Source organism: Muntiacus reevesi, chromosome 1 (assembly GCF_963930625.1).
Source record: "Muntiacus reevesi chromosome 1, mMunRee1.1, whole genome shotgun sequence".
Taxonomy (NCBI): domain Eukaryota; kingdom Metazoa; phylum Chordata; class Mammalia; order Artiodactyla; family Cervidae; genus Muntiacus; species Muntiacus reevesi.
In genome coordinates this window covers 146598931-146743109 of record NC_089249.1, presented here as the reverse complement: position 1 = coordinate 146743109, position 144179 = coordinate 146598931, and the positions used below count along the sequence as shown (strand labels likewise).

Below are 144179 nucleotides of genomic sequence, written 5' to 3'. Positions count from 1 at the left end.
ACCCATATACCCTCAGAGAGAGACGTAGAATGCTCAGGCAGCTAGAGTCTCAATAAGGGTGCAGTTCAGCCCTCCTCCATCTTATTTTACGGAGAAACAGCGTTTCAGACGGACAGTATGTCTCTGGTGATACAGCATGTTGGTGTCAGAGCCTCAGCTGTACTCTGCTCCAAGGCCACCCCCATGTGGGTGACCCCAGAGACCTGGCCTGGCATACCTAGTCATGCAGTTCAGGCTCTGACCCTTGACCTTCCCAGCTCTGATATTCTAGGCAATTTAATCTCTCTGAATCTCCATCTTCCAAATGGAGAATGGGTATGATAATGCCACAAATGATGACAATATTAGTCATAATAATTCTTCCTTCACAGCAGGGAGGCTTTAATGAGACATGTTGTGATGAAGGTGTAGTAACTATAAAGGGCTATGCTGTCCAGTACAATAGTCACTATGAGTGTTTATGGTCTTCCTGGGTAGCTCAGCTGGTAAAGAATCTGCCTGCAATGCAGGAGACCCTGGTTTGATTCCTGGATCAGGAAGTTCCCCTGGAGTAGGGACAGGCTGCCCACTCCAGTATTCTTGGGCTTCCCTGGTGCCTCAGATGGTAAAGAACCTGCCTGCAATGCAGGAGACCTGGGTTCGATCCCTGGCTTGAGAAGATCCCCTGGAGGAGGGCAAGGCAACCCACTCCAGCATTCTTGCCTGGAGAATCCCAACGGATAGAGGAGCCTCGTGGGCTATAGTACACAGGGTCACAAAGAGTTGGACACAACTGAGCAAGTAAGCACAACACACACAGCACATGAGTGGCTTATAAGCCCTTAAAATATGGCTGGTATGACTGAGGAACTGAATCTTTAACTTCAGCTAAGTTAAATTTAAAAATAAAAACTAATCTTCAATTTAATTACTGGAAAATATGCAAGTATTCACAGTTTGGGGATGTGAATCTTTCAATTGTCTATTTTACAAACTCTATACAGATCAAGTGTTTCTGATGAAAATTTAGCATCCAAATTGAAATGTAAAAATATAAAATACGTACAGGATTTCAAATTCTTAGTATAAAAAAAAGTATCCCAATAATTTTTAGACTAGTTACATGTTGAAAATATAATCTTTTGGATATACTGAGTTATAATAAAATTTAGATGAATTTCATCTTTTCACACTTTTTTGATGCAGCTACTGGGAAATTTTTAATTTCCTATTGTCTCACTTGATAGGTCTGTCGGACCTATGTAGAGGGTCACACACATGGGAGTGGTTATCTGCCCTCCTCTTCTTGCCTCCTGACTATTGTTAAGAGTCCTAGATGGGAAACTGGACCATTTAGGATCATTTGGTCACAGCCAGTAAAAACCAGCTCTGGTTATATTAATCAAACAGAGAAGGATGAGAATACTTGTGGGCCCTAAGGAAAAGTTGAAGCAGCAGATTTGGGGAAAGATGCAGGACAGGATCCCGGGAGCAAGATGCAAAGGTGGTTCCTGCCTCCTGGATGCAGGTATCTGTTTTCAATCTTCATGTCAAATTCCAAGGAAAAAGAATCTAATTGCCTAGATGTGACTCATTTGCCAGCCCCTTGGCTGGGGTATGGGAAGATGGGGGATGGGAAGGTACTTTGATTGACAGACCCACTATGATAGTATTTAGTAGAGAAGAATCAGTTTCCCAGGCTTCCCCAGTGGCCCAACAGTAAAGACTCTACCTGCAACACAGAAGACATCGGTTCAATCTCTGGGTCGGGAAGATCCCCTGGAGGAGGGCATGGCAACCCACTCTAGTATTCTTGGCTGGAGAATCCCATAGACAGAGGAGCCTGGTGGGCTACAGTCCATGGGGTCACAAAGAGTCGGACACAACTGAAGCAACTGAATACACATGCACTGAGTCAGCTCCCCAAAGGAGGATCAGGGTGCTAGGGGAAGAAAAACAGATCTTAGGCAAGCAAGAGCCACAGATGTTACTTAGCACAGCGTCCTGGGTACAAGTCAATGCTTGGAGCTGAGTGGATGAGTAAGGAGTGAGGGGTGGGTGAGTCTGTGCCCTGATGCTGTCACTCTGTCTCTTTAAGCCTCCATTTCCTCAACCAGAAAATGGGGGGCGGGGGGGGGGGGGGGCGGTGTACATGCTGGATTCCCTCCCACTGTGAAACTGTCACAATTGCCTCAACTCTTGCTCCTCTCAGGGCCGGACCCCACCTGGAGAAACTGGGTGGGCTCTGTCCCATTTTGGAAGGAGAAGGCTCAGTTTTGACTATAGCCCATTCCATCCCCACTCCACCCTGGCACTGCAATTCTGCCATTCTCTGATGTGTACTTGAGACCCTCTGCCACATTCTTGTTCTCTTACCCTCTTTCATAGCTTTGCTGCAAATTTAAAAAAAAAAAAAAAAAATCAAGAGCTGGCATGTTTAGAGAAAACCCTTTAGTCTAATTGATTAGAAATTGCTAATTCAGCAAAACCAAAGTCTGGGGAAGAGAACTCAATTCCTGGCATGATCTCTCCTGTTAAAAGGGAAAGAAAAGATGATTTAGAGCTTTATTAAAAAAAAAAAAAAATTCTATCAGCCCCAATTACATTCCTTGGTGAACAGCTTCCTCATTTGTTTGCAAAACTGTTGCTCTGAAAGAGATACCTGGATGAATTTTATAGTGTGTAAATTATACTTCAGTAAAGTTTAAAACAATAAAAAGATTTTTAAAAAGAGAGATCAGTGGCAAGAAAGATCCAGTAGAACTGGCTTTGAGTCTCAGTTACACATGCATCCATTCATTTATTTATTGAGCACAATCTAGGGAGATGATTAAAACCTAGTCTTTGTAATCAAGGAGCTCATAGTCTCCTAGAGTCTACTGCAGATTGATAAGTAAGCAAATAACCACACAACAGTACATTACAGGAGCAAGAGGAGGAACCAACTCACTCAACCTTGGAAAGTTCTATGAGGGAGATCATTCTAGGCCAGAGGAAGAGAATAGCTAATGCAAAGCTGGGAAATGTTATTTGTTTAGAGAGTGGTAATAAATTTAGCTGAGGCACAAGTTGCATTGAGGAATGGTCAGTCACTTCATCTTCCTATGATTCTGTTCTATTTGTCCCCAACTTTCCAACCTCTAGGGGTAGTTGAAAAAATAAAATTCACTTATTCATGAACATCTTTTGCAAACTGCAGTGTATTGTGGAGACAGAGGTGAGGGTGAGTCCTTAAGAGCACCCTAGTGGCCCTACACAAATGACAAGAGTTCATCAGCCATGCACTTCCTTTGGCAGAATGGCAGTGTGCATTTGTCTTTGCTAACTCTGCTTCAGCCCCATGCTTATGCAAATTCACACACTCTGGGACTTTGGCATTTCCTCCTCCCTTTCCATGAGCTCTTTGGTTTTGGAGTAAAATACATCTTGGGTCAAAATCTGATCTGAAACTCTACCAGGTGTGAAATCGTAAGACTCTTCTAGGCCCCCTTAGTTTCTAATTTCCTCATCTATAAAATGGGACTAATATTGTCTATCACAAGGTTCATGAGGATTCAATGAAATATTTTATGAGAAAGTTCTTGGTAAATTTTTTCATGAAATATTATGAGAAATATCCAAATGCCTCTAAGATCATTTTTGCCACCATTATTTACCAGAATGCTAGTCCCAGTTCTGCCCTTTCAGATACCTCCCCTAGCCCATGCTCTGCTTCTTACTGTATGTCAGAAATTATATTTTCCAGGATCCTTTAATCACTGGCTTCCCAGCAGCTGTAGCCAGTGAGATGTTCTCAGTAAAACTGAAGACTGAAGACTGGAGGGTGGGAGAAGCAGAAAAGCCAGAGCATTTCTTTCATCTCTTGCTCTGCCTCAGGTACTGTGTATCACCGTAGTTTGAGATCTTACTGCATTCTCAGAGTTCTAACTTTCCTAGAGTCCTAAGGCTATAGCTCCTACCAGATGGGCCTGGCTCTGGACCTCAGATAACTCCGCCTCCTCCTGTTGGCCCTATAGCCTTCAGAAGGGCCCTGTCTCTTCTTTTGAGAGTCCCTAAGTTGCCTCTCCAGGCACATATCTAATATATCCATTCAGGCCAGTCATTCAGATTCCGAAGACTGTGACATTTCTCTCCACAATTTGCAAGCAAAGCAATAATGCTCTAATTATGGGTCTATTATCGTCATCATAATGCACCCACATGGATGGTGGCAGCAAGGCTGGGTTAATATATTCATTAGGAACAGGCACAAGCAACATGACATTAATACTGCTAATAATACCTAATTGAGCTTAATTACAATGTGATGCATAATATATTGTGATGAATTTATTCTCAAAGTATTTACATATTTGTAGTTAAGTAATTAGCATTCTGCCCATAAATAACTCCTCAGAAGTCCACTCCAGTTCTGGGGCAGACAGGAGACTGAACGCAAATGCCTGCTTGGAATAGCCTAGCAAAAAAGGAAAAAAAAAAAAAGAAGCTTTTAATTTGTACAGAAATATATATGTCACGTCTTCCTCAAAGGCAGAGTGAACGGGTCCCACCGGGAAGGTTTCCTGGGGAAGATGGCGGTGGGAGAGATATCTGCTCCTCTCAACTTCAAGAGTGACTGAAATTAAGAGCCTTCATGCTGGGGGCTTCGCTGTGCTTGTCAGACCACACAGAGAGCGCTGTGATCGGTCCTGGGTGACAGACGTGGAGAGGGACGCTCACAAACGGGGAGGAGGGGATCCAGGTGGAGAGGCAGCCCGTGGAAGTACAACTGAAAGTACTCAGTACGTTTAATTGGCAGAGGAGAGTCACTGAGATATGAGAGCTGTCTTCTCGGACTTGAAGGGCTGTCATGGGACAGCAGCAACTGACTCTGAAGTGGACAGCAAGCACAGATTTTCAAGTCAAGGAAACATATTTGAATCCCAGCTTGGCCACTCAATACCCACATGACCTTGGGCAAAATACACAGTGTCTCTAGGCCTCCGATTCCTCTTTGGGGTGTATTAATCATATTTTCAAAACAGAAGATGATGCCTGAGATCTGGAATCCCTGAAACCTCAGCCTACCTGCCTCATGGGACAAAGGTTCAATAGCCCAGGCACCAGAAGTAGACCACACGACATACCAACTCTCACCATGTAAAATCTGGTGATATGGGGCAAGTTATGGGGTCTCTGCAGAACTCAGATTTCTCACCTATAAAATGAAGATTACTATCACATCTAACACAGGATTGCTGTGAAAATTGAAATAATTCATATAAGGTGCTTTGCTAAGAACACTCAGCATAAAATAAGTACTCTTAATGGTAGTAATACTACTACTATGGCCACCACCTTTGTTCAAAGCTCAGCTTCAGAGGAAACTGTTCACCCTAGCTAGTTGAGGCAGAAATGGGATTTATTATAGGAATTAAATGTCCGAGAGGGTTACTGAGTGCTGAAGACTTTTCAGGAATAAACTCCCAAGGCCATGCCACAGGTCCCCAGAGAGCTGCTTCTTCTTGTGTTACCAAAAGCCTCCCAGCAACAAATCCATCTTCATGACCACAGAGAGAAAGCCCCTTTGACCAGGAAACTGCTATGATAGGAGGTTCTGACTGTGGCTGCCAGCTGCAGAGTCACGCTGTACCTGTTGCAATTCCCACCAGCTACACTGCAACAAACACCCTGTATCTCAACCCCCATGAAGCTGGTTCAGGGACAGTGCAACCTCTGCTACTGCAGCTGCAGAAAAAAGTCATGATTCTGCCATCACAGTTTCCAGCAGGAGTAGAAGAAGCAAGGCCTCACTCACATCTAAATCTCACACAAGCCAGTTTGACCAAACTCCAATGACAACTAGTACCCCAACAGCGGGGGAGTCTGGGAAGGAGTCTTGAAAATGGTCTTTCGGCACTTCCCATTGGCTAAGATTCCGTGTTCCCAATAGAGGAAGCCCAGGTTCAGTCCCTGACCAGGGAACTGGATCCCACAAATCCTAACTAAGAGTTCGCATATCACAACTAAATATCCTGCAGGTTGCAGAGAAGATCGAAGATCCTGCGTGCTACTAAAGACCTGGCACAGCCAAATAAATACATATTTTTTTTAAATGACCTTTCAAAATGCCGCAGTACACAAAATCACACTAGCAGGAAGTTAGAGTGGATGCTGAGTGCTAATCCACCTTGTCCATTATGCCTCTGATGTGCTGTTCCAAGGTGAAGAGACAACCTTCTAGGAAAACATCCTGTCTACTACTATCCAGGACTTCAGCTCCAGAGCCCAACAGTGGTCCACTGTTGTTGTTGTTCAGTCACCAAGTCATGTCTGACTATGACCCCATGGACTGCAGCACACCAGTCTTCCCTGTCCTTCACCATCTCCCTGAGTTTGCTCAAACTCATGTCCACTGAGTCAGTGATGCCATCCAACCATCTCATCCTCTGTCACCCACTTCTCCTCTTGCCCTCAATCTGGTTGTCCATACCAAGCCTGAAAAATCTCTTTTGCTCCTTCAACTTAAGAACCATACAAGAATTTAGGCAACAACTACTCCTTGGGCTTTTTCCTTGATGATATTCCAATCTTAGACCCTTAGATCTTATCATTTCCACAGCAGGAAGAATCTTGCCAAACCCCAGAGAGAGAGAGCACTTCTCCCCAAAGCCCAGAGCTGATCCCCTAAGCAACATGTCAGTTTCTCCTTTCATGATCCTGTTTGTGCTTCAAGAAAGGGGAAGAGCAAAGGGAATCTCTCCACTGGAGGCCGATTTAGGCTTGTCTTACAAGCCCAGCCTTGGGTTGGTTATCCTCCATTAGCCAATCGCCCCCTCCCAGATCCATCTCTGCCCTTCTGTCAGGAGGTGGACACAAAGGCTAACATCCCAAGGGCTCTACCTTTAGGCTTCCAGTTGAGTTTTCTCAGTGGGAGGAACTGGCAGAAAACCCAAGGCAAGAGAGAAGGTATTTCTTTTCAGCTTCCTCCAGCTCTCAGCACTGAAGTTCTGGCAGCGTGTGCATCCCTCTGCAGTTATGGCTCTTTGCAGGTGATCCTACTTCCTGAGCTTCAGTAACACCTTCTTCCCTTTTGCCTTAAGGTTTAGGGGAAATAATGACTTTCCACCTGTTGCTAGCGCTTGACTACATCAACATCACCTGTTGGTTCATTTAGCCCTGACCAATTCTATGCAATTCTGATAGTGAATTCTCTTTGGTTAAACACTATTTCCTGCAGGGCTCCTGACTAATATAGGCTGCAAACAAAATCTATCTAAAACAAATTATTTCTCCTTTTCTCAAAACTTAGCTCATTTATATTCCTTTTAGTTCTCCCACTAAACTCCCCATTCCTTTCTAAAGGAGCTATAGTATGTGCTTGGGCTATATCAGAGGTCTTCTCCTAGCAGAGAAGTGAAAGGTGGAGAGGATGCCTTAGATACCCTTAGAGGTCAAAGTGTGCAGGCAACGTGTGGTCAGAAGAATAAAGTGATACAATACACATGGCATCCTGGGTAGAGTGCTGGCACCCAATCAGTGCCCAGATGTACAGTCAGGCCATTCAAGATGGTCGTTCTCCTGAAATTGAGTATAAGTGATGTGGATGAACCCAGAATCTGTCATAGAAAATAAGTCAGAAAAACAAGTATCATATTAATGTATACATAGAGAGAGAATCTAGAAAGATGGTGCTGATGAGCCTATTAATATTTGCAGGGCAGTGATAAAGATGCAGATACAGAGAATGGACTTGTAGACACACTGGGGGAAGGAGAGGGTAGGACGAATGAGAGGGTAGCATTGACGTATACACACTGCCGTGTATAAAACAGCTAGTGGGATGCTGCCTATAGCACAGGGAGCTCAGCTCGGTGCTCCGTGATGGCCTAGGGTTGTGGGAAGGGGGATGGGTGGGAGGAAGGTTCACATGTACATACAGCTGTGTACATATATGTGTACAAGATATATGTGTACATATAGCTGATTCACATTGTTGTACGGCAGAAACGAACATGACATTGTAAAGCAATTATCCTCCAACTAAAAAAAAAACTTACTCTTGTAATCTTATAATTTAGAGATAAAACATAATTATATATTTTTTTAAAAGATGGTTGTTCTCTCACTCAATGCATTCCCCTGCTTGGCCAGGCCCCACTTCACTCACATGAGTATCTAATCCACTTAATTATAGGTGCTAATTAGTCCCTAGTAACTGTGAGCCCACCTGACATCAATTCCGCCTATAAATGGTATCCTTCTTCTACCCCGAGTAGCAAAGGCTGCAGCCGTGCCCTGCCTGCCGTCTGCTATAAACAGTGGGGTGTCGGGGAGCTTTTGCCTAACATGTCCTGTCCAATAAACCATTGATGTCTCTATTGCTGCCTCTGGGCGTTTTCTTCAGTCTCGAGGCTGGGCAACTACAAGGCTTGCAAGGCCTGAGGAGTGCAGCCCAACACCCATGCGTGAGGGTTCCCTGCCCTCTTTCATTCTCTCCCTCATCTCCCAATCCAGAAATCAAACAATAACAGGCAGAATGATGTAACGATCAAACACTGATGTGTACAGATCAAACATCTATACACAAATGATCCAGATCCAAGCTCTGGGGTCTATGATGTTGAGCAAGCAATTCAATCATTCTGTGTCTCAGTTTCCCCCTTCTGAAAACAATGCCGGCAATATTAATAGTAATAGCTATCTCTTAAGGCTATTATGGGCTTCCCTGGTGATTCAGCTGGTAAAAGCATCTGCCTGCAATGCGGGAGACCTGGATTCGATCCCTGGGTCAGGAAGATCCCCTGGAGAAGGAAATGGCAACCTGCACCAGTACGCTTGCCTGGAAAAGTCCATGGATGGAAGAGCCTGGTGGGCTACAGTCCATAGGGTCGAAAAGAGTCAGACATGACTGAGTAACTTCACTTTCACTTTCAAGGTTATAAGGATTAAATGATATACTAAAAAAAAAAATGGATATACTATACAAAGAATTTAGAACAGTACTTTGCACATAGTAAGTCAGTCCAATAACTTCTTGCTTGCTTAGTCCAAAAACTTTGTATGCTAAGACAGAAGACATCATAAGCCACATTCTGGGGAAGGGAAGAGTGATGATCAGTTTTTGATGCTCTGGGCACAATTTTGTTTTTAATAGAAAAGTCATATCTACTTAGTCCAGGAAATGATTGTAGGGCAATTCCTTTTTTCCCAGATATACAATAACCTATGAAAATTTATTGAAAATAGTGCCAGTCCACTCATTGCCACTTTATCAACTTTTTCAGATAGCATGTGTGTGTGTGCTAAGTTGCTTCAACCATGTCCAATTCTTTGCAACCCCATGAACTGCAGCCCTCTAGGCTCCTCTGTCCATGGGATTCTCCAGGCAAGAATACTGAGTGGGTTACCATGACCTGCTCCAGGGCATCTTCCTGACCCAGGGATCAAACCAGCAGCTCTTATGTCTCCTGAATTGGCAGGCAGGTTCTTTATCACTAGCACCACCTGAGAAGCCTAGCAAGTACTTAGGTGATTTTGTTTCTAGATCCAATTTTCTTCCATTTGCCTTTTTTTTAATCTATTTTAATTTAAATTTAATTTTTGAATATGCAAAGCATTTACATGGCTCACAAAACAAAACTGCATTAAAAAACTACTCAGAGGAGTTTAATTTGTATTTCTCCCAATTTCCTTTTTCTCTATTCTTTAAATTCAAATTTATCAGATGTAGAACAATTCCTCTTCCCTGGTTGCTCAGCTGGTAAAGAATCTGCCTGTAATGCAGGAGGTCCCATTGGATTCCTGGGTTGGGAAGATCCCCTGGAGGAGAGCTTGGCAACCCACTCCAGTATTCTTGCCTGGAGACTCCTCATGGACAGAAGAGCCAGGCAGGCTACAGTCCACGGGGTCACAAAGAGTCAGACATGACTGAGTGACTAAGCACAGCACAGAACAATTCTTAATAGGGCTTTTTTTTAACCCAGAACTTTCAAAAATGGCAAAAGAATGTGGGGGAAAAAACCAGCCTGAAGACAGAATTATATACCTGTCTATTAAAGGAGAGACAGTGAGTACCAGCATTAATCTTCACATCCTCCTCAAGAAGGAAATGGTTAAGATGATCTGGACTTAAACCTCACTCTGCCACTTGGGAGCCATAGACCCTAGGCAAGTGACAGGTCTACTTTGAACCCTCAGTTTTCTCATCTTTACAAAAAGGGAATCCTATGATACTTTCTTCACAGGCTGTTGTGAAGACCAAACAAGAGACCCATTGTAAAGTCTATGAAGACTGCCTAAGACTGCCACACCCTTTCTTCTGACTAGGCTTTGCTTATGGACTCACTACAAGCACAGTCCTAAGACACATAGGATCTACTACCTGTTGAGCATTCTGGGGCTTGGACGCTGCCAACACACTGCAGAAGGTAGCTATTCTGTCTCCATGACTTTGGGTTCTGGGTCTCCTTTTCCTGCTTTTGCTGTATTCCCTCTACATCATCAATGTTGTCAGTGTCAGTGGAAGGGGACTATCAGTCTCCCTTTTGAGGTAAATAGAGTCTTACTTGACACCATGCAGGATCCATGCACAGCAGCCCAAATCCACGCTCCTTGTGCCTTATATTGAACAAACCTTTGGAAGCCTTAATGAGCACTGATGCTAAATCATCATAGAACGGCATCATGGGGATTTCACCAGGCCCATGGAAGGAAGTTAAAAGATGGCTGCACAATCCAAAATGGACTAACCACCTGTTATTGGGGTTCCTCTTGCTCTGTTGTGCTTGCATCCTGCCTAGCCTCCTCCCCACAGAGTGAGATCTTCTAGAAAATTTGGAAAATGAATGCTCTCAGGCTTCCCTGGTGCCTCAGCAGTGAAGAATCCACCTGCAATACAGGAGACATGGGTTCAATCCCTGAGTCAGAATGATCCCCTGGAGGAGGAAATATAGCAACCCACTCCAGTATTCTTTGTGAAAAAATTCCCAGGACAGAGGAGCCCGGAAGGCTATAATCCAAAGGGTCACAAAGAGTTGGACACAGCTTAGCACACAAGGCAAACACACAATTTTTACCCCTGGATTTAGTCTCTGAATCACCTTGCTCTGTTTAAATAACCTATAAAAAAAACCTAGAGTAGTTTCTATTTTCTTGCTTGACCCTGATTATTATAGGGAGCAAGAACTGGAGACTGGGAGGCCAGTTAGGAGCTGTCGGAGTTGTCTTGAGGTGAAAAGATGGGGATTTAAATAAGATTAGCAGGATGAAGGAGAAAGAAAGCAGGTCAAGAAACATTTTATTTTTTTTTTCCATTTATTTTTATTAGTTGGAGGCTAATTACTTTACAATATTGTAATGGTTTTTGCCATACATTGACATGAATCAGCCATGGATTTACAAGTGTTCCCCATCCCGATTTTCCCCCTCCCGCCTCCCTCTTCATCTCATCCGTCTGGGTCTTCCCAGTGCACCAGCCCTGAGCACTTGTCTCATGCATCCAACCTGGGCTGATGATCTGTTCCACCCTTGATAGTATACTTGTTTCAATACTGTTCTCTCTGAACATCCCACCCTCGCCTTCTCCCACAGAGTCTAAACGTCTGTTCTGTACATCTATGTCTCTTTTTCTATTTTGCATATAGGGTTATCATTACCATCTTTTAAAATTCCATATATATGCATTAGTATACTGTATTGGTCTTTATCTTTCTGGCTTACTTCACTCTGTATAATGGGCTCCAGTTTCATCCATCTCATTAGAACTGATTCAAATGATTTCTTTTTAATGGCTGAGTAATATTCCATGGTGTATATGTACCACAGCTTCCTTATCCATTCATCTGCTGATGGGCATCTAGGTTGCTTCCATGTCCTGGTTATTATAAACAGTGCTGCGATGAACATTGGGGTGTATGTGTCTCTTTCAGATCTGGTTTCCTCGGTGTGCATGCCTAGGAGTGGGATTGCTGGGTCATATGGCAGTTCTATTTCCAGTTTTTTAAGGAATCTACACACTGTTCTCTATAGCGGCTGTACTAGTTTGCATTCCCACCAACAGTGTAAGAGGGTTCCCTTTTCTCCACACCCTCTCCAGCATTTATTGCTTGTAGACTTTTGGATAGCAGCCATTCTGACTGGTGTATAATGGTACCTCATCGAGGTTTTGATTTGCATTTCTCTGATAATGAGTGATGTTGAGCATCTTTTCATGTGTTTGTTAGCCATCTGTATGTCTTCTTTGGAGAAATGTCTGTTTAGATCTTCGGCCCATTTTTTGATTGGGTCATTTATTTTTCTGGAATTGAGCTGCAGGAGTTGCTTGTATATTTTTGAGATTAATCCTTTGTCTGTTTCTTCATTTGCTATTATCTTCTCCCATTCTGAAGGCTGTCTTTTCACCTTGCTTATAGTTTCCTTTGTTGTGCAAAAGCTTTTAAGTTTCAAGAAACACTTTAAAGGGAACCCTCCTACACTGTTGGTGGGAGTGTAAATTGGTGTAGCCACTAAGAACAGTATGGAGAATCCTTTAAAAATCTAAAAATAGAGCTGCTATTTGACCCGGCAATTCCACTCTTACACCTGGAAAAAACCATATTTCAAAAACACACAATGTTCATTGTGTAGCCCACAATGTTCATTGCAGCACTATTTACAACAGCCAGGACATGGAAACAACCTACAGGTCCATCAACAAAAGAACGGACAAAGGAGATGCGGTACATATATACAAAAGGATATTACCCAGCCGTAAAAAAAAGAACAAATAATGCCATGTGAAGCAACATGGGTGGATCTAGAGATGATCAAACTGAGTGAAGTTAGTCAGACAGAGAAAGACAAACATCATCTCTCTTATATATGGGCTGTTAAAAAAAAGTTATTTATGAAACAGAAGAAGAGTCACAGATATAGAAGATAAACTTACGGTTACCAGGGGGTAAGGGTGGGGAGGGATAAATTGGGAGATTGATGCTGACATATTCACACTACCATATATAAAAGACAAGAAAGAACTACTGTACAGCTCAGGAAGTGCTATTCATACTCTGCAATGCTCTACATGGGAAAAGAATCTTTAAAAAGAGTGGACATATGTATGTGTATAACTGATTCACTTTGCTGTATACCTAAAACACAACCTTGTAAATCAACTATACTCCAATAAATTTTTTTAAGTAACATTTTAGAAACAGAATAGTAGAACGTGATGACCAGTCTGACCTTAAACATGAGGGAGAAAGAAGCATCAGCATGTCCTAAACCTCTTGGTTTGAGAAGCACATGAAGATGATGATGTCACTCAGGAGGCACAGCATGAGTGGTGAATACCGGAGATGTTTTTAGCCAGATATCTAGGAGATAATGAAGCACATGGCTCTGTAGTGACCATTTATCATTTTGTACCCCATAGCCTCTTCCTGATGGGAAGAGCAAGCCCTCATTTTCAGAAACTATTCTAAACAATCGATCTAAATAGAGGCTGATAACTTTGTCTGGGAGTCTGCTGACCTGGCTCAATTAATTCATGAAAGGTTGGTCCTTGAATCAGGGAAAACCAATGTGACTTCTTCACTAGGACTTTTTAACCAGGGCAAAGGAACCTCTTTCCTTCCTTTTAGTAGAGACTGTGAACTAGAGATATGGGCAGTCAGAAAGTCATGGAGAAGACAGTCTAAGAGAATGGAGCCAATAGGAAAGGCAAAGCCTAACCAAGTATGGTAATGACCATCTTGCAGGTGGTCATGAGGACAAAACGAGGTAAGCCACATGGAAAGTCTAGCACTCAGCATGGCCCCTGCTAGTTACTCAATGAGCTGTCCTAACTGAGGGTACCAACTGTGAGTTTTGAATGGGCAAAGAGAGGATCAGATGATTTCAATCAAAGAGGAGATGGCAATTGGATTGGGTTTGAAGGAAGGGTTGAATTTCAACTGGGAGGGCTGGATTTTAGGAACTCTCTGTGGCTCCAGGAGTACCCTGGGGCCACAGAGAGTCCAGAGTAAAAGCCCCCTGGAGAGAGCCTGGCCTGCCCTGGTCAGTCAGTCTGCAAGCCCTCTTCTCCAAAGGAGTTTGCGGAAGAAGCCTGTCTGCCACACTCAGGCTGTAGCCGTGACCTTGCCAGACCCTGGGAGTGACGAGCTCGGAGCCCATGACTATTAACCTTGCCACTTGCTTCTGTAGTTTATTGTGACAAGACAATGCAATGGGGGTAGGGGGGAGGTAATCAAAAAGCAATTTTGTAGCAGTAAGCTTAAGTGACAAACCTTGCTTTTCCTAAATAAATCACCATTATTCCCATATGGTTTCCTTAGTAACTGAGTACTTAGCTAAACCTTGGCCCAGTGCTAGTGACAATGAGCAGCATCTGGAGAGGAGAACTGGTTGCCAAGTCTTTCCCAGAGGCCCTCTCTTCCTTGCAGGTGAGCGAGGTGGCCATTAGCATTCTGGCTTCCACATCCTCAGCGTGCACTGTTCTCTGGGGATCCCTGAGGTCTATGACACGTAGTAATTTGTCATTTTGCAGCATCATTAATTTGGTTTTTGAGAGCCATTTGCTTCATCGGTGAGTGGGTTTGAGAACTCCAGCAAACATACCTCAGCATGGCTGTTGAGGTTTACAAGGTAATGCTCGTGAACTGAATTCTAAAAATGTGCAAAATCTGGTTTCTCTGTGACTCATACTTCTAAAAAGGAAAGCCAGGAGCTAATGCTGGTGATGGGAGGGAAGAAAAAGTAATGAAGACTAGGGAAGCAATGGCTCTTAGAGAGGAAAAGCTTTGTAACCAAAATAATGAGTTCTTGACTGACATTTGCAAATAATATCTGGATTCACAAGGGTTTCTGAAAGTATCCTTTGTGAGGGTTAAATATTGATGTTGTTTTTTAAAAGCTAGTTTCTCTACACGCTATGATATATAAAGCAGATAAATAACAAGTACCTACTGTATAGCATGGGCTTCCCCTATGGCTCAGCTGGTAGAGAATCTGCCTGCAATGCGGCAGACCTGGGTTCAATACCTGGGTTGGAAAGATCCTCTGGAGAAGGGAAAGGATACCCACTCCAGTATTCTGGCCTGGAGAATTCCATGGACAGTCCATGGGGTCCCAACGAGTCGGACAAGACTGAGCGACTTTCACTTTCACTTTCCCAGGTGACTCAGTGGTAAAGAATCCACCTGCAATGCAGGAGATGTGGGGTCGATCCTGGGTCAGGAAGATCCCCTGGAGAAGGAAATGGCAACCCACTCCAGTATTCTGACCTGGAAAATCCCATGGGCAGAAGAGCCTAGAGGGCTATAGTTCATGGGGTGGCAAAAGAGTCGGACACAACTTAAACAACAACAACTCTTTAGCACAGGGAACTATACTCAGTATCTTATAATAAACAATACGAGAAAAGAATCTGGAAAAATGTATGTAAAACTGAATCACTTTGCTATACACCTGAAACTAATACAACATTATAAATCAACTATATTTCAATAATAAATAAAGTTTAAAAATAGAGAAAAAATAAAAACTAGCCTCTGTCTTCTTCCTGTTTTCCTCACTTCTGTGCACACATTTAAGGAGCACCTACCCACTCCAACCCATGGGCTTTACACACAGGCTGCACAGCCCCAGTTCTCAAGACCTGACAGCCTGGCTGGGGAGACAGGCAGGTGGACAGATGGGTTATACCTCCAGGCTGGGAACTCAGAGGTCAGTGTGAGCAGTGGCCTGTGGCTCTAGGGAAGGGCTATGGAGGGGGAGATGTTTCAGCCCGGCCCTGAGAGAAATGGGGGATATGGCATGTTGGACTATGGGCCAATGGCTTGAGGAGTGGTCTGAAGTCCAGTGGGGCTGGAGCATCAAGTCCTTGGAGAATGCGTGTAGGTGGGTTTGGGACAGATGTGGAAGGGCCTGCACTCCACACTCAGAACCCTACCATGCCAAGATGCCTCCTTCTGCCTGCCCCCACTTACCCTCCAATCCCTGATGCTTCCTGCTTAGGGCCTTTGCTGGAATGGGCTTCCCATCCCATTTCCTCCTTCATCAGCACCCACAGCTCTTGCTTTAAACTTCCCTTTCTTGGAAATGTTAGAGAGCCCTCCATAAACACTCCACCTAAAGTTCCTGTTACTTTTCTTCACAGTCTTTAACAACAACAACATAGAATTCTACATTTATTTTTTAGTTTACTTGTTATGTCTACCTTCTCTCCTAGACTCTAAGTTCCTGGGAATCAGTGGAAGCTTTTCTTTTTTTGCTTCAAGGCTGCACCCTCCATACCCAACAGACTCTTTGCACATGGCTGATCCTCAGCAAGCGCTGGCTGAATGAACTGAAGGAGTGAATGAATGAATGAATGAGTTAAAAGTCAGTTTAGAGGTCTCCTCCTCCACCAGCCTCCCCTCCAAGACTATCCTATGTGTGTTTCCTAATGCCTGTGCTTACCTGATCACACTTACTGATAACACAGAACTGAAAGCATTTACCTGCTTTTACTGCCCCAAACAAGTACTCCCTAAAGGCAGAGGCCATCTCAGTCTCCCCCACCCAGTGCCTAGCAGAAACTTCTGTTAACCTGGCACCTTGCCCCCATATTGTTGTTCATTCACTCAGCTGTGTCTGACTCTTCTTTGCGACCCCATAACTGGAGTGTTTTCCTGGGTGGCAGGAGCAAGCTGGATGCTTTCTGCGAGCTCTAAATCACTACCACCGTCCCCAACCTATGGGAGGAGAGGCTGAATGAAGTGGGCTTCCTTTGTGGCTCCTCAGTGCGGGCTCCTGCTCTGTGATCCCAGATCCCTTCCTGTAGATGCCATCAGGAAAGCAGGGCTGGCCCCTCCTGCTGGCTGCCAGCTCTGTCTCAGCATCCTGTCTGCCTCACAGACGCTCCTCTTTGCAAGCTGACTGGTACCCGGAGGCGATTGCCTGTGCTTCTGCGTGCAGATAATGAGGTTGCGGGCTGTGTGAGAAAGCAGAGTTTGAGCAGTCAAGAGTGCCCTCCCACACTGCCCTCCCCATCCCATCTCATGCTTTTTCATTTGCACCAAGGGTGCCAGCCACACTGGAGGGCTTCTCTCAGGAAGGTGCAGGATTGCACCTTTGGTGGGTACTTCACATGGGAGGTATCAAATGCACCTCTTAACAGACAGCCATGGGAGTAAAAAGGGCAGAGCAGTGTGGGAAGCAGTGCGAGAAGGGGATGTGTTGCATAGGTTGAGATTTTAAACAGGGTAGTGGGCTACTTCCCAAGAAAGTGACATTTAAGAAGGACTATCAAGGTAGCGAGGGTGTTAACCACATGAATCCCTGGCAGGAGAACATTCCAGGCAGAAGGGACAGTATTGCAAAAGCCCCAAGGTGGGAGCTTACTTGCATGTCTGAACAACAAGGAGATCATGGAGGTTGGGTGGACTGTGTGTGGGCAAGAGTCATAGAAGGTGATATCAGAGGAAAGATTGGGCTCACAGGCCACATAAGCCATTGAGTGATTTTGGCTCTGATTGAGTGAAATGGGATCCATGGTGGGGGTGTGAGCAGAGGAGAGACACAATCTGACTTGAATTTCTAAAGGATTGCTCTTTCTTTGGAGTCAGGTACAGACTTCAGTGGGGCAAGGAAAGAGAGAACTAGTGTAGAAAAAGCTTGACTGATCTAAGAGAGGGCAGCATGGATGATGGTTTGGATGAGGGTGATGGAAGTAGAGAAGGGGACAAGTAGCAGATCCTGGATAAGGGAGGTAAAGCCAGCAGGATGTCCTGTGATCTTGTTGGAAGTGGGATATCAAAGAAAGATTTTTAAAAAACATGGAGGTCTCCAAGGTTTTAAAAAATAATGAGAGAAAAAAAAATGAAGACGCTATACATTGAGATGGAGGAAGCTGTAAATGAAACAGATTAAGGAGGAGGAAATATTAAGTTTTATTTTGACTTATTGAATTTGGGATGTTTATGAATCTGGGATTAGGAGAGAGAATTGAGTGGAAGATATAAATTCAAGATGCATCCCCAATAGAGATGGCATTTAATGCTGTAAGAGGGACTCTCCTGGTGGCTCAGATGGTAAAGAATCTGCCTGCAATGTGGGAGACCCAAGTTTGATCCCTGGGTCGGGAAGATCCCCTGGAGAAGGAAATGGCGACCCACTCCAGTATTATTGCCTGGAAAATCCCATGAACAGAGGAGACTGGTGGGCTACAGTCTACGGGGTCGCAAAGAGCTGGACAGGACTGAGCAGCTGACACACACATGCACAGTGCCATAAGCATGGGTAAGTCACCAATAAGCGAATGTAGGTGGAGAAAATAAGAAAAGTCTAGCCTGGCATTTATTAGAAGGTTGCTTTGACACCCAAGAGAAATTAGACCCACTGGGAAAATTAAACAAAGTCTAAAGGTAAATTGATATAACCACTATGGAGAACAGTATGGAGATTCCTTAAAAAACAAACAAACAAACAAACTAGGTATAAACCTACTGTGTGTGTGTGTGTGTGTGTGTGTGTGTGTACTCAGTCATGTCCAACTCTTTTGCAACCCCATAGACTGTGGCCAGGATCCTCTGTCCATGGGATTTCCCAGGCAAGAATACTGAAGTGGGTTGCCATCTCCTTCTCCATAGGATCTTCCTGACCCAGGATTGAACCTGAGTCTCCTGAATTGGCAAGTGGATTCTTTACCACTGCATTATATAACCCAGCAACCCCACTACTGGGCATGTACCCTAAGGAAACCAAAATTGAAAAAGATACATGTACCCTAGTGTTCATTGCAGCACTATTTACAATAGCTAGGACATGGAATCAACCTAGATGTCCATCAACAGATGAATGGATAAAGAAGCTATGGTATATATATATATATATATATATATACAATGGAATTTTACTCAGCCATACAAAGGAATTCACTTGAATCAGTTCCAATGAGGTGGATGAGCCTAGAGTCTATTATAACATAGTGAAGTAAGTCAGAAAGAAAAACAAACATCATATATTAGCACATATATATGGAATCTAACGGCTTCCCTGGTGGCTCAGATGGTAAAAAATCCTCCTGCAGTGCAGGAGATCAGGATTCGATTCCTGGGTTGGGAAGATCCCTTGGAGAAGGGAATGGCAACCCACTTTAGTAGTACTGATGAATCTATTTGCAAGGCAGCAGTGGAGATGCAGACACAGAGAACAGACCTGTGGACAGAGCAGGGGAAGGAGAGAGTGGACACATTGAGAGAGTGGCATGGAAACATATACACCACCATGTGTGAAACAGAGAGCCAGGGGGAATGTGTTGTGTAACTCAGGAAGCTCAAACCAGTGCTCTGTGATGCCCAGAGGGGTAACACGGGGTCAGGGTGGGAGGGAGGTTCAAGACGGAGAGGACGGATGTATACCTACAGCTGATTTATGTTGATGTACAGCAGAAACCAACATGGTATTATAAAACAACTATCCTTCAATTAAAAATAAATTTTTAAACATCTGTTCTCTGCATGCCTTAGCCCACTCATCCTGTTCATGGGGTTCTCATAAAAAGAAATAGAGGAAAACAATAGAATAGGAAAGACTAGAGATCTCTTTAAGAAAATTAGAGATACGAAGGGAGCATTTCATGTAAAGATGGGCTCAATAAAGGATAGAAATGGTATGGACCTAACAGAAGCAGAAAATATTAACAAGAGGCGGCAAGAATATACACAGAAGGACTGTACAGAAAGATCTTAAAGACCCAGATAATCACAATGGTATGATCACTCACCTAGAGTCAGACATCCTGGAATAAGTCAAATGGGCCTTAGGAAGCATCACTAAGAACAAAGCTAGTGGAGGTAATGGAATTCCAGTTGAGCTATTTCAAATCCTAAAAGATGATGCTGTGAAAGTGCTACACTCAATATGACAGCAAGTTTGGAAAACTTAGGAGTAGCCACAGGGCTGGAAAAGGTCAGTTTTCATTCCAATCCCAAAGAAAGGCAAGGCCAAAGAATGTTCAAATTACTGCACAATTGCACTCATCTCACATAGTAAAGTAATGCTCAACATTCTCCAAGCCAGGCTTCAACAGTACATGAACCAAGAACTTCCAGATGTTCAAGATGGATTTATAAAAGGCAGAGGAACCAGCAATCAAATTGCTAACATCCATTGCATCAAAGAAAAAGCAAGAGAGTTCCAGAAAAACATCTACTTCTTTATTGACTATTTCAAAGCCTTTGACTGTGTGGACCATAACAAACTGTGGAAAATTCTTAAACAGATGGTAAAACCAGACCACTTTACCTGCCTCTTGAGAAATCTGTATTCAGGTCAAGAAGCAACAGCTAGAACCGGACATGGAACAACTGACTGGTTCCAAACTGGGAAAGGAGTACCTCAAGGCTGTATATTGTCACCTTGCTTATGTAACTTATATGCAGAGTACATCATGTGAAATGCTGGGCTGGATGAAGCACAAGCTGGAATCAAGATTGCCGGGGAAAATATCAATAACCTCAGATATGCAAATGACACCACCCTTATGGCAGAAAGCAAAGAAGAACTAAAGAGTCTTTTGATGAACGTGAAAGAAGAGAGTGAAAAAGCTGGCTTAAAATTCAACATTCAAAAAAACTAAGATCATGGCATCCGGTCCCATTACTTCATGGCAAATAGATGGGGAAACAATGGAAACAGTGACAGACTTCCTTCTCTTGGGTTTCAGAATCACTGCAGATGGTGACTGCAGCCATGAAATCAAACACTTGCTCCTTGGAAGAAAAGCTATGACAAACTAGACAGTATTAAAAGGCAGAGACATTATTTTGCTGACAAAGGTCTGTCTAGTCAAAGCTACGGTTTTTCCAGCAGTCATGTATGGATCTGAGAGTTGAACCATAAAGAAACCTGAATGCTGAAAAATTGATGCTTTTGAACTGTGGTTTTGGAGAAGACTCTTGAGAGTCCCTTGGACTGCAAGGAAATTAAACTAGTCAGTCCTAAACGAAATCAGTCCCGAATATTCATTGGAAGGATTGATGCTGAAACTGAAGCTCCAATACTTTGGCCACCTGATGTGAAGACCTGACTCATTTGAAAAGACCCTGATGCTGGGAAATATTGAAGGCAGGAGGAGAAGGGGATGAAAGAGGATGAGATGGTTGGATGGCATCCCGACTCAATGGACATGAGTTTGAGCAAGCTCCAGGAGTTGGTGATGGACAGGGAAGCCTGGTGTGTGCTGCAGTCCATGGGATACAAAGAGTTGGACTCAACTGAGCGGCTGAACTGAACTGAACTGAGCCCACTCACCCCTTTCTCAAACTTCTTTAAAAATTTCACAGTGCCTACTTTCTCCCCATCTAGCTAGATTGCTAAATCTAGCTTGGGCTCCAAATATGCCACTGAAACTTCATGGTCTCAGATCATCAAAGACTTCCAGTGAAGAATCCTCAGCTTCAGTCAACACTATTTTATGAGCATTCCTACCTTTCAGAAACTCTCACGTCCAGAATACAGGCAATAACACATGACCACAAGCCCCCACATCTTTGTAAGTCCGACCCTGTGGACTGCACCACTTGTGACCCTTGGCTTCAGATTGGGTTCTCAATAGAAGACTGCTCAGCAGAAGGAAAGAGAAGTCAGTGTTGGTTTGTTTTTTCTCTTTCTCCCTGTTTTCTTTCCATGTATCTGGAAATGTCATCTTCCTCCTTCAGGGCTCACCTTCACTGAGTTCTGGTAGAACTTTTTCTTACACTGATACTAACTTTTCTGTCTCAGTCTCTGACTGGATCAACCTTCCCTGTCCACTAAATGCTGGTGTCCCATCCCCACTAATTTCCTATTCTTTTCTCACACTCCAAGCTGTCCGTGACCTCTTTAATCCCCTGACTTTAACTACCATTCATATGTTATTAAATACCACACCAGTACAGCTCATTCCCAAGCCTTCCCAGGGGAGCAGTGACCCATGTGCCATGTGGGAACTCACTGGACACCTCCACTGGATGCCCCACAGACACCTCCCCATCACCGTATCCAATGGCGAGCTAAGCTTCTGCCTCCACAAGCCATGAGAATGAGTGAGGTCGTTCCTGAGAGCCTATTTTCCTTTGCTCTATCATCCTTTCTACCCGGATATCCCCCCTGCTGAGCCCCTTAATCTCTTTAATCCTGGCACTCCTCCCCATCAGCCTTCTCCTCAAAGAGATAATGTTTTCCTTTTCTGCCACCATTCCCGTGTCTTCACTGACCTCAACATTGTATCCTGTCATTGGGTGGAGAATCTTCATTATTGATGCCTCAGGCCTAACTCTGTTAATCTGTTCCATCATTTATAAGACAGCTAACCTTAGCACATTTGAGCTATTGGACAATTATCAGTGGGAATTAGATTTGGTCCCTGACAAGCATGGATCTGTAGTCCGTGGCCTGGGCGAGGCCGCCATGGGGGAGAGAATCAGACAGCTGCCTCTGCTTCTCAAACTAGTATGGTCTTTCTCCCTGACATAGCAGCCACTCCCAACTCCAGCCTGTTTAACTGAGGTCCTGACACTTGGCTTTCCAGTGGGCGAAAATGCACAAAATTTAGATTTGATGCATAAAATTTAAATTTGGTCAGGATTTGAAGTCAGATGTTCATCTTGGTTGTGAGATCTCAGGCAAGTCACTTCACTGCTCTAAACATGTAAAATGGGCCTAGTAATACCTGCCCAGGTATTCCATTGAGAAAATTACACTAAATACCAAGACTTTTACCAGCATTATCTTATGTAATCCTCATGCCAAACCATTAGCTAGTTATACCGAGGCACACACAGTGGAGTTTGGGGGAATGAATAAAGGGAGATAATGGAATATTATTCTTTATCCTATGGGATTCTGTACAGGTGTGAGAGAATGGAACCATCCCCCCAACAGAGCAGCCTAAGATTCCCAGTTGGAACAACAAAACTCAGACCACCATATTCTTATCTGCTGAGTCTCTCAGCTCTGTATCATTCACCAGCTCTCAGTTATATGTCATAAGGATTAAGCTGGATTCTTCTTAATGGTCTCCTCTCAGCACAGAATTATACCAGAGACAGGAATTAGAAAGTCAAGAAGTATACCAACTTCTCTCAAGAAAAGGTCCAGAAATTCAAAAAAGAAGAAACACTAGGTAGAGAAGGAGGGAAAGAAACAGTTAAGAATGTTTTGTTATCTGCTGAATAATCAAATGATACCATTATAACATGTGACTCTAAAATTACCCTTGGAGATATAGCATTTAAAGAAAGAAATGTAATGTCCATGATGTTCACAGTTCATTGTTAGAGTAAATGGTCCTACCCTACCCCAACCATCCACTGACACCTCAACCCACTTCCCACCCACCGACACCTCTCCCTGCATCTCCCCTCCCCCAGCCACCAGCATCTAAGTCAGAGCACAGGGAGCCTTTGAACTATTCCCTTTCCTTCATCCCCACACCCCACCAGGCACCAATTCCTATCCATCTGGCACGTTGTAAACTTTCTCTTCATGCCCAGCTCCATGTTCTCTCTTTGTTTCTGGGAACTCCACAACTGTCCAGCCCCTGGGTCTCCAGCCCATTGTCCATGGAGTCTCCAGAGCTTTCTAAAACACAAAGAAGATCAACTTCTTTCCCTGTTCAGAGTTCTTTTTGTCTCTCTAATGCTCTGGATAATAGTTTTCAAACTTGAATGTGTCTAAGAATCACCAGAGAGCTTGCTAAAGATACAGGTTTGGGTCTTACCCCAGAGATTCTGAATCTCTGAGTTTAAAGAGAGCCTAGGAACCTGGATTTTTAACAAATACCCTGCCCCCACTTGGCATTCTGATACATACAGTTTAAATACCACATTTTAAGAAAAAGTGGGAAAGCAGGCAGACAGGCAGGCAGACAGGCAGGCAGACAAGCAGACCTGGTGTGAGAACTTGATTCATACTCCTCGGAACAATGCAGACTCCTCACCATCTGGCCCCTGCCAGAGTCATCTTTCAAGCTGCTGTCTTCCCACCCTGTAGAATGTAGGTCCCTCAGTCATGCCTTGTCCTCTGTACCCTGCTTTGTTTTTCTCCAGAACACACTTCACCACCTGACACATTGACGATTATTAATGTGCTTACTTTCTGTCTTCCCCCATCACAACAGAAGCTTCTAGTGTAAGCCGAAAATATTTGCTTACTTTCCTATCTCTCGTTACCCGGATCAGTGACTGACACCGAGTAGGTGGTATCTGTAAGCATTTGTGGGAAACAGAGCATAAAAGAAGAGACTGTTGCGCCCCCTGCCCCTCCCCCACACTCCCTTTGAGGCGTGGCAGCACGCCTTCAAGTCACGTGACTCTAAGGAACCTATCAGGGGCAGCGCCCCGCATTCCACTGGGCTGAGTGACACATGACCAGGGCCGGGCCAGTCACAGCGGCCCATCTCCATGCCCTCTGTGGTGATACTTCTAGGGGTGGGCACTTGATTCAAGCTGGTCAACTGGTGTTCTTCCCAACAGCTATGAGGATACGGACATGCAGATATTGGGGACATATTCCCTACCATCCGCAGTAGCAGAAGAGGAAGCCAAGAAGAAACAGTTTAGAGATGAGCAGAAAGAAGAGCCTGGCTGTGTGGAGTCCTCAAGTCCAAGTCTCGAGGACCTGGTGGCTGCAGTGAGTCTGTCCTGCCATTCTAGAGTCACACCCCACACCCCTCCTGGCTACAGAAGTCATTTCTCAATTTTTGCTTCAACTAGCTTGAACTGTTTTCCCTTTGTCTGCAAATGACAGAGTTGCCTAATACATAGTTAATGACAATTTCTTATGAAATGCTAGGAAGGGAAATGTAAGGTATGTTGAGAATGAACAATTGGTGGGTCCAACCCAATCTGTTAAAAATTTTTGTTGTTGTACAGCAGAAACTAACACAACATTGTAAAGTAATTACCCCCAATTAAAAAAAGCAAAAAACAAACAAAAACCCATACAAATATATTAACAAGGAAAAGTCAAATACCTAAATAGAAAAGTGAGGAAAGTATAGCTATTTCAGTGAAAAATAAATAAAAATTAATTTTAAAATCTGAAAAAAAAAAAAAAGGTAACAAACGAAGACCTACTGCATAGCACAGGGAACTTAGCTTAATTCTTTGCAATAACCTAGATGGGGAAAGAGTTTGAAAGAGAACAGATACATGTATATGCATAACTGAATCACTTTGCTATACACCTGAAACTGGTTTAGTGGTGGTTTAGTCTCTAAGTCGTGTCTGACTCTTGCGATCCATGGACTATAGAATGTCAGGCTCCTCTGTCCATGCGATTCTCCAGCAAGAATATTGGAATGGGTTGCCATTTCCCTCCCCAGGGGATCTTCCCAACCCAGGGATCGAACCCAGGTCACCTGAAACTAACACAATATTATTAGTCAACTATACATCAATAAAAAAATAAAAAATAGGAACAAAAGAATTTTAACACAATTTTAAAGGTTACTTTCCATTTAAAATATTGGCAATATTCCCTGTGTTGTACAATACATTCTTGAGCCTATCTTATACCCAATAGTTTGAACCTCCCACTCCCTTAGTCTCATATGGCCCCTCTCCCCCACCACCGGTAGCCACTAGTTTAAAAGTGTTACTTGCTCAGTCATGTCCAACTCTTTGCTACTCTATGGACTGTAGCCCACCTGGGCTCCTCCATCCATGAGATTTCCCAGGCAAGAATACTAGGGTGGGTTGCCATGTCCTTCGCCAGAGGAATCTTCCCAACCCTGGGATCAAACCCAGGTCTCCTGTATTGCAGGCAGATTCTTTACCGTTTGAGCTACCCAGGAAGCCACTAAACATTCTCTGCCAGTCTGTTACTTTCACTTGTTTGTTGTATTTCTTAGATTCCACCAAGCTGGTTTTGAGGGTCAGACTGCTTCTCCAAGGAATGTCATCTAGCTGTAGTCTAAAGGACAAAAAGATTTAGCAAGATGAAGTAGGGAAGAGAGGGATCCCAGCAGTGAAGCAGCAGGTATGAAGGACCTTGGATAGAAGGAGGGAGCTGAAGCATTCAGGTTGGTCCTCCCCCTGCTGCATGCTCTGGGATCCCTTCTGTTTCTATGTGATTTGCTACTAGTAGCTCACCTTATACCTGTGGCTGGAGACACCTCACCTGTGTGGAGAGCCAGTGTGCCTGAAAGTCTACATTCTCTTTTAGGTGCCCAATACGAACATCTGACCGGGGTGGAAGAACCAAAACTAGACAAACTCTAGTGATCATGCTGCTGCTAAGTCGCTTCAGTCGTGTCCGACTCTGTGCGACCCCATAGACGGCAGCCCACCAAGCTTCCCCATCCCTGGGATTCTCCAGGCAAGAACACTGGAGTGGGTTGCCATTTCCTTCTCCAATGCATGAAAGGGAAAAGGGAAAGTGGAGCCGCTCAGTCGTGTCCAACTCTTAGTGACCCCATGGACTGCAGCCCACCAGGCTCCTCCGTCCGTGGGGTTTTCCAGGCAAGAGCATTGGAGTGGGGATCATAACTATCACCAAAAAAAAAAAAAAAAAAAAAAAAACAGACATAGTGGTTTCCACTGGGGAGAGGGAAGAGGGCAACAATAAAGAGGTAGGGGAGTAAGAGGTACAAACTAGTATGTACAAAATAAGCTATGAGGCTATTTTGTACAACATGGGGAATATAATCAGTATTTTATAATAAATGGATCATAACCTTTAAAAATTGTGAATCACTATATTGTATACCTGTTACTTACATAATATTGTACAGCAACTGTAGTTGTTCAGTCACTTAGTCATGTCTGACTCTTTGCAACCCCATAAATTGCATCACGCCAACCTTCCATTCTTCACCATCTCCCAGAGTTTGCTCAAACTCATGTCCATTGAGTCAGTGAAACTATCCAACCATCTCATCCTCTGTTGTCCCCTTCTCCTCCTGCCTTCAGTCTTTCACAGCCTCAGGGTCTTTTCCAATGAGTCAGCTCTTCGCATCAGGTGGCCAAAGGATTGGAGCTTCAGCTTCACATCAATCCTTCCAGTGAATATTCAGGATTGATTTCCTTTAGGATTGACTGGTTTGATCTCCTTGCAGTCCAAGGGACTCTCAAGAATTTTCTCTAACACCACAGTTCAAAAGCATCAATTCTTCAGCTCAGCCTTTTTTATTGTCCAGCTCTCACATCCGTACATGACTACTGGAGAAACCATAGCTTTGACTAGACGGACCTTTGTCGGCAAAGTAATGTCTCTGCTTTTTAATATGCTGTCTAGGTTTGTCACAGTTTTTCTTCCAAGCAGCAAGCGTCTTTTAATTTCATGTTTGCAGTCACCATCCACAGTGATTTTGGAATCCAAGAAAAAAAGTCTGTCACTGTTTCCATTGTTTCCCCATCTACTTGCCACGAAGTGATGGGACAAGATGCCATGATCTTTGTTTTTTTAATGTTGAGTTATAAGCCAGGTTTCTCACTCTCCTCTTTCACCTTCACCAAGAGGTTCTTTAATTCCTCCTCTCTCTCTGCCATAAGGGCAATATCATCTGTTTATCTGAGGTTTATTGTACCTCACTTAAAAAGCAAACTAGACAAACTCTGAAGTATAAATTATACTCTACGCTAGCACTTCTTGTGGGATCAGGAGCAGTCTGTGTAACTGAAATTACTTGGCTTCTTCTTGTTTCCTATCTTTTCCGCCTGCTTCCTGCAGGGTTCCTCCTGGAACACTCAGAGAAGAAACCATCTGCATGTGACTCTTTGGCTCAGAAACCACTGTGGGGAGAACCAGACTGAGACAGCCATTGTGGCTGAAGCAGAGAAAGGCTGGGAAGGTGGCAGGAGGTGGAATTAGGAGGGGAGGGCCAGGGCATGAACGTTCATGAATCTGTATAGAATCCTGGTCTAAATGCCAAGAACAGTGCGCCACCACTAGAGGCTTTTTAGGTGGCAGAATGTGCCTGTGCATGCTAAGTTGCCCAGTTGTGTCTGACTCTGAAACCCTATGGACTGTAGCCCACCAGGCTCTTCTGCTTATGGAATTCTCCAGGCAAGAATACTGGAGTGTGTTGCTATGCCCTCCTCCAAGGATCTTCCCAACCCAGGGATCCAACCCAGGTCTTCTATGTCTCCTGCATTTGCAGGTGGGTTCTTTACCACTAGCGCCACCTGGAAAGCCCTAAGCAGCAGAGTAGCTCTTCCCTACTCCCCCCACTCAGTACCATAGACCCCAAAGTTTTCAACATTTCTCAGACAGCCCTTTCACAGCCCATTTGTCAGCTTTGGCTTAGGTCTTCCCTCTGCCTCTTCTACTTTCCTACTCAGTTAACTCTGATGGATCTTTCAAGACTCACTTCAAGAATTGCCTCCTCCAGGAAGTCTTCCCTGACCTTCATCAGTCACACTTAATGCCCCCAACCAGGGTTGGACTAGATGCCACTTTTCTGTGCTCCTCCAGCATCCTCTTCTTACTTTTATCATTCAGCTCTCTTTAACGAATGAATTTATTGGGGGAACCTGCTCAAACATTTTATTACTGATGGGGCAAGTAATTAAAAAAGTTTAGTGACCTCACCCCTAGATTCTGAGCTTCCTGAGAACTAAAATTGTCCACTTTTTTCTCCTTAAAGTTGTATTTAGTGCCTAGTCAAAATGAAAAATTGCCTACTTGCTCACTATGTGTCAGGCCACCGTCCCAAGCATTTCACATGCCTTGTAATTTATGACAATCCCGTGAGGAAGGTACATGTTAACCCTGTTTTATAAATAAGACAAGTGTGGCACAGAAAGACTAAAAAATTCGTCAAAGAAGATCACACAGCTCGAAAGCAGGATTCACACTCAGGGGATATTGACTCCAGAACTTCGACTTAATATATATACAAGGGTATATATATATATATATATATATATATATATAAATATATATATAAATATATATATATATATATATTTATATATATATATATATATATAAAATTTATTTATGTTGGTTATGCTGTGTTCTCATTGCTGCGAGGGCTTTTCTCTAGTTGTGGCTAGTAGGGGCTACTCTCTAGTTGCAGTGCTCAAGTTTCTCACTATGATAGCCTCTCTTGCAGTGGAGCTCAGGCTCTATCTAGGTGCCCAGGCTTCAGCCATGTTTTCTGGGCTCTGCAGCACCGGCTCCGTAGTTGTAGCGCCTGGCCTTAGCTGTTCCACAGCATGTGGGATCTTCCCGCTCCAGGGATGGAATCTGTGTCTCCTGTATTGGCAGGCGAATTCTTTACCGCTGAGCCACCAGGTAGCCCCAGGACCTGACTCTTAAGTCACATGTTAAGGTCAACACACAGCACAGGCATTAAAAAGAGGTGAGCATGATGCTCACATCACTCTCATCCCACGATCTCTGCATTCCTGGCCTCTTTTTGGTCTCCTCCTTCCCCAATGGACCTCATCCTGGTCATGATGACACACGTTTCATCTCCTACCTGCTTTTTCTAATATGCCTTACCAATCCGCGAAAGCTCCTGTGGCTCCAGCATGCCCTCACAATGGGATGATTCTTGGGATTAGATTCTCACTGAGCTATGGGTGGTACCACATGAGATCATGAGCTCGTTGTCTTCCTGACAAGATTTTAGAGAGGACTAGACCCCTTGATGAAATTTTGGAAACCCCCAAGTGGACTGTCAACCATGTTTTTTACATAGCCATGCTGCAGCAGGAGCGGAAGGAGAAGAGGATTTCCTAGGAGAATATCCCAGATGCTCCCAGCTGAAATCTGAAAACTATGAGACCCACACACAAACCTACACCCTGGGGTCAACTTCGGATGTTGAGGGGGTGGCTGCAGGCGGGGATGGGGGAGGCCGGCTCCTTGCTTTGTTCGCTGCTGCCTTATTCAGCTCTCATTAGCATCCTACTATGTGCAGCGCACCAGGCTAGATGCTGAGTTTACAGAGATGCCTGAGAGAAGGTCACAGGCCCCAAGGAACTCCAGGCTGAGGCACATATTCAGACCAGCTAGCAGACCATTTTAATACACTGGGGCAGGCACTGTGAGAGGAAGTAGAAACTTAAGAGGAAGAAACTTCCTCTTTGTGAGAGAAACTTAAGAGGAAGGACCTGACCCAGGTTGGTAGTATCAGGGAAAACATCCTAAAAGAGGCAAAAAAAAAAGAAAAATGGAAGGAATTTCAAATATGGATTTGTGTTAGGATCAGGACATTACTCCTTATTAAGTTGCATGGCTTTGGGAAAATTGCTTAACCTCTATAAGCTTGAATGGTCCTATTTGTATAATGGGAGTAATTGTGTGTACAGCATGGAATTAATGAGATAATTAATGAGATAAGTATGTATCAGTCACACAGCTATCTGTTGAATTTTCACCAAGGGTCAGGCACCATTCTTTGCATTTTTAGCCCATGTAACCCTAACAACAACTCTTTGATATAGAAACTATCATTAACACCATTTTATAGATGAGAGATCTGAGGCATTGTCTTAGTTTGAATGAACAAACTAGATGCAGATTGATACAAAGATTCGAGCACAAATAGTTTATGGAGAGAGATTTCCTTGTCGGCTCAAGGATAAAGAACCCGCCTGACAATGCAAGAGACTCGGGTTTGATCCCTGGGTTGGGAAGATCCCCTGGAAGAGGGCATGGCAACCCATTCCAGTATTCTTGCCAGGGAAATCCTGTGGACAGAGGAGTCTGGCAGGCTATAGTCCATGAGGTCGCAAAGAGTTGACCACAACTTGGTAACAACAACAATACTACAAGTTTATGGAGAGATGCAAAGAACATGATAACAGCAGAGGAAAGGAACATACCAACAACAGGTATACTATCAAGCCAGCTGCTATGGTGGGTGAACAGATCTTAATCCTGCAGAGAATTCTAAGGAATTGTGCAAAACACCTGTGTGGAGATTATCCCAGACAATAAGCAAGGGAGTAGGGTATTTATATCCCCATATCTGTCAGTCACTGATAATAGCTGCCCCCAGAAGACTCGGCCTGCAATGTACATTGATAACCTGAGTTCTGGAGGGCCAAGGATAGCTCTCCAACAAAGACGCAGATGCTGGCCATGGAAAGGTGGGTTGGAATGAGTGGGAATACGAAGCAGATGTGAGGAGATAGGCACCAAAAACTGACAATGTCTGCGATAGGTCCCAGAGGCTAAGTAACCTCCCAAAGTCACATAGCTAATAAGTAACAGAACTGAATCTGAACCCAGGAAACTTGGTTCCAGAGTTCATTCTATTAACTCCACACTACACTGCTGCTCCTAGATTGTTGGTCACAAAAAGTGTAGCATTTGTGGTTGTCACTGCCGCCATGATTATTGTTCTTTGGTCTTGCCTTTAGAGATTAAACCCAAGGCAAGAAGTTGTTATTCATTTTATCACGCATTTTCTTGAAAAAGTTGAGTTTGAGAATGTGGTTCTTTAGTTCAAGCCCTAACTTTGTGCTGCCTACTAGACAGATCATTTTCCCTCTCTAGCCTCAATTTCCTCGTTTTTAATAGGTGTCAGATTGGATGATCTCTGCACAAGTCTCCTGTCTGACAGTCTTTGCTCCTCTCATATGGCTTTTTCACAAAAGTGTAGGGAGCCCTAACGGTGAGGACAGGTCAGTGGGTGTCTCCAGCCTGACCATCTCCGCCCCTTCAGACAGCAAGTTCCTGATTAACCAGCACTGATGGTAATTTATGTTCCTACAAAATCCTCCTCATTGGGAACAAGAGAAAATTAAATTGCTCACTGGAGTCGGTAACAGATGGTTGACTCCATCTTCTTCTGACTGGGACCCCCCCAGAGAGAGTAATTGAGGGCATCCTGTCATACAAAAGGGATCAGGGGGGCTGAGGGAGGCTGAAGGATGGTCGGGAGTCCTCTCCTTGGCACATATGTCATTCTGATGTCTCCCCTTTTCTCAACGAAGGAGAAAATCAAATACAACCCAGAAGGAGCTAAAGCAGTTTGTAAATAGGGCACACTGGGGTGCCTCTAGCTTTTTTTATTCTACTTTATTTATTTTGTTTTGATGTGTATGTGTGTGCGCACATGTGTGTATACCCCCAAAGCCAAGCTGGAGGTTTCCCAAGCATCTGGCCCAGGAAACTCAACTTGGCCAGTCCCTGGGGATCCCCTGGATGGATCTAGAGGCTGACTGAGTCCTGCTTGTTCATGCCAGTGCTGGCCCCACTCCCAAAACTCCAAAATGCTAGTTTTAACTGAGAGCCAACACAAGAGTCCTTGTTATTACTCAACTGAGGAAGAGAGGAAGGAGAGGGGGAAATCTTTAACAGGCAGTGGTTTCCACCCAGCAACCCATTGACAACATTCATACACACAATCCCACTGGACCTTCTGAAGCTTCCATCTCCTTCCCTTGGTATCCTTTCAGGCCCCTTATGCAAATGCCCATCAGACTAGAGGGATCCTCTTTTGAGACCAAAGCCCAGAGAGGGTGTTTTGAGAGGGTGTCAAACAAATATAATCTGGAGCATAAAAGACCTCTAGTGTCCTATAGACCCAGCTCTAATCCTTACTCTGCCACTAACAAGCTGTGTGGCCATGGGCAAGTCACTTAACCTCTCTGACCTCACTCTTTTGATCTGTAAGAACATCTTATTTTGAGGATTACAGGAAACAGTACAGGTAAAGCAGCCAACAAAGATATCTGGCATACTGTAGATACTTCATGTACTTTTATTCAAAGAATTACAGAAGCTCAAGCTAAGAACCCCAAAAACCTTTGCAGTTATTCTCCTAGATTTACTAGTCACTAGTTAGGGACCCACAAGGTAGACTTTAAATACACCCAGCCCCTCTCTCTTCCTGCGCCCTCCTCATGACAATCGTGGTGGCTCAGTTCCCCATCACCTCCCACTCCTGCAACACACACATACATGCTTCTCCCGTATTACCCCATGAGGCCAGTAAATAATTTAAGGACTGCTCCAATCAGTAACCTAATTTGTGCTCCACAATGCCAAATGTCCTGAAACCAGAAGCTTCCTGTAACAGCATTTCACATGTAGTTCATGTAACATGACTGCTAAAGTTTTGAACACAGGAAGAAATCACCTATAATTCTACTGCCCTAATATCAAACCCTTATTTCATTAGCAAACAAGCTTTCCCATCTTTTCTAATGTTTTTCTTCACTTAAAATTCAGTAAGCCCTAGATTGGCTCCTAGAATAAACAAGTAACATTAGTGGAAAAACTGATGAAATCTGAAAAAAAAAAAACCTCTGGAGTTTAGTTAATGGTAATGTACCAATAGTTTTGACAAATGTACCACAGTAAAGTAAGATGCTAAAATTAGGGAGATCTAGGTGAGGGATGGACTTACCAGGTGACTCAGTGGTAAAGAACCCACCTGTCAATGCAGGAGACATGGGTTTGATCCCTGGGTTGGGAAGATCCCCTGGAGGAGGACATGGCAACCCACTCCAATATTCTTGCCTGGGAAATTCCATGGACAGAGAAGCCTGGTGGGATATAGTCTACGGAGTCACAAAAGAGTTGGACATGACTTAGAGACTAAATAACACAAGGTGAAGTGTATGTGGGAACTTGCTGTACTATCTTTGCAAGCTTTCTTTAAAGTCATTCTGAAGTGAAGAGTTCATTTTTTAAAAGACAAGGTTTAGAATAGGAGATGTTGTGTGTAACACTGTGTAAATAAATGAGCAAACGTGTTTTCTCTTCTAAAAAAAACTTAATAACCAACACTTTTCATTGTTTAAACATAGTAATTATAGTTATCACTTGTTGCTGCTAAATAACAATTCATCTCAAAATATCTCATTTCTATTTTCTTCTGATTACTGCTACCACTTTCCAGTCTCTGCCTGGAAACTGCCTATTTCACCTCTCCTGCCTCTATTTCAACACCTATAAAATCAGAGTTATAAAAATTTCCAGACATTATTGTGAAGATTGAATGTGATAATGCAGGGTTTGGCAAATGGTAAGTGTTGGTTAGTGTTATTATCATTCTCCTGTATTGGATTTTAATCCAACCCTAATATTAAAGACCCACATGATATTGAACAAACTATTAAATTAAATATCTCAGGATTTGGTTTCCTCACCTGTTGCTCAAAACTATCTTCTTTAGGAGGCAGCCTAAATGTCTGTCGACAGATGAATGGATAAAGAAGATGTGGTACAAATATATACTGGAATATTACTCAGTCATGAAAAATGAAGTAATGCCATTCATTTGCAGCAACATGGATGAAACTAGATATTATCATACTAAGTGAAGTAAGTCAAACAGAGGAAGACAAATATCATATGATATCCCTTATATGTGGAATATTTTTTAAAAAGGCACAAATGAACTTATTTCCAAAATAGAAACTCACAGACATAGGAAACAAACTTACAGTTATCAAAGGGGAAAGGCGGATGGAGATGAGGATAAATTAAGAGATGGGATTAATACATATGCACTACTATATATAAAATAGATAACAAACAAGAATCTACTGTATAGCACAGGGAACTATACTCAATAATTTATAATAACCTGTAAGAGAAAAGAATCTGAAAAAGAATTCATGCATGCTGTACAACTGAAACTAACACAATATTGTAAATCAACTATATCTGTGCTTAGTCGCCCAGTCCTGTCTGAATCTTTGCAACCCCGGGACTGCAGCCTGCCAGGCTCCTCTGTCCATGGGGATTCTCCAGGCAAGAATACTGGAGTGGGTTGCCATGCCCTCCTCCAGGGGATCTTCCCAATCTAGGGATTGAACCCAGGTCTTCCACATTGCAGGCAGATTCTTTACCCACTGAGCCACCAGAGAAGCATAAATCAACTGTATTTCAGTTTAAAAAAGAAAAGGAAAATGAAATCTAAGAGATGATCACTTAAAATACCGTCAGTTGAATACACCAGAGCTATCATATTTTTTAAAAACTCATCTTCTGTGACAGCATTAGCACCATTGGGGTGGGCTGTCATACTACCCTAGAGGCAGAGTAAAGCAGCAGAAATAAAAATAGCCAACCAGAGCACTTACCATCTGCCAAACTACTGTAAGAGCCTTGCATGTATTACTCATTTAATCATCGCATCTGTACTATGAGATAGGGAGTCTTCCTTTAGAGATTAAGGATGCCTAGGCTCAGAGAAGTAAGTATGCAGGATCCTTCCTGGCTGTCTTGGGCTTGAACCGGGTGGTCTGGCTCCAGACTTGCTCCCCTTAGGCCTGCTGAGCAAGGACAGCTCTGAGCTCTTGTCCAGCTCTCACAGCAGCGGGGAGGTGAGGGCACCAGCCGGCAAAAGGGATCTGGGAGAGGCACCACCAGCACCCACTACAGGGAAGACGGAGAACTGTACGCTGATTTGTACAGGTTTCTGTCCTGAACTGAAGCCAATCACTTCCAATCACATGCCACTGGTCAAAACAAGCCCTTGGTCATGCCAAACATCAAAGGTTCTGGGCCCAGAAGGAAGAAAACTACAAATACTGCAGAGTAACACAAATGTCTGCTGATCATTATTAAAATAAAAGGATCTTCTTAAAAGACTAGAAGCACTTGCTTAATATTGAAATAGAAGTTGATTTAGTACTTATTACCCCTATATTATTATTATTTAATTAAACAGAATTTTATCAGAAGTTTTTGTTGTTATAATTTTTGTTCACAGTTTAACAAATACTTCTCATCCTCGAATATTTACAACCTCCACCACTTACTAATTATGTGACCTTCTACCATGGCCAACCATTCCAAGCTGCCTGGGACCAAGGGTTTCCAGTAACACTGGACTTGTAGCGCTAAAATCAGAACAGTCCCAGGCAAACCTGGATAGTTGGTCAACCTACTTTTGACAAGCCTCTTAACCTCCCTAAACCCATTTTTTTTTTATATTTGTAACATGAAAGGTAATAATATTAAAATCTACTTTTGTGAGGTTTAATGTATATGTAAACACAACAATTTTTTTGTGCATGGTAAATTCATTACATTCTGATGCTATCATGAACATCATTATTTCTGCTTTATAGATGAAGACCTTGAAACCCCAGCAGGTGATGCGAATCTCCCAAAAACAACGTGCAAGGCTGTTCTTCAGGCTGCAGAGACCAGACACTGCCCTCCCCTGGCCCTGCCCAGTGCCTCTGGGCTCTGGCCCCTCTCCGGTCTGCAGAGAGTGTTTCCTACAACATTCGGATGGTTTCCAGCTCCGTGATGTACGTTCCCTGTAGCAAGCTTGCGCATGCGCTCCTGGTCTTGCGGCTGTGGAACGTGTTCCTTGTTGTTGGATTTAGAAACCCGACTGTATGGCTAGTGATGCTCTCAGAAAAATCTCTCCTGGAGGAATGGGGACTTTCCTTGAGGGAGCGATGAATTACAGCCCCCCTGAAGGAGTAGTAATTCTTTGCACTTAGGACGCCTGTTACCCCTGGCAAAGTTGTCCAACAACCCCTCCACTTGCCATTCCAATGACCTGTAAGAGGACAGAGGAGCCACCAGCTTCTTCAGTCCTCAGGCAGGGAAAGGCAGGCCCAGGGTGGTGAAGAAGCTCCGGAAGACAGCTCTTCACCCCCACCAGAGTTCTGTCTGCCACAGTAAGATCGTCAGATAGAAACTCAAAAGTCACGTTCTGCTAAGGTGACCAAACATCCTGGTTTTTGCCTGACATTGTCCCAGTTTTCACTGTTAAAGTAACCCATCACAGAACACTCCTACTCCTGGGCAAACCGGATGGTTGGTTGGTCCATGGCTTCTTGGATTGCCTCTCAAACCACCTCCCTTATTCTGTTGTATGAATTTATATGCATTCCATGCTTCTCTTTTGTAGCACCCATCACAGTTGTAATTACGCAGTCAGTTGTGAAATGTGTTATTTTTGTCTTGTCCACTAGACTATATAGCTTTAGGTAGGCAATGATCAAATCTGCATCCTTTGCTCCTAGCCCATTATGCAGAGTATTCTCTCAGTAGACCTTCCTCAAATAAATGAATGATTACATTAATGAATGAATGAATGAGTCACTCAGTAAATGTTTGTATGAAAATATCTAGTAACCACCTTTGCTCAGATTGACATTTCACAAAATGTCTTCCTTCTGGGACTCATTAATATTAGTAACCAAAAAATAAGTGTTTCCTTGGTAAAATAAGCACCAGAACTCTGGGTTAAAGAAAGTGGATCAGATTTTCTTTTTTTTTTTGGCAGGGATCTTTGTATTTACTGAGTGAAGTGTATACTATGTTTTCCAATTTAACCATGAGTTCTTTGAGCAAAGAGCATTTGGAGAACTTATGATCTGAAAAACATCTTTTGAGAAATGCTGGACTAGATAGAATGTGTACTTGCTGCCAACTCCATTTCCAGTCTCCTCTGAAAGACTACTGTTATTACTGCTGTTATTGAGGCCTTTGTTCCTTGTGTATGAATAACAGAAACCTGAAGATAAACTCTGCTTCTCACAAGGCCTGACTCTCCAAACTCCCATACCTTCACTTTCCAAGGCAAACTAATGTTTTATAAAAATAAATCACCATGATATGCTGGCTTGTTTCCCCAAAATACTCCTGAAGAATGACAAGATTGTTCCAGCTCTCTTTCCCCAAATCCTCATATCTCCCTACAATCACAGACCCCATGGCCATTTTCAGATAGTGAAAGGCAACTCTTTGGACAGCCCAGCAGATTGGAGTTGGTGACAAAACTCCCTTCATTTCACAGTCTAAGAGCTGAGTGCTCAGAGATGAGGAAGCTAGACTCCTGCCTGGCTTGGCAACCTCCCTGGTCATTATTCACAGGTAATGACTGATCAGTCTCTTACAGCCTGCAGAAGAAGAAAAATCAAAGAAGGGGTTTGCTTAGCTGTCATGAATGCTAAAAGAACAGTAGCGAGAGGGGGTAGGGAGGAATAAGTAGCACCTGCTCCTGAGGGGATGAAATAATGGTGCATTTCAAAGTAAATTTAAAACTGTTTTGAAATCTATCAGCCAATGGTAGGGTACAAAGTCATTTGTCAAGATGAAAAATAAAAAGAGAGCTGATCAACTTTTCAGTCTCAGAAAGGGCGTGAAGGTAGACTTTGCTGCCAGTGCCAGCTCTTTTCTACATATGTTCATGTATTAATTCCTTCTTTCACTCAACACAGATTTATTGAGGGTTGATTAGCTGTCAGACACTATGCTAGTAGCCATAGGAGATAAAAAGGTCAGCAGAAGAAACACTGCCTCTGCCTTTACAGAGCCCAGAGGTCAGTGAAGGTGGTGTAAACAATCAGGTAGGTGAACTGTGACAAATGCAATGAAAGAAAAGGAAAGTTATATGGTGCTAGTGACTGATGCTCAGCAAGATGATATGACCTAACATGAGCAATCAGGGGAGGCTTCCTTGAGGAGGTGACATTTGAGCTGAGTTCTAAAGGATAAGCAGAAAGTGTTTCACTTGGACTTTGTGAAATAGGCATTTTAAGGCCCATATCAGCATATTTGGGACTGTGAGTAGGAGCAAACTCAACTAAAAATGATGTAAGTGAAAGAAAATTTATCTTGCCTAACAAGAAGACCAGAGGAAGCACAGTTTCTGGGTTGCTCAATTAAGTGGCTTAACAGTGGCATCCATAACTAGGTTTTCCCATCTTTCCACCTTGTTGTCTTCCTCCTGGGCTTGTGCTTGCAGGCTGCACTATGTAGCCTCAAGCAGTGGCTGTCATAACCCCAGGCAGCATACAAGGGGCAGCACTGGGAGACAGAGGGTGAGTGTGCTCCTCCCCTGAGGCTTTTTCCATTGAGGGAATCCTTTCCCAAAGCTCCCAGCAGGCACCGACTCATGCCTTTTAGACCAGAATTTCATCCCATGTCCTTTCCTAAAGCAATCAAGGAATTACAACCACAATCAGTGTAGATCAAGATTTCAACTCCCACCCCCCAAAAGTCTGTGACTGCTTAATAGCTAAACAAAGACAGCGTTTATGAGCAAGGTAGAAGATAAGAATTTTTCTCACAATCAGTTTTACAATTAGATTTTTCTTTTCTTTTGGCTGCGCTGGGTCTTCATTGCAGTGTGTCGGCTCTTGATTGTGAAACCTGGGCTTCTCTAGTTGCAGCCCTTGGGCTCTCTAGTTGTGGAGCTCAGGATCCAGGCACGCAAGCTCAGTAGCTGCAGCGTGCAGGTTTCTCTCTAATTGTGGCACATGTGCTTAGTTGCCCTGCAACATGTAGGATCTTAGTTCCCTGACATAGGGATTGAACCCATGTACCCTGCATTGGAAGGTGGATTCTTAACCACTGGACCACCAGGGAAGCCCCTACAATTAGGAAGTTGACATCTGAGAGTTAAACAACTTCTCTCCTGCAACTTTAGATTGGAGCATGGATGGATCTGATCCTGATTTCATGCTTTCCTCTCCATCCAGTCATGCAGTGAAAAATGGATCAGATTCAGGGAGGCTTCATTCTGTGACGTAAGCTCAGGGGCTGGTCCTGCTGTTGAGTCTGCAGGTGAAGGAGACCCTGATGTTGGAGAAGACAAGGGGCTGAGAGCAGAGAGGGCCCAACACATTTTTTTTTTTTTTTTGCAATGCTCATGAACTTTTATTTAACGAGTCAGTCAAAATCCAAACTGTTGAACAATCTTCAGAGAAAACTGGAATGTGCAAGGCTGAGTTCGCCACTTTAGATATCATCAATGTCTTCATCATCATCTCCGATGTCATCAAACTGGATCTCATCATCATCTCCAGGACCGAATGTATCAGTTTCATTGATTTTAGCATGTTCTGGAAGCTCGCCATACGCCTTCAGACTTCTAGCCTCATCTGCATTGTATTTTAGAATCACATCAGCTTTATTATCCTGGTAGTCCCGTAGACCAACCAATATAATGTCTGAGGTATTAATCCAGACCTTCTTTCTCAGTTTCCCTCTGATGTGACACAATCTCTTAACACCATCGAAGCACATCGCTTCCAGTCGTCCGTTTCCCAACATTTTGATTACTTGGGCATACTCTTGTCCATCTTCTTTGAACACCAGCTCTCTCTTTTCAGATTCATTCTCATTCTTGCCTCTGCGTCTGTTTTTACCTCCTTTACCTTTATTCTTAGGCATGGCGCTGACGACACACTTGAGGCGTCTCCGACTTCTCTCCGAGTGGCGGCGGTGACTCCTTCGAAGGGAGACGCGTGAGATAGGGTGACACGAACCGGCTGCGAGAGACCGGGTCGCGTCTGCGGGAGTCTAGCGACAGACGCTTTCCGAGAACCGCCTTCACCGACGCTCAGCCGCAACAAATGGCGTCGCGACTGCTTGCGTCCGTTACCCCCGCCTCCCAACGTCAGCAGGCCACGCCCCCTCCGGCTTATGGCGCATGCGTGGCCGGCTGGCTCCTATTGTTAGATAGCCAGACTCGCTCTCGGGATGTTAACCGCCACTGGCGGAGCCCCGCGGGGGACAGGGCCTTGGCAGTGAGCCCGGGAGCGGGGCCCGGGCCCAACACATTTTCAAGCCAGAGACTCGGAGACAGGGAACATGAGCAGGAGAAACTACTGCAACTAGAGATCCCATGAGGGTCTCAGAAATGAGACAGAAGTCACAGCTATTAGAACTGAAGCACCAGCAGCTGAGTAAAACTAGTGACTGAGTAAAACCCTTGCGAGCTCCCCGCCCCCATCTGGCACTGGGCTGCACAGCTGCCTCAGCTGTGAGGACAGGAGGGCCAGAGCAGGATGGGGCAGGCCGCAGAACAGGCCTAAGGTGAGGCACCCACACTTGTAAAGTGGACCATAAAGGGAATCCACCAGAAGAGACCGGAAAGAATGGTCAGAGAGGTAGGAGAGGAACGGGAATAGTAAAGACGGCAGAACAAGATATCCACAGGGAAGGGATAGTCACACAGGGTCTGACGTAGAGTGTGAATGGAATGCACTTGGATGCATCCATCAATGTATGAATGAGTGCACGGATGAGTGAATAAATGAGCAAATACAGGGGAAACGCCAGATAAGATGCAGGTACTGTATCAGAGAATAAACAGAGGATTTCTGAGTTCCAAGAAGAGGGAGATGGGAGGTCATAGAAGATGACTGTAAAATCTCGGGACTTGGCACCTCTTGGATCGGATCTGAACATCAGTAGGAGTCAGGTTATATGCCTCCCCACTGCCCACCCCCACCATATACACATGCACATGTGTATATGCAGATGCAGATGCAGATGCAAAGGCGGGCTGTGCTGCTTCCCTGCTCTTTACTGATGACAGGTGGGCCCTCTCACAGACTAGACAGGTTCCTTGGAGCAAAGACTAGATTTTTGCAAGTGCCAGAATACCAAGCAGATAGAACCCACCGGAATGGGTAAGAATAGGAAAGACCACCAAATGCCAATTTTCTAAACTCCAGGAGTATCTCAGAGGAGTCCTTATATTCTGCTCTATGATTATTTTCAGCCACACCCCTGTCCTGAAAACCTAGGAGTGCCAGGGTCAAAGATGAGAGACATCCTTCCTTCAAAATGCCCCTTTTGACTTATCAATCCCATGCTTTATACCCATGCTGTCCTTTCGAGGGGAAGTGCCTTCTTACCCCAAATTCACTCAGCTTCAAGAGACAACCTCCCAAAGCCAGGTTGCCTTTCTATGATTCCCTTCATTTAAGAGATTGCTTTAAAAAAGCAATGTACTCCATAGAATACAGTATTCCACAGTTGACTGCTCCCACAGTATCACAGCATCATTCCCCTATATTTATGTTTGAAAGTGAAAGTGAAAGTCACTCAGTCGTGTCTGACTCTTTGCGGACCCCATGGACTATACAGTCCATAGAATTCTCCAGGCCAGAATACGGGAGTGGGTAGCCTTTCCCTTCTCCAGAGGATCTTCCCAACCCAGAGATCAAACCCAGGTCTCCTGCATTGCAGGCAGATTCTTTACCAGCTGAGCCACAAGGGAAGCTCATATTTATATTTATCTGATAATCTCCTTTTTCTCTAGCCTAAGATTATTTGGAGACAAACTAAATTTCATGTCTGTGTGAATCTGCAGTCATGTCTGTATACAGAGCAACTAACATAGCACCTAATTAGTAGTAAGTGCTCAAAGCAGGTATACTGATTAAAATACATAATTGCTAAGCAAGTGAGTAATAATGAATAAAAGAATTAACAAATGAAGAATAAGCAATGAATGAATGGGAGTGAGTGAAAGAATTAATATTGAATGAGTGTTTTCTAACTCTAGTTAAGATGGAGTCAAGACATCCTCCACACTGTCTTATTCCCATTGAAAGCAACTAAAAACTCTGTGAAGAGAAAGCAGCAGGAAGTCCTCTGAGGACTCTGAAAAGCAAATGGTAGCAAAAGAAACAGAACTTCAAGTGATACCAAACTAGTGATGAGTTCCCTATAAATTTTTTCTCCAATATTTCCTAGCCTGGACTCGAATGCAGCCTGAAATCTAGACCACCCATTGAATGAATGTGAGTCAGTTCAGTTCAGCTCAGTCACCCAGCCGTGTCCGACTCTTTGCGACCCCATGAATCGCAGCACACCAGGCCTCCCTCTCCATCACCAACTCCCGGAGTTTACTCAAACTCATGTCCATCGAGTTGGTGATGCCATCCAGCCATCTCATCCTCTGTGACCCTCTTCTCCTCCTGCCTTCAATCTTTCCCACCATCAGGGTCTTTTCCAATGAGTCAGCTGTTCGCATCAGGTAGCAAAAATATTGGAGTTTCAGCTTTAGCATCAGTCCTTCCAGTGAGTATTCAGGGTTGATTTCCTTTTAAGATTTACTGGTTTGATCTCCTTGTTGTCCAAAGGACTCTCAAGAGTCTTCTCTAGCACCATAGTTTGAAACATCAATCCTGTGGCACTCTGCCTTCTTCTTTATGATCCAGCTCTCACATCGGTACATGACTACTTGAAAAACCATAGCCTTGACTATATGGACCTTTGTCAGCAAAGTGATGTCTTTGCTTTTTAACACACTGTCTAGGTTTGTCATCTTTCCTGCCAAGAAACAATCATCTTCTAATTTCAAGTCTGCAGTCATCAACTGCAGTGATTTTAAAGCCCAAGAAGAGGAAATCACTGTTTCCATCTTTTCCCCATCTATTTGCCATGAAATTATGGGACCAGATACCATGATCTTAGTTTTTTTTTAATATTGAGTTTTAAGCCAGCTTTTTCACTCTCCTCCTTCTCCCTCATCAAGAGGCTCTTTAGTTCCTCTTTGCAGTCTGACATTAGAATGGTATCATATGCATATCTGAGGTTGTTGACATTTCTCCCAGAAATCTTGATTCCAGGTTTTTACTCATCCAGCCCAACATTTTGCATGATGTGCTCTGCATAGTAGTTAATCAGGGTGACAATAAACAGCCTTATCATACACCTTTCTCAATCCTGAACCAGTCAGTTGTTCCATATAGGATTCTAACTGTGACTTCTTGACCTGCATATAGATTTCTTAGGAGACAGGCAAGATGGTCTGGTATTCCCATCTCTTTAGGAATTTTCCACAGTGTGTTGTGTGCTATGACTTTGACACATAGTCAAAGGCTTTAACATAGTCAATGAAACAGAGGTAGATGTTTTCCTGGAATTCCCTTGCTTTCTCTATGATCCAGTTAGTGTTGGAAATTTGATCTCTGGTTCCTCTGCCTTTTGTAAACCCAGCTTGAACATCTGGAAATTCTCAATTCATGTAATGCTGAAACCTAGCTTGAAGGACTTTGAATATAACCTTACTAGCTTGGGAGATGACTGCAATAGTCCAGTGGTTTGAACATTCTCTAGTATTACCCTTCTCAGGGATTGGGATGGCCTAATCACCTCTGAAAGTCTCTACCTACTAATACCACCACATTCATTAGGATTCCCTGGTAGCTTCCCTGGTGCCTCAGACAGTAAAGAATCTGCCTGCCATGTGAGAGACTTGGGTTCAATCCCTGGGTCAGGAAGATCCCCTGGAGAAGGAAATGGCAACCCACTCCAGTATTCTTGCTGGGAAAATTCCATGGACAGTGGTGACTGGTGGGCTACAGTCCATGAGGTCACAAAGAGTCAGACATGGCTGAGCAAACTATCACTTTCATTAGGATTCATGTACATCACCATCATTAGGATTTCAACAAATGAATTTATTCAGAGAGTAGGGGAGAAAGAAACATTCAGACCACAGTAAATAGATAAAATCTGTTTTTTAAACAAACAGTAAAACCAAGTGTTGATGAGGATATGGGTGAACTAAAACTTTCATTCATTGTTGGCAGAAATGCAAAGCATAACAGCCACCTCACAAAACAGTCTGCAGTTTCTTATAAAGTTAAACCTACACTTATCAATGATCCAGCAGCCCCATTCCTAAGTATTTACTGTGGAAAAATAAAAACATTTTCACACAAAGTCCTAAGTACACAAAGTACTTCACACAAAGTACATAAATTTTATAGCAGCTCTGTTCATATTTACCAAAAATAGGAAACCATATGGATTGGATAAACAAAATGTGATCCATCCATACAGTGGGATACTAGTCAGCAATCAATAACAACAAATAACAACAGCGATGAATGTCAAAGGCATATGCTACGTAAAAGAAGATGGTCTCAAAAGGTTACATACTATATGATTCAATTTATATGACATTCTGAAAAAAGCAAAAGTGTAATGACAGAGAAGTGGTTTCCAGAGGTTAGGGGTGGGAGGAAGGTTTGACCACATAAGGGCACAAGGGTGTTTTTGAGGTGATGAGCTATTCTGTGTTCTGGTTATGATGGTGATTATATAAATATGTACATGTATTAAGACTCCTAGAACTGTACACCTAGTAAAAGGAAATTTCTTGGACTCTAATAAACTTTGTATAACAATAATAATAATGGTGAGTGAATATATTCATATTCTCCTGTCTTTGCTCACTCTGTCCCCATCCACAAAGGATTTTCTTCCCTCTTCTCAGCTTATGTGAACCTCTGGCCATCTCCACTAATTACCCAGAATCCCACCTCTCAGGATGCCTCTCTAACTGCATCTCAGCGCTCCCTTGTAGCCTGAGGCATACTGCCGAGAAGACCTGGTGCAATAAGGCACGTTGGGGTCAGCTTCTCTAGCATGCTGGTGAGAGTCCAGCCTCACCTCCCTCAGGGTGCCCTCCAGGGCTGCTACGTGTCAGTGTGGCAGCTACCCTTGGGTTCTGTTTCCATCAAGACTCTTGACTGCACGGCAGAGAGACCCACTTGAGCTAGCCTGGGGGAAAGGCATTAACCGCAGGGCCTCCCAGAGGCCTTGGAGAACCTATGAGAGAGAATTAAGCAGAGCCAGTCCCAGGGCGCCTGAGACCTGGCCTCGTTCTCGCAGGGCCTGAGGCTCTCCGCTTCTCTCCGCAGGTCTGCTCCATCCTCTGGACTGGCCCTGCTCTCTTCTGTTTGCACACCAGCTTGCATGTGGCCCCCCAATTCCTTCAGCTTCTGGTGCATGCAGCCTTCCTGCTCCAGGCCCCACCACATGCTGGCAGCAGGCTCTTATGTTTCAAAGTTTGGGGAAAGCAATCAGTTTGCTCAACCCAGCTGTTTGAGTCTGCCATACAATGCCAGGCTTGGGTTATGTGTCCACCCCGACTCGGTGATCAGCTACGAGCTGCTCCTTCCAGGAGCTGTGACAAGGGCAGAGCCTTCTAAAAGTGCTGCAAAAGAATATGAAAACGAATGTGTGAGTGTGTATATATATATATATATACACAACTGAATCACTGCTGTCCAGCAGAAATTAACAACCTTATAAATCAACCACACTTTAATAAAATTAAGTTTTTTAAAAGTACTGCTTAAATGAATTTACTGGTATGTCAGGCTGTAGACACACAGCTCCCCTTCTGCACAAAGTCAATGCCATGGGTCCAGCTACAGGGGTAACTCCTTTTGGGGAGCCTCAGTATCAAGACACATTGTCCAGCTGCTGCTTGGTGATCAGAAATGCCTTCCAGACAAGCCAGAGCAAGAGGAGTCAGACACAGCGAGGTCAGGAGGCCTGCTAGTACAGGAGGCCGGGAGCGGTGGCTGCCCCAGACTCAAAGTTCACCTTGAGTGGAGGCCACACAGAGCAGCTTTGCTGCCAGATGAAGGGGCTGGCGAGGGGAGGGTGCAGGAGGCAGGTCCACAAGGGCAGGCAGATGCCAAGGTGCTGGAGGAAGAGAGGAGAGGAAACAGGTGTCCTAGCAGCATGCCTCTTTGCTTTCTGAGCATCATTTTCCTTTTCTCTTCTATCTCAGGCCCCTCCCTCCTGACCCAAGGCTTGATAGAGAGCCCCCCACCTATCACCTCTGGACAGACCTTTCTGAGACATCCTCAGTGCCACCTGCTCCCAGACACAACCCTCCAGACCTGGGCGGTGATACTACAGTGCTGTCCTCTTTCTGAGGAGAGGAGATACTTTGTCACATGTTCTTCCCACATTTAACTATGTGTTCCTCTCCTTCCCTATCACCTCAAAAGCAGAGCCGGCTTGGCTCTGCCCTTGGCACCTCTGGGCCACACCTCAGTGGTGACTTGTGGCATCCTGAGCTACATTTGTGTGTTTTCTTCACCCTTGATGGCTCATGAGTTTCTCAGATATTGCATCTTTATCTTGTGTTTCCCATCACCTAGAACAATTTTGAGTAGGGTCTGCATTTGGGCTTCTGCAAAAGTGATTCTGAGTTATGGATCTGAGGGTGAGTAGTTCATTTGGGATGGAATTCCAAGAAACACCTGTGGGGATGGGAAAGTCAGAGAGGGAACGATGGGGAAGCAGCCAATGGAAGAGTCCATTAAAACTCAGCAACCGATAGGGACGAGTGAAGCTTAATCCTACTGGGAGAACTCTGGCAGGAAAACATATGCTTCTCAGAGTCACCCCACTGGAGGGAGCTGGTTGTTATACACCAACACCTATCTGTCATTGGGCCAGGGCTGCTTCTTGTTGTTAAGTTGCTATGTCCAACTTTTTTGCAACCCCATAAACTGTAACCTGCCAGGCTCCTCTGTCCATGGGATGTCCCAAGCAAGAATACTGGAATGGGTTGTCATTTCCTTCTCCAGAGGATCTTCCTGACTCAGGGATTGAACTTGTATCCCCTGCATTGCAGGCGGATTATTTACCAGTGAGCCACCTGGAAAGCCCAGGGCTGCTCCTAGGGGGCCTTAATTCCCTGGGATTAAAGTCCACCACTAGGACAGGCAAGGCAGGCTTTGGCAGCTGGAGAAAGCCCTTAGCAGAGACAGGTAGGTCAGTGGAACTTGGTACAACTGAAGATGTACCTGAAGTCATAAGGTGGGGGGCGGATATGGGTGATGTGACAGAGCTTAACAAACGTCTACTGCATTATGAGTGATTAAGTTCACTCAGAGACCTTTAGGAATTAGCTTTTGTATCACCAAAGAGTGGCATACAAAAGAAAGAATGAATTTCATTATATTTAATTCTTGCCAAGGGGTCAGAGTATGGTTACTAAAGTATTCTATTCTCTTAACTGTTCTTCCACGGTATGTGTGAAACTAACACAATATTGTGAATCAACTATACTTCAGTACAAACTTTTTTAATAAAAAAAACATTTTTTAGACAAGTACATCCTCTCACGTTATATATGCTACCCAATGGGTAATTGTTTCAGAAACTGTGGTTGAGCATCTATGGGTGGGTGTCTCCTTTCTCATCACCTCCATGCCCCCAGCATCCCTCCAAGAGCTATGGGGTCAGTCAAAGCAGAGAAACATCCCCGAAGAGGTGATTCTTCTCCCATCAGAGGCACACAGCACAAAGACTCTGGAGTCAGACCAGCTTGGGCAGGATCCTGGCTCTGCCTCCACTCACTATATCACTCTGGTTCAACAACTCACTTTTGTTGTCTATAAAATGGGCCTATCTACCTTGCTTACTTTTATGGGAATGAAATGACATAAATGTATGGAAAATATTCAACATTGTGTTGATACTTTATTTCTCAATTTTTTTTTCCTTCCCCTAATATAAAGTAACCCTATAAGAGGGTCTCAAGGTGGGAGGAACAATTCATTTCAAAAATTGGGATCTTTGGAATCCTCAGTAAGCAGATGACAGTACTGAGCACAGAGAGGTTAAGAAAAATATCCAAGGTCACAACTAATAAACGGCTCAGCTGGGATTAGAACCCAGACAGTGTGGCTCCAGAGCCTATGTTCATATGCTCATGATGCTTTGCTTATTGTCTGAGAATGAATCCTGGAAGAAGAAAGATACTAGGCTAGTGAAAGCATCCAAAAGTACAATAATAATGGATGGTCCAGAGCAAAGCAGGCACAGGAGGGAGTGGAAGGGAGGCGTGCACAGGAGAGACATGGCAATGGAGGACTATGAGGTCTAGGAAAAGGAGGAGAAAGGAGAAATCCACAAGTATTTGTATTTTCCAAGCCCGGGGCTATTTTTAGTATATGTAACTTAGGGCCAGAGAGCCAGGTTTTGGAAAAGAGGATGACATGAATGATCTTAAAAGAATCCATTGAGTTACCCACCACTCATTAAGCATCTACTAAATATGAAAACTCCCACCAAGCCTTAAATATGATTTAGAAACACCCAAGAAGTTTATTTTTTAAATCCCAGCACTTAGATCTGGACACAGACAATTAAGTCAGTATCTGTGAGACTGAGGCTGTCGGTGTTGGTATTTAAAAAAAAAAAAAAAATCCCAGGTAATTATTACATGTGGCCAGGGCTGAGACCACTGGAATTCATTATCTCATTTAATCCCCCCAGCATCCCTATGAGGTTCTACTATTATTGTCTCAGAGAGGCTAAGGAAGAGCTAAGAAAAAGAACCAAGTTTCAGACTTTATGTAGCTGCAAAGCCCATGCTTTCAGCTACTCTGTAAGTTGAGAGGCTGAAAGAGGTCTTAAAGATTGCCATGCCCAGCCCCATTTCACAGAGAAGAAAATGGAGGTCCAGGGGTAGGGAGTGAACTGCCAGAGGTTCCCCGCACCAGCTGTGTCACATCAGACTCCTACCTGGCTCTCCAGACCCCCAGCCCAGAACTCACTGCTCCCAGACATGCTGTGTTCTGTTTTAGACTAGAATTCTGATACAGAGAAGTAGTGAGGAAATCCACCCGAGTGCTGGGTCAGGCTGTCAGAGGGCGCTCCTTCACTGTCTGGAAAGGCTGACTCTGTGTTACGGGAAAGAAGCGGGAAAGGGAGCCCCAGCAGGCCACCCTCACCCTGTCCCCTCCCCACGTCTACACAACAGCGCCTGCTCAGTGACAGCAAAAGCCCTTATTAAGCGTCCTGTACCATCTCATCTCCTGCCCCCACTGAACTTACACTGCTCATGTTGTAGGGATTACGGGGAAAAAAAATCCCTCCACCCCGAGGCAGAACAATAACAACACGGATGCTGACTGGGAAGGCAGATCGTCGTGTGGGCTTGAAAAATAATGAAGGTGACATTTAGGGGGGCCTCTCTGGCCTCCCTGTCACTGAGCCTCATCATTAATTTAACCGTCTCTGTTACAGACAAACTTTCTAGTCAGCCTTGGAGGGATGAGGAGGGGGCTTCCTGTCCTCTGTGGCCCATTAGAGATGCAGGGGGCTTCTCTCCTTCCTCCCCCAGTCACCTGAAATCTAGTCTCTGTCTGATTCTTGGCTCAAATGACATTTCTGCAGAAGAGCATAATTGGCTGCTGTGGACGAGGGGAGAAAAGGCAAAAAGTGCATTGAAAGGAGGGCTCCAAGAAACATTGATGCTTTACCCAGCTAAGAGAAGCTATTTTTCAAATGCCCACAATGGGACACTCATTCGAGTATATATTCATCTGTTCAACAATTAATTACAGGTGCCTCTTTGGTGTCAGGCACGGTACAAAGAGCTGAATATACCCTGGTGAGCCAAACAGGTAGAGACTCTGCCTTCCTGAAGTTTCTAATCTAGTTCTGTGCTATCCAATGCAGTGATCACGAACCACAAGTGTCTGCTTATTTAAACGGATCTAAGTGTAATCAAAAGTTCAATCCTTCCTTTGTACTAGTTGGGCTTCCCCTGTGGCTCAGCTCGTAAACAATCTGCCTGCAGAGAGGGAGACCTGGGTTTGATCCCTGGGTTGGGAAGATCCCCTGGAGAAGGGAAAGCCTACCCACTCCAGTATTTGGGCCTGGAGAATTCCAAGGACTGTATAGTCCATGGGGTCACAAAGAGTCAGACGTGACGGAGCAACTTTCACTTTACTTTGTACTAGTAACATTTCAGGTGCTCAGTAGCCATGTGGCTAGTAGCTACCACACTGGATAGACAGGAAACATCTCCATCTTCATTGAAATGTCAGTTAGACAGCACTGGTCTAGTGGAACAGGCAGACACTTTATATTATTTCATCTCTCCCTCATAGAACCTTTGAGGTAAGCGCAGTTCCCCCTACTTTAGAGATGAGGAAGCAGTGACCACCGGGTCAGTTGTAGAGTCAAGGTTTGAATTCAGGTTTCTCCTACACCGAAATCTATAAGGAAACAGGATCAAAGCTACAGGTAGAATAGCAAAGTGGCCCAGACTATGTGACTTGAAATATGACCTATTAAAATGTAAGTATAAACTTGGGTCATTTTTTTTAACCTCTCTGTGCCTCAGTTTATTCATCATGTAGGGATAATAATAGGGTCACTTCATATTCAGTGGTAAGACAATGTTTGTGTACACATCCTGGTATGGGATAAATGCTCAGTGTTTTGGAGACCACTCAGAAAACAATGAGTTCAGGACTATGGACACAGCTGCACATACAAGTTGGGGGGGTACCGTCTTTTAATAATCTGCATCTGACACCTATCGGATAGGTTAGTTGTGAGAAATAAATAAAATGGCATAGTTAAGTGTTCATTACATACTAATTCCTTCCATGACCTTGGATGATGAATCTGAGCTCTAAATGACAGAAGTACAATAGTGATTTAAAACCAGAGATAAAGAAACACTCAGAAATCATTTGTTTTGGAAAATTTAAGAACAGAACAACCAGGAACAATAAAGATGAACCCAGGAATTTTATCATTATATTATTTGTCTATGTAACAAATTACCCAAATACTCAATGCCTTAAAACAACAAAGATTCATTATCTCATAGTTTCTAAGGGTTGTGAATCTGGAAGCAATTTAGCTGGGTGCCTCTGACTCAGGGTATCTAGCAAGGTGACAGTCAAGTTGTTGGCTGGGGCTGTATTATCTGAAAGCTTGACTGGACAGGACAATCAACTTGCAAGGGAATTTAGTCCCAAGACTGCTGTCAGGGGGCCTCATTTCTCTCTAGCTCTGTTTGGTCTTCTTGGGTCTTCACCACATGGGCTTCTACATAAGGCCCTATAAGAGTTCTTAAGACATGGAAGCTGGCTTTCCCCCAGAGCAACTGACCCAAGGGGTAGAAAGAGCAAGTGACAGAGAGAATGCATAGTCTGTTCACAAGGTAATCTCAAAAATAACAAGCCACCACTTTTGCCATGTTCTGTTCATTAGAAGCAAGTCGCTAAATCCAGCCCATATTGGACTGAGAGAGGAATTAAGCTTTACATCTTGTAAGGAGACGCATCAAAGAATTTGTGGACATATGTTAAAACTACCACAAGCATGAACTGGGCTGGGTGCCCAGGTCTTCCTTTGAGCAGAGTGCCTGGATGGACCAGGAGTCAAAGACAAAAAGTCTAGGCACATAAATACCACTTTACCATCCAGGAGCTTGAGTCAGATCTAGGAAGATAGCAAAAGGCAGATGAAGAAGTTGGCAGCAGTGGGTCGTATCAGTAATGTTTATGCGTATGTGTGGGGCAGGGAAGGAAGGGCACATCACCTGTATTACAATAGGACGTACACTTATTGTATATAAATTCTTTCTCCTAATTGGGGCACTGTGTTTGGGGAAGGAGGCACCAGAAACACTTCCAAAATTGCAATGTCTTATTTCTGGCCTGAGCGCCTTCCCTGAATCCATCTCCTTTCTTTCACTTGGCCCTAGGTTGAGCAGCAGAGAAGGGGATGAAAGAAAGTAATGTTTATTGAATAGTGCTATGTCATTTTATTTCTCACAGTTATCCTATCAGATAGGTGTCAAAGACAGATTATTAATATGTGGGTGTGCATGTGTGTGTGTGTGTGCTCAGTTGTGTCCAACTCTTGCAACCCCATGGACGGTAGCCTGCCAGGCTCTTCTACCCATGGTATTTCCCAGGCAAGAATACTGGAGTGGGTTGTCATTTCCTACTTCAGGGGATCTTCCCGATCCAGGGATCGATCCCACGTCTCTTGCATCTCCTGCATTGGCAGACAGATTTTTGACCACTTAGCCACCTAGATATGGTACCCCCCAACTCAAGTGTATAGCGGTCCATAGTCCTGGGTCTCACTGTTCTCTGTGGGTGCTCCCCTGACCAGGGGTCCAACCTGCAGTGTTCTCTGCGTGCTCAGGTGTGTCCACGACTCTTTGCGACACACAGACTATTGTTCTCTGAGTGGTCTCCAAAATGAGGTTGACCTTCTCTAATGATTCATGGGAGTTGTGGAGGAAAACATATTGGTGAAGCCCTCTATTTATATGTTTTAACTGAAAATACATAAAATATTAATGTTTACTCCACTATAATATGCAGATAAGCTCTGATGCTCTTATGCTGTCACTGGGTCTATTTGTCACCTACTGACTTCCCCGATGGCTCAGACAGCAAAGCGTCTGCCTACAATGCGGGAGACCTGGGTTCAATCTCTGGGTTGGAAAGATCTCCTGGAGAAGGAAATGGCAACCCACTCCAGTATTCTTGCCTGGAAAATCCCATGGACAGAGGAACCTGGTAGGCTACAGTCCATGGGGTCGCAAAGAATCAGACACTACTGAGCGTGTGTTTGCTCTACTCTCTTTTCTTTCTCTGAAGAAAAGGCAAGTGTCCCACAAGACAGAAAGGCTACCCACAGAATCATTCAGTTTTTACTTTTCAGCATTTAATGGTTTACTGTATGGACATGAGTATAATTAAGTGACTTTGCAGATTATGCTGTCTGAGATACTAGAGTTTGGGTGAAGATGGTGGAAATCTTCTATACCAAATAGAGGCTCACTAGTTATCCCAGAGCTAAGTACTTAAAAGAGTTGACTAGAAGAGAAATGAGATTATTTTTTAAAAAGACAAAGGTTTGGAATTTACTGAGATTTCCTCTGATGAAAATAGCTGTTGGCAGTCCCTTACAGCTAAGACAATGATTAAATTCAACCCCTCACATAAATTAAACTTTGGGTCAAACTTTTAATTTTTTTTTAACTTTTTGGGCACACTGCACAGCTTAAGAGATCATAATTCCCCGGCCCGGGATCCAACTTGCACCCTCTGCAGTGGAATCATGGAGTCTTTACCGCTGGACTGTCAGGGAAGGCCCTGGGCCAAACTTTTAAATAACTATTTCAGAAAGTGTTACAAGATTTTCAAAATCACAATATTTTAGTGTGAATATGTATTTCTGGGTCATTAATTATTTTTAAATTAGCATTTATTTTTATTTCAGGCTTTCAAAAAATTCCAATCTTGAAAATTTCCATTTGTGGACTTCCCACCAGAGAAGGAGGTCCAGTGGTTAAAACTTTGCAATTCTAATGAAGGGGTGCAGATTGTATCCCTAAGCAGGGAACTAAGATCCCATATGCCACATGTCATGGCCAAAAAAGAAAAAAATCTCCATTTGTGTTTGTCTTACACACAAAATATTAGTACATGTGTAACGATACAATTTTTAAACAAAGAAATGTGCATACATTGATACTGGATGCTCAAGGTTTCCAGTGCCAATAGAGGCTCATGATCAAAAAGGATTGACCTAGAGTTCAGTTATTTCCATTGTGATTTATACTTGTGTTCATTCTCCTGAAACATTTCTAAGCAAAGAACAGGCAGGATGGGCGAGAAAGGAGAGAGCAGAGATGGAGAGCGCCTAAGAGACGGCAGCTCTGGAGAGTCAGAGCTGCTCAGGATTGCCAAGGAGAAGGCAAGGTTTGTTCTGAAGTTGATTTCCCGTAAGTACAGTAACCAAGGACAAAACTGCAACTGAACCCAGCTAAACTACTAAAGAGTTTTAAAAAAGAAAAATAAGTCAAAAGGTGTACATTAATGGACACCGAGGCAGGCAAGCATCGAGATGAACAATGATAGTACTGCAATGTCCCAACAGAGCACCGTGAAGAGAATGAGCTCTCTCTGTGACTGAGTTATTCAAAAGGGCTCATGATGTTTTTTTCTGTTTTTATTTTCTATCTTGATGAGAAATGTGCTGATTCCACCCTGTCTCAGGACAAATAGAACTTTGACATATAGTTCACAATTTACGTAACTGATTTCACATACGCGTGCCGGCTGTATAGTGTTTCTGACAATTACAAATACTTCTTTGCTCACTCGGTGGTGTTGTGGGGCATCCGTGATCACCCTGCTGTGCCTTGATGCTACAGTTACGGGTGCTCTTTATTCCATCTGACACTGCAAGGAAGCGAACTGAGGCTCAGACAGGTTACTTGATCAAGAACACCTAAAGGGTAAATGGCAGTTCCAGGATTTGGACCCAGATCAATAATGGAAGTACCTTAAAATTTCTCTGCCACATCTCAAGTGTCCCCAGGCTGAGTCACCTCAATCCCAAGGAATCTCTATCTATAGCAGTGTTTCAGGGGTTCAGGTACCCCAAAACTTCAGGGTATTCTCCAAACTTCAAAATGTCTCAAAAATGGCATGAGACAGGCTATTTACTAATAAATACAGTGCTTGTACTGGGTAAAATCTTTCAAGGGTGGAGTCAATCAATGTATGAAAATCATGTATGGGTCATTGGTGGCCAGAATGGGGGAAGTCATTGCTTTAGATTTTTGCCCAGACAAGTACGCTGCATCAAGTCCCTTCAATTTCATATAGCATCTAGTGAAGCCAGACTGGGTGTTGAGTGAATGAGTGCCTCAGGCTGTCAGTAAGACCTTATTGTGTTCAGTTTCCTCAACTATAAAATAGGGGTGAAGACAGACCTACCTCTAAGAGTTGTGGTTGGGATTTTTAAAAACTCAAAACATGCAAAGAACTTAGAACAGTGCCTGACATCTAGCAGGAAATCAGTGACAGCTATTGTTATTGTTTTAGCCTCAGTTTCTTCATCAGTAAAATGGGAGAATGCATATACTACCTACTACCCACAGGCGTACTGTGAGACTCAAATGAAATGGTACAAAAGTGCCTGTGTTGTACTTTTCAGTCTTCTGACTCACACACGAAACAAGTCTGAGAATAGCACATTCCGGCCGGGAAATTAAAAGCTTTGTTCCTTTGGAGTCGGAGTGTGTCCCTGTACAGATCAATGCTGCTGAAGTGAAAAGAGAGATTTAATTACCTCCAGCCTCAGCACCTTCCCCGCTGAGAGCAGCGAGCTCCTGGGGGGAGGGAAGGCTGAGTGTGGAGGTGACGGGCCTTTGTGCGCACACCTGGGGAATCCCAGACCACCAGCCTGGGCTCTGTTCCTGGGGGCAGACAGCTTGACACAGGCAGAGCTGACCCCAAAGAGAAGGTGTGAACCTGTCTCCGAAAAGGCCATGAGCTGGGATGGAATCCCCCGGGGGAGGAGGCAGTTAAGGCTGCCTTTCTCACCCTTGCATGCTTGTGTGTGTCATCAGGGAAGGGCATGCAGCACTCAGTTTGCATACACTGGTATCCATGTGCTGAGCGGTATGAACTCCGCAGGCTCAGTCTCAAATGCATAAGGTCACATGCACACTGGAGAGTCTGCAGGTGCGTGTTACCTGTGCATCTGGCCACACCTTGCAAGCGAAACACAAGTGGGTTTGCCTGTGGGCCCTGGGTCTGCCCCCATGGGCACACATGCATGTCTGGGTCTCTGCTCTTGGCCCAGTGGGTGTGGATCCTTGTGGCCAGGTGGACCCATCTGTGTAAGATCCTGGCATCACTGTCTAGGTTTGTGTTCAAGTCTGAACACAAATACATATGAGTTTGTACAACCCTTACGTGCATCTCAGTGGTTCCTGGTTACTGAGACAGGGCAGGCTGTCGGGCTGCTGCCCACGGGAGACCTGTGGAGTCAGGTCAGGGGGGCTCTGGGTGAATGCCCCAAAGCTAGAAACTGGGAGGGAGCTGTGGTTGGGAGAAGGTGAGCTCACTGCCAGAGGGGTCAAGTGAGAGTGGACCTAAACGAGAGAAGATGTGGAGCCTGGGCTGTGGGGAGGAGGGACAAGGAAGAACATAGTGCAAGAGGGAGGAGAAGAGATCTGGCTGACAAATCCACCACCACTAGGCAGGCACAGACAGAAAAGCCTCTTGCTTTTTAACCAGAGATGTCTCCTTAAAGACGCCACACCAGTTGCCCAGCGCACACAATTTGAGGACTGGCATGCATACACGGGATCTGTTTTCAAACAGGGCTTCTCTGGGGGTTGACATATGATATGATTGCATGCTAGCTTTTACTCAGGCAGCGTTTAGACAGCACCTACCTGGTAGCTCAGGTGGTAAAGCGTCTGCCTACAATGTGGGAGACCGGGGTTCGATCCCTGGGTCGGGAAGATACCCTGGAGAAGGAAATGGCAACCCACTCCAGTATTCTTGCCTGGACTGAGGCAAGAATCCCATGAACTGAGGATCCTGGTAGGCTACAGTCCATGGGGTTGCAAAGAGTCAGACACGACTGAGCGACTTCACTCACTCATTGTATACATGAGGTCTTTGGGAGGAATTGGAACAAAGTAGAATCACGTCCCTTGAGCCTGAGTTTCTAAATGGGGGAGTAAAACACACAATGAAGAGAAAAATAAGCAATGTAAAAAAGTGCTTAGGCATTTTACTGTCTAGATTTGTCTGAACTCCACCTTTTACCGGCTCTATGGTCTTAGGCAAGTTATTTAACCTCTCTGAGTTTCATTGCCCTCATCTGCAAGATGAACTAATAATACCAATGTCACTCGGCTATTGTGACAATGAAAGGAATTAAGAAATATGAAGTCACCTAATAAAATATAAGGTACACAGCATATATGATGAGTGGGGGCTCAGTCCAGTAGCCTCCTAGGAGGAGAAGGAACTGACCAGGTGACAGTCTGAGAGAGGATGTGGAGGATCCAGACCTCCACATGAGTCAGCTCTTGTCCTCAGACCTTTGTTGTTGCCGTTGCGTTTCAGTCTCTAAGTCACACACAACTCTTTGTAACCTCATGGACTGTAGCCCACCAGACTCCTCTGTCCCTGGAATTCTACAGGTAAGAATGCTGGAGTGGGTAGCCTTTCTCTTCACCAACACAGAGATAGAATGCAGAGATCTTCCCGACGCAGAGATCAAACCCGGGTCTCCTGCACTGCAGGCAGATTCTTTACTGTCTAAGCCTTCAGGGAAACAGAATCAGAGGAGGACCCTAAAACCAAGCCCCAGGGTCAGGAGAAGCTTTGCAGAAAGATGGGCAGAGTGAGGTTGGGTGTATCTGACATGGTCAGTGGTAGGACACATGGTGTTTTACATTTGATGCAGTCCTGTCAAGGTGATGCATCGAAATAGCCTCCAAATCAAAATGGCTCCATTACAGTTATAATGGATAACATTTATGGAGCACTTGCCATGTGCTTTCATTCATTTAATCCTACAACAGCCCTATGACACAGTGTGAGTATCCACATTTTCAGATGGGAAAACTGGGGGGTTAGGTAGCTTGACTAAAGTACCCAGCTGGTAAGTGTCTGAGCTGGGGAGATGACTCCAAGCTGTACCCCTATATCACCTCTGGCCAGAAATGTTGCCCCATTAGAACTCAGGACCTGAGGCCAAGAGAGAAGCCAGATTTTGGAGGAAGAAACCAAGAGCAGTATGGTGGCTGCAAGAACGTGCCTCTCAGATGTTCAACCTCAGGGAGTGTAACTGACCAGTGGTCCCAGCCACTGTGCTCTGAAGTCCAGCATTGCCTTTGAACCATGCTGGTTCCTGGCAGCTCCCAGCCAGTGGCAGAACCCAGCGAGGGACACTCGGCAGGGTCATTCCGGGGAGACTCAGGTCTCCTCGCCCAGGCAACTTGGGTTCAAGGACCCCCAGACAGCTTTGCCAGACTCAGGATTGTCTAAGACATTTCCACCCAACCCTCTGCCTTCCCTCTGTCCTTCACTCAGGGTCACATCGACTTCACACGCTGTAGCTCCTCCCATCTCTCCTGACTTCCCCCTCAATTTCTCTCCTGTTTCAGATTTCCTATACACTTAATCCTGTCTGTTTCTGCTTTCTGCTTCTTCCATGGACCTGGGCTAGTACAGATCAAGTCTGTGGAGTACTGGATTCTCAGCCGGGATGGCAGAGGAAAGGGAAGATGTTGTAGTGGTGTCATGTGAAGAACTGTCACTTTATTCTTCCTTTTTCAGGCCTCAGGGAGGCCTTCTTTCTTGAAGGAACAATGTCTCTCCCCTGCCACATGCTATCCTCTCTTCCTTTCCCTGGCTCCACCTGGTTCTCTTCTGGAGGTCCCTTCCTCCAGAAAGCCTTGACGCCATGACACGGGGTGATGTGTCACTTTCAGTGCTGCCACTGCCCCGACCTTCATGTGTCATGGACCTCATCCCGTTGCCCGGGCACCCGCCCATGCCTCTGTGCTCCTGCTAGATGGGGGTGGGGGTTCCTGGGCGGTGGGTCAGAGTCTGTGCTACGTATCACTGTATTCTGGTGCCTGGAACGTAGGAGTGGTAAATCAATGGCTGAAATGATCGAACACATTAATAAGTGGATGATTGGCCTCATAGCAGACAAACACATCACTTGCCTTGTATAAAACAGACACAGAACCTGGAGGCAGAGCACTGCAGTGGACCCCTGATACCAGAAAGACTTTTGTGTGAACCTAGCTCTGCCAATTAGCAGCTGAGTGACCCCAAAGTTGCTGAGCCTCAGTTTTCTCATCTGTAAAAAGGGGTTGTAATGCTCAACTCTCCAAGTTGTGAAGACTGAAAATAAAACACATGAGGCATTTAACAAAGTGGCTGGCACAGTAGTAGGAGATCAGGCTTCAGACTCTCTGACCTGGCCCCTAGGTCTTCTACTACAGATCTATTACCTCATACAGCAGTGCTCAAAGGCAGAGGCTCTGCTTTCCTGACTCAAAAAAGTTACTTACGTCCTGCTATCTGCTCTACCTGCCTTCTCTCTTCCCTCGATTTTCCACCTCCTGATCAGTAAAAACATAATAAGCACATATTGCTTGTCATCAGCACTGGGGATTCAGAAATAAGCAGATGAGAATCTTCCTTCTTAGAGTTCATGGCCCAGTGAGGGTCTGGGAGAGAAAGAGAGTAGAAACAAGCATAAAAATAAAGAATTGCTACTCAGGGCAGGAAAAGCCACAATAGACTAAGACTCAACTGCTAACACGTGATAACAAAGACCCACAATTTTCTGAAGCAGAGCCGATTTCAAGTCATTTAATATATTTTCAAAAAAGGTAATCTGTGGAGTATGATTTAATATGCGTTACTTTTATCATGGAATACTTTAGACCCAGGTACAAAGAGCAACCCTGTACCAACCACTCAGCTTAAGACAGAAAACCTGACTGCATTCTCCTTTCTCTCCCCAGTGGCAACTTCAATCCGAAGTTTGGGCTTATCACTCCCTAGTGGGTTCTTAGACTTTTATTGTGTATGCACATATCTACAAATGATGTATTGCTTGGTTCTGCATGTTTTAAAACTTTATATAACTGTCACATCCTGTATGTATCACTCTGCAACTTTTTTGGTTGCTTTTGCTCAATACTGTACTTTTGAGATGTATCCACATTGAGGCCTTTATCTCTCATTCATTCATTTTCACTGCTCTGTAGCATTCCATTGGATGTCAATATCACAGTATTGAATCTGTTTTCCTGGTGATAAACATCTGGATTGGGGAAGTAGAATCACTCTATCTACTAGAGACTTCCAAGAAGCAGACACCAAGATGGAATCAGATGTATAAGAGATGAATTGGAGAGACACAGGTGAGTGGTGTGGGTAGGGGAGGAGGAGTAGGCAGGGAGAGCCTTCAGACCACAAGGCAGGTCTGACCCAGGAAAGGAGGGTGGGAAGGAAGGAGGACTGAATCAGGAAGACTTCTGATTATCGTGGGTCTAAGCAAGTCTCAGCAAGGCCAACAGGGAGCCCTCAGGCAAAGGCTGTCCAATACAGGTACCCCTGTGAGGCCGGAACGGCCCAGTCCAGCTCTCGCACTGCTGCTGTGTCCAGTCCCTGGCTGGAAGCCATCCAGATGAAATGTCACAGTGGATCTGAAGGTGTGGCAGCTGGGGCATCAGTCAGCTAAGCTCCACACAGCAGATTCTCTGGAATGGGGTGCTGAGTGGGTCCACAACCTCCGTGGCTGCCATACTGTGCATGAGCAGAGAACAAGCAGATTCCTACTTACTTATTCATTCGTTCATTCATTATTTATCTAAGAAAAAAATTGAGATGTTTGAGAAGGTCATCACAGAGCAGTGCCATGAAAGCTGGGTCCCTAGAGGACTGTTTCAGCTATCATCACTGGGGCCAGCAGTCTCAGGAAGTCATTTTTGTCTGGGTGACTCCATAGAGCTCTACTACCAGGAATCTACAGTCAAGGTCCCAAGAGGCTTCAGGGTAAGATTTTGGAGTCATACAGACCTGTTTTTATTCTCTTCTCTGCCACTTGGTCACTTCTGCAAAGACCTTTGTACCTTGCTCTAGGTCTCAAAAAAGAGGGTAACCAGACCTATTTCATGGAGCTGTTATGAGGATTAAAAGAGGTGATATAAACATAGTACCTGGCACACATTAGGCAATTATGTTCCTCATCCAACATTCTTGGATGGAACAATTTTTCTCAAACAGAACTGCTAAAACTTAAGAGCCCTAGTTCTGCAAACTCCAGCTATCTATAGCAATCAGGGTGAATCGAAATGATCTCCATTGACCCTTCTTATTCACACCCATCACTCTTTCTAAAGCAGCATTTGTGATTAATCTCACTCCAGGGCTAAATCAGTCCCAAGCGCTTCCAAGGCACTTGATAAAGAAGCTCTCTGATTTATAGCAAACATCATTATTGAGCGGTGGCAGAGAGAGGCCATTGGGGGATTTGTCTTGCTGGAAACTCTGTCTATTGGAGCCATTTCTTCTACTTTCCTGGATAAGAGCTCAATTTATTTCAAAATAGATAAATGGGGTCCTTTTTTTATTCCCTTGGTGGGGTAGGAAGGTGAGAGGAGTTGGACAATTTTTTTAAATAATAAATAATGGTTAACATTTTAAATTTGGGGAACTCTTTATGGCTGACACAGACATCAGGGTTCAGCAGAAGGCTAGGCACATAGTTCAGTTGTGTCCAGCTCATTGTGACCCCATGGACTGCAGCACACCAGGCCTCCCTGTCCATCACCAACTCCTGGAGTTTACTCACACTCATGTCCATTGAGTTGGTCATGCCATCCAACCATCTCATCTTCTGTCATCCCCTTCTCCTCCTGCCTTCAATCCTCCCCAGCATCAGGGTCTTTTCAATGAGTCAGTTCTTCACATCTGGTGGCCAAAGTACTGGAGCTTCAGTTTCAGCATCAGTCCTTCCAATGAACATTCAAGACTGATTTCCTTTAGGATTGACTGGTTGGATCTCCTTGCAGTCCAAGGGACTCTCAAGAGTCTTCTCCAACACCACAGGTCAAAAGCATCAATTCTTCAATGTTCAGCTTTCTTTATAGTCCAACTCTTAGATCCATACATGACTACTGGAAAAACCGTAGCTTTGACTAGATGGACATTTGTCAGCAAAGTAATGTCTCTGCTTTTTAATAATGCTGTCTAGATTGGACATAGCTCTTTCTTCCAGAGAGCAAGTATCTTTTAATTTCATGGCTGCAATCACTATCTGTAGTGATTTTGGAGCCCAAAAATATAAAGTCTGTCACAGTTTCCATTGTTTCCCCATCTATTTGCCATGAAGTGGTGGACCAGATGCCATGATCTTAGTGTTTTGAATGTTGAGTTTTAAGCCAGCTTTTTCACTCTCCTCTTTCACTTTCATCAAGAGGCTCTTTAGTTCTTCTTTGCTTTCTGCCATGAGTGGTGGTGTCATCTGTGTATCTAAGGTTATTGATATTTCTCCCAGCAATCTTGATTCCAGCTTGTGCTTCATCCAACCTGGCATTTTGCATGATATACTCTGCATATAAGTTAAATAAGCACGGTGACATAGTAGGTCCTCAATAAATGTTTGTGGACATATGCAGTCATCTCATGGAATCCTCACAGTGCTCCTGTGAAGTGTACCAAATCCATTCTTCCCATTTGACAAAACAGGAAGCTGAGGCTCGCAAGTAAGAAGTGGAAGAACTGGGACCCTGATGTAGCCTCAGACCTGACCTTGACCAGTCACCGCACCACTGCCCTTGGTGGTCCAGGAGAAGAGCCATCATACCCATCCCTTGAGCACAGATGCCTAAGACACTGGCTCGGAGTGAAAGCCAGTTAGCCAAGGCTGCAACTTCTTTTTCCCTAGCCTTTGGGTCCAGTTGGTTCTACTCCAGAACATATACATAGAACATTTGTCTCTCACTTGCAGTCCCACTTCCTCACTTCTGCCTACTCAGAGGAAGACTCTCCTCTCCAACAAACCTTACAAATGGTAGTCTGACAAGATTTTGCCTGATATTTCTAGTAACCAAGAGCTCCCTCCCTGCCAGAGCTGTCCATAAGAGAGCTCTTCTTATTTGTGCCCTAGGAAGGTAATTTCCCTGGACCTTAGACTTCACTGCAGGCAGAAGAGCAGCAGTGAAAAGCTCAGGCAGACCTGCCTTGAAGTATGGACTTTCCATTTACTAGCTAGGTGAACTGGGAAAGTTAACTAATTTGCAAAATGCAACCAATAATATTTTATCAGTAGGATTTCTTTTGGGTGCAGGTATGAGAATGGCCACCTGATGTGAAGAGCCAACTCACTGGAAAAGACCCTGATGCTGGGAAAGATTGAAGGCAGGAGGAGAAGGAGATGACAGAGGACGAGATGGTTGAATGGCATCACCGACACAATGGACATGAGTTTGAGCAATCTCTGGGAGATGGTGAAGGACAGGACAAGCTCCGGCAGATAGTGAAGGACAAGGAAGTCTGGCATGCTGCAGTCCATGTGGTTGCAAAGAGTTGGACACAACTGAGCAACTGAACAAGAGAATACTTAATTAATAGTCACATAAACAATGCACTTAATTTTTCATTTCATAAATAATTTCAAGGGAGGCAGCACTGGCACTCATTCAGCAACACAGTGATGTTGGGCTTCAGGTTGGTATCTTCATGATTCTCTTGGCCTGCTCTCAAGTTCATTAAAAGGCCACAGCAGCAACAAGTATCATATCTTAACACAAAACTTGCAAAGCAGGGATAGAAGACACAGGTTTAAAAATAAAGTAAACAATAAGGGTCTACTGTATAACACAGGGAACTATATTCAATATCCTGAGATAAACCATAATGGAAAGAATATATATATGTGTGCATGTATATCAGAATGTATAACTGAATCACTTTGCTGTATGGCAAAAATTAACATAACACTGTAAATCAACTATATTTCCATTGAAAATATAAAATAAAATAAACAACCAGACTTTTTTATGGCCTCTCTCTTATCAGGGTGGGAAACATTTACCATCTTGGAAAATATTAGACTTGTCTCTATTTCTCATTGGTCAGATCTGATCACAAGCCTGCTTCGAGACCAATCACTAGCTTAGGGAGATAGTACTGCCATGATTGACTTAGACAACCATGTTTTCTCCTTGGGCAGGGCAGATTGCCATTTAAACAAAATGAAGCTTTGCTAGCTGTTGGCTGAAGAGCAACAATATTGCACTTGAGGGTAAAATGGGATAATATGCGCACTGTGCTTAGGAATTTCTGGCATGTTTTACTCCCTAAGTGTTAACTCTTACTATGGCCTATTATGATGACAAACATTAATAAAGGTATCCAGTTTCCCTCTGACAATCTCTTCTTGCACTTAGAACTTCAGTTCACCCTTAATTATGATCTACCTTGAGGATCATTCTTCTTGACAGAAAAGATACAAGCATTAATGGCAGGACTGCCTTGTTGCATTACTCTACTGGGAGTTGTTCACACTGCAGTCTGGGCGAACGGCACCCTCTGGAGTTGTGCAGTATATAACTTGTGTGACTGCTAGCCTTGGTCCTATTAGAAGTAAAATAGTTCTTGCTGTGTCATCTGTCTTCACCATATCATCTTCTCCCATAAGCAGTCCCCTCCTGTTCTTGGTATATTTCACTCTCCAAAACTTCGGCTTTTTTGTTTTGTCTTACTCATAAGTCTCACTTAGGAATTTAGCCTGGATTAACATCTTATCAATATCTTGATGAAAAACAGGGACAGGCAGTTCCCTTTAAGGGGTAGAGTCAGTGACTAGTTGTGGTCATTGAACTTGACCATGGGACCTCTATCTGCCCTTATATGGCAGTGGGGCTGGGGGCAAGGCAGGCTTTCCAGTTCTGCTGTCACCTTTGAACAGTTCAAAGAGACCTCATCAGCAAAGGGTAGAGAAACCAGGGCAGGTATTTCCTGAATATTACTTAATGCTATCTTGAGTAGAAAACAAAAGACTTTGTTGAAAAACCTTTCTTGTATTTGTCTCTTGATATCCTCTGCCTTACAAAAGAATCTCTTAAATCATCTGAGGCCTGATAAGAAGAGTCAGATTTTGGCCCCAAACTTTCCTTTGTAAATCATCTTTGGAAGTAAGTGGACTATAAGGTATATGTTTGAGGGGGAGAGAGAAAGAACAAGAAGTGATTAGTTACTGTGTGCCAGGCACCTCTGCCCATAAATCCACTGCCTTCTCCTGGCTGCTCTGTGAAGCAGGTATCACCGAATATTTGGTGGGAGTGAAATCAGTCCCGGGAAAGTGAAGAAATTTTCTAAGGTCTGTCTGATTCGAAAGACATTTCTCCACATCACACTGTCAGTTCAGTTCAGTGCTCAGTCATGTCCAACTCTTTGTGACCCCATGGACTGCAGCATGCCAGGCTTCCCTGTCCATCACCAATTCCCAAAGCTTCCTCAAACTCACGTCCATTGAGTCAGTGATGCCCTCAAACCATCTCATCCTCTGTCGTCCCCTTCTCCTCCTGCCTTCAATCATTCCCAGCATCAGGGTCTTTTCTAATACATCACACTGTATTTTTGTGCATCATAAACCAGTCAGTCAAATAGCCAACACACCCTCATCGAATGCCTTCAGATGGCATTAAATCTGGGGCCCATGAGCTTGGAGGATGGGGACAGTCCAAACTGTGACTCTGGGTCAAGACATCCATGCTCTCTAGGCTCTGATTCCTGCATCCATCTATAAAGTGAGACAATCATATCCACCTCACAGAATGACTGCAGGGATCAAATCAGCTCCTGGATATCAAGAGCTTTTGGGTCTTGGCTTGTAAGAGGCGATTAATTATTCATCCACTAACCAGTGGTGGCTCTTCTTATTGCTCTGCTTACTGGTCTTACTGTCAGTGACTGGATCTTGCTGAGCCCTGAAGTGAAGTGAGAAGTGTGAAGTGAAAGTGTTAGTCACTCAGTCGTGTCTGACTCTTTACGACCCCACAGCCCATCAGGCTCCTCTGTCCATGGAATTCTCCAGGCAAGAATACTGGAGTGGGTTGCCATGCCCTGCCGTCCCCTCCCGGGGATCTTCCCAACCCAGGGATTGAACTCTGGTCTCCTGCATTGCACGCAGATTCTTTACCATCTGAGCCATCAAGGAAGCCCCAGTGACCACATTTCCAGAACAACCCAACCTGAATGTCCTCTATAGAGTAAGCTGGTGCACTTCTGAGTTGGCTTCCCCAAAACTGGTTTGCCTTCCCAGCCTGTGTTCAATATTTCGACTCCTGACAGATTCCTTGTATCGGACAAGGCCTCTGAGTGTGACTCTGCCATCTGCTCCGGCTGTTAAATAAACTTCTGCTCCCGGACAGGCTTTCACGTGTGTGTAAAAACCACTTTACGTCTGGACTCTGATTTCCAAGTCAAAATTCCCACTGCATGGCTGGTTGTTAGGGTCACTCTGGATCCAGAGCGAACCAATCAGAGATAATAGGTTCCAGCTCTGAGGCTGCCCTGGGGACTGATGATGGGCCTGAACGAGGGATGTTTAGCTATTGTATGTGGGTATGTTTATGGCTACTCTGAGCATCAGATGATCGTTTTGTGTCCCCATCATTAGAAGAGGTGGCATTATGAAGGGACAATAAGCCACTCTTGCCCAGTACTACAGTTTATGAAGCCCATTTATATTTAAGTGTTGACTCATTACCTCCTCATAACAACCCTGAGGGGCAAGGGTTATTTAAACTATGCATTGCTGTGTAACCATGGGCCAATTCCCACTCTCTGAACTTTAGTTTTGTCATCTGGAACTGGGGTTGTTATGAGCATTCAATAATAATAACAGTGTTTGATAACTAACTTCCCAGTTTGGGTCTCCCCCAAAATAAGGCCGAGGCAGGCAGCAGGGTAGAGTAGGTAGGGCTGAGGTGGTTTATCTGGCCTTACTCTCAGGAACTCATGTAAGGAAGTGGACAGAGAGAGCGGGGAGAGAGAAACCACTGCAGTATGGATTAATGAGTGGGTTAAAACTGTGATGGGGCTTCCCAGGTGGCTCAGTGGTAAAGAATCCACCTGCAATGCAGGAGACCTGGGTTCGATCCCTGCATTGGGAAGATCCCCTGGAGAAAGGAATGACTGCCCATGCCACTATTCTTGCCTGGGAAATCCCATAGACAGAGGAGCCTGGAGGACTACAGTCCATGAGGTCATAAAGAGTCAGACATGACTTAGCACAGTAGCAGGTTAAACACACACATGTTGAGGCTCATAAATCAGACTAAAACTAAACCTGCTACAGATAGGTTTCCCTTTTTCTCACCCTTAGGTAAGAACAGATTATCATCAGTTTTGGGTTGTATCACATCAGGCAATGGTCATCCTTTTGGAAATGACCTCTCCTAAATAAAATAACCTTATCACCCAGACTAAGATGATGCTAGAATCAGCCTGCATGCAGTGTTGTTGTTTTCTTTTTTTTTGAAAGGGAAATGAAGCAGTTTTTAATAAAATTAATGGCATAAATTTGGTTGTATATCTTAGAATACAAAAATAAATTATAGGTGTTTTAAATATAAAACGATAAAAGCCAGCCCCAAACTGCATGCAGCATTTTGGATATTGTACAAAGCAGAGACATATAACTATATTTAAAACCCATAATAACTATGGGAAGTAGGCAGGGAAAATGTTATCGTCCTATTTTCCTAAAGAAAAAATAAGATTAGTCATGTTCTTGATTTTTCTCAAGGTATTCTAACATCAGAGGGGAACGGTTGTGGAAAAAATTAAATTCAACTTGCTTTTCTGCAAAAATGATACTTAAAAAATATATCCTTATATACAGAACAACAGACCTGTCTACCTTCAGTAGACCATCCATCATCCCTAACCTACAGAAATATGGCTATAGTTTAATAAACTGGTCAACATTTATACATGTTAATTTTACTTTCTTTCATCTGGAAAAAAAAAAGTGAATCTGACTGTAAACTCATACCTCCCGGGAAGAGGTCCCAGGCCCCTTGTGGCTTGTAAAGATGTTATTGGAATCTTTCAAAGAACCTAACTAAAATTTTTATATTTTCTCTAATATAATTAGGCCACACAGACTAATTAAAATCACAAATCTTTCTTTTGGCTGGAATTTGGTAACACCAGAGATCACATGATGATCAGCAGTCCTGATTGGTCACTGATGACATCATAGAAACGCAGAGACCTGGAAGCAGAACCACACTGTTAGTTACGCCCCTAACCCAACTATCTCAGCTCCTAAGCAGCCAGGAGAACCTGGCCATGGGAGAGACATTCCAACCCTTCAAGACAGAGAGAACTTGGTGCAAACATCCATGCACACAGAGCCAGGTCATGTAAAAAGAATTCTTGGTGATTTAAAGGCTAGAGCTACTGGCCTACTTTGGAGGGCTATTGGTTTTCTGATGGAAATTAGAGGGCCAAGGAATAAAGGGGGGATACACTGATAGTGCTTTCTTTCCACAGTGAAATGAGACATATATATATATGTTTTTATCACAGATTAAGGAACTCTCTAGGTTTCAAGAAAAATACATTATACAAATGCTGGAGAGGCTGTAGAGAAAAGGGAACCCTCCTACACTGTTGGTGGGAATTTAAGTTTGTGCAGCCATTATGTAAAACAGTAGAGAGGTTCCTCAGAAAACTAAAAATGGAATTACCACATGATCCAGCAATCCCACAACTGGGCATATATCCAGACAAAACTCTAATTGAAAAGATGCTTACAACCCAATGTTCGCAGTGACACTATTAACAATATCAAAGATATGGAGACAACCTACATGTCCATCGACAGACAAATGGATAAAGATATGGTACACAAATACAATGAATACTACTCAGCCATAAAAAAGAACAAAATAATGTCATTTGCAGCAACATGGATGCAATGAGATTATCATTCTAAGTGAAGTAAACCAGAAAAAGACAAATACCATATGATATCACTCACATATGGAACCTAAAATATGACACAAATGAACCAATCTATGGAAGAGAAACAGATTCACAGGCATAAAGAGCAGACTTGTGGCTACCAAGGAGGAGGGAGGTTGGGGGAGGGATGGACTGGGAACTTGGGGTTGAAAGATGCAAACTACTGCACTTAGGATGGATAAACAAGGTCCTACTGTATAGCTCATGGAACTATATTCAATATCCTGAGATAAACCATAATGGTGATGCATATAAAAAAGAATTTGTGTGCGCATGTATATGTGTGTCTGTGTATACATAACCGAGTCTCTTTGCTGTACAGAATTTACACAGCATTATAAATCAAGTGTATTTCAATTAAAAAAAACATGTTATATTATAGAACAATTACCAAGAATTTTATCTTCATGTATATGAATATGCTTAAAATAGATATTTTTACCACATGCTGTAGGGCATTAAAATGAGTGCTTTTAAGAAAGAGAAGAGAAGGTATTGGTCCTGCTCTTCACAAGTGAGGAGTGAAAGGAAAGGAACCCTTCACATGTCCAGTTCCTTTATGAGATCTGCCCGCTGAAGGAGTAAATGGATGAGGAGCACAGACTCTGGAATCAGAAGATGAGGGCTTCAATCTCAGTTCTGCCATTACTTGTTGAGTAGTGCTCGGCACACAGTTGCTTAGTATCTTTGAGCTTCAGTTTTGAGATAAATGGAGGTAAGGCCTGCCTCTCCAAAAAGAGTGGAGTTACAGTGTGGTGCTACTGTTAAATGAGCATAGGATTATAAATCAATGAATCTTTTCCTTCTGATCTCAGTTCAGCCATTCACTTGGATAACTTGCCTAACTCCTTCAAGCTTTAGTTTTATCCCCTATTAGCAAAACTCACTTGTCCTTCCAATCTCATAGGTTGATTTTGAGGATGTAATTCAGGTCAGGCAAAAAAGAAATTTATAAATAAAAGCAAACATTTCAATGCAAATCCACCATCATATCAACGTAAAATTTTGCTACAGTGTTTTTGTCCAGATTAAATATCATTTCAGACCAATCTTAAAAGATCATGTTTCCGTACTTGCTCAAAGAGGCAAAGGCAACAGGTTTCTTTATTCATCACTCAACAGACCCTGCAGTTGCATGGCCCCCTCCACGTCATAGAGCTCTGTTTGGGTGCTATTGACCGTGCCCATCCTTGGCTCCTGGCGGTCAGGACAATCCCATCCGCTACCATGGTGATGGTGACTGCTTCTGGGATGCTATCTAGAGGCTGCACTTAGCAATGAAGGCTTTGTTTCAAAAGTTGCAAAGAGAGTCACTCTTCCCACCTAGATGTGAAGTAAACCTGGCGGCTGCCTACAGCCATCTTGATTATCACCAGAGGAGAGAGAAGCCAGAGCTGAGAAAAATCACAAAGAGCCATTGCTCTGCTGATATCTTGATCCTCTGGACTGAATTGTGTCCAGAGCTAGTGCACTTCTGGGCTTGTTGGCTGAGACAATAAATTTTCTTGATTGAGTTTGAGTTGGTTTTTCTGTTCTTGCAAGTAAAATAATCTTAAGAAATATACCATGTGACCTTGAGCATGTTTCATTAACCCCCTGAACATCAGTTTCCTGATCTATAATAGGGGATAATATAATATCTATCATATACAGGGTTACAGTGAGGCTCAATAGTACTTGAAAAATGCTTAGCACAGTTCTTAGTGCAAAGTAAGAATTCAATAAATTGTGGCTATTTTTATGATGTTTGGAGCTCTAGACATTGTGCTAAATGCTTTCAATACATCATTTCCCTTAGTCATCACGTTAACCTATAAAGTAGGATTTATTATCTCCATTTATAAATGAAGAAATGAGGGTTAGAGGGTTTAGGGGACGTGTCCAGGGTCCCATGGCTACCAAAAGGCAGAGATTTCACCAAGTATGATTGCTTTTCCTTTTTTCTAATCTTTTGACCAGATGATATTGTATATTATCAGCAAAATGCAAATGTGCTAAAAATGACTAGGTATTAAGAGAAATAGCAGTAAATATACATGTTTTCTTTGAGCTTAGTTATAGAGGATATAGTATTAAAACTATTCAGATTATAAAAGAAATTAGATTGAATTTGTGCCCTGGATTAACCAGCATCATGTTCCAGCCAACAGCATCTAAATCCTCCAAGCACATAAAAAGCACTCAAAGTAAGTTATGCACCTAAATGCAGGACATAGAGAGGTCGTTTCCATGTACAACTTAAAGCATGTGTACACGTACTATGTTCCAACTGCTATTTAATTTCTCCTAAAACCCTGAGCTGAAATGTAACATTTCTTTTACATTTATTGATTCTAGTTTTTAAAAAATCCTTTTCATGTACACTATAAAATTATCATCTCTATATTTTCTCTGCTCTTTCTGGCAAGATGTCAACTTGTATACATTTTCTAGGAAGTTTGAACAATACAATTAGATGTGAGAATAGAAGGAAAAATAAATAGACTAAGGTCTCCACTAGATAATTTTCTTAGGACATTTACAGGGAAATCTAAAAGTGTGTTTTACTGTTGACCTGTCGGGGACCTTCTCCAGATGTCCTTACATGGCATGGAGTGACAGAACTCCAATCACTAAGGGCAGAAAGAACAACCAAATGGAGAATGGTTAATGCAAACCTCTGCCTTACAAGTCTTGTGGGCAGATGAGGAAATTCCCTCCAAGCAATACATAGAAAGCCTCGAAAAACATAAATACACTCTGGACTTGTCTTCTCAACAACTAGGTCAATACTTTGTCAAAGACAATGTAATTGCATCCAGACACATCCCCAGTGAGAAGTAACAGTTTCACAGGCAGGGCGAGAGGTTTCACTGCTGTCCTGCCTCATTCCAGGTTTTTCACATGAAGCCTGATAGAAACGTCTGAGAGGAGGACCTGGAAAACAGCCTCATAGATGACACAGTGATCCTTGATTTGAAACTTAGATGGTTTTTCACCTATATCAAAGTCATACATGAGGAAGCTGACGAACAACCGAGAAGAGTTTGTTCCTTTTGATAGTTTTTAGAAAGCTGAGGGTGTGGAAGTGGACATATCTGTAGTCAGGCTAGGTGAGAGACACTGAGTGTATCATTGAACCTCTGCAAGCCTGTTTCTCATCATAAAATGAAAATACAGGCATGCCTCATTTCACTGCGCTTCACTTTATTGCACTTTGCAGGTATCATGTCTTTTACAAATTGAAGGTTTGTGGCAAGACTGTGTCACATTGTCCCAACAGCATTATTTTTTAATTAAGGTGTGTATATTGTTTTTCACACATGATGCTATTGCACATGTAATAGACTATAGTACAGTATAAACATAAGCTTTATATGCACTGGGAAGCCAAAAAATTGCAACTCATTTGACTGTGATATTCACTTTCTTGTGGTGGTCTGGAACCGGTCCTGTAGTATCTCTGGGGCACGCCTGTAACAAGACCTAGTTCACAGGGTTGTGTGATGAATAGGCACAGGTAAAAGGTAGATTTCCCCTTTAATTTTTTGTTAAACTATTTATTTGATTTAATGTGTTATAAGAAACATATCCTTCTTAATATAACCTCAACATTACTAGACTTCACCAGTTTGGGAGTACAAATAATACAAAAGTAATAATACATTTTTAAAACCTATTTCTACATGTAGCAAATACAGTAATTTCTGGGTATCACTAGGGATGTGTCTTGTGCTTCTTTCATCTTTGTCCAGATCTTTTTCGATGTCTGCTACCCAGAAAGATCAACTTGGGGACTACACCTCACCCATGCCTGCGTCTCCGTGATACCTCACTGAGAAGAGGTTGGCTGTGTTCTCTGAGAACCCCCGAGGTACTGAGACTATGATACCATGAACAAGTCCAGATGACACAACTTCTGCTATGGCTTCAGTGCACCAGAAGCATACCATGTCTGCAGAGAGGATCCTTCTCCTCATTTTCTCACTTGACCACTTAGACCACAAACAGCACTACTTGTGTCTGCCTATGGAAAGAGCTTCTTCAGCTTCTTCTTAATCACTCATGGCCCACAGATGAGGATCAGGAAACTCTCTAGTCAAAGGTGCCCTATTCCACACAATTGCAGTCCTAATACAAACCAATTTCTGCATATTTCAGACTATCAGTTTCCTAGTTAACCTAGATAACCACCCAGACTCTTAAATTCAGTTTGGGCTCAGCTGGAACCCTCTAGATGATAACAGTTACTTCACGTTCTGATATTCTGATATTTCATCCTCTAGAGGTTTCCCCCCCAAATCAAAAGACAGAGTAAAATATGTAATATAAATTTATTCTGTGGTATTTTCCTCATTGAAGGTATTTTTAAATTGATTAAATACATCAGTATTTCACAAAAAATAAATACCTAGTATAGGAATTTAGATAATACCTCTAATATACATGATTTGACCCTGAGTATCCATTTTTTTCCTTTCAAACTTCATTTTTAAAAAATAACATGAAAATGATAAGGACTGCTGCATTCTTCATGTATCCTGTGTCTCATAAATTTTAATTCAGCTGCCAGTTCTTTTGTCCACTATACATGTTAATGGTATTTGCTTCTGGTTTTGGATGGGAAGAGTATCCGTTTTCTGTTTAACAGTGATATTTAGGTCTTCTTTCTCTGCTTCAAGAAAATTCTTCATGCTGAGTTTGAATAGTAATCGAGGGTCTGGTCCAGAAAGTGGTGGGCAATTACAGGTCTCTCTAATTTTGAGAGCCTATAAAGAAAGAATACAATACAAAATATATATACACATAAAAATTTATTAAAACAGTGAAAAATAAGAATACATTCTGTATTTCTGCAATAAAGGGACCTTAAATACAACATGCAAAAGTGAACATATGTAAATTCATAGTAAATAGTCATATTTACATGATTTATTCAAAAATAAGGTATTTGCAAAGAACAACTGTATCTGCAATGACTGCCCACTGTCCTGTTGGGGATAAACAAGGCTTCTTGAAGGTATCTTTATGATTTGTCAAACTCGAGTCAATCCTGAGAATAATATTCAGGTCAAAAAGATCTTAAGATTCAGATTTTTTTCAAGAGGAAAAAAGAAAAAAACAAAAATAGATGTGAACACAATGAAAGAAGATATACATAAGTGGGACAGTCTGGGGTGGAAATGATGCTAATAACCTAGACAAGTAAGCAAGTCAAAATCACGACACCTTTTAACTCCAGGGAAAATAAAATGTTGCATGGAAAAGAAAAGTAAACGTAGTATACCACATGGCTCAGCTGTGATTAGCGTATACAGGGTTTAAAAAAGTCTATCTTTATCTAACCAAAAGGGGGAGAACTGTATTCATGCCTGTGTATGCACAGTCAGGGGGAGCTTAATTCTCATCCTCCGTGGGGAGAAACAAACATATAATACCCAACACCGAAAAGTTAAGTAGCCATATAAGCATGTCTCAGTGGTACTGAAAGAACCACTTTATAGAGTTGCAGTTACCCTTGAAACTGGAAGCAGGATAGGGAGACTGCTGCTTCACATACTAGCCTCAGAGAAGTATGGGCTTCTTTAAAGCGGGTACATGGATGACCTTAAAACATGAAAACTAAAACAGAAATTTTTTAAGAGAAGAAAGTCTTGATTCTTAAGGGATTTTGAAAGAAACATATCTGAGGGGAAAAATTAGTTCAGTCTTTTACCGCTTCTAAATCTTGGATAATGATGCACATTAAGGGAAAAGAAGCAGGGAAGGGGATTTGCGAATCCCTTAGAAGAATCCCTTAGAAGCAACAATCCCTTAGAGGAAATGGACTAGACCTCATAGTCAATGAAAGAGTTCAAAATGCAGTACTTGGGTGCAATCTCAAAAACGACAGAATGGAAGATGGAGGAGGAGTAGGACGGGGAGACCACTTTCACTCCTAGAAATTCATCAAAGAATAAGTGAACGCAGAGCAAACTTCACAAAACAACTTCTGATCGCTAGCTGAGGTCATCAGGCACCCAGAAAAGCAGCCCATTGTCTTCGAAAGGAGGTAGGACAAAATATAAAAGATAAAAAGTGAGACAAAAGAGCTAAGGACGGAGATCCGTCCTGGGAAGGGAGTCTTAATAGAGGACATTCCCAGACACCGGGAAACCCTCGCACTGGCGGGCCTGGGGGAAGTGTTTGAATCTCGGAGGGCAACCTGACTGGAAGAGAAACAATAAATAAAACCCACAGATTACAAGCCTAAAAGCAACTCCCAGCAGAAAAGTACCCCAGACACCCGCATCCGCCACCAGCAAGTGGGGGCGGAACGGAGAGGAGCGGGCGGCATTACTTGGGGCAGGGTCCAGGCCTGAGTGCCTTGAGGACAATCGGAGGGAGCTTTTGTGAGTTGCCAACTTGAACTGTGGGAGAGCAAAAGAGAGAGAGAAAATTAACCGGCCTCAACACACTGCCGGCTGTTTGCAGAACAAAGGGACCGACAATCTGGATGGTCGACATCCGCCAGGAGGGTCGCGGCGAGACACAGGGCGCAGGCACCCGACCGGCGCAGGCGGGGACTGGGGCTGGGGACGCGGAAGGGAGTGGGCGCGCTGCACCAGGGGTGAGTGCGTCTGTCAAGCCCCTGGCTGCCTGGACCGCTCTGACGGGGAAGGCACAAAGAGCAGGCGCAGCTTTTTGTTCCGCGCTTTTGTGGAACACTCGAGGGCTGGAACCGTGCGCAGTGCGGGGCGCGCTCCACATAGAGCAGCCGGGAGCCTGAGCAGTGCAGACGAGAAAGCAGCGCCAGCGCCGGCCCCTTGCCGCAGCGCCAGCGCCGGCCCCTTGCCGCAGCGCCAGCGCCGGCCCCTTGCCGCAGCCAACCGAACTAGTTACCTGAATAAGAGTCCACCTCCGCCCGCCTGTGTCAGGGCGGAAATGAGGCCCTGAAGAGACCGGCAAAAAGAAGTCAAATAAACAAAGGGAACCACTTCAGAAGGGACCGGTGCAACAGATTAAAATCCCTGTAGAAAACACCGACTACACGGGAAGGGGCCTGTAGATATCAAGAAGTGTAAGCTGGAAAGAGGAGCTATCTGAAACTGAGCTGAACCCACACTGACCGCAACAGCTCCAGAGAAATTCCTAGATATATTTTTACTTTTTTTTTTTTTTAAGTAAGAAAAAAAAAATTTTTTTTAATTTTTCTTTTTTATTCTTTCACTTTTATTTTCCTTTAAAATTCCCTATTACTCCCCCATTAATCCTTAACTTTCATTTTCACAGATTTTTACGATTTTTTTAATTAGGAAAAAATTTTTTTTCTTTTTTTCTTCTTTTTTTTCCCTTTATCTCTTCTATTTTCTATTTTTCTTTTTCTCTTATTTCTTTTAAAGTCCTCTAGTACTCCTCTACTACTCCTTAATTTTCATTTTCAATACACTATAACCTTACCAAAAAAAAAAAGAGAAGCCCTATTTTTAAACCGAACTTCATATATATTTCTAAAATTTTTTGTGTGTGTGTTTTGGTTTTTGTTTTTAATATAGTATTTTTAAGAGTCTAACCTCTACTCTAGATTTTTAATTTTTGTTTTTCAGTATATGATATAAATTGTGAACATTTAAGAATCCAATATTCAGTTCCCATTTTTATTCAGGAGTGTGTTGATTATTCTCTCCCAATCTTGACTCTCTGTTTTCTACCTCAGAACACCTCTATTTCCTCCTTTCCCCTTCTCTTCCCAATCCAATTCTGTGAATCTTTGTGGGCTATGGAAAACACTCTGGGAACAGACAACTGGTAGATCTGTCTCTCTCCTCTTGAGTCCCCCCCCTTTTCTCCTCCTGCTCATCTCTATCTCCCTCCTCCCTCTCCTCTTCTTCATGTAACTCTGTGAACCTCTCTGGGAGTCCCTAACAGGGGAGAATCTTTTCGCCATTAACCTAGAAGTTTTATTATCAGTGCTGTATAGTTGGAGAAGTCCTGAGACTACTGGAAGAATAAAACTGAAATCCAGAGGCAGGAGACTTAAGCCCAAAACCTGAGAACACCAGAAAACTCCTGACTACATGGATCTTTAAGTAATAAGAGACCGTCCAAAAGCCTCCATACCTACACTGAAACCAACCACCACCCAAGAGCCAATAAGTTTTAGAGCAAGACATATCACACAAATTCCCCAGCAACACAGGAACATAGCCCTGAACGTCAACATACAGACTGCCCAAGGTCACACCTAACACACAGACCCATCTCAAAACTCATTACTGGGCACTCCATTGCTCTCCAAAGAGAAGAAATCAAGTTCCACGCACCAGAACACTGACACAAGCTTCACTAACCAGGAAACCATGACAAGCCAATCGTCCAACCCCACCCACTGGGTAAAACCTCCACAATAAAAAGGAACCACAGACCTCCAGAATATAGAAAGCCCATTCCAGACACAGCAATCTAAACAAGATGAAAAGGCGGAGAAATACCCAACAGGTAAAGGAACATGAAAAGTGCCCACCAAGTCAAACAAAAGAGGAGGAGATAGGGAATCTACCTGAAAAAGAATTTAGAATAATGATAATAAAAATGATCCAAAATCTTGAAAACAAAATGGAGTTACAGATAAATAGCCTGGAGAAAAAGATTGAAAAGATGCAAGAAATGTTTAATAAAGACCTAGAAGAAATAAAAAAGAGTCAATTAAAAATGAATAATGCAATGAATGAGATCAAAAACACTCTGGAGGGAACCAAGAGTAGAATAACGGAGACAGAAGATAGGATAAGTGAGGTAGAAGATAAAATGGTGGAAATAAATGGGGCAGAGAGGAAAAAAGAAAAAAGGATCAAAAGAAATGAGGACAACCTCAGGGACCTCTGGGACAATGTGAAATGCCCCAACATTCGAATCACAGGAGTCCCAGAAGAAGAAGACAAAAAGAAAGGCCATGAGAAAATACTCGAGGAGATAATAGCTGAAAACTTCCCTAAAATGGGGAAGGAAATAGCCACCCAAGTCCAAGAAACCCAGAGAGTCCCAAACAGGATAAACCCAAGGCGAAACACCCCAAGACACATATTAATCAAATTAACAAAGATCAAACACAAAGAACAAATACTAAAAGCAGCAAGGGAGAAACAACAAATAACACACAAAGTGATTCCTATAAGGATAACAGCTGATCTATCAATAGAAACCCTCCAGGCCAGAAGGGAATGGCAGGACATACTGAAAGTAATGAAAGAGAATAACCTACAACCTAGATTACTGTACCCAGCAAGGATCTCATTCAGATATGAAGGAGAATTCAAAAGCTTTACAGACAAGCAAAAGCTGAGAGAATTCAGCACCACCAAACCAGCTCTTCAACAAATGCTAAAGGATCTTCTCTAGACAGGAAATGCAGAAAGGTTGTATAAACGTGAACCCAAAACAACAAAGTAAATGGCAACGGGACCACACCTATCAATAATTACCTTAAATGTAAATGGGTTGAATGCCCCAACCAAAAGACAAAGATTAGCTGAATGGATACAAAAACAAGACCCCTATATATGCTGTCTACAAGAGACCCACCTCAAGAGACACATACAGACTAAAAGTGAAGGGCTGGAAAAAATATTTCACGCAAACGGAGACCAAAAGAAAGCAGGAGTTGCAATACTCATATCAGATAAAATAGACTTTCAAATAAAGGATGTGAAAAGAGACAAAGAGGGACACTACATAATGATCAAAGGATCAATCCAAGAAGAAGATATAGCAATTATAAATATATATGCACCCAACATAGGAGCACCGCAATATGTACAGCAAACGCTAACGAGTATGAAAGAGGAAATTAATAGTAACACAATAATAGTGGGAGACTTTAATACCCCACTCACAACTATGGATAGATCAACTAAACAGAAAATTAACAAGGAAACACAAACCTTAAATGACACAATGGACCAGCTAGACCTAATTGATATCTATAGGACATTTCACCCCAAAAAAATCAACTTCACCTTTTTCTCAAGTGCACACGGAACCTTCTCCAGAAGGGATCACATCCTGGGCCATAAATCTGGCCTTGGAAAATTCAGAAAAATTGAAATCATTCCAGTCATCTTTTCTGACCACAGTGCAGTAAGATTAGATCTCAATTACAGGAAAAAAATTGTTAAAAATTCAAACACATGGAGGCTAAATAACACGCTTCTGAATAACCAACAAATCATAGAAGAAATCAAAAAAGAAATCAAAATATGCATAGAAATGAATGAAAATGAAAACGCAACAACCCAAAACCTATGGGACACTGTAAAAGCAGTGCTAAGGGGAAGGTTCATAGCATTACAGGCTTACATCAAGAAACAAGAAAAAAGCCAAATAAATAACCTAACTCTACACCTAAAGCAATTAGAGAAGGAAGAAATGAAGAATCCCAGGGTTAACAGAAGGAAAGAAATCTTAAAAATTAGGGCAGAAATAAATGCAAAAGAAACTAAAGAGACCATAGCAAAAATCAACAAAGCTAAAAGCTGGTTTTTTGAAAAAATAAACAAAATTGACAAACCATTAGCAAGACTCATTAAGAAACAAAAAGAGAAGAACCAAATTAACAAAATTAGAAATGAAAAGGGTGAGATCACAACAGACAACACTGAAATACAAAGGATCATAAGAGACTACTACCAGCAGCTCTATGCCAATAAAATGGACAACTTGGATGAAATGGACAAATTCTTAGAAAAGTATAACTTTCCAAAACTGAACCAGGAAGAAATAGAAGATCTTAACAGACCCATCACAAGCAAGGAAATCGAAACTGTAATAAAACATCTTCCAGCAAACAAAAGCCCAGGACCTGATGGCTTCACAGCTGAATTCTACCAAAAATTTAGAGAAGAGCTAACACCTATCTTACTCAAACTCTTCCAGAAAATTGCAGAGGAAGATAAACTTCCAACCTCATTCTATGAGGCCACCATCACCCTAATTCCAATACCAGACAAAGATGCCACAAAAAAAGAAAACTACAGGCCAATATCACTGATGAACATAGATGCAAAAATCCTTAACAAAATTCTAGCAAACAGAATCCAACAACATATTAAAAAAATCATACACCATGACCAAGTGGGCTTTATCCCAGGAATGCAAGGATTCTTTAATATTCGCAAATCAATTAATGTAATACACCACATTAACAAATTGAAAGATAAAAACCATATGATTATCTCAATAGATGCAGAGAAAGCCTTTGACAAAATTCAACACTCATTTATGATTAAAATTCTCCAGAAAGCAGGAATAGAAGGAACATACCTCAGCATAATAAAAGTTATATATGACAAACCCACAGCAAGCATCACCCTCAATGGTGAAAAATTGAAAGCATTTCCCCTGAAAAGGGTGCCCATTCTCACCACTGCTATTCAACATAGTGTTGGAAGTTTTGGCCACAGCAATCAGAGCAGAAAAATAAGTAAAAGGAATCCAGATAGGAAAAGAAGAAGTGAAACTCTCGCTGTTTGAGATGACATGATCCTCTACATAGAAAACCCTAAAGACTCTTCCAGAAAATTACTAGAGCTAATCAATGAATATAGTAAAGTTGCAGGATATAAAATTAACACACAGAAATCCCTCGCATTCCTATATACTAACAATGAAAAAACAGAAAGAGAAATTAAGGAAACAATACCATTCACCATTGCAACAAAAAGAATAAAATACTTAGGAGTATATCTACCTAAAGAAACAAAAGACCTATACATAGAAAACTATAAAACACTGATGAAAGAAATCAAAGAGGACACAAACAGATGGAGAAACATACTGTGTTCATGGATTGGAAGAATCAATATTGTCAAAATGGCTATTCTACCCAAAGCAATCTATAGATTCAATGCAATCCCTATCAAGCTACCAACGGTATTTTTCACAGAACTAGAACAAATAATTTCACAATTTGTATGGAAATACAAAAAACTTTGAATAGCCAAAGTAATCTTGAGAAAGAAGAATGGAACTGGAGGAATCAACCTGCCTGACTTCAGACTCTACCAAAAAGCCACAGTCATCAAGACAGTATGGTACTGGCACAAAGACAGAGATATAGATCAATGGAACAGAATAGAAAGCCCAGAGATAAATCCACGAACCTATGGACACCTTATCTTTGACAAAGGAGGCAAGGATATACAATGGAAAAAAGACAACCTCTTTAACAAGTGGTGCTGGGAACACTGGTCAACCACTTGTAAAACAATGAAACTAGAACACTTTCTAACACCATACACAAAAATAAACTCAAAATGGACTAAAGATCTAAATGTAAGACCAGAAACTATAAAACTCCTAGAGGAGAACATAGGCAAAACACTCTCCGACATAAATTTCAGCAAGATCCTCTATGACCCACCTCCCAGAATATTGGAAATAAAAGCAAAACTAAACAAATGGGACCTAATGAAACTTAAAAGCTTTTGCACTACAAAGGAAACTATAAGTAATGTGAAAAGACAGCACTCAGATTGGGAGAAAATAATAGCAAATGAAGAAACAGACAAAGGATTAATCTCAAAAATATACAAGCAACTCCTGAAGCTCAATTCCAGAAAAATAAATGACCCAATCAAAAAATGGGCCAAAGAACTAAACAGACATTTCTCCAAAGAAGACATATAGATGGCTAGCAAACACATGAAAAGATGCTCAACATCACTCATTATTAGAGAAATGCAAATCAAAACCACAATGAGGTACCATTACACGCCAGTCAGGATGGCTGCTATCCAAAAGTCTATAAGCAATAAATGCTGGAGAGGGTGTGGAGAAAAGGGAACCCTCTTACACTGTTGGTGGGAATGCAAACTAGTACAGCCACTATGGAAAACAGTGTGGAGATTTCTTAAAAAACTGGAAATAGAACTGCCATATGACCCAGCAATATCACTTCTGGGCATACACACTGAGGAAACCAGATCTGAAAGAGACACGTGCACCCTGATGTTCATCGCAGCACTGTTTATAATAGCCAGGGCATGGAAGCAACCAAGATGCCCATCAGCAGATGAATGGATAAGGAAGCTGTGGTACATATACACCATGGAATATTACTCAGCTGTTAAAAAGAATTCATTTGAATCAGTTCTAATGAGATGGATGAAACTGGAGCCCATTATACAGAGTGAAGTAAGCCAGAAAGATAAAGAACATTAGAGCATACTAACACATATATATGGAATTTAGAAAGATGGTAACGATAACCCTATATGCAAAACAGAAAAAGAGACACAGAAGTACAGAACCGACTTTTGAACTCTGTGGGAGAAGGTGAGGGTGGGATGTTTCGAAAGAACAGCATGTATATTATTTATGGTGAAACAGATCACCAGCCCAGGTGGGATGCATGAGTCAAGTGCTCGGGCCTGGTGCACTGGGAGGACCCAGAGGAGTCGGGTGGAGAGGGAGGTGGGAGGGGGGATCGGGATGGGGAATACGTGTAACTCTATGGCTGATTCATGTCAATGTATGACAAAACCCACTGACATGTTTTGAAGTAATTAGCCTCCAACTAATAAAAAAAATTAAAAAAAAAAAATGACAGAATGGTCTCTGTTCATTTCCAAGGCAAACCATTCAATATCACAGTAATCTAAGTCTATGCCCCAAGCACTAATGCTGAAGAAGCTGAAGTTGAATGGTTCAATGAAGACCTAACAGACCTAGAAATAACACCCCCAAAATATGTCCTTTTCATTATAGGGGACTGGAATGCGAAAGTAGGAAGTCAAGAAACACCTGGAGTAATAGACAGATTTGGCCTTGGCATACAGAATGAAGCAGGGCAAAAGCTAACACAGTTTTGCCAAGAGAACGCACTGGTCATAGCAAACACACTCTTCCAATAACACAAGAGATGACTCTACACATGAACATCACAAGATGGTCAATAATGAAATCAGATTGATTATATTCTTTGCAGCCAAAGATGGAGACGCTCTATACAGTCAGCAAAAACAAGATTGGGAGCTGACTGTGCCTCAGAACTCGTTATTGCAAAATTCGGACTTAAATTGAAGAAAGTAGGGAAAACCACTAGATCATGCAGGTATGACCTAAATCAAATCACTTCCGATTATACAGTGGAAGTGACAAACAGATTCAAGGGATTAGATCTGATAGACAGAGTGCCTGAAGAACTATGGACAGATATTCATGACACTGTACAGGAGGCAGTGATCAAGATCATTCCCAAGAAAAAGAAATACAAAAAGGCAAAATGGTTGTCTAAGGAGGCCTTACAAATAGCTGAGAAAAGGAGAGAAGCTAAAGGCAAAGGAGAAAAAGAAAGGTATACCCATTTGAATGCAGAATTCTGAAGAACAGCAAGGACAGATAAGAAAGCCTTCCTCACTGATCAATGCAAAGAAACAGAGGAAAACAATAGAATGGCTAAGACTAGAGATCTCTTCAAGAAAATTAGAGATACCAAGGGAACATTTCATACAAAGATGGGCACAATAAAGGACAGAAATGGTATGGACCTAACCGAAGCAGAAGATATTAACAAGAGGTGGCAAGAATACACAGAAGAACTGTACAAAAAAGATCTTCATGACCCAGATAACTACGATGGTGTGATCACTTACCTAGAGCCAGACATCCTGGAATGCGAAGTCAAACGGGCCTTAGGAAGCATCACTATGAACAAAACTAGTGGAGGTGATGGAATTCCAGTTGAGCTATTTCAAATCCTAAAAGATGATGCTGTCAAAGTGCTACACTCAGTATGTCAGCAAATCTGGAAAACTCAGCAATGGCCACAGGACTGGAAAAGGTCAGTTTTCATTCCAACCTCAAAGAAAGGCAATGCCAAAGAATGCTCAAAGTACTGCACAATTGCACTCATCTCACATGCTAGTAAAGTAAAGCTCAAAATTCTCCAAGTCAGGCTCTAACAGTATGTGAACTGTGAACTTCCAAATGTTTAAGTTGGATTTAGAAAAGGCAGAGGAACCAGAGATCAAATTGCCAACATCTGTTGGATCATAGAAAAAGCAAGAGAGTTCCAGAAAAACATCTACTTCTGTTTTATTGACTGCAACAAAGCCTTTGACTGTGTGGGTCATAAGAAACTGGAAAATTCTGAAAAGAGATGGGAATACCAGACCACCTTACCTATCTCCTGAGAAATCTGCATGCAGGTCAAGAAGCAACAGTTAGAACTGAATATGGAAAAACAGACTGGTTCTAAATCAGGAAAGGAGTTCCTCAAGGCTATATATTGTCACCCTACTTATTTAACTTATACGCAGAGTACATCAAGCGAAATGCTGGCCTGGATGAAGCATAAGCTGGAATCAAGATTGCTGGGAGAAATATCAGTTACCTCAGATATGCAGATGACGCCACTCTTATGGCAGAAAGTGAACAAGAACTAAAGAGCCTCTTGATGAAAGTGAAAGAGAGTGAAAAAGCTGGCTTAAAATTCATCATTCAGAAAACTAAGATCATGGCATCCAGTCCCATCACTTCATGATGGCAAATAGATGGGGAAACAATGGGAAAAGTGACAGACTTTATTTTGGGGGGCTCCAAAATCACTGCAGATGGTGACGGCAGCCGTGAAATTAAAAGATGCTTGCTCCTTGGAAGAAAAGTTATGACCAACCTAGACAGCATATTAAAAAGCAGAGACATTACTTTGCCCACAAAGGTCCATCTGTTCAAGGCTATGGCTTTTCCAGTCATGTATGGATATGAGAATTAGACTATAAAAAAAAAGCTGAGTGCCGAAGAATTGATGATTTTGAACTTGGTGTTGAAGACTCTTGAGAGTCCTTTGGACTGCAAGGAGATCCTAAAGGAAATCAGTCCTGAATGTTCATTGGAAGAACTGATGCCGAAGCTGAAACTCCAATACTTTGGCCACCTGATGCAAAGATCTGACTCACTGGAAAAAACTCTGACGCTGGGAAAGGTTGAAGGCAGGAGGAGAAGGGGACAACAGAAGATGAGATGGCTGGATGGCATCACTGACTCAATGGACATGAGTTTGAGTAAACTCCGGGAGTTGGTGATAGACAGGGAGGCCTGGCGTGCTGCAGTCCATGGGGTTGCAAAGAGTCAGACACAACTGAGCGACTGAACTGAACATTTCACTAGGTCTCACTGATAAAATAATGACCAGGAGGGGTGGAGGGAAGACCTAATGGACATGACCTGAGGGAAGAAGTAATTTGCGTATCCATAAGAAGATAATTCCAAAGTGCGGCAGTGAGTGCCAGAACCTGAGATGAGGGAGCCAGGCCAGCTGCAACAGAGTGGGTATGTGGCAGGCGCAGAGCGTGTGGGATCTCACGGGTCAGGGAAGGGATCTCGGTCTTACTCTGAGTGTGCCTGCTTCTGACATCTGTGGGGTCCATGCCAAGAGTGCAAACGGAGGCTCAGACACCATATATTTGAATATCTAAAATGACTACATAAAAAAATGTTCTGTTCCACTTTGAGGAAAAGACAATCAAAATGACACTGATGGCCAAACACAAAATTAGCATCCTTGAATTTCACCGTAAGGCTGCAGGGAGCCTACCCTGGCTGCGCCACTGGCGGCTGTCCACTCCCTTCTCCCGTCACCACCCACCTGGCACGAGGAGGGACCTTGTGTGCGCGTGTCCAAGGGGAGAGGTGCACGCAGGCCCTGGAAACAGGCTCCAAAGGGTCTGGGTGAGGTATTCCATTATCCCAAATACCAGACTGCCTTGTGACGACAGCACAGGTTCTTAAAAGGGACTATTCCCTTAGGTCTCACAGGAGAGGAGGGCTTACAACCAGAGGCAAGTCAGAAAAGGGTCTTTTTAAATGGCTGAGGCCAGGGCAAGAGCTTGGGTCTAGGACTCTGACTCTGAATGAGGCTGTGAGTTACCAAAATAAAGAGTAAAAAGCACTGAAGTGAAATTCTTTGGTGACAGAGGTCTTGTCTGAATTTTCTTTGTATCCCACAATACGACAATGTAATATGTACTCAGTGTTAAGTAAATGTTTGTTAAACTGAACTGAAAAAAGAAAAGCAACGTTTCCCAGCTACAGCACTAAAGTAAACAGAAATTCAGACCCTCAGTCAAATGGTGACCTACTGTCCAAACAAGGATACCTTTGAGAGTGAAAGGAAATGCTATTAAAGTAAGATTTACACCAAGACATCAGGCACAAACTGAGACTGTCCTGGCAAAACCGGGACATACCACTCTTGCTTTAACTCCTTTACAACCAGGCTGATGTTCTTTCCCAAGTGAGAAGCCATTCTGTCACAGCTGCTACATCACACGCCCAAGGCCTTCCCGGGTGTCAGTAAAGGCCTAAGTGTGGGGTTCAGCAGGTAACAGGTGGTACAGCTGAGTTTAACAATGAGATGTGAAAAAGCAAACAAAGAGAAGAGAATCCCATCTCCAGTAGTCTTCTATATTCAGTAAAAGCTCTTCTCTTTCCCTTACCCTAGTCAATACTTTTGCCTTCAACAGAAACTTAGAACACACCACTGAGTAACGTGCTAGGTACACCCGAATCAGAACAGTCAGGATCCCTGACCTCGAGCAATTCACTCTGCATTTCCCCATTACTGGGCTTGTGAATAGTTTCCATAGTTTTGTTTTATGTGGCTTTTATAAGTTACCCTGCTATGAATGTCTTTGTTTAAAAAAAAAAAAAAAGATGCTATTTTCTAACCTCCAGTTGGGAAGGAAAATTCCCCAAAATAAAATGATCTGATCAAAAGCATAAGAACAGAGTGTAATTTTTGTGATACAGGGCCAGATTGCTTTCACCAGGAAGGGTTTATCACCTTATAATGTCATCAGCATACAATCACATCTGACCTAATCCATTTAAGAGTGGATGATTTCTATCTAGGTAACCACATAATTTCAAACCTCAGAATTCTTAGAAATCATGCATTAAATTTTCCAGAGAAGAAAACTGAACCTTAGACAGGTTAAGTGACTGGCAGGAAACAAAACACTGCCTAGTAGTTGTTTATTTACTTTTAATTGCCAAAACTTGGAAGCAACCAGGATGTCCTTTGGTAGGTGAACGCATAAATTATCTGTGTTACAAGCAGACAACAGAATATTATTCAGCACTAATAAGAAAAATTTTCAAGCCATAAAGAGCCATGGAGAAACCTTAAATGTGTGTTTTTAAGAGGAAAAAAAAAGCCAATCTGTAAAGGCTACACAGTGTGTGATTCCAGTTACACACATGACATTCGGAAAAATGCAAAACTATGGAGACACTAAAAAGATCCTTGTTTGTTAGGGGGTAGAAGGGAGACAAGGATGAACAGACAGAGCAAAGAGTATTTTTAGGGTAATGAAACCTACACTAGGTAGTACTATAAGGATAAATACATGTCATTATACATTTGTCAAAACACCAGCAAATGTACAACTAAGAGTGAACCCTAATGTAAACTATGGACTTGGGCCATAATAATGGTGGCAATGTAGGTTCATCTATTGTAACAAATGTACCACTCTGGTGCAGGATTTTGATAGAGGGGGAGGATGTGCCCACATGGAAGCAAGAGGTAGATGAGAAATTGTACCTTCCATTCAATTTTGCTATGAACCTAAGATCTGTCTTAAAAACAAATCTATCTTTTTCAAAAGCTGGCATGGAAGTAACCCCAGGTGGCACCAGTGGTAAAGACCCATCTGCCAATGCAGGCGACGTAAGAGACGAGGTTCAGTCCCTGGAGTGGGAAGATCTCCTGGGGAAGGGCGTGGCAACCCACTCCAGTATTCTTGCCTGGAGAATCTCATGGACAGAGGAGCCTGGCGGGCTACAGTCTCCGGGGCCTCAAAGAGTCAGGTGTGACTGAAGCCACTTAGCATGCATAGCACATGGAAAAGCAAAAAGGTTTAGAAAAAAAGGAATTAGAACCCTCTTCTGTTGTTTTTTTACTTCTGCATTACATGTACTAATGTGGTTTCTTTTTCTTTCTTTTTTTCTTTTTTTTGCACATTATGTTTCTTGAGTAATCTTTTACTGAATAAAATGTACTTCGGCAACATCTGAGCTACATTTCCTTAACTGCTAGAAAAACTATATATACTTCATAAAGGCTTATATTAGTATTTCTTCACATATCAACTGTTTTTCTCCTCTACCTATCAAGCAGAATCCTGTTACAGACCACATATATTTTCATCAAGTCTTCATCTGTTTTGCATAGTAAGATTTTTATCACATATGTTGGTAAAACACTCTTTTTTTCACTTTCCTTTCCACATTTATTTTATTACGCTTTGTGGTATCAACATCTTTTATTTTTTATAAATTCAAATCTATCTTATTAAATATGCCTTCCTCTCTTTTAACGTAAGCAATGCGTTCCTACTATATAACTAGAATATGCTTTTTCCCTTACTTTGTTTTCTGTATTTAACTCCATGCACTGCACATAATCATACTTAATAAATGCATACTGAATTTTAAACAAACATTTATAGAACACAAGCTATGAATAAATCATTATGATAAATGTCATAGGAAAAACATTCTTAAGAGTTTTTACAGCCTAAGAGAAAGCAGGAATGCATTCACATAACAAGAATATACAGTTCAAAGAATCCCATGGAAGACCTAGCATTAAATATGGGATTAGCTAGCCTAAAGATTCCCACTAGGAGTGAAAGAAACTAACATTTACCATTTATTTTCTATGTGTCTTGCACTGTGCCAGGTGTTTTACCTAAATTGGTGTTATGATATGAACTACTTTGAAATCCTGGGCTCAGTGTTAAATACTTACTATTAAAGTATCTTATAATGGAGGGAGGGAAGGAGAAAATTTCCTTTTCTTAGGCCAAGAGGGAAGGAGGCGTGATCTCCACACAAATACATAAAACATTCATTAAACATCCAGGAGAGACTGCCATCTCAGTTTCCTTCTCCAGGGAATCTTCCTGACCCAGGTATCAAACCCGCATCTCTTTATGTCTCTTGTATTGGCAGGCAGGCTCTTTACTACTAGCGCCCACCTGGGAAGTCACCAGGGCTCAGATGACAAAGAATCCACCTGCAATGCAGGAGACCCAGGTTTGATCCCTGGGTTGAGAAGTAGGACATGTGAATTCGATCCCTGGGTCAGGAAGATCCCATGGAGTAGGAAATGGCGACCCACTCCAGTATTCTTGCCTGGAAAATTCCATGGACAGAGGAGCCTGGTAGGCTACAGTCTATGGAGTCAGAAAGAGTCAGACATGCCTGAGTGACTGGGCACACACCATCTTAAAAGCAAGAAAAGTTGGTTTGGCTAGATACCATAGCAAAACGTATTCATTCCATTGGTTTTTGTTTGGTTGGTTTTGTTCCATTCCCCTTTAAACTCTTACACTTCTCCAAACTCTGAAAAATAAGATCCAAAGTCTCTTTAAGTGTTTTTAAAATTTCTCTTTATACCACGGCATCTTGTAAAAGCCTATCTTTGCGATGAAGGGCAAACATTTGATAAATGCATGTATCCAGGTATATTCATGTCAGGTTTCTCCTGCATGATGCTCTGGGATTCTTCTAAAAACTCATCCTGAGAAATGTTATCTAAATTAAAAATGTGACATAGAAACAAGTCAAAGAAAGGTCTTTTGTCTTGTCAAACAACAAAGCAAATGACCCTTATCACTGTTACATGCAGCTTGGATTTCCTTGTGTCTTCAATATGCTTCCATTTTTTAAAACACTTTTTTTAGCTTCGGATGTTTTAATTTGGTTGTGCTATGTATGTTGCTCTATCTCCAAGCATCAATAAGTCTTTGCTCTGGAGCATCAATTCTGCTCTTTGCAATAGCTACTCTGTAGTATTCACAAGCGAAGTAACTTCTTGAAGTGGGTGTGTCTTACATTTGTAAAGTCATTCTTCTTCCTGTCACTTTCAATGTAGCTACATCAGCCTCATCATGCAGCTTTGCCTCTGTATATACTCAGTAGCTAAGTTGTGTCCAACTCTTTTGTGACCCCATGGACTGTTGCACTCCAGACTCCTGTCCATCAACTCCCCAGGCAAGAATACTGGAGTGGGTTGCCATTTCCTCCTCTAGAAGATCTTCCTCCCCCAGGGATCAAACCCAAGTTCTCCTGCATTGGCAGGCAGATTATTTACCACTTGAGCCACAAAGGAAGCATCTCTGATGAAGTGAATTTTTAAAATTAGCCTGATATTTGAGATTTGGTTTTGTTTTTTTAGTTTTTCTATTATTTAAAGCTTATTTGAGGAAAATGGGCATTTGGGGGGCTTTGGTTTTTGTCGTTAATGCTGGATTTAGTTGAGATGAAGATCTTTGTGGGATTATCAGTTGAGGGCTCTCAGACACTACCTATTTATTAAATATCAATACAATTATCTATGACCAACCTTCCTTTCAACTCTTACGCACTCATCATCATTGGTATTTTTTTTTTTAAAAAAACCTCCCTTACCTACGTCTTAAATCTACTCTTAACTAAGAGAAAACTGTGCCTGCAACATCTCTTGTTCCATTAGAGCTGACTTGGCTGGTCTGAGTTCCTTCTTCACTGTTCACATAGATAGATTCCTCCTAAAGACACACGGGACTTCCCTGCTGGCTCAGACAGTAAAGAATCTGCCTGCAATGCAGGAGTCCTGGGTTTGATCCCTAAGTTGGGAATATGCCGTGGAGAAGGGAATGGCTACCCACTCTTGTATTCTTGCCTGAAGAATTCCATGGACAGAGGAGCCTGGTGGGCTACAGTCCATAAAGTCGCAAAGAGTAGAACACGACTGAGGCAACTAACACTTTCACTTTCTGAAGACACAATCAGCTTAGCCTTTTGAGAGTGAGGAGGATATTTCTTCAATTAAAGACACTTCTCAGGATACTGAAGAACTGGATCTTTGGCAGAGTGCCATATCACCACCTCACAATCACTTGCTGGCTATGAGGGGGAAAACCACATTCCCAAAGGAGGGGTTATGCTATTACCCTCCAAACCCTCTGATCAAATGTGACATCACTGAACTTGGAGCAGCCAGATTAAGAGACTACTGATGTGAAGCCATATGAAGTACAACTGCACCACCTATAAAATATTCTTGCCAAAAGTTAACTTCCACTTATAAGCATACAGAGGAAGAAGCTGGTCAAGGCCACAAAGAAGCAGTCAGATAAATCTAGAATGTGGGTCTAGATTTATTCAACACATCAATAATATGTTTAAAAACAAGCAAAACGAAGGGCAGGGAGACTATTCTAAAATCAGAGACTTAAGGGACAAAGCAGGGAGATACTATACGGATTTGCTGGATCATAATTTGAATAAACTAATTATAGAACTATATTTTGGGACCATATTTGAGTATACAAAGGATATTTAACTTTATTAAGGGGAAATTACTTAATTTTCTTAGCTATGATGATGGTATGATTACAGAAGAAAACACTACTACTTTCTAAAATGCATATTGAAGATTTAGGAGGGAAAGCCCTCATGTTTAAGTTTTGCATTAAAATACTTCAGGGGAAAGAAGTAAGAGAAGGGGCAAATGAAGCAAATCTATAGAAAGTAATACTATTGAACGTGAGTGAAAATGGGGGTTCACTAAATTATTCAAATTACTCTCTATCTTCATATATGTTTTAACATTTTTACCATCAAAAATAAAACTAAAAATCTTTTCTTTAAAAAAAAAGCAACCTTTTTTTCTGTCTTCCCTTTTCCTTTGTCATTTTTACACTTCTATAACTTCAACCTTAATTTTACATCAATATCTTTTAATTCTAAATGGCTCATAGCTCACGGCAGGTTTAAATGTTTTTCCTGAAAAATGAAATCAGTCCCTTTATACTCTCTGAATTTCCAACTCTCTTCCTCAATTTCTGAAGGTGAGCATATACTTTTCAAAAGATCTGAAATTTTAGTATCAATAACCTCAGTGCAAAAACTCACTAGAAACAAATTTAACAGGAAATAATGAGAACCGTAGGTTACCACTTCAAGGAACAGAAAATACAACAGAAACACAATACAATGTGTGGCTACTTAAAAGTAACCAAAAATGTGTTTTTTATTAGTCTGACAGGATGATCTGATCTGGTGTCTACTTGAAAGGTTAACAGAACACAATAGGAAACAAAGACAAAGAAAAACTGTGAAAAAATTTGAAATGGGTAGTAAAAGATCATTTGGTGTCCTCTCAAGTGCATCCTTGGGTATTATCTCTGTCTTTCATGGCCTTAGAGCTATTTTACCACACTGTAAGTTGTAGAAAACTTAAAACACTGTAAATGATACTTGTCCACAGAAAAGGAAATGAACTGTATCTGGTACTACATAGCAAGTAAAACAGCAATTACTTATGCATAAAAAATAAACTAAGTTCAAAAAAGAAAAAGGAAAAAGAACAGATAAAAAATTAACGCCAAAGAAGTCTCATGGTTAGGTTAAAAGCCTCCTTTGAATACAGAAACCAAGACATTTCAAGGGGGAAAAAAAATCACCTCCATTTTTTAAACATGTTTTTCTAAAAATATCATTACTTTTCTCCCCTTTCCTCCTAAAAGCAATTTTTTTCTAATAACCCATTCATTTCAGCCTCAAGTAGATACACATCAAATGCACCATAATATTTTTTTTAAGGTTTTACACAATGGTACTGTCAGGCTTACTGGTTTTATATGATTCAGAGGCCAATTCAATTACAGTAGCTGCTATGATATTTGCCTTTTCCCCAACACTCTTCATGTCAGACAAAATGAAATTCTGTAAGGTGAACAGTGTATGTTTGTGTACATTGGCCAACAACGACATTTCACTTCAATGTTAAACACTCTCATATTTTCTCCTTATGAGATGTATAATATTAATGATTTATGCATTTACTTTGTCCAATTATAAATACGTAAGAATGATTTATACATGAGTTAAAACCCCCAGCTTCCTGAAAGTTTAAAGAATTTGAAATAAAATGAGATTAAAATGAATGCATTTATGGTCTGCCACTGAGTGATTCTCGTACCTAAAAATTAAATGTAGTAAATTTGAAACCCTAGATTTAAAAAACAGTTTACAAATAAAGCTGACATTGAAAGTTCTAAGAGTATTAAAAAATAAATCCTATTTAAAATTATGATTATAATAACATAACCCCAGACAACTAGCAATTCCAAATTAAATGCTTTCCCTATATACTCTATTATTCTCTATCCCCTTCCCCATGCCAAGGAACGAATGACAAAGAGTTGGTGAGAGAAGAAATATGAAAAATTCAGTATAAATGCTTTGAGTTGTAAAATAAATCCTTCAAGTAAATTTCAACCCAGGTTATTATACAATTTTGCTTATTAACACCTATTCATATAGTATAATGATACTTAACAGAAAAAAATTAAATAAGGAATCTTTTTCAAGGACTATGTATGGAACATATAAATTCAAAATTTGAATATAATTTAAAAATTGTCATACTATTAAACATCAACAGGTTGATGTAACATCTGTTCCTCAATTTTTCACCCAAGTTGTTATGGTAACGGAATATGTGGAATATGTGTTTCCTAAATTTAACCGATTATTTCAAGTAAATAAAATTATAACATACCGTATCATTAACTACAAATAATATCATTACTATAACTCTTTCTTTATCCTTTTTAAATACTAGTGGATCACAGAACTATATTTAACTAGGCATTTACACATGCATTATCTCAGAATTCACATTTTTTAAAAAAGCAAGGATTTTTTTTTCCGGTTTGGAGGCTTGATTTAGAAACAAAACGAAAAAAGGATCTGGCTTATTTTCTGAACAATATACTAAACTAAAGCACTCCAAAATTACATGATTATACTGTTTTGTAGGAGCTGTAGATCACACTCTTCAAATACAACACAGATCCTGTTACTCCTCTAGTCCTCAGCTCAGAACACTCCACTGAGGCGCTCTGCAGTCAGCTCTGTGTGACGCTGTGGACTGCAGCCCACCAGGCTCCTCAGTCCGTGGGATTCTCCGGGCAAGAATACTGGAGGGCGTTGCCATGCCCTCCTCCAGGGGATCTTCCTGACCCAGGGGTGGACCCCGAGTCCCCTACAACTCCTGCATTGTAGGCAGATTCTGTATCACTGAGCCACCAGGGAAGACCCCACTGCTGCTCTACCTCTGAGTAAAATCTAGCCCTTTTTTGTGTGTGGGCCTATAAAACCTGCTCCCTCCACCTTCCGTTGCTTAACCCCAAGCAGCTAAATTGGTTTCTTTGCTGGTCCTCAAATATAGCTGGCTCACTCCTGCTCAAGGACTTGTACTTACTATTCCCTCCGCCTGGACGGCTCCTCCTCCCAGGAAGCTGCACGGCTCACTCTTTCCCTTATTTCAAGGCTTCCTTCCCATACCTTCCTTCCCAGGGACACCTTCTCTGACCCAATCCGACTTCAAACAGCTTCTTCAGCAGCCATGACCACCTCTGCCACACATTACCTGTCTGCTGGGAAATGAGCTGCGTCATCCTGGAAGCCTATGTTGAAGCTCTAATTCCCAGCGTGATGGTACTTAGAGATGGGACCTCTGGGAGGTAATGTTTAGGTGAGGTCATGAGGGTAATGACCCTGTGATGGAACAGTGCCTTCTAAGCAGGAAGAGACACAAAAAGCAATCACTCTTTCTATACCACGCGGCACACAGCAAGAAGATGGCTGCCTACAAGACTCGAAGAGAGGCCTCACCAGAAACTGAACCGGCCAGAACCTTACTGTTGAACTTCCAGCCCTCAGAATTGAGAAAAGTGTATTTCTGCTGCTTAAGGCAGAACCCTGATCTTGTACATTCAGCCTTCAAATCTGTGAAGAAATTAATTTCTGTTGCTTAAGCTACCAAGTCTATGGATTTTGTTATGGCAGCCGAAGATAATACACAATTCCTCCTTCTTTATTTCCCTCCCTTACACTTAGTACTGACTAACGTGCAATATATTGGTGATTTATTCTGTATATTACTGATTTATTTTATTCACTGTCTCTCACCCTTTACTGCCAAATAAATTTCCTGAGGGCAGGGGGTTTTGTCTATTTTGTTCACAACACCTACAATACCCACAATCTAGCATGTAAGAGGTAATCAATAAATATTTGTTGAAAAATGCATCAAATATGGATTTAAAACATCTTAAACATTAATATGCTATGGTAAGACAATACACTTCTGTAATGATCTACAGGAAAACAATTTTAAAAAATATACAATATTTAATAACTTAAATTTTAAAACATCAAAGTTACCAAGATTTGTATTCTCAGAGGACCAAAGAACCTCGTTTTCCTGACTTTCTTGGTCTTTTCTCTTCCTACGAATCTAATCTACTACAGGCTCTTCCTCCTACCAATTAAACATGGACTCTACCTAATACTGCTAAGTGTCCAAGAGAATTTCCTTTGCTTACTTCCTAAGTGAACTCACTCACTCTCACCACTTCAACCACCACCATTCCCTGGTGATTTTGAAATCCTCAATTCTGATGGAGACACCTCTGCACACTGCTGCAATATTCCCAGCCACCCTTTAGGTGCACGTCACTGTCTGCAATGTCAAAGGACTGGAGCTTTAGGTGGAACCCAACACTGTTCTCATTTTAGTAGGAAAGAAACCTTAAAGAAAATCTAACCCAAAAAAGATAGTCTCTAAGAGGACACAGACTCACATAATTCCATATATTGCCTGAGGAATCGTTTTCTTTCATTACAGAAATTAGACCTATGATAGTAGGGAATTCCAATCTCTGAATTATGGTTATGTATTCTAATTAACAATATACTCTTGTACTATCAGTTTCACTTCAACCACTGAACTACTCCCAGTATTGTAGTAGAGTTTTATTACCTTCAAATTGAATTTAATCACTTGGGGGGAAAAATACAAGAAATTATACGAGGTTTTTAAATTAAGCTTCCGAACTAGAATAGTTTATTTTTAGAAGAAAAATATCTCTTAATTTTTTTCTTTGTCACTGGCTTCCAAATAAAATATCTGTTTCTCCAACCATCTTTTTGTCATACTCATCAATTCATTATTATTTTAAAGAACATTTACTACTTCTTTAAAGATCCTTAGTTATCTGATGATGAAACAAAAAACTGGAATTTAGGACAGGCTTCAGATAAAAGTTAGGTAGAACTCATTATCCAATTTAAGCAAACCATGTATTTTTAGAATTTCATTAAGCAAAAATAAAAAGCAAAGGAAATTCTAAGAGAAAACCATACGGTTATTATGGATTTAGAGATAGATTAAGTCACTCCCAGGGCAGAATGAGGTTCCTGGGTCTGGGGTGCCACTGAGACGCAGAGTCAGTGCTCTTCAATACAAATCAGTTACTTATGAAACTGACTGTCCCAGTCCCATGCTGTTTTTTAAGGTGAATAACTACTACATATTATATCAAGTAAATTTCACTGCTCTTTATTTCTCACGTATTTTTCCTTAAAGTTAAGAGTATAAATGAAATGTATTTAGGATAGGTCTCAATAACCTATGTCTGGCTGACCCAGTGCTCATAAAAGGCATAAAGCAAGCTCAAAAAATCAACAAATCCAGTCATCATTCTTTTCAAAATACATCTAAAATCTGACCATTTCTCTCCCGCTCTTCTGCCTCCATAATCTTACCGGGATTACTGCAAGAGCCTCTTAAATAGGCTTCCTGATTCCACCCTTGCTCCCCTATAGTCCACAAAAGACACCCAGTGATCACTATAAAACACTTGAGCCAGATCAAGCCTCCTCTGCTCAAAGCCTTGCTTAGCTTCCCATATCACTTGAGATGAGAATCAAGACCTTACAGTGGTTTAGAAGACCCCTCACACCTCAACCACTCTCCCCTCCCTGACTCCATTCAGCCCCAGCGTCTTGCTATTCCTTGAATATACCAAATAAGCACAGTCTCACTTCCGGTCCTGGGCATCTGCTGCTTCCTCAGCCTGGAAGACTCTTCCTCCAGACATCCACAGGACTCGCTGCCCTGCTTCTTTCCAGATTCTGTGTATTAAGGTCTTCCTTGGCAAATGAACATTGACTAGTATACCTTCTGTTGCCCAGGCCTCTCTCCCACCTTTCATCCGCTTTGTTTTTCTGCAATGTGCTTCTAACTGCTTGACATACTATATGTATGTATGTTTGCTTGCTTATTATTTGCATTCCTTAACTAGAACATTAGCTCTAAGAAAACAAGAGGCTGTTTTGTTCCTTGCTCACTCCCTGGCACGGTACAACACAGAATGGTACATTAGCAATGAATATGAATAAATGCTGATCACATGAATAAATGAATGAATCTTGTTGTAGTTTCTTACCCCAAATAAGCAGCTTACCCCCAAAATAAGGTTATTATTATTACACCGAGTAATAAGGTTATTCTTCTTTCACAACGTATACCATTGTATTCTACTTTTCTTATGATAAATAATATTCCTTATTATATTAAGAATCATTTTTTACTTATTTTAGCATCTTAAAATATCAAGACAATGTATTATTTCTTTTGCATCTTTCTTATAATGGGTACTCAATGTTTTGTTTTTCTGAATTTGAAGTCATATTTAAAGAGACTTTTATAATATATCTGAATCTGTTGTGTTATCCCTTTCGCAATTAACCCAAGACTAATTCTTAAATTGGTAACGAATATTCTGCTTTTAAGCAAGTGAGACAGAAGAGAACACGTAGCCTGCCTTAGAGATGACTGACATTCATTTTGTAACTATGTGGAAAGCACAGAAAACATTCTGAATATGTTAAATCAAAGATTTTTAGAAGAGAGTGAATACTACTTGGGAGAAAGCTATTTCAGCTTGATTCATTAATGAATTCTTCAAAGAAAAAAAAAGAGCACATAGCACATACTTTATTCTATCTTTTAAGAGAAATAACCAGAAAGCAAACTAATCTGAAGGGGTTTTTTTCCTAAAAAAAAAAAAAACAAATTCCAGCATCACTACTGGAATTAATACTCAACCAAAAATTTCACACAATTCATTAACTGGTATTTTTAATGATAAGCTTAAACCGCTAAGATTATGATCAGTATGATGAAAAACATACCTTGACTTTTAGACTTTCACCAAATCAGTTAAAATTAAAAAGTATGATACTAAATATGCTAAACCTTCACTATCATGAAAAGTCAACTATACATACCAATTTATTCACCAGGACTTGTGGACTAGCAGGATTTTTTACTTTTCAGTGAAATCCTTTGAAAACTGATGATAATAAAGATGGTTGACAGGCTAGTGCTCTTTTTCTAGCCACAACAAGTAACAGTATTAAAAATAAATGATACAGTAACAATAAAGTCTTGCCTTATGTAGTGTTAGCTTACCTGAGGTATGAGCCTATCCAAGTGCTCAGCTCGATTGCCATGAGAAGGGTGTGTAGATAACCATTCTGGCAACTTGGGATGACCGTGAAGGCTTTCTGCAAATTCCATCTGCTGCCAAAACACTGAACTGGCTCTGACGTCCACACAGGCCTAAAACCAAAATTAATAAAAGCACAACATAAGCTTAGTAATGAGGACATTATTTTAAAATTACCTTTATGTCATTACATTTCTTAAAAATATCTACCATTATCATTTTAATAAATGTAGAATATGCTCATAGCTTTAAAAAAAAAATCAAAACAATATGGTAAAGCATCCTCCTCCCTTGCCCTTTCCACTATACAACATTCACAATAATCCCACTCCCAAAAGTATGATGGATATTAAGAACGTATGTTGAGGGCAAAAATCTTTCATACAAATTAAAATTTTTTCAGTTCAGTTCAGTTCAGTCGCTCAGTCGTGTCCGACTCTCTGCGACCCCATGAATCGCAGCACGCCAGGCCTTCCTGTCCATCACCAACTCCCGGAGTTCACTCAAACTCACGCCCATCGAGTCGGTGAGGCCATCCAGCCATCTCATCCTCTGTCGTCCCCTTCTCCTCCTGCCCTCAGTCTTTCCCAGCATCAGGGTCTTTTCCAATGAGTCAACTCTTCACATGAGGTGGCCAAGGTACTGGAGTTTCAGCTTCAGCATCAGTCTGTCCAATGAACACCCAGGACTGATCTCCTTTAGGATGGACTGGTTGGATCTCCTTGCAGCTCAAGGGACTCTCAAGAGTCTTCTCTAAGACCACAGTTCAAAAGCATCAGTTTTTCGGCACTCAGCTTTCTTCACAGCTTTCCAACTCTCACATCCATACATGGCCACTGGAAAAACCATAGCTTTGACCAGATGGACCTTTGTTGGCAAAATAATGTCTCTGCTTTTTAACATGCTATCTAGGTTGGTCATAACTTTCCTTCCAAGGAGTAAGCATCTTACGTTTTCATAAAAGGATTTTAAAATCTAATGTTAACGAACTATAATAAAGTTTACTCTTCATCTATACCACCAGAATAATTAAAAGACCTCAAATAAAGACAGTTACATTTTTATATGAAATTCCAATTTTATTTGCATTATATCTTACTACAAAAATGGTTCTGCATTTTAAAATATAAGATTAAAGTGTTGACTCCAGAAAAAAGTTAGTGTTTTTATGCTGTTTGATTCCACCCACTATTAGCAAGCATTTACATTTAAAATCAGTCATTCCCTCTTGGAAATCTTTTTTTAAGGATATTAAACCTACACTATAGGTTCTATTTATTGATATTTTTTGGCCAAAGCCTAACTTTCTCCTTTACAAATTTCTTTTATTGTACTTATGCTTAAAAAGGATTTCACAAGTCTGAAATCAGAGATATCACTCTATGATTCCTTTTTAATACATTTGTCTACATTTGCCTTGTCAATCCACTTGAAGTGAACATTTATGAATGTATGAGTAATGTATTTTTTTAACTTATTTACTTTTTAATTGAAGGATAATTGCTTTACAGAATCTTGTTGTTTTCTGTTGAAGACAGTTATAGTTTTAATGTACACATCAATTTATCTGCTTTTCCTTGAACTTACTGAAGAACATATTTAAGCCATTCAAAATACCTTACAGAAAATGACTCTCTTTAAAAAAAAAAAAGATGGGGTATATAGATTTTGTGTATGTGTGTGTACAATTCCATCATATACTCATATACATATACTTATCTATTCATAGATCATTTCTGGAAAGCTATTTAAGAAACATTAAAAGTAGCTACCCTACGAGATAAATGGGGTGTCTGATGGTGGAGGAAGAGCAAGACTTTTATTTCTGAAATGTATTAAAGTATATTAAGTTTATAGTAAAATTTATTTTCTAAATCCTACATAAGGTGACTTAGTAAATATTATTACAAACCTGTTCAATTTTCTCACACTTCTTAACTTATTTTTTCTATAAAAAGTGGCGGGAGAAAAGTGATTATATTGTATTTCCCAACCAGTTTTACTTTTGATTAAAGCAATTTTAAAAATTACACTGTATTGACTAAAATGTGCTATCAAAAGCCTTAATGTGCTATCAGCCTTAAAACAATACAACTGTGATATACAAAAAGACAAATAAAGAACACTGTATGCTAAATCAGACAGTCAACATCTATGCCACATCATTTTTAACAAACACCATTAAAGCCATTTTTAAATACTCGGAAAGTGAAAAGAAAAAATAATCTGAAATTCAAGTAAGTTTTATTCAATGTTTAAAGCAACACCATTCCTTTTTTTCTTGTGGTAAAATACACATAACAAAACTGACCATCTTAACCACTTGTAAGTATACAGCTCAGCGGTACTGAATACATTCACACTGTTGTACAGTCATCTGTACCCATCACCAGACTCGTAACTCTTTTCATCTAGTGAAACCAAGACTCCGTACCTATTAAACAGTAACCCTCCATTCTTCCCTCCCCTCAGCCCCAGGCAACTACTATTACAATTCCTGTCTTTATGACTTTGACTACTCTTAAAATACCTCAAATAAATGGAATCACACAATATTTGTCTTTTTTACACCTGGCATTTCACTGGGCATAATGTCCTCGAGGTTCACCCATGTTATAGCATATTATAGAATTTTCTGCCTTTTTAAGGCTGGATGATATCTCATTGTATGTATGTACCACATTTTGTCTATCCATCCAACAGTCAGTGGGTACTTGGGTTGCTTCCACACTATTGGGAAAAATGTTGCTACAAACATGGGTGTACAAATATCTTTTCAAGACCAAGCTTTCAACCTTCCAGGGAACATACCCGTAAGTGAAGCTGCCGGATCATATGGTAATTTTAATTTTAAATTTTTTCAGAAACCAACATTTCATTTCCATGGTGTCTGGACCATTTTACATTTCCACCCAATTTCTTCATATCCTCGCCAATGCTCGTTACTTTATGCTATTTTGATAACAGCTTTGCTAATGAATGTGAGGTAGTATCTCATTGGAGTTTTAACTGGCATTTCCCTAATTATCAGTGGTGGTGAACATCTTTCCATGTGCATGCATGTGCATGCATGGACATTTGCATATCTCTTCTCTGGAGAAATGTCTATTCAAGTCTTTTGCCCATTTTTGAATCAGGTTTTTACTGTTGTTGAATTTTAGAAGTTCTCTATATATTCACATATTTATCCCTTATCAGATATATGATTTGCAAATATTTCCTCCCATTATGTGAGTTGTCTCTTTTTACTCTGGGGATAGGGCTTCCCTGGCGGCTCAGGTGGTAAAGACTCTGCTTGAAATGCAGGAGACCCAGGTTCAATCCCTGGGTGGGGAAGATCTCCTCAAGAGGGAAATGGCAACCCACTCCAGTATCCTGGCCTGGAAAACCCCACAGACAGAGGAGCCTGGCGGACTACAGTCCATAGGGTCACAAAGAGTTGGACACAACAGAGCAACTAACACTCTGTGAATGGTGTCTTTTGATAAAAAACTTTTTTTTAATTTTCATGAAGTTCAATTTGTCTACTTTTTCTCTTGTCAACTGTGCCTTTGGAGTCATATCTAAGAAATCATTACCAAAACCAATGTTGTAAAGGGTTTTGCCCTGTGCTTTTTTTCTAAGAGTTTTTGTTTTAGGTCTTCCACTTAGGTCCAAGTTAGTTTTTGTATACAGTGTTAATAAAGGTCCAGTTCCACTCTTTTGTGGAGAAATCTGCATGCAGGTCAAGAAGCAACAATTAGAACTGGACATGGAACAACGGACTGGTTCCAAATTTGGAAAGGAGTACAAAGCTGTATATTGTCACCCTGCTTATTTAACTTACAAGCAGAGTACATTATGCGACAGGCTGGACTTGATGAAGCACAAGCTGGAATCAAGATTGCAGGGAGAAATACCAATAACCTCAGATATGCAGATGACACCACCCTTATGGCAGAAAGTGAAGAGGAACTAAAGAGCTTCTTGATGAAAGTGAAAGAGGAGAGTGAAAAAGCTGGCTTAAAACTCCACATTCAGAAAAGTAAGATCATGGCATCTGAACCCATCACTTCATGGCAAACAGATGGGAAAACAATGGAAACAGTGACAGACTTTATTTTCTTAGGCTCCAAAATCACTGCAGATGGTAACTGCAGCCATGAAATTAAAAAGACGCTTTCTCCTTGGAATAAAAGCTATGACAAGACTAGACAGCATATTAAAAAGCAGAGACAATACTTTACCGGCAAAGGTCCATCTAATCAAAGCTATGGTTTTTCCAGTAGTCATGTATGGATGTGAGAGTTGGACTATAAAGAGAGCTGGGTGACAAAGAATTGATGCTTTTGAACTGTGGTGTTGGAGAAGACTCTTGAGAGTCCCTTGGACTGCAAGGAGATCCAACCAGTCCATCCTAAAGGAAATCAGTCCTGAATATTCACTGGAAGGACTGATGCTGAAGCTGAAACTCCAATACTTTGGCCACCTGATGCAAAGAGCTAAGTCACTGGAAAAGCCCCTGATGCTGGGAAAGATTGAGGTCAGGTGGAGAAGGGGAGGATGAGACGGTTGGATAGCATCACTGACTCATGGGTTTGGGTAGACTCCGGAGTTGGTGATGGATAGGGAGGCCTGGCGTGCTGCAGTCCACGGGGTCGCAAAGAGTCGGACACAATTGAGCAACTGAACTGAACTGAGCTTTTTGGTGGGAGTCTTTAAGATTTTCTACACACATGATCTTATCATCTGCAAACAGATAATTTTACTTCTTTTCTAATTTGGATGCTTTTTATTTCTTTTTCTTGCTCTGGCTAAAAGTTCCACTACTATGTTGAATGGAAGTGAAAGTGGGCATCCTTGTCTTGTTCTTGATCTTAAAGGAAGTTTTCAGTCTTTGCTGCTGAGTGTTTTTCATGTATGGTTTTCATTGCAGTGATACAGTTTTCTTTTTGTCTCTATTTTGTTGCCTGTTCCTTATCATGAAAGGGTGCTGAATTTTGTCAAATGTTTTTTCTGTATCAATTAAGGTAATCACACAGCTTTTTTCCTTCATTTTGTTGATAATAGCATACCATTGATTACTTTTTGTATGTTGACCCATTCTTGCATTCCAGGGATAAATCTAATTTGGCCACAGTGTATAATCCTTTTAACAGACTTCTGAATTCTATTTGCTAGTATTATTTTGAAAATCTTCGCACCAATGTTCGTAAGGGATATTCTTTTCTTGTAGTTTGTCTTTGTCTGGCTTTGATATTAGGATTATACTGGTTTCACAGATAAGGAAGTGTTCCCTCCTCTTCAGTCTTATGAGGAAATTTGAGAAGTATTAATATTAATTCTTCTTTAAATGTCTGGCAGAATTCATCAGTGATGCTATCAGATCTAAGACTTCACTCTGTTGGAAGATTCTAATCGTTGACTCAATCTAATTACTAGTTATGTGTACTAAGTCACTTCAGTCATGTCCAACTATTTGCAACTCCAAGGACTGTAACCCACAAGACCCTCTGTCTATGTGATTTTCTGGGCAAGAATACTGGAGTAGGTTGCTGTGCCCTCCTCCAGGGGATCTTCCCAATTCAGAGATCAAACTTGTGTCTCTTACATCTCCTGCAATGGCAGGCAGGTTCTTTACCACTAGCACCAGTAGTTATAGGTCTATTCAGATTTTCTGTTTCTACATGATTTAGTCTTGGTAGGTTTCGTGTTTCTAGGAATTTGTCCATTTCATCTAGGCTATCCAATCTGGGGCAAACAACTGTTAACAGCACACTATTATAATCTTTTTATTTCTACAAAATCATTAAGTGTCCCCAACTTCATTTCTGATTTTAGTAATCTGAGTCATCTTTATATTTTTATTAGTCCAGCTAGTTCATGATTCATCAATTTTGTTTATCTTTTCAGAGAACAAAAATTTTGGTTTTGTTGATTTTTCCGTTGTTTTTCTATTCTCTATTTAATATATCCCCACTCTAATCTTTTTAAAATTTCCTTCTACTAGCTCTGAGTTAAGTCTTCTTTTTCTAGCTAAGTTGTAAAGTTAGGTTGTAACTTTGGGAGAGCTAACACTGGGTACATTGTTTTCATTCATCTCTATTATTTATTAATTTCCCTTGTGATTTCTTCTTTAAATTCTTTGATTGTTTAAAAGTATACTGTTTAGTAGAGTATGCTACTAAACAACCAATGGATCACTGAAGAAATCACAGAGGAACTCAAAAAATATCTAGAGATGAGTAAAAATGAAAATACAATGAACCAAAACCTATGGGACACAGCAAAAGCAGTTCTAACAGGGCTGTTTATAGTGATACACTTAACTCAGGAAACAAGAAAACTCTCAAATAAACAACTCTGACTTACACATAAAGAAACCAGAGAAAGGGGAATAAAACCCCAAGCCCAAAGTTAGTAGAAGGAAAGAAACAGCGACAAAACAAAAAACAATGGAAAAAAAAATCAATGAAACTAAGAGCTGGTTCTTTGAAAAAATAAAACTGATAAACCTTTAGCCAGACTCAACCAAGAAAAAAGGGGGGGGGGGGGCTCAAATCAATAAAATTAGAAATGAAAAAGGGGAGGCTACAACCAATACCACAGAAATACAAATGATCATAAGAGACTACTACAAACAACTATATGCCAATAAAATGGACAACCTGGAAGAAATGAACAAATTCTTAGATTGAACCAAGAAGAAAAAGAAAATATATTACTAGTAATGAAATTAATAATTTAAAAACTCCCAACAGACAAAAGTCTAGAGGGCTTCACAGGTGAGATCTACCAAACGCATAGAGAAGAGTTAACACTTATACTTCTAAAACCATGCTCAAAAACTGAAGAGGAAGGAACACTTACTAACTCATTCTATAAGGCCAGCATCACCCTGACACCAAAAACTAGATGAAGATCTCACACATACACAAAAATTACAGGCCAATGTCACTGATGAACATGATGCAAAAATCCTCAACAGAATACTAGCAAACTTAATCCAACAATACATTAAAAAGATCATTTACCATGATCAAGTGGGATTTATCCCAGGGATGCAAGGATTTTTCAATATCCACAAATAAATCAATATGATACACCACATAAACAACAACAAAAATCCCAGGGTCCTGGGGCAGCAGGAGGTGAACCACACATGTAATGTTCCTACATTTCTAGGAGCTGCCCAAGGGACTAGCCACTGTCACACCTATCTAAGGGCACTGATAGACTCTAGAATACTTTAGATTCCTGGGGAGCTAAGACCAAAGACAGATTTTGACTAGCCTGAATGTTTGAGTGGTTACCTTAAGTCTCTGGCTGGGCTGATCAGCAAAGATCTCCTCCTGTGTGAGGCCAGTCTGTGAAGACTGGAAGAAGTGGTTGTTTTTTCCATTGTGAAGATACCAATACAGTAAGTCAAGAAAAATGAAGAAACAGGGAAATAAGTCCTGAAGGAACAAGCTAAATCTCCAGAAATCAACCCTAATGATACCAATGTGTGATTTACCTGATAGAGAACTCAAACCAGTCATCATAAAGCTGCTCATTCAGGTCAGAAGAAATGCATGAACTGCAGCCAAGAGACAGAAATTACTAGAGTACCAAACAGAAATCTTGGAACTGAAGAATACTATAAATAAATTGAAAATTTTCAGTAGAGGGATTCAACATCAGACTAGATCCAGAAAGGATCAGTGAACTCAAAGACAAGGCATTAGAGATCATCTTGTCAGAGAAGTAAACAAACAAACAAAAAATAGAGTGAAGAAAGCCTAAGGAATTTATGCAATATTACCCATCAACAGACCAATATATACATTATAGAAGTCCCAGAAGAAAAGAGAAAGAGAAATGGGGCAGAAGAAAAGTATCTCTAAATCTTGTTCTATTTCTCTTAGACTCTCCACCCAAACTCCTGCCAGATATCATGTTCTCTAAGAGGTAAATTCTGACACTAGCAGTTGTGAATTTTTCTTTGGAATGGCAGTAACACCCTACACTTGTCCGAGTCATTCTGGCATTCTCCCTGTATTCAACATAGACATGTGGTAGATAAAACAGCCATCTGAGATAACTCTATAAAAGATTGTTGCAGAAGGGTAACTGGATTCCTAGATGTAGAAGAATACACTGAGATTATTTTAAAATTAAATTTAAAGGAACTGAAAACATATATAAAAATGGTCATTTTATGGACAATACGACAGATGTCCAAAACTGTTCCTAGCAGGTTAAAGTTTTGGGTTGACCAAAAAGTTTCTTTGAGTTATTCCATACCATCTTACAGAGCAAAAATTTTGGCCAACCCAATATTATCAAAAAGTTCCATTTCAGAAGTAGGAGGGGAAAACTTTACTATCTGTGAGCCCTTTGACAGGTTACTTGCTTTCTGCATCCCTCAGTTTCACCCATAAACATGAGAGAATAATTGTACTTCACAGGGTTGCTATGAAGTTTAAAAGAGGTAGCATATTTAAAAACACTCAGAACATGCACAATACATAAAGAAATGTGAACTATTATCACTGTTGTCAAAAATCATCATCATTGTTACCATCACTACCAATATCATCATCATCTATCAGGATGTCTCAAGTTTATTTCGGTCTCTTACAGGTTCCTTTTCCCAATATCGTACCATTTGTTAAAGCTCACCTTATAATCCACTTTTTGTTTAAACAACATTTTCCAGTCAATAATTAAAAACTGCTCTTTTCCAACTAAATGTGACATAGTCCTGGGATGGTTATTGCTATTCTCAATATTTGCCAATCCCTCTCACTTAAAAAGGAAAAAAAAAAAAATGACTTATCAGAACCAATTTTATGTACCCTAATAAAGAGGAAAAATGAGAACTTCCATTATTTTATAATTCATTTTAAAGTTTTCTGCATTTTTCATTGCCAACCTGTCAGTTCTACATAATTTTAATAAATTTTCATGCATTTATTTTTTATCTATCCTAAAAAGTTTTATCATAAGATTAAAAAACTTGTGCTGAAATCATAGCAACTAAAAAAAATTAAATGAAATCACAACAGCTTGTCTCATTTCTCTAAGTGAAACCATCAGGTTCAAAATAAGATGTAATCTATAATACATGCATTATGGGAGCTTACTTCATGGCATACCTAGTAAATGAGATGTTCTCATTTATTATTTTTTCTTTCTTAAATAAATCCCTAAAAATGTAAGACTTTAACACAAATAGGACACAAAGATAGTCAGTTTGCTATGTAAAAGGCTCAGATTACCAACTTGGGAAACTGAGACCTGAATTCCAGCCTCGGCTCTTGCTGTAATACTAACTGCGTGCTAAGTCGCTTCAGTTGTGTCCAACTCTACGACCCTATGGACTGCAGCCCACAAGGCTCCTCCGTCCATGGGATTCTCCAGCAAGAATGGAGTGGGTTGCCATGCCCTTCTCCAGGGGAACTTCCCGACCCAGGGATTGAACCTGCATCTGCGTCATCTCTTGCACTGACAGACGGGTTCTTCACCACTAGTGCCACCTGGGAAGCCCGTGACAAGGCAACCCACTCCATTATTCTTGCCTGAAGAACTCCATGGATAGAGGAGCCTGATGTGCTACAGTCCACGGGATCGCAGAGCTGGACACAACCGAAACGACTTAGCATGCACGCACACACGTATGTTACTGGACAAATCACTGCACCTCTTTGGGCCCTAATTTTCTAATCTGTAAAAGGAGAAGATGGATCAGATTATCTCATTTTCCTTCCTGCTTCAAAAATCTGGGATTCTATAACCTATCATTTTACAGAAAGTTCAGATTTTTTAATTTTCTCATTCCTGCTATGAAAGGAGATTTTGCTTATTACCTATTGATATTTTCCCCCCACTAGATGGCGCTATCTGCACAGTTATTCAGGTCACTTGAAGAAATCAGCCAACTGTTTCTTAAGAGGGGCACTTTCAAGATTTGGGGGCTGGACAATACCTCACTCTGGAGAGCTCTCACTACAGGGTATTTAAGATCCTTGCCCACTGCACGCCCATTGAACACCAGCAATCCTACCTCCACAGTTAGTATGACAAAAATAATAAGAGGCTGTCCCCAGCTTAGAACAAAGAAAACTAGTTTTCTTTCTCATATTTAAGAAACAGATACTCAAAAAATATATGGACATGACACAGCTTTTTATGAAATCAAATAAACAAAAGTCATTTCTTTAAATGACTGTAAAGTGTCAAATTCTTTTTACAGGGACAAATGAATAAACACACACAACAAAATCACGGGATATCTTTTTCTCAGCTAATAACTGGACAGTTAGCTGTTACTCTGTGCTTAGGACACCTTAGTTCTACCAGTTTTTACAACTGGTAATGGTTATTTATGTAATGATAATTTAAAATTTTTTAATTTTTATAAAAATTAAATGCAAAATTAAAACTACAAGAATGCAAATATAAAAAAAAACTCACTCACAGCCAATAGCAGAGCAGACACAGAGTGTCTCTAGAGGAGAGAAGCTGCTTACCATGAAAGAGGCATCTTGAGTAACTTGATTCTAATGGATTTTCCATATTTCTATTTAGCTCTGGGCCTTAAAAGCTCATAAATCCAATGGGACAGCACATGACCAATAGATCCATGTCTCAGGAACAGTTCCCATTAACCAAGCTCACTAGACTGATGTAAAATCAGAATGCCAACTTATTAGCTGACAGCAGTAACTATAACTACCTGAACTACAAGGGCACAGGGCGTTTGTGTCCTCAACTCAGCATGTTCTCTCCCTAGCAGTCAAGGTATTCCAGGCAAAGGAAGCCAGACTATAATCAGAAGGTTGCCTGATAAGGAAAGAATCGGGAATAAGAGAATTATGTGATCTGACTATTAAGTGGCAGGAAGTCATGGAGTCTGATGCATCAGTGTCCAAAAAGAGGACATGCGCCACAAATAAGAGTCAAGTTCCAGATATTCAAATTGACCATCGAGGTTCAGTTGCTCAGTCATATCTCACTCTTTGCGACCCCATGGACTGCAGCACGCCAGGCCTCCCTATCCATCAACAACTCCCGGAGTTTACTCAAACTCAAGTTCATTGAGTCAGTGATGCTATCCAACCATCTCATTCTGTTATCCCCTTCTCCTCCTGCCTTCAATTTTTCCCAGGATCAGGGTCTTTTCCAATGAGTCAGTTCTTCACATTAGATGGCCAAAGTATTGGGAGTTTCAGCTTCACCATCAGTCCTTCCAATGAATATTCAGGACTGATTTCCTTTAGGATGAACTGGTTGGATCTCCTTGCTGTCCAAGGGATGCTCAAGGGTCTTCTTCAACACCACAGTTCAAAGGCATCAATTCTTTGGAGCTCAGCTTTCTTTTTTTTTTTTTTTTTTGGAGCTCAGCTTTCTTTATAGTCCAACTCTCACATCCATACATGACTACTGAAAAAACCATAGCCTTGACTAGAGGGACCTTTGTTGGCAAAGTTATGTCTCTGCTTTTTAATATGTTATCTAGATTGGTCGTAACTTTTCTTCCAAGGAGCAAGTGCCTTTTAATTTCATGGCTGCAATCACCATCTGCAGTGAGTTTGGAGCCCAGAAAAATAGTCAGCCACTGTTTCCACTGTTTCTCCATCTATTTGCCATGAAGTGATGGGACAGGATGCCATGATCTTAGTTTTCTGAATGTTGAGCTTTAAGCCAACTTTCACTCTCATGAAGAGGCTCTTTACTTCTTTTTTGATTTCTGCCATAAGGGTGGTGTCATCTGCATATCTGAGGTTATTGATATTTCTCCCGGCAATCTTGATTCCAACTTGTGCTTCATCCAGTCTAGCATTTCTCATGATGTACTCTGCATATAAGTTAAATAACCACAGTGACAATATACAGCCTTGATGAACTCCTTTCCCAATTTAGAACCAGTCTGTTGTTCCAGCTCTAGTTCTAACTGTTGCTTCTTGACCTGTATAGGATTTCTCAGGAGGCAGGTCAGCTGGTCTGGTATTCCCATCTCTTTCAGAATTTTCCACAGTTTGTTGTGATCCACACAGTCAAAGGTTTAGGCATAGTCAATAAGCAGAAGTAAATGTTTTTCTGGAACTCCCTTGCTTTTTTGATGATCCAACGGATGTTGGCAATTTGATATCTGGTTCCTCCGCCTTTTCTAAATCCAGTTTGAACATCTGTAAGTTCACAGTTCACATACTGTTGGAAGCCTGGCTTGGAGAACTGTTAGCATTACTTTGCTAGCATGTGAGATGAGTGCAATTGTGCGGTAGTTTGAGCATTCTTTGGTACTGTCTTTCTTTGGAATTAGAATGAAATCTGACCTTTTCCAGTTCTGTGGCCATTGCTGAGTTTGCCAAATTTGCTGGCATATTGAGTGCAGCACTTTCACAGCATCATCTTTTAGGATTTGAAATAGCTCAACTGGAATTCCATCACCTTCACTAGCTCTGTTTATAGTGACGCTTACTAAGCCCCACTTGACTTCACATTCCAGGATGTCTGGCTCCAGGTGAGTGATCACACCATCATGATTATCTGTGTCATGATGATTTTTTTGCATATATCTTCTGTGTATTCTTGTCACCTCTTCTTAATATCTTCTGCTTCTGTTAGGTCCCTACCATTTCTGTCCTTTATCGAACCCATCTTTGCATGAAATGTTCCCTTGGTATCTCTAATTTTCTTGAAGAGATCTCTAGTCTTTCCCATTCCATTGTTTTCCTCTATTTCTTTCCATTGATTGCTGAGGAAGGCTTTCTTATCTCTGCTTGCTATTCTTTGGAACTCTGCATTCAAATGGGAGTATCTTTCCATTTCTCCTTTGCCTTTCGCTTCTCTTCTTTTCACAGCTATTTGTAAGACCTCCTCAGACAGCCATTTTGCCTCTTTGCATTTCTTTTTCTTGGGGATGGTCTTGATCACTGCCTCCTATACAATATCACGAACCTCCATCCATAGTTCTTCAGGCACTCTATGTCTATCAGATCTAACCCCTTGAATCTATTTGTCACTTTCACTGCATTATGGTAAGGGATTTGATTAGGTCATACCTTAATAGTCTAGTGGTTTTCCCTACTTCTTCAATTTAAGTCTGAATTTGGCAATAAAGAGTTCATGATCTGAGCCACAGTCAGCTCATGATCTTGTTTTTGCTGACTGTATAGAGCTTCTGCACCTTTGGCTACAAAGAATATGATCAATCTGATCATGTAAAATGCTAAACAAAGTATAAAAATATAATAAATATTAAATGGCAGATAATGGTGTTACTATCTCTAAAGGTGACACAGAATAAAGTGGTAGTATAAACACAATTGAGGTTTTCATACTTATTTCTACCTTTGGCAGGAAAAGAAATACTTGTATTCAGACATGGCATTTTTATGTCCTAAGTGCTCCATAATAAAAATATTACTTTATCACTATGGATTCATGACTTAACATCTGCTGCAATACTGTTTTCTCCTTTGAACTAAATAAACCATAATATCACAACTGGTAAAAGGTCACTAGTCCACAACACAAAGAAAATGAAATCATAGTTTTATCTACCCAGATATACTCTTTGAAATATATATACATATGAACTGCATATCATAAATAATCAAAGGAATATCAATATTTCTTTAATAACTTCTCTAGTTTAATTTCTCTTTTTTTAAAAAATAAAACAGGAAATTTAACTTACCAAGTGACCTGAGAACACAAAACTGACATTTGATTACTCAAAGTAGTAATTTCCAAATCTGCCTGAATATCAGAATCACTTGCAGCTCCTAAACACACTCAGACTCAGATCTTGGTTACCTAGCTACTGATTCTGAATTTCCAAGGGGGGGAGCCTAGAATATGTATTTTTAAAATCTGCTCATCAAAACATAACAGGCAATCCGCAAAAAAAGAAATCATTTTAAAAGAGCCAATGAAAATAAAACATTATGCTCAGCTTTACTGCTAAGCAAGAAAATTCAAGTTTTATAAGCAATGAGATCTCATTTTTTGTCCAAATTAACAAAAAAGGGATTAAAAACAGTGCTGTTGAGGGGAGTTTAAAAAGGCGTTCTGATTTATCACTGGTAAGACTTGCTAGTAACATTCTGAAATAATTGAGAGTATCTCTTAAAGTAAAAATTGAAATGCCAGCAACCCCAACCTATAAAAGCTGGAAGAACAGAAGGATATGTGTATAAGGTTGCCAGTTTCAGAATTATTGCAATAAACACAGTAACAACAACAATAGCAACAACTAGAAGTACCTCCAGAAGTTCATCAATAAATAAGCATATAGCTAAATGAGTTATCCAAATTACAGACTATTAGACAGCTATTTAAAAGACTGCATTAGGGACTTCGTCTCCTAACAGTGATGGAGTCAAGTAGCTTATTATAGCAGACCAATGTTTCCATCAAAACTAATTAGAAAATTTGGATAAAACATAAATAATACTTGTCCAAAAGTACTGGAGAGTTACCAAGTCAACCAAGACTAGAAAAGCCAAAACCCCAGAAAGAAGGAAAGCTCACTGTGGGGACTCTGATCCTCTATTTCACAACTCCAACCAGCAAATCTTATTAAATTTTAAGCAGTGACGAGCAAGAGACTAAGAATATATGCAGAAATCAAAAGAAATCCAAGCAGAAGGAGGTGACTGAGAAGAGCCTTTGACTGTCTATCGGGACTAGAGAGTCAAAACTTAGAAATCAGACATTTCTCCAAAGAAGACATAGAGATGGCCAAGAAGCACATAAAAAGATGTTTGACATTGCTATTAGAGAAATGAAAATCAAAACTACTATGAGGCATTATCTCACACCAATCATAACAGCCAATATCAAAAAAACTACAAACAATAAATGCTGGAGACGGTGAGGAGAAAAGGGAACCATACTGCACTGTTGTGGGAATGCAGACTGATACAGTCTTTGTGGAGAACAGTATGGAGATCCCTAACAGGTTACGCGTAAAACCACCATGGTGGTTTAGTCGCGAAGTCATGTCCTACTCTTGCGACCCCATGGACTGCGGCCTGCCAAGCTCCTCTGTCCACAGGATTTCCCAGGCAAGAATCCTGGAGTGGGTTGCCATTCTCTTCTCCAGCAACCCCACTACTAGGCATGTTGTTGTTGTTAGTTGCTAAGTCGTGTCCAACTCTTTGTGACCCCATGGACTGCAGCATGCCCGGCTCCTCTGTCATCCACTATCTCCCAGAGTTTGCTCAAATTTATATCCATTGAATCAGTAATGCTTTCTAACCTTATCCCTTGCTGCCCCCTTCTCCTGCCTTCAATCTTTCCCAGCATCAGTATCTTTTACAATGAGTTGGCTCTTCACATCAGGTGGCCAAAGTATTGGAGCTTCAGCTTGAACATCAAGATATTAGATCTCAAAATTTATTATACCGTTATAATGACAAGGTGGTATTGGCTCAAAGATTAAAAAATAGACCACTGGAATACAACAGGGAGTCCAGAAACAGCCTTACATATAGCCTCCCACATTCATGACAGAGAAATTGAAGTTTAGTGGAGAAAAGAAAATCTTCAAAAATCAGTGCTGAATCTATTAGATATCCACATGGGGAAAAAATTATCTTGACCTCTTCCTTATATTTAACAAAACAAGAAAACTTCTTGGAAATAAAACAGGAACAATCTATTGAAATAAGCAAAGATTTCTGAACCAGAATACAGACGGCACTTACCTAGAGGGAAAATTTCACAGACCATAGTACATTAAAATTGGGAAATTCTTGATAGAGTCAATCTGTGACCCACTATTTGGGAATCTCTTAATCTATGAGGTCTGAAAATTCATTTAATCATGCTTATGCAACATTCAAAGAACATTGCTTTTTTGGATTTACTGAATTTTTTGAACTTTGAATTTTTATCTCGATTTATGAAATCAAATACTCATAATGAGAAATTTCGGGTAAGAGTGATTTTCAATAGTTAGGATTTCTGATAACTACTGAAAACTCAACAAAGAATCAAATACAATTTGAATTTAACATGTGAAGTGGCACTGTTTTCACCAATTTTTAAAAATGCAGTTTTACTTCTAATGTTAAATCCTACTAATACACAGTTATCACAGGTGATAAAAACAGTAGCCAGGTATGAAGTAGCTTCAAATCAATCCAGTATAAACCAGAATAAGAGCCCAGAGCTGCTCTCTGTGGCTAGCAAAAATAAGTCATCTGCCATAACAAAAATTATAACCTGAAAGATACAAAGTAATAAGACTGTTCTTCTATTATTTATTTAAATAGTAAAAATTCAGTTTGTTCAGCTGAGATTGTAGCTATAATAAGATAAACCCTTTTCCAAGTGGGTAAAAACAGTTACACATCATCTTATTCAGAAAGTCTCCTTAGATCAGCAAAACAAGGGGAAAGAGTCAAATAAAGATAGCAATAGCTTCCAGAGGGGACAGACTTAAAAAGATACTAATGAAAGGCTTCCCTGGAGGCTCAGTGGTAAAGAATCCACCTGCTAGTGCAGGAAACATGGGTTTGATCCCTGGTCCAGGAAGAAGACACTCCCCACCCCAAGCTACAGAGCGACTAAGCCTGCACACCACAACCTCTGAGCCTGTGCTCTTGAGACCAGGAGCCACAACTACTGAGTCCACGTGTGGCAATTTACTGAAGCCCGTGTGCCCCAGAGCCCGTGTTCCACAAGAGAAACCACTGCACCACAACTACAGAGGGGCCCCCAGTCGCCACAACTAGAGAAAAGCCCATGCAGCAAAAAAGATCCAGAACAGCCAAAAATAAATAAATAAAATTATTTTTTAAAAAGGTACTAGTGAAAAATTATATACAGTCAAACTCTCATTCTACGCCCATGCCAAACTTCATTAAGACAACATACAATTATATTTTGCTATATGAAGGAGATAGTGTATTTTCAACTTCTAAACTTTTTACCTTGGCAGCAAGCTGTAGTCCAATTTTGTCAGCTTCAGCCTCCAGCGTTCTACTATATGGTCTATCAAACAAAAACTAAGAAATAAGAAAGAAAAGTCCCATTAAGGATATTTATTTCATTTAAAAAAAAAAGCAGCAACAAAATGATATTTTTAAAATAAATTTCATGGATTATCTAGGATATAGTTCTTATGCTATGATTAACATTTAAAGCACCCGATGGTATAAAACAATGCAGCCTTTATTTCCCCCATCAGAGATTAATATTTTAAAAACAAGGAACGAATAGGAAAAAACCATGCCTACAAATTTTTGGAGAGTCCACAGGATCATACAGAGTCCTTTTATTTTTTCTGATTATAATCTCCACTTACTATGTAGAGGATTCCCTGAGAAAGTTTATTGATATAGGTTTTTTTTATTAAGGCCAAGAAACATTCTGATCTTTCAGTCTTAAAAGAAAATTGAAAAACTGCAGCTATCTAGTAGCCAGTGACACTACTAGGAGATTTATTTCAGTTAGAAAATTAACCAAATAGCACAATGTTCTTTCTATGATGTATTATCTTAATTTCTTCTTTGCTTTCTAAGTATTGATTAGTTAGGAAAATGAACTCTTCTTCCAACTTCAATTAAAAAACACAAATAGATATTGTAATTTTAATTTCCCTAATTACTTGTATTTATGTGAATGCTTTCCAGTTAAATACTAATTTTCAGTAAGTACTAAAACTTTGTAGAAGATGGATCGATAGGCAGGACTTTTTGAGAAAAGAACTATTAATTGGGGAAGCAATTAATTACCTGTCAGTGATGGCTTGAAATAACTAAATCAATCTAGTCCACAGTACATGACCATTAGATGTGACTTGCTTCCTTCTCAATCATGTCTGTTTTAGATTGCTTCACTCGCCACAAGCAGTCTACAGGTGTCCCCACAAATTGACTGGCATTAATAGTATAACTAGTATAAACTGGTGAAAAACACTGGCTTTAAAAGGAGAGAAACATGTTCAAGCCTGAGTGCTTATTAACTATTACCTCTGGGCTGTATTTTTCCACCCTTATAAGCCCAATAGCATTATATGTAAAATAAAGCATTGATTTCATATAGTGGCAAAGTATAGCAGTATTTCATATAGTACCAAACTCCTAGAGTTGCAGAGAGGGTTAAAATGAGCAAGTAATAACTCCTATTTGTTGAGTCCTTACCTTATACCAGGTACTGTGCTAAATGCTTTCAACCAGTGGTTATCAAGAGGACGTGATTTTTATCCCTCGGGGACATTTGGAAATGTCTGGTGGTATTTTTGACTGTCAGAGCTGCAGCTGGGGGTGGGGAGAAGTGGGGAGAGCTACTGGCATCTAAATGTGTGGGGGCTACTAAACTTTGTGCAATGCAGAGGACAATTCCCCACAACAAAGAATTATCTTGTCAATTCTTTGTCAATTCAAAATGTGAATAGTGCTTATATTGAGAAATGCTGCTTTAAATGTTATCATTAAGCCTACAATAATGCTGTGAGTTGGCCTCTACTACTATCTGAACTTACAGGTAAAGAAATGGAGACCTGTAACAAGTGCAGCAATCTGCTGAAGCTCTATAGAATTTAAATCTAAGAGAGATTAAATCCAAACACAGATCCATCTGATCAGAGCCTGTATTCTTAGCCCCTGTACAAAATTAATTTACAGTATTTATCATGGTGCCGACCATATAGTATGTATTCAATAAATGTTAGCTACTGTAATTATTACTAATAGCTCTCAAAACCCTAACGGGCAGCACTCTATGAGGGCTGCTACACTATACCCAAATTACCCAAATTACTATACCCAAGTTACCCAAATGGTTAACTGAGAGACCCTCCTTCTTCCTCCCTCTCTTCCTTTCTCTGAAAAAAGAATGTCAGCATTTCCCCCTCAATAACTTCACTATCAGAATCACCTCGGCCCTCCAATCACCATGAGCAAGACTTCTAAAAAAAGAAGCATTTCCTCACCACCAAAATTATTGGGAGGGGGGCCTTGATTGAGAGAAAAAAAATAGAGGGAAAAAAAAAGTTCAAACAGAAGTAATCCTTACTTGAGTTTCAGTGTAATTATTAAAGAATTATACTCAAGCAACAGGATCATCAAGCATTTCAACAGAGAAACAGCTTCCAGTTATCTTCCTTATGACTTAATCTTCTGATTCTATCTACTGATAAAATGGTGGAAAACCTGCATTACCTTCTTTGACTTCTCAGCACATGAATGATAAAAATAAAATTCAAAATATGAGATTCTGTCACTTAAGCAATAACCATTTTTTCTTTTTCCCTTTAAGAACTTTTATTTCAATAAAACTGAAACCAAATGATTCGGTAACACTGAATAAAAGATTTAGTTATTCAATTTCCAAAGCAATTTGTCTCAAAGAATTTTACAGATTAGATTTAAACAGCACCCAGATGGCACTCTGATGGGTGCTCCACAAATCACTGAACATACACAAATAACAGATTGTTCCTAAATAACCAAAACTCCCAGGACAAGAGGAAATATTTGGTGAAAGATGTAAAATAAAATAATCACAGCTAACAAAGCAAATATTAAGATTGCAAGACCTCCTTTCCGTGGTGTTTTGAGAAAGATGGAGGACTCCATACATTTTATCAGATGACGATCATTATGCATAAAACAAAAGTTAACAAACACCTATTAAAACTGTCCTTTCAATAGTTACCAGGTAATACTAGCTTAGCTAGAGCGAGGCGGTGGGAGAAATTGGGCAGCTTCTGCCAACCCTGTGCCCATAAAATTTACAGGTTTTAAGAGCTCCCCAAGAGTGCTGCCGAACCTATTTGCAGGAAAGGAAGGAAGACACAGAAAAAGCACCTCTGGATACAGGTGGGGAAGGAAAGGGGGGGAAGAACTGAGAAAGTGGCGCTGACATATACGAACCGCCATGTGTAACACAGGGAACTGGTAGGAAGCTGCTACACAATACAAGGAGCCCAGCCTGGTGCTCTGGATGACCTAGGGCGGTCAGAGGGGAGGGGAGAGGGAGGCTCAAGGGACAGGATGTGTGTGTAATTACGGCTGATTCACGCGGCTGCACGGGAGGGGCAGGGACAACACTGCAAAGCAATTATGCTCCAAAAAAAAAGTTCCCCATCAAAATGTAAGTATTTGGGGAAAGGAAGTGTCATCCAGTGAGTACACCACTGTCACGACGAGAGACAAAAGGAACGTTTGAAACAGGAGGAAAGAAAGGGTTGTGACTGGGTTTCCTCTCTGTAGAAACAATAAATATGCCCCAAAAATCATGCTAGCCAAAAGTTGCCAAGCCCTTCCTACCCATCTATCTCCGTCATTTAAGAGAAGTAGTATTTTCTCATTTAAATGCCTATTATTAAGAGTATCCCCTAAAAATGAGAAAATCTAAGACACTAAAACATAGTACCCATGTTTCATGATAAGGATAAAATATAAAAAGATTTCTGATGTTTTTTTTCTTTACAGTAATATTAAAATATCCTCACCACAAGCCATTGCAATTTCAAGTTTTTGTCTCAGACTTACCTCCTGCAGTTTAGACTGTATCCACTGGCCCAAAAGTGCCAAACTATCTCGAGGACAAATGGCCCAAATCATCGTAAGAAAAATCAAACCTAGGAAATCCAATAAATGAACCAAGCTAGCCTTTTCTGCCTGAGAAAAATCAAAATAGTAAAAATTATACTTAATAAATTCAGACAGTACAGGCTTACATTTTCTAGTTCACTGTGTGTAACCACATTAAATAATTACATGTGTTTAAGTGAACTTCACCAAGTAAGACTGCAAGTTCTCCTTCTTCTGAGCTTTATCCTTCTGGTCTCTGGCTTACATATTATGTATTCATTTACTCATAGAGCTAATATCTGCTTGAACTACTGCCACTATTCAGAAATAATGACAGGTTCATGAAACTGAACCTGTCATTAAATGAAATTTCTGTTCATATGTACAGTCTTATATTAACAAGCATACTAATTTTGTAAAATATGTACAATTGTTTTCTATTTTATAGATAAACTAGGATGAAGGGAGGTTAAAAGAGTTGCCCAAATTCACACAGCTGCTTAGTAAAAAGAGCAAGGAATCAAACCCAGGAAGTTACAGTTTCTAATATTGTCACTAAATCTTCCTTAAAAACCAAATAAATGTGTTTATTATGCTTATACTTTTAGACAGAGACCAAACACTATTGAACACATGAAGAAGCTAAAACAAGAACAATTCAGGAAAATATCGGAAATTATTTTAAATAAAAATCTTTTGACTTCACAACCTAATATACGAAAAGTCAAGCAAGTTTGAAATTTTATCAGTCTGGTATTTCCCACTAGGAAATTGAGTTATATGGTTTTTTTGTGTTTACTTATAGCAGTAACCAAAAAAAAGTTCTAAAGTGGTTGTTTTGAATAGCAATATCTAAATATAAGTTTAATGCACTGGACTGTTCACCGCGCCCCACTATTGTTGATTAATAAATGTTACTGTCACGCTGACACTGACAATACAGGAAACATTACTTGAGTGTATGAAACATGGCTGACAACTAAAAATAATCACCTAGAATACTTCTTAATATAATCTGCCCTCACAAAGCAATTTTTGCTTCATTATAAGAACTGAGAGTCATGAAAAACAATTATGGAATTATTTTAGCACTAAAGAATACAACTCCAAGTGATGAAGTCATTATAGAAGAGAAAATCCTTGTAATTACTAAAGAATGTAATTGCTATTACATAATCTTAGAAAACTAATAAAAATTTAAAAATCCATATTTGTGGAATAACAAAAACAAGATAAAAGGCTAGAGCAAATAAAAATGGAGACTCCTGAAAAAGAGAAAACACAGTACAGACAATGGCTAAGACACCTAACAAAGAAATATTAATAACTATTTCCTATTTTTGAGCCTGATATTTGCTTTTTATGTCTCAACTAATTGTTGTTCTTGCAGAGACAGAGATGACAACATTATGCTGAATAACACATCAACCTAGATCCAGGAAAATTAATGTACTGAAATGAATACCTTTTAAAAGCTAAAAATGACCATAATTGATTTTGCAGTTATGAAACCATTTCTAGAAAGATATAATGCATTTCAACTGCTTAGATTGATTCTTGTATGTATCTGTTTAATGAAAAAAATTTTTTTTAATTTTCCTATAACTCAGAAGAAATAAAGGTGATAATTACTATTTGGACTCCAGAAGAGCACAACTTTGGCCTACCTCATCTTATTAATACTCTAAGGAAAAGACAGAATTTGAGATGACTTTTTGAAGGATTAATACCATTATCTTTTCCACTTGAAGTTAATATTACTTGCATTTCTGGTGCAGCATTTTACAGTCCTTTCACTATTTACCTTCGTGTTTTCAATTAGAAAATATACCTTTTTCTACTCATCAGAACAAATGAGCCATGCACGCTTTTAGTGCATCAAAATAAAAATATGAGTAAATAAATATATTATTTTTCTAGATTCATACCAAGTCAGACAGATCTGTATATTCACAAGAGCATTAATCAACCTAAATTGTATGATAAATCAACCTGAAAACAGCCAGGTAACTGTGGTAAAAGAAAGCAGTGCTGGACTTGGAAACAGAAAGGCTTGATTAAAGTTCAAATCCTGCCAGTCTGTCAGATTAGTATTTAATTAATAATTAGTATTAGTATTTAAGGTCTTTTTAAACATCAGTGCCCTTGTATATAACATAAACACCTACCTCATGAGGAAAGTGTTAAATTATTAATGAGAAGGTATATATTAAAAAGCTCAATAAACTGTAAAATGGCAAGGTATCATTATTACTACTCTGCACTCATTATATACAGCATATCATTCTACACATTTTCCAAGATGCTCTAAGTTATTCTCTGAGAATGAATAAAAAAAGCAAGAAAACTGATTTACCACTTGGATAGTAGTATCACTTTCCTACAGTTAATTTTCTGACTAGATTATGTTAATAATTATGGAAAGTTTAATATCTAATTTGAAATAATTAGAGGTTGAGAATAATTACAACTTACCAAAAAAGATAGGTGATAAAAACAGTATTTAAGAGAAACACTAATTATTCAGAATCAAATACTAAAGACCATAGAAATTCTCAAAATTAGCCAATCATACTTTTTCAGGCAACAGAATAAGTCAATTACTAAAAACTAAAATCCCATCAATTTAAAAAAACTGAAAAGATTCAGTTCTCTAAAAGATTTAACTTGCTAACTTCAAAGAAGCATTTCAATAACTGAACATTCATTTTAGATACTTACAGCATGCTCAAGTACTGCATGTGCTATTTCATGGCCCAGAAGGAAGGAAAGCTGATGAATATCAGTCACACTATTTAAAAGTCCAGTGAAGACGAACACTTGTCCATTCTGCACCATAATGAAAATAATGTAAGCAATGAGAACACCATTAAAAAAAAAAAAAGACATTAAATTTAACAATTAAAAGTTAGAAATTAGACTGGGCAATATTTACTTACTGGAAGTACAAAGGCATTTATATCTGGGGAATCAACCACATGAATAATCCAATTGATCTCAGAGATCCCTGGAACATCTTGATTGCATTCAATTAAATGATGAACCACTGCTTTAACAGCCACATATCGTGCATCTTTCTCAGTTAGCATATCATTTTTAAATTCTTCCATCCACTGAAAGATTAAAAAGTAGTCTCTAAGAGAGTGTTAGCTCTACAAAATGTTTATATTGCTTTTATTGTTGTTGTTTAGTCAGTAAGTTGTGTCTGACTCTTGGCGACCCCATGGATTGTTGTAGCCCACCAGGCTCCTCGTCCATAGGATTTTCCAGGCAAAAACACTGGAGCAGGTCGTCATTTCCTTCTCCAGGAGGTCTTTTCAACCCAGAGGTGGAACCCTCATCTCCTGCAATGGCAGGTGGATTCTTTACCACTGAGCCACCAGGGAAGACTTTATACTGCTTTAAGGAGTGATTTATATGGCACTATGCTGTTGAATACTTTAATTTTTAATTATGGAAAAATCTGCATATATTAAATACTCAATTTTTTCAAATTTGAATTATTATGCAAAGGCAAAAATTTGGCTTCTCACAAATGCAGTAAATTCTAATAACCTAAGATTTTTCCTATAAATTGGTTGAAATAAAATTTTCATTCATCTTCTCTATTAGCTTATAAACAAATAAAATACTTAAATATTATTTCGACTTTCCTAAATATTTTAGAAAACAAAACATTTCCCAAAAAACATAGAGATTTTATATAAGAAAGCAAAATACAAAAGAAATTACTGTATAGCAGAAACTAACAACACTGTAAAGCAACTACACTCCAATAAAAATTAATAAAAACTTTCATAACATACTGAATAGAAAAACACCCTATGCTTAATAAGAAAGCTAAACTTCTACCAGAAAAAGGACAACATTTCATTAATTTTAAAGTGTCTTATTCACACAGACTGAAAGGAAATTACTGAAACTGTAGAACTAATGAGCATATCATTTTCTTTTTACTGTGTTGATTAAGACTAGTCACCATACAAAGACATCTTTTTGGAAGCTATGTTCATGAGAGATTCTTTCAAGTATACTTTGAAAAATTTTGCTCTTCCAGTCGCTCTGTCATCTCTGACTCTGTGACCCCACAAACTGCAGCATACCAGGCTTCCCTGTCCTTCACAACCTCTCGGAGATTGCTCAAAATCATGTCCATTGAGTCGGTGCTACCAACCAACCATCTCATCCTCTGTAGTCCCCTTTTCCTCCTGCCTTCCATCTTTCCCAGCATCAGGTCTTTTCCAGGGAGTCAGCTCTTCACATCAGGTAACCAAAGTATTGGAGCTTCAGCTTCAGCATCAGTCCTTCCAATGAGGCAGACGCTTTAACCTCTGAGCCACCAGGGAAGCCCATTCAAATGAATACTCAGGATTGATTTCCTTTAGAAGTGACTGGTCTGCTCTCTTTGCAGTCCAAGGGAGTCTCAAGAGTCTTCTCCAACGCCACAGTTCAAAAGCATCAGTTCTTTGGCACTTAGCTTTCTTTATGGTCCAACTCTCACATTCATACACAGCTACTGGAAAATTCATAGCTTTGACTATATGGACCTTAGTCAGTGAAGTGATGTCTCTGCTTTTTAATATGCTGTCTAGGTTGGTCATAGCTTTTCTTCTAAGGAGCAGGTGTCTTTTAATTTCATGGCTGCAGTCACCATCTGCAGTGATTTTAGAGCCCAAGAAAATAAAGTCTGTCACTGTTTCCATTGTTTCCCCATCTATTTGCCATGAAGTGATGGGACCGGATGCCATGATCTTAGTTTTTTAAATGTTGAGTTTCAAGTCGGCTTTTTCACTCTATCACTTTCATCAAGAAACTCTTTAGTTCCTTTTTGCTTTCTGCCATAAGGGTGGTGTCATCTGCATATCTTAAGTTACTGATATTTCTCCCAGCAATCTGGATTTCAGCTTGTGTTTCATCTAGTCCAGAATTTCTCATGATGTACTCTGCATAGAAGTTAAATAAGCCAGGTGACAATATACAGCCTTGACAAACTCCTTTCCCAATTTGGAACGAGTCTGCTTTTCCATGTCTGGTTCTAACTGTTGCTTCTTGACCTGCATACAGATTTCTCAGGAGGCAGGTAAGGTGGTCTGGCATCCCCATCTCTTTCAGAATTCTCCACAGTTTGTTGTGATTCACAAACAGTCAAAGGCTTTAGAGTAGTCAAAGAAGATGTTTTTCTGGAACTCTCTTGCTTTTTCAATGATCCAACAGATGTTAGCAATTTGATCTCTGGTTCCTCTGCCTTTTCTAAATCCAGCTTAAACATCTGGAAGTTCTTGGTTCCCGTATTGCTGAAGCCTGCCTTGGAGAATTTTGAGCATTACTTCACTAACATGTGAAATTGTGCAATTGTCTGGTAGTTTGACCATCCTTTGGTATTGCCTTTCTTTTGGATTAGAATAAAAACTGACATTTTCCAGTCCTGTGTCCACTGCTGAGTTTTCCAAATTTACTCGCAAACTGAGTGCAGCACTTTCACAGCATCATCTATTAGGATTTGAAATAGCTCAACTGGAATTCCATCAGCTCCACTAGCTTTGTTCATAGTGATGCTTCCTAACACCCACTTGACCTCAGACTCCAGTATGTCTGGCTCTAGCTGACTGATCATACCATCGTGGTTATCTGAGCCATGAAGATCTTTTTTGTATAAGTTCTTCTGTGTATTCTTGCCACCTCTTCTTAATATCTTCTGCTTCTGTTAGGTCCATACCATTTTTGTCCTTTATTGTGCCCATCTTTGCATGAAATGTTCCCTTGGTATCTTTAATTTTCTTGAAGTGATCGCTAGTCTTTTCCATTCTGTTGTTTTCCTCTATTTCTCTGCACTGATCACTGAGGAAGGCTTTCTTATCTCTCATTGCTATTCTTTGGAACTCTGCACTCAGATGGTATATCTTTCCCTTTCTCCCTTGTCTTTCACTTTTCTTCTTTCCTCAGCTATTTGCAGTGTTCCTCAGACAGCCATTTGAAAATTAAGGATGTTCTAAAACTACTAAATTTCCATAAAATGTGTAATTTCTTGCATATACGAATTAAGACATCTGTAACCTTGATAATGCATTAAAAATATGATTTTACAGAATATGAATTTTAAAATTTTTATATAGTATTTTCTAAAAGCACAAGTCACCAGTGTAAACTGTCTAAAAGAACACTACTGAAGTAGATACAACAAGATTATATGTAATTATGGTACTTTATAATAATCCCATAAGAACATGTGCTTGAATTTTCATATCAAGCAGGTATTACATGCATAGGCTAAAAATAAGGAAAAAATATATGTACATGTATGTAATTTTTTTTTAACTTAGTGATATAAATGGTAGAACATACACTAATTTAACATTAGGCCTTTCTCAATCTTAACAAAACACTTTTCTCAAACTTGCTTATGATTAGAATATTCTAAGAAACATCTCAAGTCTCTGTATAACCTGTATAGAAGAGATTGGTCTTATCTTTATTAAGAACAATTGAACAATCTTTTTAGTGAAAAATCTATTTCTTTTTTACGTTAACTTTCCACTGACAAACTCAGAAGTTCAGTATTATAAAAATACAGAAATATTATTGATATATAAGAATCTAACCACAGAAAAGCTGTCAAGTGAGGCTATAAATTCAACAAATATTAATTTAGCATATATAGCACACATTGGAGATATTGTGGGTTCAGTTTCAGTTCTCAGTATCTTTACTGAGATATTCACCACAAAGTGACTCTCAATAAAGCGAGTCACAAGAATTTTTGGTTTCCCAGTGTTTCTTCTGTGCAATAGCATTATGTCTTAAAAAAACAATGTACACACCTTAAAGAACACTTTATAGCTTAAAAAAAATGCTAAGCATCATCTAGGCCTTGAGAGACTCATAATCTCTTTTGCCTAACAAATAATAATGAAAAGACTCAAAATATTGCATCAGTGAAAAGTGACACAAATAGGAAGTGAGCAAATGCTGCTGGAAAAATGGAGCCGACAGACTTGCTTGACACAAGGTTGCCATAAACCTCCAAAGTTTAAAAAGTCAGTATCTGCAAAGTGTAATAAAGCAAATAACAATCAAATGAAGTTTGTATACCATCTGTGTGCTAAGCATGAGGGACAGAAAGATGATCTGCCCTCAAGGAACTCACTAGGGGTGTAAGATGCTTACTTGAGTTACTATACTTTCCAAGGAGTTAAGGCTTCTGAAATCCAACTTTATTTTGTATTCAAAGAATATAACTTACAAAAATTATTTTAAAGAACATAATAAACTGTGGCAACCTGATGGCCCAGTGGTTGAGAGTCTGTCTGCCAATGCAGGGGGCATGGGTCTGATCCCTGGTCTGGAAAGATTCCACACGCTACAAGGCAACTAAGCCATGGCCACAACTACTGAAGCCTGTGCTCTAGAGTCCAGGAGTTGCAACTATTGAGCCCACACAGCAACCACTGAAGCCTGTGCTCCACAACAAGAGAAGCCACCTCAATGAGAAGCTTGCGTACTACAACTAGAACATAGCTCCCACTTGTCGCAACTAGAGAAAGCCCTCATGCAGCAATGAAGGCCCAGGGAAGCCAATAAATGAATAAAATTTTTTTTAATGAAAAAGAAAATATATACATAATAAACTGCCCAAATTGATGTTTAGGGGGTGGGGAACTATGTTAGTCTACTTAATTTTCAAGATACAAAAATTCAAATTACAGATCTATTTGTTAAAAAAAAAATACATAGTAAGCACTCCTTTGTACACTGTGCCAGTACCTAAAATAAAATGATAAACAGAACAAACAGGCTCTTTGGCCCTGGAGTTAGTCCAGCAAGGGAGACATCTCAGCAAATAGACAATTATGCAGATAATTATGATGCTTCTACCCTCATGATAAGTGTTTTTAAAAGGAAAGTACAGTATGCAAAGAGAAAATAAAAGCAGGATACCTAGCCCCAATACAGCCAAGCAGTGATCACGCTACAAATGACTGATTCATCATGTAATCTGTGTTGTTATGAAGGATACCCCCTAGGGCCTAACACAGCCTCACTGCTTAACCCAGTCAGGATAATCAAGGAAGGCTTTCCTGAGAAAGTGACATTTAAGGTGACATGTGACGAGCAGGAGCTGGTTGGGTGATTGTGAGGAAAGGCGATGCAGATGGCAGGAATACAAAGCATGAAAGGTCTGAGACTTTTTGGAAAAAAGGCTAATTCCCCATCAGAGATTAAAATTAAAAAGTAGTGCATTGTTCATGTTTAAGAAACTTTCCTGCTTTGAATATTATATCAAGCAATCTAGTTAAACAATGAGTCTTTCTACTTACTGCTTCATATTCCAGTTCTGATAAAAGTCTGAAATGTTCTTTCCCCAATAACAGTAGCTTGCTCCTTCCTGTGACTGGACTCACTTCCAGATGTGTAAAATAAAACACTACAAAAAGCAATCCAAAACTACTCAAGCCAAGGAAGAGCTTCCATTTATTCTTCCTTAAACTTTCTTTAAATAGTTCCTTCTTGTTAGGAGGAAGTGCCTGCCACCATTTTCTTATGCCCCTAGAGCAAAAAGAAAAATTCAAAGTTCTGATAACAAAACCAGTACATACCACCAAAACTTAATGCTTATGCTAATATTTTGTCATCAAAGGCTTGAATTTTTATATTTCTCTGTATAGATGGGATTTTTTCAGTTTGTAAAATTCTTAGCCAAATGATAAAAAAGCAATCAATTATACAGAGCTGTAGTTAAAAATTCTAATGCTCATCTGAATTTTCTTCTTCAGTTATTTTAAACGAGCTAAGTGAGAAGCTGTTTTACTATAACTACCATTAGTTCACATTTATTGACTATTTAGCACATTCAAGGTACTCTTCTAATTGCTATATGCATGTCATCTCATTTAATCTTCATAATAACCCTGTTACAGAAGAGAAAATTGAGGCATAGAGAAGTTAAACAACTTACCCAAGGTCACAGAGTTAATAAGAGGAACATCGGGAAGGAAGGCAATGTGATAATAGGGATGAATTGCCCAAGTAAACAACTGAAGGCTTATGGTACAATAACTCCTCGCCTTTAACCACAACTCCCCCCACTGCTCATCAGACGTCAGACATCTGACACAATCTGCCAGTACTTCAGTCAGATGCAAGCGAAACTATCTCAGCACTGACTCTGGAAGCAAATATTGCTCAGCAGCAGGAACTCCACTAAGCTCCAGAGAACACGACAAAGGAGAGGTGTAAAAAGAGCACAGGCGCTGTACACAGAGAAATCAGATTTTGTGGATGACGTCAGGGGGGTCCAACCCTACCAGGCAGCAACACTCTCTGCCGCCTCCAGGATTCACAGACATTCTGACAACCAGCAATGTCTTCAGCGGCTTCCCAGGTGGCTCTGTGGTAAGGCATCTGCCTGCCAAAGCAGGAGACCCAGATTCAATCCCTGGTTTTGGAAGATCCCCTGGAGAAGGAAATGGCAACCCACTCCAGTATTCTTGCCCGGGAAATCCCATGGACAGAGGGGCCTGGTGGGCTACAATCCACAGGGTCGCAAAGACTTGGACACAACTTAGCGGCTAAAACAACAATGATGTTTTCAGTACTTGAACAAAAAACTCCCCCCATGAGTTCATCTGCGAAATTACAACAAATATTTAAAATATATACATCATTCTCTGGACAAAATTTATTTTATAAAACAACTTCTTTAAGTTATTTTAGTCCTGCTAAGTGATATACCTAAAAGGCCCTTAAAGTGTTTCAACCTTAAAAAGACTTAGATCAAGTTATGAAGTATACTTATTTCCAATTTAAAAATTTATGACACTATTATTTAAAATGTATGAAAACAAAATTTTAGGTGATTTATAACAGTAATAACAAAAAGTTAAAAATAAACAAATAATTTGAAAGAAGGAAAAAGATCTATCAGCCCAAGAACCTGGGCTGAGTTGTGACCAAGATTCTCTCCTAGACCAGACTCTACTTAGACTCCCATGAACGTTTTGACTTCGGGACTCCTGTGTTCATCTCTGCACTGGTCAGTTAAGTCAGAATCTCTCATCCTCCATATATGATCACTTGTGATATCTAACCTGTTATTTATCATTCATCATCCCCCAGGTCAGTGGTCCCCAACCCTCTGGCACCAGGGACTGGTTTTGCGGAAAACAACTTTTCCATGGACCTGGCGTGGTGGTGAGGGAATGGTTTGGGGATGATTCTCATAAGGAACACACAATCTAGATCCCTCACATGCCCAGTTCATAGTAGGGTTCATGCTCCTAAGAGAATCTAATCCTGCTGCTGATCCGATAAGAGGCAAAGCTCAGGCAGTAATGCAAGCGATGGGGAACAGCTGTTAAATACAGATGGAGCTTCTCTTGTTCACCCCTGCTTACCTCCTGCTATGCAATTGCGTTTCTAAACAGGCCATGGACAGGTACCATGGTTGGGTAGTATCGGATCACTCTCACCTGTCTTCGGCAGTAACTCTGGTAGATCAGATTGAGTAGAATCTCTCCTGGCTCCTGATGTTTCCTCTCTGTAGTTTCCCATCTACCAACCCCCACACCACCTGCACAGCCCATGGTGTATTCAGAACTGACTCTGGTTCTATACTGAGGTCTCTTTCCTCCTATTGAAAAAGTTCTGAATAAAAACTGGCTTTACCTTCTTTGACTGCTGCCTAGCTCTGGCTTTCTTTGAAGTCATACTTAAATTGAGAGCTAAATTAACTGTATATTTTCTGAGTGCCAAAGCCTAGTCATAAAGAACACAATAAATTAGAGTACAAGTTCTCGATTTTGGATAAAAAGAAAACTGGGTTGATTATTACGGAAGTAAAAAGGCTAGAAGTCACTTCATAGTTATCAAATATAAAATAACTTTATAGGGAGACAATGCTTAACTTTACCTTTCTTCAATCTTCATGGAGCAAATAAGAGAAAACAAGATTAAGTATGAGGGAAGAGTTTTAAGTTAAATACGAAGCATCACTTAGCTTTAAAAACATTAAGTGCTATAAAGGATCACCAAGAGAAAATAAAGATTTGTTGGAAATAGAATAGAAAAATAAACAAATACTAATTAAGAGTTAATTTGGCTAGGAGTTCTTTCTTAAATGAGCAAAGTTTTTCAGTTTCATGATTCATTGCCTCAAATTTCATGAACTAAAAAGGACTGTTTGTAAGTACGGTTCCTACACATGAACTATAACAAACATTTCTGTTTTTTGTAATTATAAGATCTTTAAAATAGTGTCTAGATAAGATATATAAGAATAATTTTTACAGAAAACATTTCTGTATTATATATGCAACAAATGATTTCAAGATTATTAAGGCATATATACATACATATACCAACTATTTAGAAACTGAACTTCCGAGCTAATCATGGGAGGGGAAATCTACCAATTTTTCTTTAAAAGTACAGGTTTACAAACTTTTAATATAAAAGCTTACATTTTAAAAAGCATTTTACCTGCCCACAATGATTGCAAGCAGCTTCTGCACTGGCTTAAGAATCATCAACAACAGAGGAACAGGAGCAGCTTGGCACCGTGGAGAAGTGTGGAAACTCCTGATGTCTCTTGTGGGTAAACAGTTCAGGGGATGCAACACTGAATGAGCAGGATCTACGGGAACGTCCTTCATCAGTAGCTGTCTTGAAAAAGAGTCAGTCCATGCAGTATATTTTCGACTAATCATCCCAATTTCCTTACTTCTGGTGCTCAAAAGGCAGCCTTTTCTTTTGATATTAAAAGTCCTATAGAAGAGAAAGTTTTCAGGCAGAGGAGTCCATCTATCAATGTGATTTACTCCCAGGCCCGGAGATTTATTTACTATATGGTTAATTTTCACTTGATGAAAGTCCCGTGAGGTTACAGCTTGTGTGTTACATTTTCTCCAAATGGTCAGTAAATTAAATCGGAAGAAAAAACAGTTTCTAGCAGCAGACTGCAGTCCATAGATGAAGCTCATGTTTGTTTTACTTGATTATCTGGAACACAAAATATAAACTATAAATAATCCCAGCAAAATATTTATTACCATACTGGAAATATAACACATTGAAAAGTTGTTCTTCCTTCAACACATCTCCAACCAAATTACCTTGGGTTTCTACTCACCACTCATGCAGCAAATCCTCTTAACAACAAAAACCAAAGAGGTTTTACTAGCTTTTTTTAACTCAGCAACATGTACTTCCAAATCTGGACTTTTTTCTTCTTTTCATTTTTTAAATTTTAGTTGAAAGAAGTCTATTTTTATTTTAACAGCTAAATTACTTGGGGAATAAGAAATAGATTAAACAAAAACAGGACTGAAAGGAAGAAAGTGAATGTCGTTCAGTCATGTCCAGCTCTTTGCGACTCCATGGACTGTACACAGCCCATAGAATTCTACAGGCCAGAATACTGGAATCGGCAGCCGTTCCATTCTTCAGGGGAAAATCTTCCCAACCCAGGGATTGAACCTAGGTCTCCCACATTGCAGGCAGATTCTTTACCAGCTGAGCCACCAGGGAAAGTTTCAGCAATTGGCAGTAACCGGATCAAAGAGCATTAAATGGAATAATGACAGAATGTGGTCCACTGGTGAAGGGAATGGCAAACGACTTCAGTATTCTTGCCTTGAGAACCCCATGAACAATACAAAAAGGCAAAAAGATAGGACACTGAAAGATGAACTCCCCAGGTCGGTAGATGCCCCATATGCTACTGAAGATCAGTGGAGAAATAACTCCAGAAAGAATGAAGGGATGGAGCCAAAGCAAAAACACCACCCAGTTGTGGATGGGACTGGTGATAGAAGCAAGGTTAGATGCTATAAAGAGCAATATTGCATAGGAACCTGGAATGTTAGGTCCATGAATCAAGGCAAATTGGAAGTGGGCAAACAGGAGATGACAAGAGTGAACATCAACATTCTAGGAATCCGCGAACTAAGATGGACTAGAATGGGTGAATTTAACTCAGATGACCATTATATCTACTACTGTGGGCAGGAATCCCTTAGAAGAAATGGATTAGCCGTCATGGTCAACAAAAGAGTCCAAAATGCAATACTTGGATGTAGTCTCAAAAATGACAGAATGATCTCTGTTCATTTCCAAGGCAAGCCATTCAATATCACGGTAATCCAAGTCTATGCCCCAACCAGTAATGCTGAAGAAGCTGAACAGTTCTATGAAGACCTACAAGACCTTTTAGAACTAACATCCAAAAAAGATGTCCTTTTCATTATAGGGGACTGGAATGCAAAAGTAGGAAGTCAAGAAACACCTGGAGTAACAGGCAAATTTGGCCTTGGAGGACAGAATGAAGGAGGGCAAAGGCTAATAGAGTTCTGCCAAGAGAATGCACCAGTCATAGCAAACACCCTCTTCCAACAACACAAGAGAACACTCTACACATGGACATCACCAGATGGTCAACATCGAAATCAGATTGATTATATTCTTTGCAGCCAAAGATGGAGAAGCTCTAGAGAGTCAGCAAAAACAAGACCAGGAGCTGACTATAGCTCAGATCATGAACTCCTTATTGACAAATTCAGACTGAAATTGAAGAAAGTGGAGAAAACCACTAGACCATTCAGGTATGACCTAAATCAAATCCCTTAAGACTATACAGTGGAAGTGAGAAATAGATTTAAGTGACTAGATCTGATAGACAGATTGCCTGATGAACTATGGATGGAGGTTGTGACACTGTACAGGAGACAGGAATCAAGATCATCCCCAAAAAAGACATGCAAAAAGGCAAAATGGCTGTCTGAGGAGGCCTTACAAATAGCTGACAAAAGAAGGGAAGAGAAAAGCAAAGGGGAAAAGGAAAGATATACCCATTTGAATGCAGAGTTCCAAAGAATAGCAAGGAGAGATAAGAAAGCCTTCCTCACCAATCAATGCAAAGAAACAGAGGAAAACAATAGAATGGGAAAGACTAGAAATCTCTTCAAGAAAATTAGAGATACCAAGGGCACATTTCCTGCAAAGATGGGCTTAAAAAAAGACAGAAATGATACGGACCTAACAGAAGCAGAAGATATTAAGAAGAGGTGGTAAGAATACACAGGACTATGCCAAAAAGATCTTCACGACCCAGATAATCACAATGGTATGATCACTCACCTAGAGCCAAACATCCTGGAATGTGAAGTCAAGTGGGCCTTAGAAAGCATCACTACGAACAAAGCTAGTGGAGGTGATGGCATTCCAGTTAAGCTATTTCAAATCCTGAAAGATGATGCAGTGAAAGTGCTGCACTCAATATGACAGCAAATTTGGAAAACTCAGCAGTGGACACAGGACTGGAAAAGGTCAGTTTTCATTCCAATCCCTAAGAAAGGCAATGCCAAAGAATGCTCAAACTACCACACAATTGCACTCATCTCACACGCTAGTAAAGTAATGCTCAAAATTTTCCAAGCCAGACTTCAGCAATACGTGAATCTTGAACTTCCAGATGTTCAAGTTGGTTTTAGAAAAGGCAGAGGAATCAGAGATCAAATTGCCAACATCCGCCGGATCATCAAAAAAGCAAGAGAGTTCCAGAAAAACATCTATTTCTGCTTTATTGACTATGTCAAAGCCTTTGTGTGGATCACAACAAACGGTGGAAAATTCTTAAAGAGATGGGAACACAAGGCCACCTGACCTGCCTCCTGAGAAATCTGTATGCAGGTCAGGAAGCAACAGTTAGAACTGGACATGGAACAACAGACTGGTTCCAAATAGGAAAAGGATACGTCAAGGCTGCATATTGTCACCCTGCTTATTTACCTTGTATGCAGAGTACATCATGAGAAATGCTGGGCTGGAGGAAGCACAAGCTGGAATCAAGATTGCTGGGAGAAATATCAATAACCTCAGATATGCAGATGACACCACCCTTATGACAGAAAGTGAAGAAGAACTAAAGAGCCTCTTGATGAAAGTGAGAGGAGAGTGAAAAAGTTGGCTTAAAACTCAACATTCAGAAATCTAAGATCATGGCATCCAGTCCCATCACTTCATGGCAAATAGATGGGGAAACAGTGGAAATGGTGACAGACTTTATTTTTGGGCGCTCCAAAATCACTGCAGATTGTGAAGACAGCCATGAAATTAAAAGATACTTGCTCCATGGAAGAAAAGTTATGACCAACCTAGGCAGCATATTAAAAGGCAGAGACATTACTTTGCCAACAAACATTTGTCTAGTCAAGGCTATGGTTTTTCTAGTAGTCATGTATGGATGTGAGAGCTGGACTATAAAGAAAGCTGAGCGCTGAAGAATTGATGCCTTTGAACTGTGGTGTTGCAGAAAGCTCTTGAGAGTCCCTTGGACTGAAAGGAGATTCAACCAGTCCATCCTAAAGGAGATCAGTCCTGGGTGTTCACTTGAAGGATTGATGCTGAAGCTGAAACTCCAATACTTTGGCCACCTGATGCGAAGAGCTGACTCATTTGAAAAGACCCTGATGCTGGGAGGGATTGAAGGTGGGAGGAGAAGGGGACAACAAAGGATGAGATGGTTGGATGGCATCACCGACTCAATCGACATGAGTTTGAGTAAATTTCGGGAGTTGGTGGTGGACAGGGAGGCCTGGTGAACTGCAGTCCATGGGGTCGCAAAGAGTCAGACACAACTGAGTGACTGAACTGCCTGACTGACTGACAATTTTCCAAATCTGATGAAAATTGTAAATTTGCAAATCAAGAACTTTAACAAATCACACACACTGGCAACACAAAGAAACCTACTCCAAGGAAAATAAAATTTCTTCAAACCAATGAAAGAGAAAATCTTAAATGTGACACCTTAGATTAAATGGACACTTTCCTTGAAAAACACAAATAACCAGAGCTCACTCAAGAATAAATAAATAACATAAAGAAACTTATACACAATCTTTAAATTGAATTTGTAGTTGAAAACCTTTCAACAAAAAAGTTCCAGAACCAAAAGGCTTCATTGGGGAATTCTACTAAACATATAAAGAGGAATAACAATTCCATATAAACTCTTTCAGAAAATTAAAAGGGAATAGTTTGCAACCCATTCATTTCTCAAGAACAGCATCACCTGATAACAAAGACAGAAAAAAAGGATAATTACAAAAAGACTACAATATAATAACCCTCATGAGTATAGATACAAAAATTCTCAATATTTTAGGAAATCTAACTCAACAATATATTAAAAAGACAGTACATCATGAACAAATGACATCTGTCCCAGGAATGTAAGGCTGAATAAAAATTCATACATCAAAGTAATTCACCCTAACTGAAAAACCACCACATGATCATCTCAAAAGACACAGAAAGAGCACTTGATAAAATCCAACACCCAGGGGCTTCCCTGGTGGCTCAGTGATAAGGAATTCATCTGCCAACACAGGAGACACGGGTTCAATACCTTACCCAGAAGGATGCCACATGCCAAGGAGCCACAAAGCCTGTGTGCCACAACTACGGAGCCTGCGCTCCAGAGCCTGGGAGCGCAACCACTGAAGCTTGCATGCCCTAGAGCCCGTGATCTGCAACAAAAGAAGCCACTGCAGTGGACGCGCACACACTGCAACTAGAATTAAAGAACTAAGACCCAAAACAGCCACAAAAAAGTCAACAACCAACCTTTAAAACACTCAGTAAGCTAGGAAATTTACAGGTACCTATATCCAACAGCATGTTTGCTGGTGAAAGAATATACTTTCCTCCTAAGACCAGGACCAAGGAAAAGATGTCCACTCCCACCACTTCTATTCAACATTATACTGGAGATGTCGGTGAGTGTGATTGAATTGAGTGAAAACATACATAACTAAATAAATAAAGGGCATCCAGATAAGAAATATAGATCATCTTTATTCCTAGATAACATGACTGTCTATCCAAAATATCCAAAGAAATCTACAAACCAAACCAAACCAAAAAAAAAAAAAACCTATTAGAATGAGCTTAAGGTGGCAGAATACAAGAGCAATACACAAAAACAATTTTATTTCTACATACTAGCAAGTGAGAGAAGCCAGACCCATAGGCAGGAAAAAAACACTACTCTCCCTCCATAAAGCATACTCTATGATTACAGCTATATAATATTAACTGTAGAAAATGCAGATTAATTAACAGTTACAGAGAAATCAGAGAATAGAGAGTTAAACAGGGGCAAGAGGAGGAATTACAAACGTTGGGGGACAATTAAAGGGCTCACTATTGTGACTGTGTTGCTGATTTCATAAATATACACTGAGTCCAAACATACGCACAGCTGAAATATGTCCAAATTACTGTGGATAAACTATACAGTAAGATTTTTTTTTAAAGATACTAAAAAGAGACAACCAAACACAATGTGTAAACTTTGATTAAATCCTACTTTGAAAGAAAAAAAGCCTTAGAAAACAATTGGAACTACTGGGATAAACTGAATATGAATTTGCTTTTAGGTTCTTTTAGGTAAGTATTGCTTATTTTCTAAGTTGATAAAGATGTGGTTATGGAGGTGAGTATCTTATACCTGAAATACTTGCTGAACACTCTCTTCATGATGAATGAAACTTTCAAATTTTATAAGAAAAGTACCTACATACATACACAAAGGACATAAAGCCGATATACTAAAAATGGCAGCAATCTTTGTGTAAAGTGGTGGTTATATATGTGCCATTAAATTTTTTTTTTCAGTTTTCTTTAGTGTTTCAAAATCTTCATAATAAAAATGGGGAATACATGTAAATCCATGGCTGATTCATGTTAATGTATGGCAAAAACCACTACAATATTGTAAAGTAATTAGCCTCCAACTAATAAAAATAAATGAAAAAAATAAATAAAAATTGCATCTTCTGCACTGGCAGGCAGGTTCTTTACCAGCTGAGTCACTGGGGAAGCCCAATAAAAGTTGAAGGTAAAAATACGTAAATCTAATTCAGTCTAGGTTAATATACTATTATCTAGAAAGATGTTTCAGAACATCAATTTTCATAAATAATATTATCTATATATCAAACTATTTGAATACTGCTCAACATTTTTACATACTTTATACATTCTGCCCTTGCATTATTAATGTATAACCTGAATAAAGAGCATGCTAAGCAAGCATTAACTTCTAGTTAACCCTTTTTGAATTACTACCAATTCTAAATCAGTAGTGTCAAAGTTGATATTGTATATAATAGTTTAAGACTAATAACAAGATATTTTCTAGTTTTTCTTCTTCTTTGAACCTAGCTGAAAAGTGGTAAAATATTTCAGGCCTGGAAATCATTTTAAAATTAGTCTTTGGGTAGCTAGGAAGATTCTTCATTGGCTAGGTGGTATGTGAGTTGCGGACACAGCATAAAATTCAATCCCTGACCTCACAGAAGTCATAATCTAGTTGGGGCGTGGTGGCAGCGGGGGGTGGGGGGGATGGGGGGAAGTACTTTTTAGTAAGACTATTAAAGGACAGTAAAATATGGCCTTTTATTAAGTGCCATACACTGTATGAATTTTAAAAAAGAAAATATATCCATGAGTAGCAAAATAGTTCAGGAAGGCAATTATTATGCACAACATTTGGGCAGATGCAGAAAAAAAAAATTTAAGATTTCAAATAAGAAAGTGTACTTAAGGTTTATATATAGAATGTCTTCTACCAAAAGTCAAAACTGCAAAAACAACACACTCTTTTCATTATTCTAGGAGACCAGTTTCAGTCACTTACCAAGTGCACTCTACAGCCTAAATTTGGGGCATAGGCCTAGACTGCCATGTTTGTCCCTTTTGATTCTGACCTCCGAATTATTTATTATTCATTCATACATTAAATATTTAACAAGTGCCTGCTACATGCCATACCACACACCTTTCTGAATGCTAGGGACACCACAGAAAACAAACCAGACCAAAATCTCTACCTAATTTGCAAAAATAGCAATGCTTAAAATATGGCAGTATACACAAATATAAATAAATCTAAAGAGATATACACCAAAGCATTCACAGTGGTTATTTGGAGTGGCAGGATGATGGTTGTAAGGATTCAGCATTTCCATCTTCTGTATTTCTGTGCTATTTACATTTTTACAGAATGTGTGACTACTGTTTTAAGCCCCAAGCCAATAAAGCCAACTGTATTTGTAATTTTCTCTGGTTTCTATGCACTTCAATAAACTCCTACATACTGTAGACCAAACCCTGCAAATTACCACTTCCCACTATTTCTCCAGGCACCTTCCCCACCCTTTCTTCATCAACTCCTAAGTTCCAGACCCATGGATTTACTTACTCCTCTCAGTGGGGGAAAAAAAAAAAAAAAAAACCTCTCATCTCTGTGTGCGCACATCTATTTACACTGCTTAGCTCTGCTCACATGTCAAGCAAACTCCTGCTCATCACTCGACTTCTGTGAAATGTAAAGTGTTATACTGACACAGAAGGTGTAAGTAGAAGCCCGACACCACACCTATTACACATACAAGCAAAACCATTCATTTATATCACCGACAAGTGTCACTTAGAACAGAAATAGTGCCTGATAGTTTGTAATCCCTGCTTTATCCTTAAGAAAGGGTAAAGAATGGGAGAAGAAATCTATTTATAAATTTTCAAAGAGCCAATGACTAGACTACACAGAGCAGAAGAATCTGGGCTTACATATCCTCTTCAAAGAACTGCAGCAGGTCAACAAACATAGCTGGCAAACGTCTAGGATTACTAAATTAATGATGTGAGAAAATTAAACAATCTGGATTGTTAGCCTCTAAGAACATTTCAGATCCTTAATTCTTTAAGTACCATCTCAGAATGAGCAAGTACAGCCCTCACTGGCACTCACAGCTGAAGCCTAGAAGACAGTTTTAACAATTCTGCTGAAAATGACTATTTCTTCTCTAGTTTCTATGGCAACAGCTGTCAGATCGGCAAAAATAGGACATGTACTTTAAAATAATCATTCAAGCAAAGAACACACATGATGGAAGGCTTAAAAAAATAATAATAAATTGGAAGGCAACAAACTTGGTTCTTAGGCTTCCAAATGTCAGACTACACCCTTTCACCACAGCTGAGAATGATGGATATGAACCCAAATCCTTTTAGTGAGGGTTTGGTTGCATTGGTTGGAATCACTACAGCTGATTAATCCCTGAATTCTCAATGAAGTATTTTCATTTCCCTGGACTAAAATTTCTCATGCACATTGTAACTGTTTCACTTTACACAAGCAAGAGACATTATTTAAAGAGCACAAAAAGTGAATTTTGTAGACAGGTTCATGAAGAAATTGTCTTAATACCCTACAGCTGTTCAGACAGGGAATTTCCTATGTTTCACTGGGGTAGGTAGGAAAACTCTTCTCTACTTTTAAGAGTGAGGAAGTAAAAGAGGTTTGAGTCTCAAGATGCCTAAACCGGCTGGAATCGGTTTTCCACGGGAGAAGGTGTCACTATGAGGCACAGGATACTACGTTCATTAGAAACACAACTTTAAAAAAGGGTCCCTTAAACGAGAAGGCTGGGAGAGGGAGGTTATCTTGCCGGAAAATGCAGCCACCTGTCTATTTGCAACTCCCGCGCTGCACGGTAGCGCCCTGGAGTCCCTGCAATTCACACCAAGAGGGGACCAGGCGGGAGAAGGAGGCTTCACTCCCACGTCCTCCTGTCCTCCTGTCCCGCTCGCCCCTCTTCCCGACTCCACACGCAGCCCCCTCGATTCCCGCCCGGGCGCCCCGTCGTCCCTCCCCCACCCCAGGCCTCGCCATCCCCACCCCGCCGGGTCCACAGGGTCCTCGCTCCGCACCCCATCGCCCCTCAAAGCTCTCTCCGCCCCAACTCCAGTACTCTGTCCCCTCCCCGGGGCCCGGCCCACTCTACAGCAAAGGCGTCCCCACCAGGACAGACCCCAGCAGTAGCAAAAGCGAAGAGTCCGCCGACCTGACCTACGCGCACGCGCACACCCCGCCAGAGAAGCCCGGCCTCTTCACTTCCTGCCCTCGGCCAGGACCGGGACGCCGTTTGCTCCGCCCACACCGGGCCGTCAACACACCCGCCCAGGTTCGTCCTCCCAGAGGGCCGGGGTCCCGGGTGAACTATGGCGCTCTAGTGCCCCCGCGTGGCTGGAGGAGGGACGTGACTGTGGGCTAGGCTGCTTGCCTAGGAACATCACTAGCGTGATCCAGGCCAGGGTGTGCCCGCTGTAGATACGGCCTGCTGTGCTGGCCGAAAGCAAAGTGATTCGAAGGCTACCCAAACGCTAAGGTTTTTTAGTTCAGAAGTTGCACTGGTAGAAGTAGTCTTCGGAGTGTGAGAACTGTCTGCTTTCACATGGCGCGTTTTAAGGAAGATGAGGGATAATCTGCAGCATCTGGAAGTTAGTTGAAAATAGCTGGCTACAAAGCGATGTGTATAGTAGACTTCATTCATTCCACCAGAGAATACTCACTGAGCACCAAGTGCATTCTAAGTACCAGGGATACAGAGAACAAGACAGAGACCCTGCTTTCATGGCGCTTATGTCACGGTGAAGAAAGGGACCAGCAAGTGAACAAGTAAATAAGCAAGATACCAGATAGGGAGAAGATACTTTAATTCCAAATGTAGTCTGTTATATTTATATTCTATGCACAGTGAAGAACATCTTAAAGGAGAGAAACACTATTTTTAGGTATCACTTTTAGAACATTTTAAAATAATTTTTTTCTTTTATCTTGCTGGCCTGTATTTTATAGCTTGCCTTTTGCTTTGAAGGAACTATGTTGGCATATTTCCGACCACTGGTTCCCTGAAAACTGAAGTGGCAGTTCCCTGAATCTTCACAGATTTACCTCCCACCCTCTGAAGAGCATGTTTCTTACCAAGGTTTCCAATATACTAGCCATCTCTTGCTCATTCTGCCTGATTAGCATCATGTCATCAGTGAAACAGGTGTGGTGTTCTGGGGGATGCCCAAGTGGTCCAGATTCTGTATTATGATGGGTCGCAGAGCTGACACGATGGCTGTGATCAGGGCTCCTACATGGTTCAGTCTGCAGTAGTTTGTAAGCCATCCTCCTGGTTTCTGAAGGGGGCTGACAGGCAAACTAAATGGAAACATGACCATTTAAGGGGCGACCATTCCTGCATCCTTTAGGTTGTTCATGGTAGCATTAATTCCACTGTCACCTCCACATGCCCTTGAATGAAATATTGGTTTTAATTTATTTTTTCAACTTAATAGAGAAGGGATTGTTTCAAAGGTGTTCACTTGGACTTCCCCACATGAGAACTAAAGGCCAAGAACCTAATGTGCAGGCTTGCGCCAACTGCTCGATTTATATTCCCAGTTATGAATTCAAGAGTTTGGGGAAATGGGTGGGTCTGTAGGCTCAGGGACCCATTGTAAGCTCTGTGTTATCAAGGACTCTGCTCATTACCTGACACTCAGAAGCCCCTTTCTTACAGAGGAGCCACGGGAGTACTTTATATTTCTGGGTAACAAGATCCTTTCAAATTCTGAGAAATATCTGGGTGTTCCTCTTTCCCCAGTATACTTGTCTCAGTGTTGCAGGGTCCTTCTTCCCAGGGACCTAGCCACCTCCTTTGGTCAATGGGTTCCATAGTCTGGGTCTGAAAATTGACTCAGATATGAGAATTAAGCAAGAAACATGACTTTTTATTTGGATAACCACACTGAGACTCCTCTTCCTCCATTTGTGTGTTTTCCTGCTCATAGATGTAAGCAGAAACCAGTTGGCTGCCCATTTATAGAATGTAATAGAATAGAGCCTAAGATCTTTTCTGTATGATTAGGCCCGTGGAGCTTTTACAAGACACATGCATATGCCCTTCTTGTGGTAAGGACCACCAAGGTAACTGTGGTCCCAACAGTTCTGAATAGCCCATCCTTTCCTGACTCAGTTGAAGTGTTACTTTTGATACATACTGCTGCTGCTGCTGCTAAGTCGCTTCAGTCATGTCCAACTCTGTGCGACCCCATAGACTTCATAAATACCTGCATCTGTTTCTGGACTTTGTGTTTGTTCCTTTGGCCATCTGTTCTGGTACTGGTATACAATTCTAATTATTCTAACTTTACAATGCATATTTTATTTTCAAATATTTTCTGCCTCTTCTTATACATTTGACCTTGAAGATGAACTTTGAAACTTAAGTCCTCTCTATCAAAAGTGCATTGAGATTTTGGTTTTGTTATCACTGTTGTTTTTAAGTTTATATTAATTTTGAAAAAAAAATTATATCTTTGCAGTGTTGACTCTATCAGTCGAGGAAACTGGCATGTGTCTCCATTTATACAGGTCTTCTTTTATGTTCCTACATAAAGTTTTACAGTTTTCTTATATGATAGGTCAAAGCAGTATTTTTTTAAAGGAACTATAAACTTTGACTTGTCTTAAAATTACAGAATCTCAGAACTGGAAAGGACTTAAAAATCATCTCATCACCCCACTCAATCAAACAAGCAAAGATATGGGGTATATTTTGGTGAGGGTTTTTTTTTGACATGGTCACATCATATTACATGTATTTTCTGTGACTTCAGTTTATCACTTGAATAGCAAGTCTTGGAGAAATTTCTGTGTAGATGCAGATAGATCAAGTTAATTCATTTAAATCACTGCGTAATGTTTTATGGAAATGATATTGCCTCATTTATTATTCCCTTGTTGTGGGCATTTAGCTATTTCTATTGCTTTGTTCTTACAAAGAACTCAGTTTACAACTTTGCACGCTAACTAAAATCAAAGTTCCTGAGTCTAGTGCACACAACCAGTGCCTACAAAGTCCCCCTCCTCAAAGTTACCACTAGGTGGCACAATGCCTCTCAAAGGCTTTTTTTCTTTTTTTTTTTTTTTGGCTGTAAAGTGTCCTTCAGTTCTGTTCAAAAAGTATTTATCAGATGGGTATTGTATACTAAGCACTGGAATTTTGCAATACCCCAATTTCAACAGAATAAAATCATCACTTCAAAAAATACTTATTGGACTCCCCTGATGGTCTAGTGGTTAAGAATCCACCTGCCGATGCAGGGGGTGTGGGTTTGATCCCTGGTCTGGGAAGCTCCTATATGTGCAGAGCAACTAAGCCCATGTGCCACAACCACTGAGCCCGCGCTCTGGATCCTCCAAGCTGCAATTACTGAAGCCTGCATGCGTAGAGTCTGTGCTTCCACAAGAGAAGCCACTGCAATGAGAAGCCCATATGCCACACCTAGAGAATAGCCCCCATTCACTGCAACCAGAGAAAGCCCACGCACAGCAACAAAGACCCAGCACCACCAAAAATCAGTCCATCAACAGTACGGTGTTTTTTAAAATTCCTTATTGAGTGCACACTATGTGGTGGGCCCTGCGTAGGTCTGAGGGCTCCAGGGGAAATGAACGATCCCCAGCTATTCTTCTGGACTCCAGCAATTCCCAGAATAAAAGAGGGGTCATGATAACATGGTACACATTTATTTCTAAAGCTCTGGATAATTCTTTACACTTTAGGTCAAAAGACCAGGCAGCAGATTCTCAAATAATTTGATAAGGTCTTAACTGTGTTGTGAGATGTCCATGCTTACTTTCTCACGCTCTCGTACATGCTATCCTTTCTGTGTGGAATGTTGTCTAATTTGGGGTTCCCTCAGAAGGAGACCCTGAGACAAGACATCAAATGCAAGTGGTTTATTTAGGAGATGATCCCAGGAAGTACCAGTTGAGGAGCAGAGAAGTGAGACAGGGAAAAGAAGGGAAGCCAATAAATGATGCATTAACAAACTGGTTACAGATGGAGTCAAATGAAGCGGAGTTTCTCTAATGAGTATGGGGGTGCTATGTAACACACACTCAGAATTTTCCCAACCGAAGGATGAAGTTGCTTGGTTATTTATTTACCAACTCCAGCCAGTCACTGGGGGAAAGTTGTCCTGAAGCTGATTAATTCTCTGCACTTCCAGCCTCTTGCATATGTTTCTGGGAGGTCCAGAAGCCTCAAGCAGAGGAGTTCAGATGCTGATTTTTGCAAGTATAATAAGCATGTGCAGAAATACACCTGTTAGGCCAGGCAGCAACATCCAGGGAGGTATAAGTGGGCACCACTAACATCTGCTACAAATGTCTTTTCTACTGTCACCCAGCTAATTCATTCTTTAAAACACAGGGCAGAAATCACCCTCCCTGGCAAGTCCTGCATGCATATGCAGTAAGCCTGGTGAGTTGGTCCACTTTTCTGTGCACCAACAGCACTTTGTTCTCGTGTCTTTCCTACTAAGAGACTGTAAGTGGCTCTGAGATCCAAATTGGCTCCTGACTCCAAATCCCAGGCTGAAACCACTAACATGCTCCCACACAAGTGAGCCCCTTGGATGTAGAGACACAGCTGCAAGCTCTGCCTCTGTCTTCATATCACTGTCTTCTCTGTGTTCCTGTGTCCTCTGTTCTTACAAGGACACCAGTCATTGGATTTAGGGCCCTTCCTCGGTCAGGATGAGCTCCTCTCAAGAGGAGCTGTTGCTTTTGTTTAGTTGCTCAGTTGTATCTGACTCTTCGCAACCCCATGGACTGCAGCACGTCAGGCTTCTCTATCCTTCACCATCTCCCAGAGTTAACATCACCAAGAGGAGTTAACATCTACAAAGACTATTTCCAGTGGAAATTTGAAGGAGGAAAACATTCTGTGTGTCTCTTGAATTAGTAGAATAAGAGACAGAACTGTGGGTGGCCCTGTTGCTCTAGATGAGGAGGAAGCTGGCCTAGAAAATGATGCCAAGTCATG

At 40.9% G+C, this 144179-nt stretch overlaps 2 protein-coding genes across 8 annotated transcripts; both read right to left on the bottom strand.

Moving 5' to 3' along the window:
* Positions 1-39476: 39476 nt before the first annotated feature.
* On the bottom strand, positions 39477-40217 carry LOC136164095 (eukaryotic translation initiation factor 1A, X-chromosomal). Its single transcript, XM_065928906.1, has one exon. The coding sequence runs from the start codon at positions 40021-40023 to the stop codon at positions 39589-39591; it is 435 nt and encodes a 144-aa protein (XP_065784978.1). The 5' UTR covers positions 40024-40217; the 3' UTR covers positions 39477-39588.
* Positions 40218-45491: 5274 nt separating this feature from the next.
* OMA1 (OMA1 zinc metallopeptidase) lies at positions 45492-139421 on the bottom strand. Of its 7 annotated transcripts, none has more exons than XM_065928898.1 (9): positions 139326-139421; positions 129928-130446; positions 126768-126996; positions 121392-121565; positions 121174-121281; positions 118411-118539; positions 114844-114918; positions 97897-98046; positions 45492-45595 (listed from the first exon to the last, which is right to left on the bottom strand). In XM_065928898.1, the coding sequence occupies exons 2-9, from the start codon at positions 130425-130427 to the stop codon at positions 45587-45589; spliced, it is 1374 nt and encodes a 457-aa protein (XP_065784970.1). In that variant the 5' UTR covers positions 130428-130446; positions 139326-139421; the 3' UTR covers positions 45492-45586. The 7 variants fall into 7 exon arrangements, with proteins under 7 accessions (XP_065784970.1, XP_065784939.1, XP_065784951.1 ...); XM_065928867.1 differs by lacking the exon at positions 45492-45595 and adding an exon at positions 72853-73306; XM_065928879.1 differs by lacking the exon at positions 45492-45595 and adding an exon at positions 72853-73306 and having other exon boundaries at positions 139364-139387.
* Positions 139422-144179: the final 4758 nt, after the last annotated feature.

Bases quoted from the DNA above. Each gene is read 5' to 3' on its own strand.
- LOC136164095 (XM_065928906.1), bottom strand. From the start codon at position 40,023: ATGCCTAAGAATAAAGGTAAAGGAGGTAAAAACAGACGCAGAGGCAAG.
- OMA1 (XM_065928867.1), bottom strand. From the start codon at position 130,427: ATGAGCTTCATCTATGGACTGCAGTCTGCTGCTAGAAACTGTTTTTTC. The intron at 121,566-126,767 runs GTAAGTAGAAAG...TTAATCTTTCAG, and splicing joins CAGAACTGGAATATGAAGCA to TGGATGGAAGAATTTAAAAA. The intron at 121,282-121,391 runs GTAAGTAAATAT...ATTATGGTGCAG, and splicing joins TAAATGCCTTTGTACTTCCA to AATGGACAAGTGTTCGTCTT.